The 126,521-nt window shown below is 36.6% G+C and overlaps 1 protein-coding gene across 6 annotated transcripts; it reads right to left on the bottom strand.

Annotated features, from left to right (window-relative positions):
* Positions 1-29,155: 29,155 nt before the first annotated feature.
* On the bottom strand, positions 29,156-104,272 carry RBBP8 (RB binding protein 8, endonuclease). Of its 6 annotated transcripts, XM_074352136.1 has the most exons (20): positions 104,109-104,272; positions 89,765-89,858; positions 86,264-86,468; positions 75,127-75,169; positions 73,169-73,264; positions 65,993-66,105; positions 61,053-61,119; positions 54,675-54,847; positions 52,630-52,734; positions 49,702-49,787; positions 48,221-48,333; positions 45,633-46,518; positions 45,424-45,550; positions 43,631-43,719; positions 42,612-42,726; positions 39,330-39,473; positions 37,172-37,238; positions 33,717-33,813; positions 30,833-30,974; positions 29,156-29,545 (listed from the first exon to the last, which is right to left on the bottom strand). In XM_074352136.1, the coding sequence occupies exons 3-20, from the start codon at positions 86,370-86,372 to the stop codon at positions 29,448-29,450; spliced, it is 2,670 nt and encodes an 889-aa protein (XP_074208237.1). In that variant the 5' UTR covers positions 86,373-86,468; positions 89,765-89,858; positions 104,109-104,272; the 3' UTR covers positions 29,156-29,447. The 6 variants fall into 6 exon arrangements, with proteins under 6 accessions (XP_074208237.1, XP_074208236.1, XP_074208233.1 ...); XM_074352135.1 differs by lacking the exon at positions 89,765-89,858 and having other exon boundaries at positions 104,109-104,271; XM_074352132.1 differs by lacking the exons at positions 89,765-89,858; positions 104,109-104,272 and adding an exon at positions 89,162-89,379.
* Positions 104,273-126,521: the final 22,249 nt, after the last annotated feature.

Here is a 126,521-nt window from a genome sequence, read left to right as displayed (position 1 = left end):
GGCTGGAAATAAGGACACTTCTGTTTCATAATGTGACTTTTGTCACAGTGAAGTACACTGGATTCTCACTTCCTGTTTTAATTCTGTTTGGAAGTAAGAAAATCTGCTGACATTTCGTTTCAAAAAAGCAGTTCATCTTCGTGAAGAAAAATTCTCTACAAATCAGAAAAGCGAATGAGAACAAAGTTGTAGCCAGCAGTCCTGACAGCCAGTTAAATACTAATTTAAGAGCCAGTGAACACTGATGGTTAAATACAGATAGTATTTAGCACATTAACCTTGCTCTGCGTTCTGAACACCCAGCACCTTGGCAGGCGGTGGTGGAGGGGGGAAAGCTTCCTGCTGGATGGGACTTTGAAAGAGATCTCAGAGCTGAGCCAAGGTATGGGGGCCAGAGCAGCCTGGGAAGGGGGCACAAGGTGCAGGGGGATGGCACAGGGGAGGCACGAGGGAGAATGGGGTGGAGGCGTGGAGGGAGTGCATGTGTTGCGGGCCAGTGGATGTCAAGGGCTTACAAGGCTGTGGAGAGTCAGGCTGTGAGGGGTCTTGTGCCCAGGTATAGAAATGTGGGCTTTACCCCCTAGGCCAGAGGGAGGTGTGGAAGGTATTTCCTTGGGGAGGATGGGCTGTACCCATTGGGCTTTTGAAGATCACACTGCAGGGAAGGAGGAAGCGGCTGGGAGGCTGCTGGGATGATCCAGGGAAGCAGTGGCCGGCCGGGAGCTGCCTCCTCGTCTGGGCTCTTCCTCTACCCAAGAGCTCCCTGGCAGAGCAGAGTACACAGCCCCTGCCCAACTGGAGACACGATTGGAAACCTGGAAACAGAATAAGGCATGCCAGAAAGTTCTTTGAAGTATCATATTTTGTCTTTTAAAAAAAATCATGCAAATGTTTGCATTCTGCTTCATTAAATCAGGGCTCCAGGAAGCTGAGCTGTGTTTGTTTCTGGTGGACTTGGGTGTCCTGTGCATCCCCCAGGGTCCCCCATACTCCAGTTTGGGGAGGGGCCTACCCCGTGCTAGCCCTCCCTGTTGACATCCCCTTCAAACACCATACAAGCAAGATGTTTGAAGAGGCAGTAAGTATATTTGCCAAAATAATACCTTTCTGTGTCATGTGCACAATGGCTCTACTTGTCTCGAGTGAAAGGATTTACTGACTTGGACTTCCTTTCATGGATTTTACTGTCATTCTCCTCTAATACCTTTTCCTCCTCTCACTCTTACTGATAAATACTCAGTTTACAGATCAATAGATGGCTACCAGCTGTGTACAGAGTACTGGGGGTGACTTCCTAATGAGAGATCTGGCCTCAACTTGATTGCAGAGTATTTTGTATTTAATATCTGACTTTTCTAAGATTGATAGTAATAGTCAACATTAACTGCGCACTTACTGGGTGTCAGATACTGCACTGGGGTATGTTATTTCATTTCCTCTTTACAATGAGCCCAAGGTAGAAGCATTATTATTATTACTATTATTCTCATTTTTATAGGTGGCGAAACTGGGATTTGGAGGGGTTTTTTCGGGGGGGGTGTGGATTTGAAGATTTTTTTAAGTTTCTTAGATTTTCACGTTCAAGAAATACAAGAGCCAGGATATGATCTTAGGTGGTAAAAATCCAGCATGTGAATTTTTAGCCTTTCCACTATTGGAATGAAATCGAAATTTTGGGGACAGCCAGACCAGTAACAGCAACCCTGACGTCCAATGATTTTGTGAACTCTAAAAGGAGCAGATGGATTCTGATAAGAACTGATGGGCAGGATCTAGTGGGAAATTAACACTTTTTCTCTAGGCTACCTATCATCTTGCAAGAAAAGGGAACCCAACAAGACTTTTCCATTGGAATTGTTTTTTTTTTTTTTAATTTTCAGTAGGTATATGGGTCAAAGTTACAAAGATTAATATATCTCAAAGAAAACTTGATTTTCTTTTCAGTTGTAAAACAAAAATAAAGATCGTGACTGTCTTAGTCTCCTCCAGCTGCCATAACAAAATATCACAGATTGGGTGGCTTAAATAAGAGAAATTTATTTTCTCACAGTTCTGGAGGCTGCAAAGTCCAAGATCAAGGATCCAGCAGAGTTTGGTTTCTGGTAAGACCTCTCTTCTTGGCTTGCAGATGGCTACTTTGTCCTCACGTGGCCTTTCCTCTGAGGGAGAGGAGGAGAGAAGGAGAGAGCTGGAGAGATCTTTTTCTTTTTATAAAGTGACCAGTCCTATTGGATTGGGGCCTCACCCTATACCCTCTTTTCATTAAAACAACTTTTTTTTTAAATGTTATTTTTTTGGGGGGGTCATTAGGCCTATTTATTTATTTATTATTAGTTTTCTGTTTGTTTATCTTTTAATGGAGGTGCTGAGGATTGAACCCAGGACCTAGTGCATGCTAAGCATGTGCGCTGCCACTTGACCTATACCCTCCTCCCCTCTTTTAATCTTAATTACCTCCTAAAGGCCCTATTTCCAAATGTTGTCACGTTTGGGGTTAGGGCTTCAACACATGCCTTTGAGGGACACAGTTCAGCCCGTAGCAGTCTCTCGACATTTGCGTTGGTGTCAGACCCCGCTCACCTGGGGGCAGCAGCCCAGTGACTGCTCCTGGTTTCCTTTGTGCACCTGGAGGAGCCGGCTCTTCCCAGGCTGCACATTTCACCTGCCCCACCCTCCCCCATGTGTCTGGAACACTCAGGGCTGGTGGGGATGCACAGTCCCCATCTGACACTACCTTGTTGTGTTTTTGTTACCTTATGCTTGCAAAGCTGTCTCTCTTTCCCTGGGTTTAAAGAAGTCTCAGTGAATTGCCTTATTCTTTATGGCGCATTTTAGTGGAAATTGCTGTTATATTGGTTCTTCCAGTGAAACTCCACTTCCTTTATGTAAACATTACAGAATAGCAATAATATAATTCATCGTATTTCTAGAGCACTTTACAGTTTTCAGGCTGATCTCATTTACCTAATTTTCTCATGTGATCCTTAGGTGATCAGCAAGATGAGTATTATTCCTCTCATTTTACAAATGAGGAAATCGGAACACAGAGGAGTTCATTGACTCATACAGGTGAGCTGGGAAATTCTTCTATTTGCCAACAGTATTCTCCTTACAATGCCTCATTTATCACCTGCACTGGCCTCTGTAGACTTATGCCCCAATTTCTCAGTGGCATCTATTCACTCTCTTATCTCCTCTGCATTCAGTACCCTCTTGAAACAAGAACAAATTCTGCCTAGAATTATATTCTGGATTGTGGTGACCTTGTGTCAGTTCAAGGGCAAAGTTCTGGAAGATTTGGTGGAGGCTTGCTTGTAGTGTCCCCCTTGTGATGGCTGTCTCTGGGTGATTCAGGGTCACTCAGCAGCTCAGACATAGCACTGCCTTCCTCACAAACACGCCTGGGCTTGTTTTGACTGTACATCGATGTCATCTCTGAGCTGAGGCTATGGTGGTTTGGGGATGCGGAGTTTCACAGATGGCAGGCCAGACTGTAAACACTCCCATCCCATTGCAAAACCAGTCCAAGAAAAATGCCAGAAACTAATTAAAACTAAGACAACAGTGCAAATATTTATGGGGGCAGAAATTCAAACAACACTAGCAAAAACAAAGCACACATTTGAGATAGGTATTAATTAAAGTAAAAGAAACATAATGGTATCTAATGGAAATTTTTTTTTTACCATCAGATCTGATCCCTTCAAATAATTGTTACAACTGGGAGGATAAAGTCATATAAGTTATTGACTCAAAATAGTAATGAATTTCAACCACTTGCCTGCATACTGATCGTCTAGTGTTGCATGGTGTTGTAGGAAGGGCTCGGGAACGGGAGTCAGGATAAATGTCACAGGGACTTGTGTAACTTTGAGCATGTCACCTAACTGTCCAAAGTGACCTTCAGTTTTTTCAACTGAGAGGAAAAAGGAGAAGAGAGGAAAAGAGAAACGGAAAGAAGGGATGGGGAAGAGAGACAGCTCTGAAGACATGGTATCATCCAGAGGGGCTGAAATGTATGATCTCTAATGCATTGGTTCAGGCTGTGGACTTGAACTGGGTGCCACTAGCTGTGTGACCTTGACAAATTCCTTAGCTTCTCTGTGTCTTTTTTTCCCTATCTGTAAAAATCAATCTGTGTTTTGAGCATTAAGTTAGTACCTCCAATAGTGCCTAGCTCATAATAAGTACCTGGTAAGTGTTAGGTGTTACTGTTTTTATTAGATGATCTTTACTTGGAGGACAATGTACACTGGAGGAAGAAAAAATGGAGATTTCTCTAAGGATTCTGTGCTTTTGACTAAGAAATAAATAGCAGAAGAGAAAGAAACAAATATTTATTTAAGTATGTATTATATTGGAAACTACTGTATTCCCATTGACTAGATCAGAGATGATACAAATGAGGATTCAAAACAATATTTGTTCTAGGAATGAATAATCCTGTGATAATTTTTTTTTAATTTCTATTTTTTGGAAGAGGAGTCTGAAGATAAGAGAGGTTAAGTAAGTTGCTTGAGTTCACACAGCTAGCTACAGCTGAGCTAAGATTTGAGCCCAGGTCTCTATGGTTCTGAAGCCCCCGCCCCTTCCATTATACCATAATGCTTCTCACAAGGGGTCAGCCAGGAAGAGGACACTAAGGTGTCCTGCCAGAGTGAGACCAGGCTCCTGCTTGGTGATTGCTGCACAGCAGACAGGAGTAGGAGTGCAGTAATTCTGCCAAGTGTTGCCTGGGTGCCCCTTTATCACTGGCTGCTGCCCTCCCCTCCTTTCCAGCTGCTACCATCATCCAACTCCCCTCTTCACCCCCTCTCAGCTTCCATGATCAATGCCAGGTCTGGGTGGGCTTGATAAGAGGTTGTTTCACATGCAGAATTAGCAGATACATGGCTGACCCTCAGCTGGCCCAAGGTAGGTATTCAGTGTTTGTTTCGTTCCCTTTGCCCCCTTCACCTCAACAGCAGTAATGCCTGCCTAAGGCCAAAGACACAGCTGATATAGATGTTGGTGTTAAAGGCATTTTTGTACAAGCCGCTAGGGATACAGAGGTGAATGAAGCACGATGCTGTCCTTGGGGACTTTATGTTTAACTGCGGACAGAGTCACACTACAGGTGAAAGTGTGGGGAGGAAGCGACGTGGGACCAGCAAGAGATTCAAACTGCATGGAATAGAGAGCAAATGAGCCTGGATTTTAAAAATGAACTTAAAAAAAAAAAAAGGTAACTATGTGAAGTGATGGATGTATTAATGAACTTGATTGTGATAATTATTTCATAATGGGTAAGTATAGCAATTCACATTGTACAACCTAAGAAAGAAAAATCATATTATACAACCTGAATATATATGGTTTTTATTTATCAATCATACCTTAATAAAGTTAGGGAGGGAAAGGAATTTTTATTACTGACTAGTTACTGTTTATTACTGTTGTCAGGCTCCAGCCAAGGGTCCTTCTGCCCTGTGTCTTTTGTGCCAAGATAACCAGACGGAGTTCAGTTCAAAAGCAAGGGAAAACTTTATTCTTTGATCAAAGAATGGAGACATTGAGGATTACATGCTAGAGCACAGGCTGGCCCCAGACCACAGGCAGGGCGCTTTATAGGGATCTTTATAGGGGGCGGGGTTCTCAGGGAGGCGGGGTTGTCAGGGGGTGGGGTTGTCAGGGGGCGGGGTTCTTGGGGCCGGCCCAGCTACGCTGCTCACGCTCTGGAAGGCGGTGCCGGGCACAGCCTCTCTGCGCACAGCCCCTCTGCGCACAGCCCGTCACCGCCATCTTGGATTGAGGTGCGCGCGCAGCCTTCTGCACACGGCGCGGAGCTGAAGTGTTGGCGTCCTCTCACCAGGACCTCTGGTCTGAAGTTCTGGGTTGGAGGCCTGTGTACGGGGCAACTTGTGAGCAAGTGAAACTGGAGGAAGCACAAGGGAACAGGTTAGACCTTATCACCGGATTCCATCTTATTCCCACACCCCCACTCCCCCGCCACCTGGGGACCCCAGTGGGCTTTGCTGGTGACACTTTGAGGGATTTCAGAACAAGAGGTTGAGAATGTTCCAAGGTAGTGATAACAGCCTCCTATCAGGTATTTGCCACCCCACGCCAACTCTGGACGCCAGCGGCAGGGCTTGGGGTTACATGGGCAGAGCCTGCAGTGACCGAAGTGGGCCGGCTGGGTGAGCCCAGGCCGCGCCGCGGCACCGCCCGAGCTTCCTCCTGTGTGGAGCGAGGGCCACGAGCCTTCTGAGCCCTCTCCCGAGTGTTTGTTTTTTGTTCACCGGCTAGCTCCATCCAGGTGATGAGTAAACGGGGCTGGGTTCCTGGTGCAGCTTCATTCCAGTCAGCTTAGAGACCCGAGGGTACGAAGCGCCCAGGTCTGTTTTCCAGTGACTTCTGGACAGGTGGGTCCTTCTGACCACGGCAGCGGTGTGGATTCTGGTCAGACCAGCAGGACATCCCCCTGTCCGTTTCACCCTGACAGGTTAGGACCACTCATGTCAAAACACCTGTTTTTCTCTCCTGAGCAGACGCTGCCCTGGTTCCTCCTTCCCTGGATTGGTGGTATCAGGACACCTTGGTCTCATCCACGTTCTGCAACGAATTCACCTGGTGAGTTTGGCCAGACACTTAACTTCTGTTTCTCTACTTTGAAAATGAGGGGCTTGTCCACGCCAAAGTCTTGGCAGAAATGTTCAGATCCACGTGCGCCTTAAGTGCCCCGGTCCTCCTCCCGGCCTTATAATGCGAAGAATGGATTATTAATATGAAGTGTTCAACGTTGGCACGCCTTTAGTGACATGTTATTAAATAACCTCATTCCCTCTTTGTTTTCTCCCTGCCCCATCCTCACTGGGTTGAGGAGCTGGAGAAAGAGGACTTGGTCTTAAATTGGGCGCAGCTGTGTGTTTAAGAAATCATCAATGATGCCATTTGGTTTTGACAGGATTCCTTTTCTCCTCATTAGAGGAGCCAGGAATTTCCGCTTGATACTTTGTGCTTACCTTTCTAGCCAGTCCTACCAAATCATCGCAACTTGGTGCAGAGAAAGAACAATGTGAGCTAGGCATTGGCTGCTCCTCCCTGTTTGTATAATGAATAGGTCAAAGAGATAATAGAGGAAACCATGAAATTAAGCTAGAAGGTAGCTGAGCAAGTTACAGACTACATAAGAAAGCATAAACTGCAAATTACCCATTTTGGTAATATAGTTTTCGGATTCTTACAAAGTTCCAAAAGAGAACTTGGAAATCAACTAGTCCCTACTCTGTCTTTTTATAGATAAGGAAATTTAAGACTAAAAATAAACTAACTCACCCAAGGTCACAGCAATATTATTTGGTCTTATTCTGGGGAGCTGTGAAATAAAATGGCAAAGAAACAAGGGCTAATCTTCTGAAATAGAGTTCAGCTAACTTTTTATTGTTGTTATTTTTGAGTTCAGCAGACTTTCAAAGGGCTATATAGTAAATATTTTTAGGTTTGTGGGCCATACAGTGTCTGCCATTGTAACAAAAGCAGCTGTAGACATGTAGATAGATGAATAGGCATGGCTATGTCCCAATAAGAGTTTATTCACAAGAGCAAGTGATGACATTAGAATGGCTATTGCAATAAAAAAAAAAAAAAAAGGAAAACAAGTGTTGGCAAGGATGTGAAGAAATTGGAATCCTCATACATTTCTGGCAGGACTAAAATGGTGTATATAAATAAAATAGTAAAATGGTGTAGCCACTGTGGAAAACAATCTGACAGTTCCTCCAGTAGTTAAACATTGAATTACCATATGACCCAGCAATTCTACCCCTAGATATATAACTAGGTATATAGATCAAAATAACTAAAAACAGGGACCCAAACAAGTACATATACACACGTTCATAGCAGCACTATTTACAGTAGCTAAAAGGTGGAAATAGCCCAAATGTCCATCAATGGATAAACAAATCATTGTATGCACATACAAGAGAATGTCATTCAGCCGTAGGAGGAATGAAGTACTGACACGTGCTGCAATATGGATGAACCTCCAAGCCATTATGCTGGATGAAGCCAGACACAAAGGGCTACATATTGTGTGATTTCATGTATATGAAACCTCTTGAATAAATAAATCCATAGAGACAGAACACAGACTGGTGGTTGCCAAGGGCTGGGGGGAGGAGGGAATGGGGAGACATTGCTTAATGGGTATAGGATTATACTTTGGAATGTTGAAAATGTCTTGGAACTAGATAGAGGTGGTGGTTGCACAACACTGTGAATGTTCTAAATACCTCTAAATTGTTCCCTTTGTTTCCTTTGGAGCAGGAAGTAGTTACATTTATTTACTTATTAATGGAGGTACTGGGGATTGAACCTAGGACCTTGTGCATACTAAGCACACACTCTACCACTAAGCTGTACCCTCCTACCTGAATTGTTCCCTTTAAAACAGTTAATTTTCTGTCATATGGATTTCACCTCAACAAATAATTAAAAAAAAAAAAGCAACGAGGTGCATGTGGCCCATGGATGATAATATACCAATTCCTGTTATAAAAGAGAATAAGGGTGTGGAGGGTATATATAGTTCAAGTGGTAGAATGTGTGTTTAGATGCATGAGGTTCTGGATTCAATCCCCAGTACTTCCTCTAAGAATAAATAAATAAATCTAATTACCCCCCCCCCAAAAAAAGAGAATAGAATAGTTCAGTGACAGTGAGTTTTTATTGTCATGGGTGTTTGTGTTATTATAATCATTTATCCCATCAAAGAGCAGAAATAAGGCAATTTTCCAGGCATAATATTTGCAGGGATAAGAATATTGAGTGTGAAGATGTTTCCAAACCTAACCAGGCAGGTTTTGGTCAAATTTCAAACAAAATTTAAATACATTGAATCTTTTGATAAAGACCAAATTCATGTTGAAGGGCTTTTACTATTTTTAAAACCTATTGAACTTCTCTCATCCCAATTTTGGGAACTAAAATAAATGTTTGGGGCTTTTTGTCAACTTCCTGTTTCTAAGGAAGAAGAACCTAGAAAAGTCTCATGTAAAATGTGCCAGAAGCTTTTGGAATGTCAAAGAATTCCCAAGAAACAAGGGGAATTCGTTCATTGTAAAAGAATCTGAAAGAAGACACTAGATAATTTTATTTAATAAATATACAGGATGACTCTTTCTCAAAGATAACTTAAGGGATTTAATTAATTTGGGGTTCAGTGACCCCAAAGCCAAGTTTAATTCAAACATTAAAACAAACTGTGAGAAGACTGTAAGCTATGGAAAGATGACAAATTCTCATGTGAAACTGGGCAGCTTGGCCTGATAGGGCTCCCTCCTATTTTAAATTCATTTGAACAATTAGGAAATGTGAGACAAAGAAGCTGTTTTCAAAGGAGAAGAAGGTAGAAAAGAAATGATGTCTCTGATTTGACTTCTGTGTGCATGGCCAGCTTTTCCAGGTGATGGAGTTACCATAGCACCAATTCACTGGAGGACAAGCCCCCTTAGATGGCTTTTGTTCAAAGAATAGCCATGTTTCAGGTTACAACAGGATCCATTTAGGCTTTGAAAGAGTCACTAACAAGAAGGGCTGCCTGACATCAGAATAGCTCATTCCTGAGTGATGACTGTTTTTCATGGTACCCTGCTTCCTAACTTAGATGCCTAGGATTCTGGGGTGTCCCCCTTTCTACTTGTAGAAACATTTAACAGAGTTTATTTACATTTTCGTGTGAATGAGTCTAAGGCAATGGGTATTTACACTTAGCCAGATTTCACTGTGGAATAACAAATGCTGTTTCCTGAGTTCGGGTTCTGGTGAGCAGATTAAAACAGTATACCTGGGCAGAAGCCTCCTTGGAGACCCTGGACATTCACTTTATAGTGGCCCCCAGTCTTGCCCAAGACAAAGGCTGGCCTAGGAAGGGTCAACATGCACTTTGGGCCTGTGGATGAGAAACTCTTGGAATGAAGGACAAACACCAGAACACTTAAGGACATTTCTTGATCCTGGAAGATTTATTTAGCTTTAACTCTTAGGTTGAAAGTTTGTTCACAGCCAAGGCGGGAGTAGGATTATTGGTGATTTTTTTTTTCTTTATGCTTTGCTGTATTTTCTGCAATGAGCTGTATTACTTTAATAATCAGAAAAAAAGATTCTATGCCTGTAAATTATTTTCACTGGTCCACAGACTCATCCAAACTTTCATTAAATTTGTTATTGCTCTCCTTTTAAAACTGCTTCTTAAAATAATTGCAGTAGGAAAATTCCAAGAATTACACTGGCTGTACCTTTTGGTCAGATTGATCAATGTTTTCTGTCCACACAGTCATGGAGATCTGGAAGGATTAGATGTTCTAATCACACTGGGGTGTGGACAGATCACCATGCTTGGTTTGATTGAAAGAGACAGTTGGAAGAGTTGTTGGAACTGTTCTGTCCCTGTGTGTGGAGACACAGTCTTAGAAATAGATAGACTTTTGTACCACTCCCCACATCCTTAAACTGAAATACCACAAATACTATGCTTATTGTTTACAGTCTTATCTGATTGAGGAGAAAGAGGGTGTGTGTGAATGAATGGGGACCCTAGGATCATGGTCTTCAAGGAGAAAAAGGAGTATTTAAAATACATATGTACTAAAAATATAAATATGTATACATTGAATATTTAAAAAATACATCCATGTTGATGCAGTATCCTGGGGTCCCCATTCATTCATCCATATGTGTATATTTGGAGGCTATTTCCCTGTCTTTCAGGTCAAAGTTACGTACTGTTTACAAGTTTTATCTTCAATCCTCGTATTTTATACTTCTGTTACCATAAGCATATACCTCTTAGATCAATATCGGTGTTTGGAAGAATGTAGGAATATTTTACTATCAAAGTTTCTGGGCCTAGCTTTACTTTTTGGGAGCTACAATAAAGTGTCTAATTACCAAACCAGACCCACTTCACCATCCACTTTCATCTTAGTGCAATAACAGCACTCCTGCCCCTCCTGGTTTAGATTATGTGAGAGCAGCGGATTGGGTGTTCCACACGCCACAGGCAATCAGCTCAGAAGTCATCAGCTCAGACTGAAATTAGGCTGAAAGCTGTATAATGTTAGGACGATTATCACTCTCCTTTTAGATATTTATACTTTGCAGTAAGATTATAATATCAGTGGTTCAAGTTTCAAATCTTCCATCAAGATGCCTTTTTTGCGGGGGTGGGGATTCCTCTCCTTTCCTGGGCAGTGAGAATCCTTGCCAGTGAATGCATTCCCCACCCCACACCCACTTTTGTCCCTTACAAGCTGTTTGAGATATGTCATCTGTCTCTAGTGGAATGCATCCTTGTTTCTATTTATGAGTCCTTGAAAGTAACACATATATGATGGAAACAGTTTGAGTTTCTGCAGAGACTGGCTCGTTTGAACACCATATCATGTCTCTGTTCTAATTTGGGTTTTACACATTTGGAGCCTTGCATCTTGCGAGGAAAGCATGACTTTGATTAGCTGCCTGGGTTAACCAAGGGCTGGAACAGATGATCTCTTAGGTAATCAAATTTAAGAGAGTCCAGCCATCTGTTTCAGCCTTGCACCCTCAGGGCAGCTGTATGTTGGTGGAGTTACCATGTTCCTAACTCTTAGTTTTGTAAGTTCTTCAGATACTCAGTATCATCAGATCCCCAGAGCAAATCAGTTTTTGGAGACTGATTCCCAGTAATCAAACTCACAAAAGATTGATGGTTAAACCTACGTCATCATGTGCTTGTAAGGATTAAATGAGAGCATGGACATAAAGCTTATTTACCTCTGGCCTGGCACATATATTAAATATCCTGTAGATGTTGGCTTTTATTTTATCCAGTGACCTGTCAGACAGTATTTGCAGCACAGGATAAATACCAACCAGTAGTTACTCTTTGGCTTCCTCTCCCAGGTCTAGAATTCACACAGAGCATCATCCTTCTAATAGGCAGTCAGTCATGATGTGATAAAATAGGTCATTTAAAGAAAAGTTTCAGTCCTCAGGATGCACTGGGCCCGAACTGCTGTCTGTCATCTGCCGGAGAGGTGCTCTTGTCCCCTGGTTACATTTGGCATAGCTTCTGGCCAGATGTGTACAGCTCTGAAGTGCCCTCCTTTTGCATGCAGATGCTGATTTACCCATTCTGTGGACTCTCTTTGGCTTCCATTGTGGTTGATGGTGCCTGTAGATAAGAGAGAAGGTGCTGCCTCTCCCAGCTGCTGCTGCGCAGTGCCCGTCAGTGACCCACTCACTGTTTGCGCTCAGGGCGTGGTGGCTGTGCTGGTTGGCCATGTCCACAGAACCTGGTGGGATTTGCTGTAGCTAACGGTTTACATAAAGTTATGCCCATGATCTGAAGAATTTCTGTTGTGCATTGGATTGCGGGCCTCCCTTCCACCCTATCTTTCAAGATAACAAATCAAGCCCTTGGGAAATACAGAGCCCTAGTAGGCTGAAATAGGAAACTCCTTATGGGAGGATGGAATGAGGGAATGGTCTGGAGCACAAAACTCTGCCTGGGAAGAGAAGACCTGACCACAAGGTAGGCTGGGTGGGGTTCAGGGTGCCAAGTAGCCAGGTAGCCAGGGGCCAGCAGGAAAGCACAGCACAGTCCCAGGTGGTCTGAGGGGAAGCAGCCTGTTGAGAAGAGGTAGAAGAAGGGGAGTGGGAGCAGAAGGTAGCACTGTCTCCCCAGTGTGGATTCTGTTCATGGTGCTGAATGGTGCTACCACTGCTGAGAGAGAGATGCAAACCATTTGGAAGGGTGGCAGCTAAGATGAGAAGTTAGTATAACCTCTACTCCATCTATTCTTGCTTTCCTCTCTCTGGGGGGAATCAGAGCTGAGTGTGTAAAGATGGTTACTCTTCATGGAGTAGCAGAAATCCCTCCTCCTCTCCTGAGCCATGTCGCCCTCTGTCAACCCCCTATTGGCAGCAGTGCAATAGACGGATGATAACTCTTCAACATCAGCTCAAGAGGCTTGCAGGAAATAACAGTTTCATTTAGATTCTGACTTAAAAAGGAAAACACAAATCTTTTCAGGTTTGAGCCAGGGAGTTAATCAGTCTTACTGACAAGGAAGTCTTATAACCTCAGCATAGTCAGTTCTCTTTGGAGAAGGGGTGGGCAGGGTTTGTAAGAAGTCAGCAAAAGTGCTGTATTTCTCCTTGTCATTAAATCTACTAAGGCAAGTGTCAGGCGTTTGCCCTGGGAGCCAGGTCAGATCACCCGCAGGATGTGCGGGGTGCTCTTGCCTCCTGCAGCCAGCGGTAGGGGCTGTGGAAGAAGGACCTCTTTGCATCTTCCCCTCAGTGTCGTGGGTGTGAGGTCCCAGCCAGAGCCAGGGCGCTCTCCCCATTCCTCCTGCCCTGGCCCGTGGTGTGAGAGGTGTGAGAGCGGATTTCTCCATGTGGATATGCGCGTGACTCCCTGCTGGAGGCTCCAGGACTTTGCAGAAGGGTCAGACTGTGCTGGATGGGGGTGGCCTCAGCCAGGCAGGGCTCCGAGCCCCTCAGACCCTTGTGATGCTCATTTACCACATTCCTGTTTCCTCTGCTCACTCTCAGGCAATGTAAAAGAGGGAGGAAGTCATCAAAGCGTAGCCCTTGGTTTCTTCACCTACAGGCAAAAGTCCCCTGATTAATTAGAGAAGGGTGTTCCAGTTATTAGTCAGCTCAACCTCCGCTATACTCGGCCCTGCCGGGGGGGGGGGGGGCGCTAGAGGGCAGCTCGAGGGCAGGAGGGGGCGAAGGCACGTGCCCATTTCTGTACCGCCTGTCACCACAGCAGTGAGTCTTCACCTTGGCTGCCACAGTGATTCCAGAAGCATGAAGTTCCAGTTGCCATGTGTCCCACCCTGACACCCACTTCAGAGACACCAGCCCAGCCCGGCCCCTCCTCAGGCTCCAGGTTCTACTAACGCCAGCCCCTGCGTGGTAGCTGCTTCCTGCAGTGACTATCTCTTTGTGACTTCATGTTCTTGCCTTGTCGTTTCACACTTCAAAACCAGCTTAACCAATTCCCATTTTAGATGATCTCTGTCAAAAAACTACTGTGACTTCTCACTGGAGGGAGTGCCTCTTTCAATAATTCAACCCACTAACATCCATGGAGGGCAATTCTGGGCGAGGCTACGTGCTGATGCCGTGGTTCCAGAGATAAGAGGTGTCTCCGTCTTTGAGGAAATCAATGTTGAATAATGATAACAATGGTATGTATAGAACTCTGGTTTTGAAAGCAACAACAAATGAAGGGTTAGAATTAACACATCGTTTAAAGAAAGAAAGAAAAAAGGTCTAACTGAAAAATGGGCCAAGGATGTAAACCAGTAATTCATAAAAGAAATATTAAAAATGGTCAAGATTTGTATAAAGTGGTGCTCAGCCTCACTTTAATGGAGGAAATTCACATCCACTGAGTATCCTCATACACAGCTGGAGAGAATATGGGTGTAAGTACAGCCACCTAAAGGGTCATTATGTATAACCCATCACCCCGAAGTTCCACTGTTAATAGCTGCCCCAGAGAGACACTTAAACCATGTGCCAAAGGAAGCAAAGTACAAGGATCTTCTTGGTTGTAATATTATTTGTAACAGTGAAAAAGTCAAAACAACCAAAATATCCATAAAAAGAGGAATGGCTGAATAAATAATTGTGCACCCTTTTAATGGAAGACCATATTGCAATTTTCTAAAATGAGGTAGACCTATATATACTGACATAAAAACTGTGTAAGCCATATTGGTTAGTGAAATAATGGATGCATTACTTATGTTACTGCACACATACCATACACGTAGATGTCTTTTCTATGGGCAACTCCTTGAAGAAAATCCTGGAAGCATATACATTACATTGCCAATAGTGACGACTTCTAGAGAGAGGACATTGAAGAGGGGAACAACTGAAGGGTACAAAAACGAAAAACAAAACAAAACCCTCTAGTTTGCGAATCACTTTTACATAAAATGTCACTCCTCACACTGATTAGATAGTGTAAGCATTATTTCCACTTACAGATGAGGGAACCACAGCTGAGAGATGCTAAGCAACTTTTGCAGTCACACAACTAGTAGGGAAGTCCCTAGGCTTAGTGCCATGCTCTCCCCAGGCTCCGAAAGAAATCAGCAATTAGGTTAATTGGAATCTGACATCTTTGTCACTTCTCACTTTTAATTATTTCTCACTATTTAAAGTGAAAGACACTTTGAGGTGCCTCATACAGTCTGCTGTCTGTCAGAGTGAAGGGAGGGGAAAGGAGATAATTGGCAAGCGATCAAAAGATGGTCTTGATAGGTAAGATTCTCTTACTTTTCATTTTCCAGGTGGATCTTAGGTACCTCAGGGTCAGGTCTCAAAGGACCAGAGCATCTGCACCCCAGCTCTCCCACTGCCGGGGTCTCCCGCCAGATTGGAAGGTGGGGGCCGGGGAGTAGTGTACAAAACTCTGCCCTCAAGTCTCGGGGGGCAGGGAAGAGGGGAGGGCCTGGGGACAAGACTGAGCTTTGACTATACACAGGTCAGAACCCCTGGTAGGGGATGTGTAGGGAGGGCCCCTCGGGACCTGGGCCTTGCCTTCAAGAACCCCCATTTAATCTTATGACAGCGTCAAATGACTTTAGACATACAGTTGTAATTAGTGAGTGCATGTGCTGAAACCACTGATTTGCTAAATGTGAACAAAATGTATCACATTTTTGGTAACTCTGCTTTAGGAATTTTATTCCTCTGACTGTCCCTATATTTCCCCTCCCTCCCTCCATTTTCATTCTCTCCCCTCTACCTCCCTCTCTCTCCCCCTTCCTCCCCCCCCCATTCACGTAGAGGGCCTATTAACTGGCATTTACTTTAATTTCATACCAACTTTGTTAGAGGATTCTTATTGTAGCCTTTATTAACAGTACAGTTGCTATTTCAAACACTAAAAAGAAAGTAAGTGGGTGATGGGTAATGTTTTGAGATAATAATTGAGGTTTCTTTTTCTCTAGGCCGCCTTGTACCCATTGGCCTTCTCCTACTCCTGGGGACACAGGGATAGGAGGCATTACCCTCAGGAGAGAGCTGACAGACAGAGTCTTACTTAGTTCTGAGTTCTAAAATAAATAAAATAGATGCACAGCAAGGAGAAAAGTCTTGAAAGCCAAGGCTTCCATTCGTTAAGAGCTGGGTTTTTGATAGAGAAGCATTTTAGCTTCTGAAAATTTGGCTTTGGCCGTCCATAGTGGCCTCAACATCCAGGGGTGTGCCTGCATGGGCTGGTACCTGCTCCTGAGAGCCAGCATCTTTCCTCAACTCCACAGTTCAGTAGCTTGAAATCAGCTGTGGTAGAAGTGTGTCCACCATGGAAGTTGGCAAACACTACAAACCAGGGCTTTTTCCTAGAGAGTCTGTTAAGATTTTGGAAGGAGAGGGACTAGGAGAAAAGCGTGCAGGTGAACTGGGCTGAACCTGGTGCAGGGAGGGGTACAGAAAAATTCCCAGGTGGCGCTGGAGATAGGAGGCCAAGGTATTGCATCTCATTTCCCACCTGCAGCTCTGTGAGAAGGTAGCAGCTGCATAGAACGCTGTGTGTGAAAATGGGCAGAAATGACAGCAGGGCACGTCTAGGTGTAGGGACAACCTGAGAGAGCTGGTCTCCCTGCCCCCCATCCCCCAGGCCTTCCTCAACTCTATTGAGGCCAAGAAGACTTTAAAGACTTCCTGTTACACACTGGGATAGGGCAGAGATCGGGTCAGAGTCTCAGAGTGCATGGGCCAGTGGGGTTCACTGACCTTCCCTTGGGCTTACTAACTTTTTCCACCAGTTCCTCCTGTGCTGTGTTTTTCTCACTAATGAAATCCCATTTAATGGGCAGCTACCCCAAGGATCTCACTTAAGATCTATCCTGTAGAGCTGCCCCTACTCTTCTGATGGTTGAGTTCATTAAAATGCTGCATTGAGCATCAGAAAATTAGGAAGAAAATGACCCAGAAGGCTGAGTCTGCTCATGGTCCTCTGACAGACATGGATTCCTGTGAGCGCCCCCCTCTTTTATTTATTTATTTATTTGTTTGTTTGTTTGTTTTTGTTTTTATTTTAGTGGGAGGTAATTAGGTTTCTTTATTTGATGGTGGTATTGGGGATTGAACCCAGGACCTCAAGCATGCTAGGCGTACACTCTACCACTGATACCACTGAGCTATACCACCCCCCCTTCCTTTTAAATGAAGCCCCTGCCATGTTAGAAAAAGAAGAGAGGGAAGATTGGCCAAAACCATGGAAAATGGCAACTGAAAAGTTCTGTGCTGACAGATGGAAAAAGAGAAAGGGGAACACGTGGAGGACAGCCAAGACCGCAGTGAGAGTGAAAGAAACAGGGGAATAGAAACAAACAGATGACAACAATCCAAAGGGAGCCACAGAGGAAACACGGAGAAGAAAACGGGTTCTGTGAGAAATTCTGTGTAGAGAGTGCTGCGCCGGAAAACAAGATCCGTGGGAACACAAAACAGAGAAAGAAGAAAAATCGAGAGATGTGAGTTCCAGTGTGGCCAGGACCCCTGATTTCTCTGCTTCCTGGGGTGTGGTGAGGTGGGGAGCTGTTCCATGGCTCTGTGATTTCCATCAGGAAACAAGGTGTTTCGTACTTGGCCAAGCCTGGTGTGCACTGGCCTGTGAGAACCAACTGCTACATTTTCAGGAATTTTGTTAAACACAGATATTGTAAAAATTAAATTATTTATTAAATGTTACTAAATATTTACAGTTTACATTTATATTTACATATTAAATATTTACAACTAAATAAATTATATTTAAAACACAATACTAAAAACTCATCACGTTCTGATTTATTTTACTATTTGTATGTGTCTATCTATGGATCTTACGTCTGTTGTGTGGAAATACTGTACCATCTGTGGCTGTCACCACATAGCTCTTCCCAACTTCACCTTCAAGTTACTTCACATTGTTTGATTGAAATCAGCCACAGTGGGAGTGTTTACATCACGGAAATCAGCAAATGTTACAAATCCAGGCTTAAAATACTGTTTTATTGATCGTCTAAATGTAACAACATAGTGAAGACAATAATAATGTAGGCTTAAGCTTAATAGTGTGTTGTCCTGTAGCTGTTACATCATGAATAACACAAGAAATTGAGGCAGTATTCTTCCAGTGTTCCAAAACTATCATCTGATTCATCAAAAAAATTGCTTACATCATTAATGAATGAGTGGTGTTCTCTAAAGTGTCTTTATTGTTTCACTTTTGTCCTACTTGTTAAAAATACATGAACATATCAACCAGCGTTCATGTCAGGGCTGTAACATTGTTTGCTGCAGACACCAGAGTTGAGCAAAAGTCAGTAAAATCATCCCTTGAAAATCAATTGCTATGTGGAATTTAAAGTGTTGTATGTTTTCCTGGTAGTAGTAGTAAATTGGGTGACTCATATCTTTTATATCAGTAAAATCTATGGTAAACTTATGTACCAGTATTTGTACACAGGTGGGGTTTTTTTTGTTCTTGTTGGAGAGCCAGTTGTTAAACATTTACCAGCACATCACTGGGTAGTTTAGTCACTAACCATGACCTCACCTAGTAACGATGACACCCAGATGCCTTCCTTTAGAAAAGGACCTGGAGGCAGCAAAAAAAACACAACACATTTTCCTTCCTTTCTTAAAAATTGTGGCAAAATATACATAAGATTTACAATTTTAACCCATTTTTTTCTTCTGCAACGTATTTCTCTTGTGAGAATCGATACTGTAGGTATCTATAGTGAGGAATACTATTTTTCCTATTTTTATTTTTTAATTATAATTTCTAAATTTTTATTTTTTAAGTTAAAATTTTTAATTGAAGTACTGTTGACATACAATGTTATATTAGTTTCAAGTGTACAACATAATGATTCAACATTTGTACACAAAAATGACCACAATAAGTCTGGTTACCATCTGTCACCATGCAGAGTTAATAGTTTTTTTCTTGTGATGAGAGCTCACAAGAAAAAAGATTTTCCTTAAGATTTACTTTCTTAGCAGCTTTCATGGCCTTTTTAAAAAAAATATATTTTTATTGAAGTACAGTCAGTTTACAATGTGTCAATTTCTGGTGTACAGCACAACACTTCAGTCATATAGGAACATACATATATTCGTTTTCATCTTCTTTTTCACTATAAGTTACTACAAGATACTGAATATAGTTCCCTGTGCTATATATCTTAGAAGCTTTCAAATTTGCAATACAGTATTACCAACTATAGTCACTATGCTGTGCATTACATCCCTATGACGAATTTATTTTATAATCAGAAGTTTGTACCTCTCGACCTCCTTCATCACCCAACCCCTGAACCCTCTTCTCTCTGGCAACCATTAATCTGTTCTCTGTGAGTTTGATTTTGCTTTGTTTTGTTTTTTAGATTCCACGTAGAAGTGAAATCCTACAGTATTTTTCTTTAACATTTTACTGAGCATAATCCCCTCAAGTTTCGTTATTTTAACCATTTTTAAGTGTGCAGTTCAGTGGCATTTAGTACATTCACACTGTTGCACAACCATCCCATCTATCTCCAGACCAGTTCAGCGTGCCAAACTGAAACTCCCCACCTATTAGACAACTGCTTATTCCCTGCTCTCCCAGCCCCAGGTCACCTCTGTTCTACTTTTTGTGTCTGCAAATTTAACTACTTTAGGTACTTTATCATACAATATTTTTTCATTGGTGTCTGGCTTATTTCACTTAGCATAATGTCTTCAAGATTCATCCACACTGTAGCACGTATAAGAATTACCTTCCTTTTCATGGCTGAATAATATTGTATGTATACACCGCATTTTTTTAAATTGAAGTATAGTTCATTTATAATATTGTGTTAGTTTCAGGTGAACAGCACAGTGAATCATTTATATATTTTTTCAGATTATTTTCTGTTATAGGGTTTTACAAGATACTGAGTGTAGTTCCCTATGCTATACAATAAATTCTTGTTGCTTATCTATGTATAGTAGTTTGTATCTAATAAATTAGGCGCACCCCCCCATGCTCCTAATTTATCCCCTCTTTCCCCTTTGGTAACCATAAATTTATTTTCTATGAGTGTTTTTGTTTTGTGAATAAATTCATTTATATTACTTTTTAGATTCCACATATAAGAGATACATAATATTTGTCTTTCTGTGTCTGACTTCAAGTATAATATTATTTAGATCCATCCATGTTGCTGCAAGTGGCAGTATTTCATTCTTTTGAATGGCTGAGTAATAGTCCATGGTATATATATATATACCACATCTTAAGCCAATCATTTGTTGGTGGGCACTTGGGTTATTTCCATATCTTGGCTATTGTGAATAGTGCTGCTGTGAACATTGGGGTGCACTATCTTTTAGAATTAGAAGTTTTGTCTTTTCTGGATAGAAACCCAGGGGTAGGGATTGCTGGATCATATGGTAGCTCTATTTTTAGTTTTTTAAAGGAAGCTCCATACTGTTTTCCCAGTGGCTGCACCAATTTGCATTTCCACCAACAGTTATATACCACATTTTGTTAATCCATTCATCCATTTAGGGACATTTGGGTTGTTTTCACCATTTAGCAGCTGGGAATAATGCTGCTATAAACATGGGTGTACAAATAACTGTTCTTTCCTTCCTTTTTCTGAATGTCTTTAATTCTGGAGCCACTGAAAGGCAGATGAGAGCTGGATGGGTCAAAATGGGGCCCGCGGACTATCTCATCTCTTGCTCTCCCTAAATGCTTGCTGGCTATTTATGCTCCCTCTTCTCAGATGAAAGGCTGTGTGCTTTGGGAATGGCACCCAGAGAAGCCAAGCTTGGCTGCTGATGCATGACACCACCCAGTGCCTTTGCCGATGGCTGGGTTAGGTTCAGTGTGAACTACCACCACAGTGTGAACCACAATGGTCCCCCACCCCCGCCACTGCCGCCCTGAAACTGTTGGCAGAAACCGCAGAGGGGTGGTGGGGTGGTGGGCAAAAGGTCTTTGATATTGTGAGACGCAAGTGGCCTCAAGGGATGAGAGGAGCAGCCAAGGGCTTGGCCCCTCTTCAGGGTCAGGAAATGCCACTGACACTGAGCAGCCAGTGTGATGTGGATCTAAATAAACTTTATTTCAAGTGCTGGAAATAATCCATCCTGATTTGTGCCTGGTTGCTGAAAATGCCATCAGCCTTTCCCCAGATGGAACAAATTATTTGCTATTAAAAATTCATTTAAAAATAACATGACCAATCAGTGTGTTTCACTGTCAACTTATCTTCTAAAAGGAACTGAAAAAAAAAAGAAAGAAAGAAAATCAGAAAATTTTGTTGTTTTTTTTTCCTGAAGGAGAAAACAGATACCTTCAGTTCCTCTGAGCAAGTGGTAGAGTCGTGTTCAGCAGGGCAAGGTCAGCATGACAAGATCTTTTTACGTGACATCAAAGGATGTGCAGACAGTGGAATCAAAGCTTAAAATGAAGAGCACTTCCAGATAAATTTAAAAAAATCTTTGTCGGGCTTAGAAAAGCTTTCCAAGTTGTGGAGTGCTGGCCAGTGCTGATATGTTAAGAACCTTGATAAGGGAGGGGCAGAGGCTTGCAACGTCGGGATTGCTGACTGAGGTCAAACAGTACTTACGCAGCAGCCACCTTCCTCCACACCGTCTGCTCTCCAGTTCTGTCTTCTGAACCCCTAGTTAGATGTATCTGCAGTCCATTCCTTAACTCTTGCCCACACCCCTGGCCATGTGACAGTCTGGAAGCTGAGTCTGTTCTGAGCCCCGTTCTACAGAGTGCGCCAGTAATCAGCCCTGAGTAACGCTCTTGGTTGTGCCAGGTGATTGACCCTCAAGACCATCATTGAGGAACAGGGGCTCCAGGTGCTCTGGACTGAAACAAGCCATTCCAGTCCATGTCTTCACCTGAGGCTGCACATACTGGGCTTAGCACACTTTTGCTCAAAGAAATGGGTATGAATCAACAGAGCTTTGGGAGGGGTATGTGTGAATCTTTTGTCCCAGAAAGAAAAAGTCCTAAGGATCTAGGGAGTCGACCTGCTTTATTTTTTTCTGACCCTAACATAAAAACTGGTACTCACCAGGTGTCTGTAAACAACCCTAGCAGCTCTGAAATTGCTATGGGGTAAAGCTGACTTCCATTTAAATAAATTTTACAAGATGGGCTTTGATTGACAAAAGTAAGCAGGTTTCCACTTCGTTATAAACCATTTTCAACAGTTAAAAACAATCCAATCAGAAAATGGGCAAAAAAGATGAAGAGACATTTCTGAATACAGATGATATACAGATGGCAAATGAGCATATGAAAAGATGTTCAGCATCATTAGCCTTCAGGGAAATGCAAATTAAAACCACAATGAGATATCACTACATGCCTATTAGAGTGGCTAAAATAAAAAATAGTGACACCACCAAATGCTGGCAAGGATGTGGAGAAATGGATCACTCATACATTGCTGCTGAGAATGTAAAATAAAAGCTACAGCCATTGTGGAAAACAATTTGGCAGTTTCTTATAAAACGAATCGTGCTATTTACCATATGATCGAGTAATGATACTCTTAGGCACTTTCCCAGAGAAATGAAAATTTGTGTTCACACAAAAATTACTACTTGAATGTTCATAGCAGCTTTATTTGTAATAGCCCCAAACCGGAAATAGCCCAGATGTCCTTCAACAGGATAAACAAACTGTAGTACATCCACACCACAGAATAGCAATCAGCAGTAAAAAGGAATGAAGTATTGACGCATGCAAAAATTTGTATGAATTTTGCTGAGGGAAAAAAAGCCAATCCCAAAATGTTACATACTGTGTGATTCCATTTATCTAGCATTTTTGATATAAGAAGATTTTAGAAATGGATAACAGATTATTGTCAGGTGGATACCTGAGTATGTGATAAAATTGTATAGAACCGAATACACATACACACAAAGGTGTACAGATGAAACTGGGGAAATCTGATTAAGGTGGTGGGTGGTATTGGAGGCAGTATGCTGGTTGTGATATTGAGCTATAGTTTTACAAGATGTTACCATCGTGGGAAACCGGGTGAGGTGTTCACAAGATCTCTCTATTTCACTACTACATGAGAATCCACAGTTATATCATTAAAATTTTCATTAAAAGAACATTAATCATAAGCACAACATTTCCCTTAAAAAGTGTAAGTCCAGGAAAACAGGCCAAATTTTCAATTCTATTCTGGAATGCCACGTCTTAGAACTTCAGTTACTTCAGATCACGCTCTTCCTATACACCTGCTTGGATGTACTCATCTGCATATTTTCCCCCCTAACATAGAGTTTTTTCTTTCTAGTTCTCCCACCTCCCTCCCCGTACTAATCTATAGAGTAGCCATTACGTTCTTTGCATGTTGATGAGTTAATTTGTGGCTAATGTGACCTTGAGCCACACAGCCATTAATGGCCCTCTTGCTCCCTGTATCTCATGTGAAGAGATTTCCTTTCTTAGGAGTCTTGAAATTGTCTAGCAGATGATCCTCCAAGCATTACAAAAGATTATGACTTTAGATCTACCAGTAGAGAAGTCTTACATCCTGGAAGTAAAATCTTTTTTTATAGGAAAGAAACTAAATTTTCTTAATTTTTTTCTTTTTAGTTCCTGCTCTGTGTTCGACATGAAGCCTGTTACTTTGTTTTGTTTCATATTCTTAACAAGCCTATGAGGGAAGATTGGTTTTGCTATTAACATATATAAACAAACTGGGGACCAGCAACATGGTCCTCACCTGGTCACATAGCTAAAATGTAGCAGACTCCTTAATGGGGCCTGGGTTGGTTTGACCCAAAGTGCATTCTCTCCCTACCACATCTGCAGTTCTTGAACTTTCTGGTGTCAGGATCCCTTTCAACTTAAAAGATATGCTTTGGTTATTTACATTTTATCAATTGATATTTATCATATTAGAAATTAAAAGATACTTAAAATGCTTATTAATTCCTCTAAAAATAACAAAAATAAACCCATTACATTTTGACAAAAAATATGAAATTTTAATGAAAAATTACTATATAGTTCCAAAAAATAAACTTAGGGGAGGGTATAGCTCAGCGGTAGAGTGCGTGCTTAGTATGCATGAGGTTCTGGGTTCAATCCCCAGTACCTCTATTAAAAATAAATAAATATATATAATTAGGCCTAGTTACCTACCCTCCCCACCCAAAATCTGAAAAAACAAAACAGATGTTTCAAATCTCTTCAATGTTTGGCTTAACAGAGGATAGTTGGATTCTTGTCTGCTTCTGTATTCAGTTTGTGATAATGTTTTGGTTGAGAAAATAAAAATTAGGCCTGACACATTTTTAATGGATTTCCCAGATAATTTTGGATTTTAGTCTTTGATGCTATGTCAGTACTCAACAAGTGGCAGTTTCTTAAAGGTCAGTTACAAATGTAGAATCTGAAACCATATCAATGAATTTTTTTGTACTCTGTTGCATTAAAACCCATAGGGCTATCTTGCAATTTGGATTTTTTATCTACACATGATTTGTAATAAATCATTGGTCATTTGAAAAATATTGATTCAACTGAGGTATGTAGATCTCCTAGATGTTGACACATTTCAGCATATGATAAAAAGTCACATTCATTAACACTGTCACCGATCTCATCAGAAAAGTAGCAGTACCAGTTTTCCAAAATTCTGATTTTTACTTGAAATCTCAAATTTTATCATTGGCAACAAATATGGAAGGTTGTTTTCCTTGCAGTAACAGGCTTACTTCATTCATTTTTGAAAAAATGTCTGCCAAATAATCAAGTCTGAATAATCATAATATTTGTTATTCCTTCTTTTGTAACAGCATTCCATGCAGAGTGGATAGTTCAGCATGCAGCTCAATTGTGCAAGTGCTTTTCTTCAAGACAAACATCCCTATGCAGAATGTTAAAAAGCGTAGCTTTAAAGAACAAGTATGGAAGAGCAAGCCCACCACCATCATTGCTGCGCTCACTGCAGGTACATACAACTCTAGGGACCCAAAGGAACAAACTCTGGGGTGCCTGGCAGACTCTGCTGCATTTCCTGGGCAGTGCCTGGTCCTTCTGCTCCATGGGGAGTACATTGTACCTTGGACCCTGTTCTCCTTTTCCAGCATGGCAGCTGGTTACCTGAGAAATGAATTGCTGCTCAGGTGAAAATGACCATTAAAGTATTCAGTGTATAGGTAGGCATGTTCACATTTGAACAGGAGCCTCCTGGAGTTCTGTAGAAAGCCTGACCATGAAGAAATAATACTGTAATGAGGAGCATTTCATTAGGATCACAGGCAAATGGGGGTAATTCTGGAGCCTTTGAAAAGTCTACTCAGTTGAGAGCAAGTCACAGGAATTAGATGATAAAATGATTGGAGGAGGGAGACAAAATCCTCACAGCAGGGGGTTATCTCCTCCTGAGATGAAGACTATAGGTTTTTATTTGTTTCTAATGAATGGAAAACATGCAATGTTTACATTGTTAAAGGACAAATAGAACCGTGATAAACATCTTCGTTTATACAGCTGATTTCACAGGTGATCATATTTCTGACATTTCCACCTTGTTCTCTCTTGGAGGTGTTTGGACATTACTTACGTAAGTCATGTTCTAGTATTTTCAGAGGAAGTCTTGACAGGCCTCCCACTGTAGTTTTCCTACAGTGGAGGCTTTCATCTGTTTTCTATGCAGAGAGAGGGTGGGGTGTGCCAGGGAACATCTTTGGATAATTCAGCAGCTGTGTCAGGTTAACCTGGCTACCCCTCTTGTCTGGAACAAATGGGGTGCCCAGGAAAGTAAGTTGGGGCACAGGTGGTGTTGCGAGCAGACACCTTGTACCTGAAACGCACACTCACCAGCTGAGCTGTCAGCCTTCTGTGTGCTGCATCTGCAGACAGGCAAACTGGCTTCTCTTTCAAGCCCTGAATTATGAAACAAGGTTGTGTCCGTTTTGGAAAGTCCCTTTGAGAGTGTTCTTCTAAAAGTACTAATTCAGTCTTTTGGTTTTCTTCTGGGCCTGGGAGCGCTTTTCTGTTTCTGCCTCTAGTCTTTGCTGATTTCAGTATGAGCAGGTAAGTAGTGGTCAATTAATATTTATGGAATAAAATTTATGGAATTAAATTCACTCTTCAAAAATAACAGCATTTGAAAATGACTCCATGGCCTAGAAGTGACACCTGCTGTGGAGGAGTACCCCTGCTTCAGAGTTTGAACAGTTAGAAAGTGCAGAGGATCCGGGGGCTTAGGAGGAGTGCCGGGGTCGTGGACACTCCTCTGTGCAGTTTCCTTAGAGATCCCGACTTAAGCACCCACATGTGCCCTGTGGGCTGTGACTTCCCTGCTCTCTCCTGCCCTGGTAATTCGCTTCTCCTCAAAGCCCTCACCACAGTCGGTAACACCCCTCCTGTTCTACTGCCTCCTTGTGACCCTTTTCCTTTACAGACCCGTCTCCCACCTTGCTCCTCCAGTCTCTCTAAATGCAACCTAGTTGTTAAGGAGGAGCTCAAATTCTGACTTGTCCAAGAGGCTTGCTTTCTGATTCATCACCACCATCTCTGCAATACCGACAATGATGATAACAGCTATCAAGAACTGAATGGTTACTATGGACCAGGCTCTGAGGCAAGTTCCTGTAGCATCTCATCCAGTCCCCACGATAACCTTGTTATTTGAAGGTACAGGAAGGTGGGAGAATTTGAGTGCACTGGCCATGTCATACTCTAAGTGACAGAGCTGGTACTCCTGCCCTGGTTTGTCTCTGACCTGCTTCTCTAGGTTAAGTCATCTGCAGGCACAGTTCAAGTTCAGATAATCCTTAGTATTTCTTTGGCACTCAGTCCAAGGTCCTTTGACCTCTTAGGCATCTTTGTATGTTTATATCCGGTCTCCCACTGTTTAGTAACAGACCTCACATCTCTGTATCTCCGAATGCTTAGCATATGGTAAGTACACAGTGTTAATTTTTTCTTCAGGACCATGAATTATTGCCTCAGCGATTTGTTTTATTCTAACAATAGCTATGTTGACAAGCTTGTTTTTGCCCAGTGAGCTCTCATTACTGTACCAAAGGTTTACAACTCATACCCTATTTATCCTAGAAATTTGTAAATGATCATCCCATTCAGCCCCTAGTTTCCACTGATTATCCTCCAAAAATAGCTCTCTTGTGGCCTCTGCTGGTGTCACAGTAGACAACTGCTTCATTAACTCCTTAAGTGCATGCTGAAGGATTTGAGTCTAAGGACACTTCAGCCTTCTAAGGAACCATTTTAACAGCATCAGCTCAGCAAAGAGATTTTGAGATATGTCTTAAACTGCTAAGTTTGTTGAGAATAGACAGCTGAATGGTAAAAATCGAGATGTATTTTAAATGCTTGTTTCTGAAGTGGTATTTTTCAAAATTCATGCTTGTTATGTTAAGATGTCAGGGACAGGTGGAGGGTGTAGCCCAGTGGTAGAGCACATGCTTAGCATGCACCAGGTCCTAGGTTCAATCCCTGGTACCTCCATTAAAATAAATAAACTTAATTACCCCTAGCCACAAAAACAGAGTTAAAAAAAATGTCAGGGATAACTGAAGATTCTTAAGTGTGTGTTTTTTCAAAAGCTTGCCCCATTGGAAAACATCTGTCAAATTCTGCCTGATTCTGATACTGTGCTTAGTATTATGCCTGGAAAGATAGTGCCTGGTAAATGTTAAGTAAATGTATTAATGTTATTTGGTTTATATAACACTATTCCTTTTTTAACAACTGAATTATGAATTAAAGCTAACCTGGGGAAGGAATATTTGCCATTTTTCAGTTACTGGTTTTAGAGGTCCTAAGAATGTCCTCTGTGAACTTTTAAATACAAATGCTAGATGCAGTTTAAACTGAGGTACTAATACTTGGAGCCTACCAACAGCTGCCTTTCCAGTTGGACTTTGTAAGATTTTTCACTACATGAAAGGTGTTAGGGAATATTTTTCTGCTTCATTTGTTCTTTTCTCAAGGTAGCACGTTGTATCTTCTGTATACATTTGGGTACTAGTGATTAACTCATTCAAACCACTGCCTATGACAACCTTGGATTTCAAATGGTTTAATCGGAATGCCTGTCAAAGGCAGAAAAGGTGTTAGTCCAATGTTCAGTGCTGACATAGAGGTTCTGCATGCTTTCAAAGTTTAAATCACAGGTCAACTTTAAAAAGCTCATAGGCAACCTGAAACTATATATAGCTATATACAAACAGTGACTGATACATATTTGAAAACACTGTCTAACATGAATAATGCTTTACAAATGAAGAAAGCCCTTTCATATACATTTAAAGTTTGACAGTGTGCTATGTGTCACAAACTGCAGTTTTGAGTTTAAATGCATCTGTCTAACTCAAGTGTCTTTAAAAAGCATAAATTTCATTACTTCAATTAAAGGTAGAGCTGGTCAATAGCAGATGAAAGGACCTCGGTTTACCCAACCTTACAGGGTGATTGAGAAAAAATGAAAAATGCTAGTTAAAGGGTTGGACTGCTGTCAAGCCATCAGGTAGACAATCTCTTGTCTCTCTTAAACAAATCACTGGAGGTGTTTAGCTCTAACTGCACATCTGTGGTGCCCTGTTCCAATCCAGGTGTTTCTCGGCCTCCTGGCCTTTAGAAGCACTATACTATAGTGGATACAAGCACTGATTCTGGAATCAGGCAGTCCCGAGCTCTAATTTCACCTCTGTTACTAGAGGTAGCCAAGTAACAATTCTGACCGATGAGAAATAGGAAAAACAAGCATGATGAAAAGAAAACATGTGAAGAGCTGGACTATTATGATAAGATCAGGGTGTGATGTTAATTTATAGTATATGGGTAAGGAAAAAGTTCATTCGTAGTCATCTTGAAAGGAATTCACTAGAGCAGTACCTCCTTTCAAGTCAACAAGAGAAGCTAGAAAGTTAAAAGGACTTAACATTTAGCACTTTTTTGAGAAGACTTAAATGCCAGACATTGGAATGACCTACATAAGAGCAATTTGATTAAGAGAATGAAAACTTGTAATGATTAGCATGGAGTCACGGCTGAATGTGAATACCAAGGGAATATGGAGTAAAAGATCTGAAAGGCGACAAATCAGACTACAACTGCCATATTTTCAAAATTGTAATTGGGTATTAAAAGTAAATAAACAGCTCTTAACTTAAGAGTGCAAAATGAAAGCACCTTATTTTAAAGGTGCAGAGCAAGAAAATACAACATAAACTTATCCACATTTTAAATAGTTGTCTGCGTAGTAGGTAAATGCCATTTAAAAACATTTTCAATAGAAAAATGATTTATAAATCAGTTTATAGAAGATCAAAAAATCAGTGTTTAATACCGACTTTAACTATAAATAACTAAAGAAAAAGACTGCCCTCTTCTGTTTTTGCTTCAACATCTATGTCTTCTGCTCCTTGCCTTTCGGAGAAAATATTGCATTGTAAGGCTGCCGTCTTTTTGGACGAGGACAAGGATCAAGATCTTCCTTAATGTAACCTTAAAAATAAATTACAAATTTAGAAAACTGTACTTGCAACATACATGTTTCAGCATAAGCATGTCTCATGTAATGCCTTCTAAGTTTACATGATTCTTCTGTTATTAGCTGTGTCATGTTGATGAGTGATTTCACTACTTTGCATCAGTTTCCTCATTTATACTAAAAATAGCAGCAAACATCAAATGTGTTGTATACGTTATCTGGGATGACGCTCACACTCCTGCAGTGGCTTCCACTCTGCCTATTTCACAGGTGAACTAACGGAGAGCTGGGGAAGTTAAGACAGCTCACTCAGGTTCCCAGAGCCAGGAGGTAGAAGAGCTGGGACCCTGCCCAAGAGCTAACTCCAGAGCCAGAGCTAGAGCTCTTAAGCACTGTCCTACTCTGCTTCCCCTTGGCTGCAAATGGGGACAAGTGGCTAAACATGAACTTTTTACTATTATGACAAGTTCCAGGTGCTTATTTGGTAGCTATTTGATTACATGACATGTCCCTATATTCTTCACACTATTCAATTCTCCTAGGGTGTGTCCAGTCATGTAGTTTTCAGGGGAGGACTGTGCCCTGCCATACCCCCTGGGCCACATGGGGGGCGCAAACACAGGCTTATCCAGGCTAACTCTACTTGATGACCAGCAGAAGGGTCACGTCAGAGAGGACTTGCTAGTGGGGAAAGTGGAAATGTGGTAATAGCTGTAAGAGACTTTGCAGCTTTTGGAAGAACTATCTTCTCTCTTCTAAGTATCAGGAGCTTTAAAGCTGCATACGTTCTCAAATTACATTAAACATAAGTGCTGTATTTGAAGGAGCTAACTGCATCTCAATGTTTCTCCCAAAGTTCTTTTTACTCAAATATGGTTTATAAATAACTGGCATTCTGGGTAAGTGAGGTTTTCACATCTAAAATTCATAGTAGTCACTTTTAAAAAAGGATGCTTTTTAACAACATAATTTTGCTAGCAACTTTTGTAGTTATTTATTTTATTAAGTCATTTTGATGATAGGATAAGAGAGAAATTACTTTCTGAACTTTGAATGATAAACCAGGATAACACATGCACAATCCCACTAAAATGCATATAAATAATCTAGGATTCCAATGAAATTATCTCAAGAGTTGAGATAAGCTTTTTATCTTTAGGAAATATATTATTTATGTCACAAAACTGGCACCCAAATTATAGCACAAGGTAGAGAACCATGAAGAAAAAGTTTGATGTTTAGACTTGGGTATAGACAGTATTAAAAAAAAAAATCCAGAATGTTATAATCTATGCTCTCACCTCTTTCCATACAAGTCTGAGTGGAAGGAAAACCAACTTCCCAGAAGTTCTCTGGTGTGTTGGGTGGAATGTAGCGGAATCGGTGTCTAGAGCAGGAAGCCAACTTCTTTTCTCTTTCTTCTGCTGGAAAATCTGCATAATACTGACAATAAAGCTCGTTAAGTTTTCCACTTAGGGATAATAAATGGAACGTTGTGCTTACTGAACTAGAAGCTAAGAAAATTATTAAAGTATTCAGCTTGCTAAGTGAATTAGTAATTCAGTAGAAATAGCAGCACACAGTAATTAGTGCTGGTCTGTGAAAGGCTTACTCCACAAATGAGAAAAGGTGCTTGTATCACAATGTAAATCAACATACTGCTAACTTGATCAATAAAGTCACATAATGAAAAAAAGTATCAGCCGAATTTACAGTGTGCATGGTGGTGCAGCTGATTTATCTACTGGTGCTAACTCTTCATCTTTGTCAGATTTATAACAAAAATGCCTGCATCCTGAACAGCACATTTTTTTCAATTGTTATTAGGATGTAACATGTGTTTTGAAGTAATTTTCCTATCACAATTTTTAATTTTTTAATTTTTTTTTTTTTTGGTGGGGTACTACAATTTTTTAAAATAAAAGTTAAGCTTTGAATGTTGCAGGCTTCATGACTTCCCTTAAACTGTATTTTTCAGTTAGGATCAAAGGCATATTATTTTTTGCAACTGATCATAAAGAACCTGAACTTCATGCAAAGAAAGAGAAAACTTATATGTGAGAATGACACAGGTCTTCAAGCTCTACATCTAAAGAAAATAAAGCAGTAAAGTTTAACAGAACACATCACAGGATCACATAATTTAGCTAGCTAATTCCATTCTACTCAAGACACTGAAAATAAAAGTGATGATTTACTGAAAATATCATCTATTGAAAGTGGCAGACTTAGGAATGGAATTTAAGTTTGAAGTAAAAGTTTTTTAATATATTTTTCTTTCATGTAGATTTTTCTTTTATATAGAGATCCTCTAAGACCTTTTTCTTCCTTCTCACTGCTGTGAGTATAAGCCTTTGTTACCTTAGCCAGGGAACTGGGATGGGATGCCCTTAGAGAATCATGGTTATCAATCAACGTTAGGGAAATACTGCCACTAAATTAAAACATACTTGAAAACAACAGTAGGCTAGTGTAGCTATAACACAGCAGTCAAGCGGGAGAGTGTTAAGAGGATGAAGTCAGACAGGAAGTGGGGCATGAGTTTGTTGTCCTTGATAAGGACTTTGATTCCATTTCTTAATGAGAGAGGAAGACATTTAAGAGTTTTGGGCAGAGGAGTTACATGATTTAACTTTTGTTCTAAAAAGATCATTAGGAAAAAAGACCATTCATTGCTGTTAAAAGTACAATCAGTGGGATTTGATGATAGATCCGTTACTGAGATATGAAAGAAAAATGCAGAGGGTAACTACAGGACCTCTGGTTTACACAACTAGGAAAATGGACATAGGGAAGGCTCAGAGGTGAGGGCTGAGAATCAGAGGTAGAAACTGTACGTTCACTTTTGGACATGTGAAATCTGAGATGACCGTTACACATCCACACCTGTGTAACATATTCCCCATGTGGAACAGGCAATGGGAAAACTCACGAACTGTAAGCATACAGGCAATATTTAAATACACGGGACTGGCACTTTGCACTCCTGGTCATAAGGGAGTAACAGAATAGATTTACCTTCTACCTTAAAAAAACTTAAATAGAATAAAATGTATGAAATAATGTTTTCAGAGACAGGATTACAGCACAGAAAGTGATTCCTGAGAGAAGGAAAGCAAATAACACTGTTTCCAGCAATAGATTTTTTCCTAATTGGCAGTATTCCAGTAGTAACTAAAAACTGGAGGTTTATTTAGTGCAGACCATATTCCTTAGTTAAGAAATTACAATATATTCAATTTGTTTTATGAGGACTCATGACACTGGAGGTTTTGTTTGTATCACCAAACTGCTTTCTGAAAGAGTGATCTCAGTTCACACTCCCACTGTTAAGTGTATGAGAGCACATTTCTCACCAAATGCTTACCTGCGCTGTAATCTATTCATACATAACTTCAATGTGCTTGGTTACCAAGTTTTCTAGACATAGTTGTTAAAAAGAAAATTTAACAGGGGAAGGACATTGCTGGAAGCAAGCATTCAACAGCTAAAGGATAGCAAGGGAAGAAATAAAAACAGCACGTTTCAAGAACACAGAACCTGCCTAGGACTGTTTAGTAACAGGACAGTACTGCCTACTTCAGGACATACCTAGTCCAAGACACCCAGTGTATAAAAGGAAAACGTAACTGTGTTCTAAGGATGAAGGAGAGCCTGTTCATCATATTTCATTTAGAAAGGAAAATGTTCGGGGGAAAAATAAGAGCCTGTGCGTGTATTAGTTATTTAGAAGAAAACAATTATGAGTGTATCTCTTTCCTGAGAGGCTGGTGTTTAAGTAAAAAATACTATAGCAAAGTTTCCTACTGAAACATCAAAAATTTCCCCAAATAGTATCTGTATTAGAGCCTATGCTGTAATATAACACAAGGGGGGAAAATTAAAAGAAATACAAATAAATACAGAGAAGACAAATGGCACAAATGTCTTAAGCTGGAAATTAAGGACCAGTGCTTAGGCTCCAGATGCACTTAGAGAGCACCTCAGAGAAACTGAGGGTCTTCGTTTTCATCTATCTCTCTCTCAGGTTCTAGCCAGTGTGTGTGTGTCCTCTGTGTATTCATTCTGTTATTCCTGGCTTAAGCTTGTTTCTAGGTTACAAGTATGGTTTCTAACTATGCATTTATGATCTATAAAGCCACACTTAAAAAAACCCCAAAGGACAGTATTTCTATTAGTACTTACAATTTCACATTCCTTACATGTGTGTCCAAGCAGTTTTCTTCTCTCTTCTTTTTTCCGAATCACCTCAATGTGAGGAAAGTTTGGTAAGCTAGTCTCTCTGGGAGGGGAAGAACAAAAGACCTTTGGTTTAGTTTTTCAATTAACAAAGGTGAACATCCAGATGAGAAATAATCCCAAAACATTCATTCATTTTATTTGAAATGCTTCCTCAGTATGTGAGAAAAGCCAAGAATTTCTTCACTCATTCTTGGCTAAAATATTAAGTGCCTACTATACACCAGGTATTTTTATGGGTATTTTTCTCTAAATGAAAAAGGTAACTATTACTTCCTATTTTCACCTCTGGTGGCTGAAAACAGTGATTAGGTTGAGAGGTAAAACATAAAATAACCTATTTAAAAAGGAATGCTGTATTATTAAACTCAGGAATTGGTATTCTATAACATAACCAAGAGCGAGAATATCACCTCTGCTAACTCAGTTCTAAGAACCCACGTATGAGGGCTAACCTACTCTTCCCAAAGAATAGAATCGTTTCTATGTCATTTGCTATTTTCTCTAAAAATCTCTTTGGCTGCTTCCGTCCACCCTAAATTATTGCAGATATGAGGCACAGTTCCCATTTGTGCTTGTCCTTAGATGGACCGGATCTGTCATGAACCACTGGATACCTAGGAAGGGTGGAAGCCACTGAGGTATGGACTGATAAAGTACCCAGTACTTTGGTAAGAAAATGCAACCAGGAAGCATGAACATTTCTTTATTAATATACATGTATCCTGCTTTTAAAAGCCCAATACAGAAAACTCCAAACTTACAAGTAAGTAAAGGAAGACTTCTGTGACATCAATATATATTTGTTTATAACAGAAACATCCCCAGTGAACTTCAACAGAAACTGGTTTTGAGAATGGCTTGTGGGTAACACATCTACTCCCCTGAGGTATTTTTACCACATGACCCTCTAGTTGGCAAGCACTTTTCTCCAAAGAAAGTTTTAACTGCTCAATTTCAAAACATATCAGGCTATAGGCCCTTTTCATGCTTAAATCCAACAACTCTCAACTCTGAAGCAGTGAATTAAAAAAAAACAACATAAAAAAATATTGCCATGACTATTTTCTTTCCAATAGTTTATGGAGTCTTAGTTTATAGAGAATAAATTCAGCCATATCCTATCCTCTGAATCCTATCTGTTTCTGTGGTGTGCCACAACGCCGCAGGGAATCCACTAGCAGACTGGCAGCGGCAGCGGACGCCAAGCATCACCTGCAAGGCTACTGAGCTGCTTGTCCCTGATACAACACAACCCATCTTCCCAGGTTTGCTGGTACTCTCGGTGGAGAAAGGAACCAGGCTAACTGAGGCTTTTACCATCCCTGTATCTTTACCCACCTCCTCTATCTGCAGCTGTCTAATGGTTTCAGAATAAATGAAATTACTCATGTATTAAAAAGTCAGTGTGAACTTCTACTATGAAACATTTGAAATGACAGTTCTTAGTCTGCAATCTTACTTCTAGGAATCTATTCCAAAGAAGCACAGGCAATAATTTGAAAACAGAATGCACAAGGCTATTCACTGCAGCACTATGCATGCGAGCATAACTGTAAACAACCCAAATGCTCACTGCTAGAACAAACTACAGTACAAACAATGAAATACTATGAAACTAAAAAAAAATGAGGAATATCACTATGTACTACCATGAGTGATGTCCAGGACATACAGTTAAATGAATAAAGCAAAGTAGAGAAAAGCATGTATAGCATTACCTACATCTGTTACCAGTATCAAGATATATAGATAGAAATTTGCTTTTATTTTTTGAAATGGATGGAAAAACATACATCTTTAACAGACAGTCATCTGTAGGAACAGGAAGTTAACAAAATGAAACGGATAAGGACAGTAGACTTATTAGAATAAACCCTTTTTTGAAGCCTCTGGTATCATATACATAATTCCTTAAAAAGAAAATTCTAAAAAATCAAAAGCAAAATAAACATGGATACTGGGTTGGTGGCATAACTACATAGAAAATAATTATCCTAAGTGACTTGAAAACAGTGATTTGACTATACATTTCTAACAGGATAAATCTCAAGGACAAAAAGACACAAGTCTTAAACCATTTTCATAAATCATGTTATTGGTGATAGTCTGAATTATTCTGACACTGTTCTGTGGAACAGAGGAATGATGCTGGTGGCACAGAAGTGGGATTTTCAGTAGGCGGGAAAGTAGATAGAGATGTGACACAGGAGGTTAGAGAAATCCTGACTGCAGCTATCAGTATGAACAAATGTAGTTTATCTTAAAAAACCAAAATGTAACAAAAACTTTATTTCTAAATGCCCACCTAAAAGGTCTAGAAACAATGGCTAACTGCAGCAGTAAGCAACCCTAGCAGTAAGACTGACCTAAATACCATTTTTAACTTAAAGAAACCAGGGCTTCTGGAGAAATGGCAGATTCCAGCCTATTGCAGAGAATGCAGAAGAGAGCCCAGAACATCTTATACCAGAAGCAAGGAAGCTATGAAGGATGAGTACAGTGTCCGTTCAAGAGGCTTCCACTGGGCAAAGATGGGACAATCTGAGAATCAGTAAGGGTGGTAACTGCAATGGACTGAAACACATCAAATATAATCCATGAGTTCATGATGATGCTTAGACAAGACACTCTCAAGTCACATGTGAGATGCTACAGTACTATTTCTTTGGAAAACTGGTAAATAAAAAGAATTAATCATTTAGCAACCAAATGATAGCTCTTATCCGTTAAAGTCCTACAGGAATCAATAAAAATTTATCTTGGCCTGTCAGATTTCTAAAATTTCTGACAAGTCAAAGTATAAGGAATAACTTCACTTACTAAGTGACTTAACTTGCCAACATCATAACTTAAAGAAAAAAAAAGCATAAAAAGTTTTTTTGAATGAATTACTATGCCTTAATTCACTCCTAGAATGAAAAGTACATGACTGAAAGTTACAGAATTTGCAATATTTACATAAAAGGCAAAAAGTATCATTATGGTTTTAAAATCAAGATGCTTACAGTTTTTTTTAAAATTTAAAAATTCTAAAATAATTCTGGAACACAACCTAAGGCTCACCATCTAAAGTTTGTACTATATAAAAGTTACAGTATTCAGTGTTCAATTCCTGAAATTCAAATAAAGTTTACAGTAAAACAGAGTAAGAATAAAATATAATAAAGCAGAGAAAATAACTGTTACCATTGTCAAAAAAAAATAGTGGTGGTAAAAATTTCCTTATTTTAAAAATTTGTCAAATTTTTTCATACTTGAGTTCATTTCTGTTATGATCATAAAGTAAATGATATACATTCTATTTTAACCAAAGTAGCAATTTTAATCAGAGATACTCTGACAAGACAGTTCTGTTGAACTTCCAATCGCATTGCTGGTCTTAACCCAGACCAACTTACCTTTCATCATTAAAATATGGCTCCACAAATGCTTTCTGTTTGACTTTATCTTGTTTATCACCATGAGCTGTAAATAAAACAAACATACCACAAACTGAACATAGAACATAACTTTTCTGAGGAAAAAAAAGGACATGTATCAAAACTTCTGTTTTTATTGAATTTTATTCTCTAGGTCCCTAGGCAATTGGTTTAAATTTTCTATAACTAATTCTTTTTCATCTGTATAATAAGACTTTTAATTATCTCATCTCAGAATTACTGAAGAGATAAAAATCATAACTATAAAAGTATTTTAAACTTTAAAAGAACCACTCAGATGCCTATTATAATTTGGCACCAAACAATAATATCAAGACAGCTTTTAATCTGTTTCACTTATTCTGTTGATTTTTAGTGTCTTTAAGGTCATTTATAACTAGGAAATAAAAAGATTTAAAAAATTTATCAGAAAATGAGTGACAAAATAAGAAGTAGAGCCCTTGGACTGAATCCCAAGTTGTCTAGATTCAAACAGCTAACTGCTATCATCTGTTCAAGTAAAAATTACTGAGCATTGTGCTAAGTTCTGGACATAAAATGTAAAACAGGAGAAACCAGGTCTCCTGTCTTCATGGAGTTTACCCTGTAGTGAGGGAAACATCAAGCAAGCAAGCAGACAGCTAAGGCTATCTGAGGAAGAGCACATAAGGTAATAACTAATGAATAAAAAGAAGTCAGCCATGAGAAAAGGTAGGAACCGGCAAAATTCTAGCTAATGGTCGTAGATGGCAAAAAGCTGGGTACCTTTTAAGAACTAAGAGGAGGCTAATGTGGTTGAGATTAAGCAAATAAAGAAAAGTGTTGGGGACGATGAGGCTTGGGAGGTACCAGATCATGATGGGTCTTGGAAGCCAAAAGGAGTTTGAATTTTACTGAAGTGCAATGGGAAGTCACTGAGGACTTTTTGAAAGAATCTACTTTACTGTATAATTTACATACATACAGAACACACTGATTTTAAGTGTACTATGATGAATTTTGACAAATGTATATTCCAGTGTAACTGATACCCAAATCAAGACAGAGAACGCTTCCATCACCCCTGAAAGTTTCCTATTCCATTGTATCTCATGCACAGGAGTGTCCTCTTATGTGTCTCTTCCCCAAAATCACTGATTTAATTTGTCACCATAGCTTAATTATGTCTGTTTTAGAACTTTGTATCTATGGGATTATGTAGTACGTATTCTTTTTCATCATCTGCATTCGTCTAGCTCAACAGGTTTTGGAGACTGATGCACACTGAGTCTAGTAGTTCCCTCTTCTTGCTGTGAGGTAGTGCTCCATCATGAGCATACCACAATTTGTATTTATTCACCTGCTGATGGACATTTGGGTTGTATCCAGTTTTGAGCTATTACAAATAGCACTGCTGTGAACATTCTTGAACACATCTTTCCGTGAACATGTTTTTATTTTTCTTGGGTATATACCTAGGAGTGGAATTGCTGGGTCACAGCAGAGGTATATGCTTAACTTCACAAAAAACTACCAACCTCAATAAAGCTGTTAAAAAAAAAATCCTGCTGAACTGTTTTCCGAAGTATCAGTTTTCTACTCCACTAGCAATGCTGAGAGTTCAGCTACTCTACACCCTTGCTAACGCTAGATATCATCAGCTTTTCTAACCATTCTTGTGGGTGTGAAGTGATATCTCCATCCCTGATTCAAGTGTGAGGTTCAGGAGAGAGAGGTCGAGGCTGGGAATAATGAATTTACAGAAACGTCTTCTTCACTTGGCTTCCAGAACACCATCCACTCTCATGTTCCTCCTACTTCACAGGATGCAGCAACTTCTCAATTTCCTTTCCTGGTTTCTTCTTTGTTTCTCTGACCTCTCTCTTTCATTCAATTATAACAATTAATTTATTACTTAATAAAGATTTTTCTCAAAATTTTTGTAAGCTGAGTAAGAGGTATAGAGGAACCCTCTGAACTATCTTTTGTATCTTCTATTAATCTGAAGTCATCTTTAAAAAACTGAAAAAAGTTTATTCAAGAAAAATGAAACTTTAATTGTTGATACCTCATTAAGCCTCTATTAATTAGCATGATGACTTAATTTATTAAACTCAGTGTAACGGAAAAACCATAATTAGAAAGAAAATTGCCTTACTGTTTGGCTTCTTTGTAGAAGCTGACAATTCCTTCTCTTCATCTGCTACTTGAGGGAAGCTATCTGCCAAACAGGATTCATATTCTTCATGTGTAGTCCGATCAAACAAATCTTCCAAACTATCGTTCATTTTTCTTTCTCCGTCTACGTAAAAGAGCATTGACTTAGGCAACAAGCAAGCTTTTTGCTTTCTACAGACCAATGTGAAACTTGTAGGAACTGCCACAAAATAATTCAGGTGTGTATGAGGCAAGAATAAACTCCTAGTCTGGGTAGTTACTGCACATTTACAATGGCTTTATGTTATGCCTTTAAATATCCTTTATACGTGTGACGAAAATGCTAGGTTTTGTTACTGTCATTATAAACATTAAAAAAATCTTTTTGTATCACCTCATGTATAATTCATGCTAAACCAAAAGGAATTACCAAAAGGAACTGTGAGGAACAGAAAACACAGCATAATAAATGGTGAAAAATATCAAGTTTAAATAAACTGTGTATAAATGATTGACATTAAAATCTTGATAGATTTTTATTTGCTTATTTTTCTAACGTGGTAGAAAAAAGTACTTTCTTGCATTATCATTAACACTTGGTAGTTTAGTGCTATAGAAATAATGAATTCAATTCCATATTTGATATGCAAAGTGCCAACTTCATCTTCAGAGTACTAACTACATTTCCATTAAATAATCACATTTTTAAAAACATCAGTTTACTAAAAACACAAATAGATCCAGTTGGCTAACAAATGTGACAACTCTGAAGCCTGCCAAGATTACTCTGTGAAATGACTACCGCCTTCCCCGGTGCAGGTGCTCTAGCAGCTCGCCCCGCTTCACTTTTCTCTGGCACTGCCACTTACCATCGTCCACCACGCCACATTCGTCTGTACAGTGTAACTTCCATGAGGTAGGTACTTTTGTTCTCTTTACTGCTATCTCCAGCTCCCAACAGAGAATTGGGTCTCGATGATTAAAAATGTGTTTATTTTTCACTTTGAGGGTCAAACGTGTAAGTAAAAGTAACTTCTATATGCCAGGCAGTGTGCTGGGCATTCCCAAAACAAAGCATTCTGTATATGCTGTTAGTGAATCACAGTAAGTTACGGGCTTCCTTTTTCTCTTGGTCTGACTTCTGATTATCAAATGCTTGAGGACAGAGACTATATCCTTTCTGATCTATCACAGCATCTAGTAAGTCTAACACAGACCAGAGATGTAAAAACGTTTTCTGAATAGCAATATTAGCAGTAATTGGGAGTTTTATTGGTATGTTTTATTTTTTAACCAGTTCTAGGTTTTTAAAATATCTACCTTATGGGTAAAATAGGTAGACTGTTTTTTTCCAAGTATGGGCTCAACAATATGTCCTACTGCACGTGCTATTCTTATAATGTGATCTTAGCACTCCTCCCACTGAGCAGTGAGGGCCATGTTCTCTTGCTTTGAACGTGGGCAGGTCTTTGTGACACTCTGCAACTTTTGAGTCCAGATTACAAAAATGCCATGCACTTCTGCCTTGCTCTTTGGGGACAGTCACTCTGGGAGCCTAGTCTCCACGTGATGAGGAAGCTCAACCCAGGCTATGTGGAAGGACCATACATATGCAGAAGCCCAGAGAGAATGAGGAGAAAGATGCCATGTCTCTCCCATCTGAAAAGCCCTCTGCCATTCCAGCTCCAGCCACCATCTGTCTGCCTGTACCGGTCTCATACCCTGAGACAGGAAACACTCAGCCCAGCCCTTCCTGAATTCCTGAGGCATGGAAACTATGGAAGACGAGAAGGTGGTGGTGGTTCTAACCCTCTGTATCATCGGAGTGAGTTATTATATAGCAGTAATATTCGTAACACTTTATTTAGTCAAAATTACCTCACCTCCATATGATACTTGCTTCAAATCTATTTGGGAAATTATCATCTTCTTAGATCAACTAGATATATTTGAAACTAAAGCTATCATAATTTAGTTTTCCCCTTTTCTACAACACTGAGGAAAACATTATCAGGAGCTGGTACCACGAATAAAATAATCTTAAAAGCAAAGTTATCTTCTTAAGAAGGAAGTTAGTTAAGTGTCCTTCACTACAAAAAAAGACAATCACTGTTAAGGTTTTTCTTTTAACAGGTACTGTCCTCTAAACATAGGCAGCCAGTTACTTGATCATACGGATAGTTATTCTTTACTAAAGAACAAAGAATTAAGACAAAGGCTATTAAAATTTTCTCTCGCTGCATTTGGTGCAGTGAGGGAGAAGGTGTTTTGTAAGAAGCAAGGACAAGACTGGCTGTTTTATTATTGGGCCCTGAGCAGGTAGACTATGGAATATTCAGCAGAAGATGGAAATGACACAGTCTGAATGTCCTCAGTTTTTAACAGATGATCACTGGAAAATGCCTCTGCTTTTAGCACTGCACCTCATGTTAGGCAGGTCCTAACCCTTCAACACATAAGGGTGATGAATGACAGCTATTCCCAGTCTAGTTCATCTCATGTCATGTGCCTCCTGTAGTCAGGAATGTTTCTAAGGTTGTGCCAACCAAAATCTTTCCATTATTCCTACTCTACCTCTTTTAGAAAATCAAGGTGTCAGGTGAAGAATTAAGAGTTTCTCACTACAAAGAGCTAGTTTAGCCAAATCCCCCTTTCTACAGAAGCAGAATATAGCAGAATGTAGCACTCATCATATGCACCATCATTCTTGGTTTACTGCTAATCTGCAGATCTGTACCAAGACTTCTCAGTGGACCGCCCCCACCCCTTTCCTTATCAAACTACTTCGGAAAATCATATTTCTAAAACAGGACTCTCAAGAGTCCCTTTTACACCTTTTATAGAAAATTATCTAAACCAGGGGTCACCAAACTTTTTCTTAAAGGATTAATAAATACTTTAGACCTGTGGAGCCACAGGGTCGCTGCAGAAACTACTCAGCTCTGCTATTCTGCCACGCAAGCAGCCACAGGCAATAAATACGCAAGTGAGTGAGGCTGGGTTTCAGTAAAACACTACTTACAGAACTGGCAGCCGGCCATAGTTTGCTGGCTCCTGGAAACGACTTGAATTCTTTCGGAAATAAAAATTATTTTTACTAAAGATGTTTTTTTCCTGAAGTATTGAAACTAAGCTTTACTAAGAGAACTCTAGTGTTATGAGAACGGGGGGGGGAAAAGACTGGTTTATGGTGCAGGGGTCACTTACGCTCATCAGTGCAATGGTATGACTATAAACTCCTCTCCACATTTGTATTAAAATTAAGGAAAAAATCAAATCTTACTTGGACTTTTTTGTCCCTTCTGCTCTTGCTTCTTCATTTTTAAAAGCGCAGTTTCACTAACCAATGTACAGTCCATGTCCACTGTCTCTTCTGCTGATCTTGACTGACTGCCATCCTAAATAAACATTTAAAAATTCAAAATTTTAACAATTCTTCCCTTACGGCCTTACATTTACTTTTTTGAGGGGGGATAAAATATACATAACATAAATGTAACCATTTTAACTATTTTTTTAAGTGTACACTTACATCTTAGTAGCATTAAGTTATATTTACCTTTAGCCTTTAGGAATATAGATATATTTTGGTTTAACTGCCTGTAAAACATTTTTAGCTTTTATATACCAATACACGAGCAACTTCTCTCAAGCCTAGGAAAAGGACTTACTACCAAGGAAGAGAGTTACATGCTACCAAAATCCCTGGAACTTCTCCTTTCTTCTCCAATCGGCCTCACAGAAATGAACATCAACGTACACCAAGAACAAAACTTCATTAATCAAATTTGATTTCTTGACAGATATATATTACTCTAGCAATTGTTAAATACTTATTAATATGCTACCAAGTGAAAGAGAACTCCTCAAACTATGTAGAACCTAAATATAAGCTAAAAGTTATTTCTGCTATGAATTTTAATTTTAAAAAATACGAAGTATTTTAAAAAATAGCCAACTGGGAGAATGAAATTCTTTTCTTGAGAGTAGATGAAGTTAATCAAGGAATATGATGAATTATTTTGATAAAAAATTATTTAAAATATGTAACTAGCATTTTGCATTATTTTAAACCTATATTTTTAAGCAAAGATCTTTAAAGTCAAAAAATATTATTACCCTTTCAAAAATACTATAAAGTTGGAATAATAAGTAGTATTATTTCTTAGTTTTCAGAATAAATAAATGAAGTATATGAAAGGTATATGGTTATCTCAGGGTCACAGAGTTAGTGAGGAGAGCAGGGTGACTCGTAATGGACTGGAATAACCGTACGGGCTTTGGTTCTACTTTCTAACTTACCTTTGTATCTATCACAGTAATATCCATTTTATACTGAGAAAGGTCTGCTCCAGGATCTATACTCCACTGGATATTTTCAAAGGATACATCTTAGATAAGGAGAAAAAAATATACAATTAGAACGGATTTTAAAAATTCTCATCACTTTAAAACATTATGCAACCCGCAGAATGGGAGAAAAGTTTTGCAAATCCTGTCTGGTAAAGGACTTGTATCTAGGATATAAGAAGAACCCTTACAACTCAGTAAGATAATTACTGCATTTAGAACTAAGCAAAGGATCTGAAAAGACAGTCCTTCAAAGATACACAAATGGCCAATAAGCCCATGAAAAGATGCTCAACATCATTAGCCATCAAGGAAAAGGCAAATAAATCAAAACCACAATGAGATTCAACTTCACACCCAGAGAAAGACAGACAGTATCAAGTATTGGTGAAGATGTGGAGAAATTAGAACCTTTATATGCCACTGGTGGGAATGTAAAATGACGCAGCTACTTTGGAAAAATGTCAGATAGTTTCTTAAAAGGTTAAAAACAGAGTTAGCAGATGGCCTAGCAATCCTACTCCTATCGATACTTCAAGAAGAATAAAACATACATTGACATAATATTGTGTATCAATGCTCAACCTAGCATTATTCATGATAGTGAAAAAGGAAATAGTGAAAGAAGTCACAAAATATCATATATTGTATGATTCCATTTATATGAAAACTCCAGAACAGGCAAATCTATAGACAGAAAGTAGATTAAGTGGTTGCCTAGGATTAGGGAAGAAGGGAGAGAGATGGAGAATGACTGCTAATGAGTACTGGTTTTTTTAGGGTGTAAAAAATATCCTAAACTTAGACTATAGCGATAGTGGCACAACTCTGTGACTAGACCAAAACCACTGAACTGTACATTTTATAACTGACTTATTTTTATTTCAATTAAAAAAATTAAGTTAAAATTGTAACACTGGAGGAGTTTTCAGTTATAGGACATACAGTGGTACAGCATTAACTCTAAGTAGACTGTGAAAGGTTAAGCAGGTATACTGCAATCCCTAGAGCAACCAAGAAAAAAATAAAAACAAAAAGATTTTAAAAAATCAGGAATGAGAGTGAAATAAAGTCTTTGTATCTACAGAGACTAAAACCCTCATTGGAAGAATAACTAACGAATGTGCTTTAGGAAAAAAGGAAAATAAACCCAGAATGAAGGAGTAAGATTACAATGAAGAGTAAAAGAAAAAGTATGGAATGTGAAGCACAGAAATATTTGGTGGCTAAAAAACCCAAAAAGTCTCCTTTTAAACACAGCAAAATTATGAAAAGATTCACATATATATTAGAGCACTGTTTTCAAACAAGAGTTTAATAACCCATAAAAATATATGCATATGTTTATACATACACATGTAAATGCAGAGAAAAAGACAGACCTATGGGGTGAGGAACAAGATCTGAATGATAAATTTCCACTTTTTATATTTTAAAAGTCTGTATAGTTTAAATTTTTTAAAGCTTTTGTAAAGAAAATAAATAACTACATAAAATAGATAAATTTATAAAATCACCTATCAGAGGAGGTATTAAAGATGTCTATTTTTTCAAAAAGCAGCGAAGTAGGAAAATCACATGTAAAATGAAACCAGTAAGAATCATGCCATAAACACAGAAACATGCTGGGATACAGTTTTTTTTCCTAAAACAAGTCAATCTACTCAAAGAATGTAAATATATTACAATACTCAATTTAATGTCATAAAGAAAAACAACGGAAATACTATTTATAGTGTACATACCTTGGTTGTTTGGCAGAGACTTTGTTTTAGCAATTCTACATGGATTTAACTGAAGAACTGATGCAAGTTCACATGCTCCATGGACTGGCCTGGTTTTGATTCTTATTGGCTCATGAGAACCAGCACCCTAGAGCAGAAAGAATTATTAGCATCCAGGTGAAATCACAAACAACCATTTAAATCAAAATCCTTGAATATTTAACACAAACCTTCATGTCATCAAAAAGATTCTCTGTCTCCAAACCTTCATGTGGACGTAGAGGGATTTTAAAGATAGGATTTTCTTCCTTTATTTGTAACAGTGTTTTATTATCCGGAGATTTATTCAAAGACTGGAGGAGGGACTCCTGTAAACAGGGCTCTTCTGGGGAATCTTTGGTTAACCCACAGCTTCCACTCAAGGCCTTACGGCTTGAGGAAGAGCCCTTTGGAACAGGCTTCAAAGCCTCATAGAGAGTCACTTGCCTAAATCTGATTTTAGAGGTCTCACTTCCTTGGCTTTTCTCTTGACGCTGAACAGCTGAAAATCGATCAGACAGATCCAGAGGTTTATCCATCACATAGTCTCCATTCATGTTAGTATGACTATCCAGTGGAAAAGGAAAAGCATTTTCTTTATCAAAAGAGGCCTGGGGGCAGCATACTTCATCTTCACTTTCTTCCTCGATTTTCTTCCTTTTGGTTCTGCCTACCAATGATTTCAAGGGTACCACATGTTTATCAGTAACAGTATCTTTAATGGGATCAATACTATCCTGTCCCATTGTGGGTTCACTTATATTTTTATTTATAAGCATCTGCTTATTAGAAGATGACTGGTTGGTGATCTTGTTCACTTCAGACCCAAGATTATGATGTGTGAAAGAGGCACTGTCTTCAGATTTTGATCTAAGTTTCTCTGATCTAGAATGAGAAGTGCTGCTGAAAGGCACTATTTTCAGATGGGTCTTTTTCCCAGTCTCTAAAAGAGAAGGGGACAAACTTGTATTCAAACCTAAACTACTTTTCACGTTAGAGGTAGCTCCAAATACAGGAGATGATACCCGAGTAGTCAGTTCTTCTTGAGGAGGAGTCTTTGAATTAGAATCTGAAAATCTAAAAAAAAAAAAAAAGTGGTAAAACTTTTTTCTTACTAAAGAAATAGGCTAAAAATTATAAGACAGGCATAATGAGAAAACTTTTGCTAATACAGAATTATTAATAGTAAGGTCTTATTCACATATTAGAGGCAGAACATTAACCAAAGTTTAAGACACAGTATAACTGCAGGTTTCTCTTTATTTGGCTGACAAAAAAGCAGGAAAATGATACAGCAAACTTATCTCAGTACCATGATATTCTGATCTATATATATTTTTTCTAAGTAACTTAAATAAAATCACTATATAAGAAAATCATACTTTAATAAATCCCACTGGGGACCCAAATTCTGTTGCTATGAAATCTTATCGTGAGTTAACTGCAAGAAACAAAATTCTTACACTAGAAAACTGAACATAACTTAAGACCCAGCCTGCCTTTAGCAGAGGAAAAGGATGTGGTAGTAGAAAGAACATTAGAACATGCACCCCAATGTTCATAGCAGCACTGTACACAATAGCCAAGACATGCAAACAACCTATATGCCCATCGACAGATGACTGGATAAAGAAGTTGTGGTATATTTATACAATGGAATATTACTCAGCCATTAAAAATAATGCCATTTGCAGCAACATGGATGGACCTGGAGATCATCATTCTAAGTGCAGTAAGCCAGAAAGAGAAAGAAAAATACCACATGATATCACTCATATGTGGCATCTAAAAAAAAAAAAAAGAAAAGAAAAAAAGGAGGACACTAATGAACTCAACTACAAAACAGAAATAAACTTGCAGACATAGTAAACAATCCATGGTTACCAGGGGATAGGGGGTAGGAAGGGATAAATTTGGGAGTTTGAGATTTGCAAATGTTAACCACTATATATGAAAATAGATAAAAACAAATTTCTTCTATATAGCACAGGGAACTATATTCAATATCTTGTAGCAACCTTTCATGAAAAAACATGAAAACAAATATATGTATATATATGCATGACTGGGACATTATGCTGTACACCAGAAATTGACATACTGTAACTAACTGTACTTCAATTAAAAAAAAAAAAAAAGAAAGCCTTAGAGTTAAGTTTGAAGACACAGAATGGGTAAGAGCTCTGGATCTAATACTTAATAGTTGTGTGGCCTTAAAAAGACATTTAACCTCTGTGATGCTACAGTTTTGTCAGCTGTAAAAAATGGGGGTAATAAAACCTATTTTAATGAGTTACTATGATGACAAATTAAATATGATATATGTATCTAGTACTGAAAGCTCTTTTAAAAAGCAAAATGCTACATAAATGTAGGTATTGTCAGTTAACGGATATTCTGAAATTAGTAAAAACAAGACATGACACAAGCTTGGAGGCTCATTCAAGCTTACAGTGGATCTGATATAACATCCAGTTTTTGAAAATGCAAACCTCAAAGGCATGACTGGATCTTTAAAGGGGCAGAGTAACAAGGCTGTGACCTCTTTTAAGTACTGCTTGCTAGAAGTACAGAAAGAACCTAAAGATAATACCCATCTCTCTCCAATAAAGCAAAAAGCCCTCAACTGGTCATAAACTGGGGGAAACAGCCTTTTAAATAAAAACTAATACAACCAGAGTAACAAGCTGTGGGAGAGAAACAGTTTAAATATATGGAACTCACTGTAATAGAATCTCACTGACAGTTTATAAGTTTTTACCAAAATGCCCCAAATTACCTTAAACTATCTTCACTATTTCCTCTAGATTCCTCAAAAGGTGGTTTCTTGTTATCTCCTTCCAGACAGTGGTAGAGTTCATCATCAAGAGGGCTCCTGGGGCCTCGAGATTCCTTCAATAATAACATTTAAAGTACATAAATACAATGGAAGATTATTTATTCTTAAGGAAGAATGGAATACTGATATATGCTATGATGTGGATGAACCTCAAAAATAGGCTAAGTGAAAGAAGCCAAACTCAAAACCCACATATATGATACTGTTTATATAAATTATTCAGAATAGGTAAATCTGTAAGGACAGAAAGCAGACTGGTGGCTGCCAATTCCAAAAAACATTATTTAGATGAAAGAAAGGGAACAGAGATGATTATATTTTCATACTTAAAGGAGATGAACTTAAAAGGACCCTTTAAAGAACAGTGCTTCCTAAACTTTAACATGCACAAAAATCAACTGTGGATCTTGCTGAAAATAGAAGTTCTGGGGTTGGGTTTGAGATTCTCTATCTCTAACAAACTTCCATGGATGCAGATGCTGCTGACTTGAGCACTTTGAGCAGCAAGTCATTAGAGATCAGTTTCCTTAACATATTTGGTGTCTGAACTACTGACGTGCCAGGTTTAAGGGTAGGAGGGAACTAGAAACCATTAAAACACATTTAAAGCTCAAAATTAAAAACTACCCACTATCACTTGAAGACAGATTTAAAACTAGAAGGTACCAAAAAAGAAAAAAAAAAGAATAAGAAAAAGAAAATCCAAACATAGTAAAAAACCAATTCAATTTTTAGGAATTCAACAGCAAGGCAATTTTATAAGAGCATACACACATTTACTGACTAAAGCAAAAGAATACTATTTTAAAGTTGTATCAAATTGAAATCTTCTTAAAGTTAAAAAACTCAAGTTTTCCATTTTTTAGGGATCAGTTAGGGAAAAAAGTAAATGTGCCTGATGTAAGGAAGCACTAAAATAATGAAAAGAAAATCATGGGGTCAATTTCTATCTCAATCCCTAAGAATTCAGTCTAACTGGATTGGCACTAAGAATCAAAGCATCTGTAGTAGACCCAAGAATTCAGCCTGTTTTCCAAATCAAACTCTGGTTTAAAGGGTGCTGAAAAGATCCAATAAATTCTGAAATCAACAAGTCTTCTCTTAAAGTCTTCCCCTAGTTGGAAGAGGGTATGGGGGAGAGAACGGGCAGGGAAGAGGGTTAGTCAAATCCTCTAAGCCATCATTACTTCTCTAAATTTTGACTCAACCCACAACCTTTATCCCAAGAATTCTGAAGACTCAGGATTTCTGGAATGACGTGGCGTGGATAATAGAAACAGGCCTTTCTAGCCACATCAATTTTGTTCTAAGCCTTTATCCAATAATCTTTGGATAAAATAATTTCTCTCTTCCTCAATTCTCTAAAAACTGACCTACAAAGACACTAATTCATATTATCACCAAACTAAAAAACTACTTACAGATTCTTCTTGAAGGCTAAGACCAAGTGTTTCAGCAACAACTGTAGCTAAATTGTCAGTAGGGTAACTGCTTGTTCCATGTGTTTCTAAGTTAAAAAAAACAACAATCAATTATACAATTACAGAAAATAGATGTATGAAAATACAAAAAAAGGAAAGAAAAAGGATCAAAGGACCACTTTACAAGATGGCACAGAAAAAATTTTAAAACTCTGTGTAAAAAGTCAAAAATATCTACTATAAATGGCAGTAAGTTGCAAATATCTTTTTCAGCTAGGTTTTCTATTTTTCCTAAATGAACTGAATGCAACAGGTAGATTGTTTTTCTTATTGCCACTGGGCGAAAAATTGTAAAAATTATATAATTAAATGTATTTCTTGTGACATAAGATACAGCATGAATATCAAACCATATTTATATAGTACCTTTCATGAAAACATATTTTGTGGCAGAGTTTCAGCACTGCACCATTTTCAAGTTTTAAGCTAACATATTTATTTGGAAATCACCTGTGTTCAAATATTTTATAAAGTTTTATGCATACAGTTTCAATAAGTCAACAAGCACTTAGGGAGCACATGCCACGTTGCAGGCACTGTGCTAGGCACTATACGAAAAGAAAGAGTTCTTGTCTTCAAGGAGCTTATGGGCTGCTCTAGTTGAACCAAGAAAGGTTAAAAAGAGAATTGTGATAAAATGTGATAAACATTAAAGGTACATAAAAGAGGTGATTTAAGCACAGAGGAAAGACTCTCAAATCTGCCTTGAGAAACCAAGGAAAGCTTACCAAGTGAGGCCTAAGCTGATCCTTGAGAGGAAAAGGAATTAAACTGGGCTAGGGGCAGAGAGAAGGATTCTAGGCATGTATAAGGGTCTAACATGTGAAACAAAGTTACATGTTCAGGGAACTACATGTGGTCCAACTGCTGGAAATCAAAGTGTAAAATATGTAATAGTAGTAGCACATGAGCCCAGACAGGTGATGAGGGATCAGATTATGCTGAAGAACTTAAAATCTATCCTGTAGGCAATGAAGAGATATCTAAGGGTTTTTAATGGAAAACAGATGCAGTATTTGGGCTAAAATGGTAATTCAGACAGGCTGACAACAAACAGCCGTCACTAATAGGCAAAGGGATTAATCAGATTACATGAGAGATGCCGATGGCCAAAACTAGTACAATGGGGGTGCAGAAGAGTGTGTACGACAGACATGTAGGAGGTGCAATGGATGAGATCTGGTGACTATTTAGCTATGTGAGTTGAAGAAGCAGGAGTCTAGGACGACTCAAAGTTTTCTGATTTAGGTAACTCAGAGGTATGTAAAGTGTCAGTCACTGAAACTGTAAATAAAAGGATGAGTAGGTTTCACAGGTAAGTTTCAACTTTAGACATGCTGAAGTGGAAGGATACCCAGGTACAGATGTTCTACAGCAGACAGATATACTGGCTGTTTGGATTCCAGAAGAAAAGTCTCAGAGAAATAGATTTGGAATTTATTATCATATAGGTGACAGCAGAATACTTACTCTAACTGAAGATTCCTCCAGAAAGAAAAAATCAGAGAACCCGCCAAGGATCATATATACTGGGGGCAGTAGCATTTAATAGACAGCTGGAGAAAGACTAGCCAACAAATGAAGGTGAAAAAGGAACAGTAAGAAGCAAGACAATCAAGAGAGTGGCACCACTCTGAGAGAGTACTCGATGTCAAACGTCACAGAAAGGTCAAGTAAGGTAAGGACTGGGAAGCACTCACTAGATTTAACAACCAGGTCACTGATGACTTTTGCCAGAGCAGTTTCGATGTATGAGAAAGAGAAGAGAGCATGAGAATGTATTTCCTTTACCCCTCTTCTTCCGTCTCCTTCCTCACTTCCCCTGCACCCCTTTCTTTCTCTTTTTGGAGTGAATGGGAGTTGAGAGAAAGGAGTTATTGAGCACAGACCAATAAAAAATTGTTGAGGCTCACTCCCTGACATAATGGAGTGTCCGAGGGCTGAGTACTTAAACTTCTTTTCATCCCCATATTCACTCACTTGCTTGGCAATCTCATCCAGTCTCACAGCTTCAGATACCACCTACATGCTGACCAACTTTCATTCACATCTCTCTCCTAGACTCCTCTACAATCATACCCACCTACCCATCCAAAATCTTTATCTGAATGTCTATCCAACATCTGAAACAGAAGAGTCTCAAAACCAAACTCCAGATTTCTAACCACTGCTAATCTCACCCCCACCCTGCAAACCTGCTGCTCCCAGTCTCTTTCTTCTTAGCAAACAGCAACTCTAAAGAACACACTTGCCCTTCACTTACTCTGCCCCAGCCACACAAGTGTTCCTTAGTGTTCTTCAAACAAACCCAAAAGCACCTTCACCTTAAGGCCTTTGTGTTCACTGACTTCTCCACCTGGGATGGCTTCCCCCAGATATCCACAAGACTCACTTGCTTCCTTTAGAATCTGCTCAAATGTCAGTTTTAAAGTGAGGTTCTCTAATATCTCTTCTCACCCTGCTTTATTATTCCTCAGAGCCCCTGCTTCATCTAACATTTCTTTGTTTATTTTCTTTCTCCCTCAACCAGATTGTAAGCTCTAGGAGGTTAAAGATTTTGTCTTGTTTAGTGTCTGGTGTACAGTGGGCACTCAATTATTTGTTGAATGAATGAGCAAAGCACAGTAAAGTCTTATTTACTTAAAATTATTAGCTAGACTTGATTAACATGGATAGGGATAAAAATATGAATTAATAATAGGATAACATTACTTTCCAATATGAAAGAGACTTCTAAACAACAAGTAATGCAAACAAAATTATATGAAAAATATTTTAAAATACTATCCAATTCAGACAGTTGGCTATTCTTGCCCACCAATAACCTCAAATTTTAAACTTATGAAGTAATCTCAGTATCTTGCTTACTAGCCACTGGAGCTTGACTCTGATCACAAGTGTCAGCCACTAGAATTTCAGTTTCATTAGGTTTATGTTGTGGATGAGTTGAAGACTTTGGAACTTTTCTCAATTCTAAGAGAAAAAAGAGGAGAGATTATATATAAACAATTATGAAGAAAATAGATAACCCAATACAAACCTATCTTTAAATGCACTAGAAGCGCATTTTATTGACATAATTTTAATATTCTCATAAAAGGTTTATTCCTTTAGTTTCACTAAGAAACAAAGCTGGATGGAAGTTAAGATAGTGGGAGAGAGAAGACCAGAACAGGTAAGCTTCTTCTGACCTAATCCTTGTAGAGTTATAATATTTTAATGTATCTTTTCCTTGTGTATTGCTGCAAATCAGTGGGTTCATCTGCAACGAATACTGCATCACACAGCTTTTCAATCTTTGTTTAGTTTTTATTTTCTGGTAGGAAATCTGAAACATGCTTTATCAGAAATCATTCCACTATTGAAGGGTTTAGTTCAAAGAAAACCAAAAGAAGGACCAAAGTAAATGGAAACAGACTTTTACTAATTATAAGTAGAAAATATCATTAAAAAGTACTATAAATTTTAAAATAAACATGCATGGATGATTAGAAAGAGAAAAGGAATAATTAGTCATTAAATTAGTTTTAAAATAATTTGCATGGCTCAAAAGCGATCTTGTATTTTAAAACCAAAATGTCAGATTCCAAGTAAAAATGATCAGAACAAGATTAAAACTGACAAATTAAGTTTTAAATAGTTACAGGTTATTCTCATACAATAAATAAATAAGCCAAAAGCATTTTTACTAGATACAAAAGACAGCTTCCCTAATAAAGAGAAAATTGCTATGATTTGTTTTCCTAGATATTCTTTCCGATGGATTTAAACATGATCTAAATTATGCTTATCTGTAGTGATTCATGTCCTGTCTGACAGCAGACTAAAAGGCCCACAAATGTTCATTCCAGATTGATGATCTTATGTTTTTTTTGCTAATTATATCTGAGGTTTTTTTAAACAGTTCTTTTGTTTTCCACTAGATGGTGATGCAAGCCCATATAAAATAGAGCAAAAACTGTCAGTTTTCTAATATCAAAGATTAGGATTTACTATTTTTTTTATAGCTACTGTTAGCAACTTACCTGCATTATAAAAATATCTCTACAACTATGTATACCCCTTCCCCTCAATGCTTTCCTTGTTACAAACAGTTAAGGTTAAAGATGAAAGTCTTTACTGCTTATTTTTAGATCAATATTAAAAGTAACAAAAAAAAGTTAAAAAAAAACCCCAAAAAACAGCACTGTATCATGTAACAGGATAAATTTCAGGACTCTAATGAAAAGGTAGTTCCAAAGCATTTAGCAGAAATGGTAAACTGGGCCTGGAATTAGAAATATGCCACTGATAAACCACAAAGTAGATACATTATAAAGCCACTTCTTGATTTACTACCAACTGCCACATATTATAACAAATAAAAGTAGCTAGTTACAGCTACTGGTGGGAGTAGCTGCGGGTAAGACTTGGAAAATACAAAAGTTTAGAGCCAGGAAGATCTATGTCATCTGCTTATTTGACAGATTATTTAACCCCTCTAAAGAGCAAATCTTTCTTCATCTATAAAATGAAGGTGCTAACAGCTACCTCACAAACCTGTCATGAGAATTAAAATATAGTAATAATGTATTCAAATCACTCAGCATAATAACTGGCACGCAGTAGGTGGAAATTAGGTTTACTTTCCTCTTTCCTTCTATCCCATTCAGGTATATACACATAGGATTATTTTTCAAATAAAAAAAAGGAAAAAACTATTCACTACATTTGTAAAATGCTTCGCTCTTACATATTAAGATGAACAATGCATATCTATACATAATACAGGCAGAAAATGCTCTCCCAGTCACTGCACTAATGGAAGTTAAACTTACAGCTGTAACATAAGTTACCTGAACAATGACTATATTCCTAACAACAGACAAATACCTTTCTTTTTTTCAAACAGAACTAGATAAACCAGTCCTCACCATTTGCACACCCAGAGTGCTCCAGTTGAGTATGTGTTTGTTCTACGTATCGGACGTGGAGGTTCTCCTTTCTTCGTAGCCGGTTAGCACCAGAAAATGAAAAGGCTGTTATTGGCGAATCTGGAATAACATCTTCCTCAGATTCAAGGTCAGTTGCTTGATGTTGATTATTCCTAGAGGAAAATAAGGACAATTGAAAGAACATCAGTTAAACAAATATTTATTAAAACATCTATCATATACTAAGGAATCATGGCAGAATAGAGGTATGAAGCTGTAAGAGAGGTAATTCCTTGCATCTAATGTTTCAAGTCTAAATATAAGGATTAGAGAAGTCCCCAAATGATCAGAGTACCAGGTGTGGAAAAGTATTGTGAGAAGTAAAGTAGCAAGTGTAGTTTGTGGTACCTGAGGTAAAATTATAGGGATTTCAAATGGCAGAGAAAATCAGCAGAGGATCCTCCAAGTTTGAGTACAGGCAGGCAGTACTGTGTACATGTGTCAGAGAAGGAAGCTGGAACTGCATGAAGCAGAGCATTACTCCTCATTATTACTATTACTTATTACTTATTAATTATTAAACTCATTATTGAGAATATAATAGTAAGAGTATAGAGTATAATTCTCTTATTACTTATTATTACTCTCATTTTAAAAATAGAAAATAAAGATACAGAAGTTAAGTCATTTACTACAACAGTAACAGAACCAGGATCTAAGTCCTGGCAGCCAGACTCCCAGGACAATACTGTTAAGCACTCAATGTGTTATCCCTACTATAGAGCTGAGAAACCGTTAAGATCATGAGTCTAGGAAGAACATAAGACTAATGACTAACTACAAGTAGGACTCGAACTTTGAGTTTCTACCCCTGCTTCTATCCAGGCTCATTTACAGTACTCTCAACACATCAGTCAGAACAGTCCTAATATGTCACTCTCCTGATTAAAACTTGCCACATTTTCCCACTTCACTGAAAACACAAGCCAAAGTCTTTTCAATGATTCACAAGGTCCTGTGTGATCTGACTGTCCCCCTCCTCCTATGACCTCTCTGCACCACTTTCGTATTAGATTCCACTCCAGCCACCCTTGCTTCCTCGAGGCTCCTCAAAAATACCAGGCATACTGGAGCATACTTTGGGTTTTTTGCTCTAGCTGTTTCATCTGCTTGGAATGCTCATCCCCAGATACTGCATGGCTAATTATCCCATCTCCTTTAGGTGTTTGCTGGAGTTTTATTTCTCATCAATGCTAGCTTTGAACATGCTATTTAAAACTGCAGCCCCCTTCCCACACCCTAGTACTCTGTTACTTGTTATTCTGCTGTTACTTTATCTATGGCATTTATTGTTTTCTAACATTGGTTTGTTTACTGCTCACCTGCCAGAATATGAGCTCTAAGAGGATAAAGATCTTTTTGGTTCACTGATACATCGCAAGTGTCTACAACAGTGCATACTTGGTACATGCTCAATAAATACTTGTTGAATGAATGAATATGAGATTCCCAAATTCCACTAGAAAAATAAATTTGTGCTGATTCAATTCAGGACTGAAGGCACTTAAAGACTGGGTTTGAACTGAATTGTGGTTATTAAGTAAAATAAAGTTATTTCACTTTAACTCAATTGACTTTTCCATGTCAAACCATTACGGATCCTATTTGCCACTAATTTTTATCAGTCTGTCCTAATGTACTTGTATCAATTTGTAATACTATGTATTTCCAAACAAAGAATAATGACTTTTTTTTTTATAAATTATGACCAACAGAGATTTTTTAAAAATTAAAATACAAAGATTAATTTATTCTAACACAGATTTATATCTTAATATCCTGAATAATTTCAGTATTATCTATGGTCTATAATCCTATGTTCTATACTGAGGAAAATCTTTAGAGCTAATACCTAATTTTTACTCTCTACCTACAATTCTACCATCTTATTCTGGAAAAAACAAAGTAAGCTAAAGTCATATGAGAAACCCTTACAAATTAATGGAGCATGAAATCTACCTGACCTTGCTGTAACTAATCACGTCACAGACTACCTGCCTATTAGTCATAAAAATTCAACCTGAAACATGAATGAGTCATGAGAAGAGATTAATTTCCTGGCAGAGTCAATCTAGAAGTGGCTGCGATCACAAAAGGAAAAGGAGAAAAAAAAAAATACCAAAAACTAGCACTAACTAGAGGTGGCTAAACTAAGTAAACAAGTGCGGGCTTTGTCCTCCTTTGTCATTAAAGAAAAAGGGGGAAAAAACAACTTTCAAACTTGTTAACCAAGTTTCTTCTTTAAAGCATTAGGTCGCACTCTGATTTTCTGAGAAAAGTTAAAAGTTTATGCCACAGCTTTTGGTTATTTATGCACACTGGTCATCTTTTTCTTTCTAAGAGTCTGATAGCGTCCCCTTAAATTCCTGTCGAACTACTTTTAGTTGTCTTTTTTTCCAAAAACCCGTAGGTCTCCCTTAATAATGAGTCTATAAAAAAGTTTTTAATATTCAGGCTTTTGTCCTCCTCTAAAGAACTTAAACTTCCAGTTAAAACATAATTCAAATTTAATGAAGTAGTTATAGCTCTTCTAACAATATAGATATTGTTTAGCTCTCAGGAAGGCAGCTGACAATGAATCTCTTGAGATCTTTTCATTGTAAACAAAAAGAGGATATACAAAGGTACAAATGACTGAACACCAAACGACTGAACACCACACAAAGAATTATCATCACTGAGGAAACTTGTGGTAGTATGCCTCAGGGCTCCATCCTCAGGCAGGTTTTGTTCAACATTTATTACTAGTTTTTGATGCAGGGCACTGGTGGAATATTTATCAAGTCTGTGGAAGACACAAAGTTGACAATAAAAGCTGACCTAATACACAGTGGGGGAAAAAAATCAACGTATTAAAGACCCACCTCCTAGAGGTTGAAATGGGCCAAATCTAAAAAAAACAAATAGGACAGAATAAATGAAAGAGAAAAGCCTCACTTAAGTGAGCTAGAAGAGAGAGAATTCAGGCCTTGCCACCTACACAGGGTGACACCATGCAGGCAAACTTGTAAGGCTGTTTCAGCACCAAACTAAAGAAAGGGTATACAAACCCTGAAGTGAGGTAGACCTGGGTCCAAATCCTGCATCTGACACTTACTAGTCACATTGGGTAAGTTAACCTCAGCCTCAGTCACCTCATCTATTAAGTAGGTACAGTACTGTACTTTCCTACTTTCTTTTTGTAGGAAAGTTGTGAAAAAGAAATAACATATATATACAAATATAATACAATGCCCAGAAAACAGTATTTAATCAATAGTGCTCTTATCTTAAAATGAAGAGTCTTTTGATAAAAGGTTTTCTCAACAACTACCATAAAGCCATGACTCTGAAGTCCTGTATTTTTATACTGACACAAAAAGTCTACAAGTAGAGGACAGGGAAGACTCTGACTTAAGGGTTCTAGTTAGCAGTAAACCCAGTAAGGAACCACCAGTAATGTGTTTTGACCACATATAGAAAAATAGACGGGACAGTACTGCTTTACTGGTCAGACTGTATCTAGAAGACTCAATTCTTAATTAAAATATCGATAAACTGAAACATTAAAGAGAAATGGTAATTTGAAGAGTCCTGAAGGAATGCTATTTCACTGAGGAATAGTTAATAAACACAGGGTATCTATGCTGAAGAGTATGAGACTCAGGAGGGCCCTGGTAGCTGTCTTCAGGCATACAAAGGGCTATCGAGTAGAAGAGGGGGTAAACTTGTTCCAGGTGGTCCCAGAAGGCAAAATCAGAATCAGCAAGTATCACTTACAAGTACAGTGATTTCTACCCAAATGCAGAACTTCCTACTAGTATCATCTCACTAAAATTAAAAAGGCTTGGGAGAGAGTGAACTTGTGTAAGAAGTGTTGAAACAATGGCTATTTCTTAAAGAAGTAATATAAGTAATTCAATTTAGAAGTGAGCACTGAATGAAATGAATCCTATAGCCCTGAAGTGTAGACAGACTTCTTTGACTTTCACTGGCCCATCACATCCATTTCCCAAAACAAAATGAGTCATGACCTCAACATGTAGCTTATTTAATTATTTGCTTTTTGTGATTGGTAGAGTTGAACACATATTTTGAACTTTGTAACAACAAATTTTTTTCTGAATAATTTCTTACTATAGTGTCACTAAACACTTACCATACCATACAGGTATCTGTAACATCAAACAGAGCTTAGGTGCGTCAGAATTACTGCATTTAGTAAGAAAAAGTATAAATCAAGTAATACTTTTTCCAAAGTTCAGGGAAATTTCAGGCACTAAATAGATTTTACAGTGGTTTAGGCAGTCAGAGGAAACCAGGTTGCCTTATAAGATAATATTTGCTATTTTTTTAAAAATTGAAAGCAAAAGGGAATTTGAGGATAGCAAGCTACAGAAGAAGTTGGCTTATGAGAATAACTATCTTAAATTTCAGGAGAGAACTGAAAGACACAATAGATTACCTCCTACACTGTTGCAAGGTTTGTACTAAATAAAATATACATGCCCTGAGCTCATCTATATGTTGAGCTTTACTGTAATTTCAAACTTCAGCTTTTACTTCTTTTCTAAAATATCAATGAGCTTCAACAGAAAAATTTTTTGAGAATGTTAAAAATAAAATAATTCTAGTTAAAAAATAAACTAGAACTCATATTTCACCAAGAAAATGACATTATCTAGTTTCAATACACTTTTTAACCTTGGTTTTGGAGGCATTCACATAATTCTGTATTAACCTCTACAGACTAGTTATCTTATTTATCTCTGGTATTCATAAATATCAGGGCTGATGTGTTCAAAATACCGTATTGCTAACTTACTTTACATAACAAAAATTAATGTAGGTTAACAAATACTTATCTGAAACCTTTGGAACCAGGTGTAATTCAGAATTTAATTTTTTTTTTTTAATTAAGGGTAATTCAGAGCATATACAGCTTGTTACAAAACACCTCCATTGGAGCCTGAGGTATCAACTTGTAGTCAAGCACACTGATATTTCCACAGCAAAGCACAGAAATGCTCACAGGAAGTGGGACAAATAAGGACTATAATAAATAGCATCTTGTCAGTTGAGATGAGCTTAGGTTGTGAATAACATTTCAAAAAAAACCTTTCAGGTTTTGGAATCATATAGAAAAGATTGTGGATTCATGTTTTGGCCTCACTTCAAATATGTACCATGAGTAAAAAGTGCTGACATTTTCATATACACGTTTGATAACCTCAGTCTGATCCCACAGCCATCTTTCCTCATCTATTAGGCCCCCTCAAAACTGTCTTTGGCTACCAATGTTCAGTGGACTGATAACATGGGGAAATATCAAAATGCTATTGGACAGCTACTACTTAAAAGCATACCTATAAAGATGTTAATTCCACTTGTGAGATGTGTTTACACATAACAGTAACTACTCTAAGCCAAAATAGTATGTTACGTCCACATAGCTTACCAGAGTTTTTGTGGATGTCCACTCAAATGCAACGGAGCCTTTAAAAACCCTATAAATCATTAAGACTATCCTGAATCCTAACTCTTAAAAAATATTACGTAAGTTTTATATAAATGGGAACTAAGAACTGGCCATACCTCTGCTCTGCATCAGTCAGACTAGATCCAGAAAAACATTCTTTTTTTTTAGGACACTGTTGGATAATGGAAAGAACAGAGTCCTCTAACTCAGAAGATGGGGTTCTGAGTGATGTCTTATCATTTTATTTTTTGAGATTTGGTTTGCTTGTCTATAAAGCAGAGATAATAAAACTACCATGAAGAATCATAGTGAGGATAAGAAATAATAAGTGTAAAACACAAAGAAGAGTAACTGGTACCCAGGATAAAAATTACCATTTTTTTATTAAACGAAATAGGGGGAGAGGGGAGAGGAACAGAAGGAAGAAGTTCCCCAGACCTGAGAAGTGTGTAAGAGGAAATACTTAGATTGCTTTTATGAAGCTTCTGGGACAGGCTGAAAGGGAGGTAACAAAACTCAAATATTTATTTAAAATGTAAGTATTTCAAATAATTTATTTGGAATAATTTATTATTTATAATAGTTATAAAAATCAAAATGCTTTAAATTAAAATGTTCTGGTACTTTATATTCATACATTAACTTAAGAGATGCATACGCTCTTTATATATACTCCCAAAATGAAACAAAAACACAGTGATTTTCTTTATATTTTCAATTGCAGAACATTTTATAATTTAAAAAAAATGAAATCTTTAACTCTTAATATATCTTTACAGTTTGCATAGCTAAGTAAAATGAAGAAAGAGAAATTGGGGGAAATATTCAATTTTCTGCCACAATTAAGAAAAAATACTTACACAATTTTCTGCTGCAGCTGTTCAGAAAGCTTTTTATTTTCTTCCTGTAGAGTATTCTTTTCATTCACTTAAATATAATGTGGAAAAGCAGCACAAATTATAGCAATGTTAACACATATGTCAAGGCTTTTTCAATAATTTCAACAATTACGGAGAAATTAGGATTTCAAATTCTAAGTCATAATGTTAGTCAAGGTTCATGCTACTGTTCAAAACTAATTTGTTACTAGGTAGTGATTACTACATCTCATATTGAACCTGTTCCACGTAAATGATTAACTAATAATTTTAGGTAATGCTTGTAGGCAAAAAAGAAAGAGTACCTCATGTACTGGGGAGTACGGTTTAATTATTCATACCATGGACAAGAAAGCATTCCATCTGGTTACTCAGTCCTACTAATTTCAAATACCATTTTAGTGAGTCATTTACCTTGAAATAAATCTGATCATAAAATACAACACTGACTATCAGTGTAATTTTATAACATTAAGCACATTAAGGAAATTTTCTTCCTTAGTCATACTGTTTTATGAATAATTATGGTAACAGTAATTTAAATATATCCAATGAAGTAGTATCTGCTTGTTTGAATCTACCTTTACTAAATTTTCCTATCTATCCTTATTTATAAAGCAGAAATTCAATTTTGGGTTATAATTCCTACTGCAGCCAGCACAAAATTTTAATCAATCCTTAATATTGTATCATTGGCTAAGTATGTGCCTTACTAGGAGGGATATATCAAAGAGATCAAGTCAGAGTAAGTACAATTAACCTCTCAGAAACAAAGTTAATCATACTCCAAAAATCTGTTAATAATTTACTGCTTTATAAATCTAAACATATTTTCTTACACTGAGTACATAAAAATTTGTTGACTAGCTACAATATGTGAGGTTAATAAACTACCTCCTGTGGAGGATCTTAAGGAAACCTTAAGATAAGACAAGCACCAAAAGGAAAGTGTAGTCTAATGAGAGACAAGATATTACATAAACACATATTTTTTTACAATTGAAAGTGACAAGGGTATCAGAATAAGTACAATTAACCTCTCAGAAACGAAGTTAATCATACTAAGTGAAATTCTAAGGAGAAAAAGGTTACTTTGGGTCGTTGAGAAAAATCAGGAGAGGATTTGGGAGGACAACTGAGCTGGACAGGTGACTATTCTATGCAGAGAATGGAACAAAGTTGAAAGAAAGATTAAGTATAATAAATGGTAGGAAGTCTTCAAAACCAGGCTAAGAAATGTGAACTTTATCTTAAAAGATGATCAGGTATCATTTTTCAGAGATGAAAGATGGGAAGATTGATTTATTAAAAATAAGTCAGCTGCCATACTGAAAAGCCAAGAAGGGTGCCACCAGCAGATCAGAACTATAAAAAAATTCCTGAATGATTTAAAAACAGAGAGGTTCAGACTGATGGCAAAATACAACAAAGGGCCTTTGAAAAAAAAAAGTGTGGGGTGGGCTTCCCCAGCAGAACCTCATATTAATTCCAACGGCAGCAAGGCCCAGAAATTGCTGAATGGGTAAATAAAGAGTGGCTAATAGTTGCTCTTAGGCTAAAGCCATGAGGACAGAGATCTAGAAGTTTTAAGACAGGGGAATCCATTAATAAATACTGAGACAAGGATATCAGGGCAGTGCTCTAAGTAACATATAGTGATCACTAGAGAAGGCATTTCCATACCCAGAAGATAAACTACTTATATACCCGACAGAAAAGCTCTCCAGTCAAGTGTTCTCCCTCCCACTTTCAGCCACTGGAGTAGGGCTCCTGTCAGTCAGAACTTGCATTCACTATTAGCAAAGGAGGGATTCTTCCTTGGGTTAATGAAGTAAGATTGCATTTAACAAGCCATCAATCTAGAAATACCTACAATTATACACAATCAAGATCAATAAACAAACAAACAAAACCCTGAAAAACACAAAAATCTTTAAAAAAATTATAAGCTAGTCAAAGAGAAGAATTAACTTCTGGATAAGTAGTTTTAATGTAGGAAACAAGAGATATGTGACATCTTCAGAAAGATTTCAAACGCTGATGCCATGAAAAAGAAACAAAGATCGTAAAAATCAAAAACATAATACATGGGAAGAAAGAATAAATGTGATTGAAGATAGCACTGATAATATCCACCAAAGTGATTCTTCTAAAGTTCAGCACAAAAGAATAAAGTTACAAAGTATAAAAGAAAAGTTAGGCACAAGGGGGATCCGACATCAATTTAATGAGTTCCAGAAGAAGAAACAAGAGAGAATGGAAAGGAACAAACACTCAAAGAAATAACCAAAAAAACCTCCTTGGACTAAGCAAACACTTGACAGTAGTAGAGGTGACTAAATATTCCAACAGTAGTCTTACTACAAAACAACCAGATCCTGCATAAAAATATACTTTTTACTAAATTGCTGAGCTCACAGGACAGGAAATCCAAGAGAACCCCATACTACCACCACAATCAACAACAACAAAAAGAAGCTGTGAGCTAAAACCCAAGCAGTGCAAACAAGCAGATGTTGGTATCAGCACTGGTGGAGGGACTGAATTTGAGATTTCCAGTTTAAGCCTCAGCTCCTGGAATGGAGCCAAAGTGATCCTAATTCACTTACCCCTGGAGTCAGCGGAAAGTAACTCAGATATGGAGTCTCAAGTATTTCAGATTACAGAATTATCTTACGAAGTAATGAAATAATCAAAGATTTAAAAGATGGAAGACCCAAAACGAACATGACAGAAGTGATCACAAAAGATGAGTAGGCAGACGAGACTGAGATAATTTGAGCATCAGTAAGAACAATGAACATAACTGATTGACACACATTGAATATGTAAAATTCCATGTATCATACTCAAAAACAAAAAGCCCCATTCCGGTCAAAAGCAAAAGGAAACAAAACATACACAACACACAAAACCTCATTTGTCACCATTGTAGGTAATTCATATATGATCTTACTCTGAAAATTGTCAATTAAAGGGAAAAAATTAAGATGTACCATGTCTTTCTAGTAGAAACTATATTCCAAGGTAACCAATAGCCCCAACTGATGAGGGAGAATTCTTGTTTACAGAAGAATGCCAGCCGATAATGTAGAAAGAATAACAGAAATGGGAAATTATCATTTTGTAATCTCTAATTAAATAATTCAGGCAAGAATCACCAATGGATACTAAAACCATTAAAAAGACATTGAGAGAGAATTGTATTTATAAAAGATTTCATAGTATCACACATCCATCCTCCCAAATCGATTACTTGGTGATATTAGGGGAAAATATATTTCAATAATGGAGAAGTTTGGCCATCAATCCCTAAGGGTGGAATAACCTGACAACCTAGCTCCTGATACGATGCAAAATAAGACAGTTTTACCCATGAAGCACTGCTGTCAAAAATATTTAATCTGGACTACAGATAGAATTTCTATTTTACAGGAAGTAAACAAACAAGATAAAGAAAATGATGAGAAAAATCCAGAAAGTGGCATAATTTTAGGAAAATGGCCTTACTTTTTCAAGAAGTCAATGACATGAAAGAAAAAAATAGGAAGGGAGCTATTCCAGATTAAAAAATGACAAATGCAACGTGTGATCTATGATTGACAGGTTTCAACAAAAACTGCTACAAACTACCTGAAAATGGACAACTGTAGAAATATGAATACTGACTGGCTATTAAAGAATATCAAATTATGGGTAGTCTTTGGTAGGTAAGGTAATGGTACTGTGGTATTAATGTTATCAATTAATACATTTCTGCCCAAAGCTGAAGAGGATGTAGGGAAATGGACACTTTCAAACACTCAACCAAAAACTGAACTGCCCATCAATATGAGAATACGGGTAAATAAATGACATCGACACCATGCAGCCATGAAAAGGGCTGTCTACTCTTTAACATCTAGGTTTTTTGCTTGTTGAGTTTTTGGCTATTTTTCAGACAGTTAAAGTTGCTAAAAATCTGATTATTATATTTTAGACATGACTGGAGTTTACTTCAAGTACTAATGATAATATAATTGTGAATCTCAACTATGTCTATTAAAATGTAATAGTTTTCTACTCATCAATAATATTCTTATATTCCTAAATAAATGCATGCATGCATTCATACACACAAACCACAGAATCTATAGACCTAAATAGATAAACATGTAAAGATTTCTAATACATAGTCTAAAATAATATAAAACACGTCACAAGAAAGTAATATGATTCCATTAAAATTTAAAAGAGAATAGAGAGGAGGGGGTATAAGGAGGGTCAGAGACAGTTAGAAAGATAGATAAACCCGGACCTGGACAGATGTTTATTAGATTGTTAATAGTAGCAGAATAAAACTATGTTCTTTCTATCTCTTTTTAAAACAATGAGCATATAGTCATTCTTGCTTATGTAACCAGAGGATAGCAATATAATTAATAGAAAAGTCAAAAGATGGAATTAATTTGAAAAAGATAAAGGTAAGAAAACCCTACATTAAGTGGGTAAGAAGAATAAACTAAAAATGGTATACTTATTAGTAATGTGTCCAAAAACACAGTGAAAATCCAAAAAAGTATACACCTCTGTAGAACACTAAATAGTCTGCTTTGTGTTTAACTTTACCAAAAATAAATGAAATAAAGATAAAACCAAAGAAGCAAATATAGACATATCCAGAAGAAATTTGCTTCTTGTCTTTACACCTGGTGAGACTTTAAGGCCAACATGGACAGTATTTGCACAACCTTTTTATACCTTATTTCTTACTAAAATTAGCATGAGATTAAATCTGTGAAAAGGGAAAAAAGGACATTTGAACTTTTAAATAAAGAAAAATATATGTAAATAATCCATCTGATGGTAACAAATTTAATAATAGGTTTTAACCTCAGCATACTATGCTTTAAATACTTAATAAATGAAGAAAGGAAACTCACTAAGCTCTGTGATAAGTTTAAGATTCTGCTGCCGGATGTTTTCAAACTCTTGCTGTTTCTTCCGCATATGTTCTTCAGTTACTGCACAGCGATCACATAATCCTGCTCTTAGTCTATGAAACAAAAACAAAATATTTTCAGAGTAGAACTTAAATGGTCTCATGAAAAAATATATAAATAAAAAATACATGAGGTGATGGATGTGTTAATTAACTTGATGGTGGGAATCCTTTCACAAAGTATACATTTATCAAAGCACCATGATATATACTTTTTAAAAAAAATTTCATTTGTCAATTATACCTCAATAAAACTGGAATTAAAAAAAAAGTTTGCAACTACTAAAAGATACCTCCTTATATTTAAATTTCAAGATTTTGTATACTTTATGAACATCTAAAGAACTGACTTGGCAAATATAGAGAAAATTAACTAGTTACTATGCCTTTAATATAGTCTCAAATAGGCTGAAAGCATGCTACTACATCATTTTCTATAGACTGCAATTGAGTGAAATTCTGTAAAAATATGCCAATTTAAACTCTATCCAAAGGAACTTATTAAAGAAACTGATCTTGTTTTAATTTATTATAGCAAAAATATGAACCCAGTCCAGTACCAACAGGCAGAACTGTATCTTAAGCAAGCTTGCACCTGCTTCGCTCAGCATAGCATATACCACATAAGTGTTCAACTACTTTTTTAGCTGTTTTTGTCAAAGAATGCATAGTTTAAAAAAAGGTAAATCTCTTTTCAGCATTAAAAAAAGACTCTAATGTTAGCAGAAATTCACAATGTACTATTGTGTTAAAAATTATAAAGCAGCTTTTATTGGGAGGGGTGGGTATAGTTCAGTGGCAGACCATATGCTTAGCATGTATGAGGTTCTGGGTCCAATCCCCAGTACCTCCATTAAGAAAAAATAAATAAACAGAAAATAAAAATAAAAAATAGCTTTTACTAATTATTTCTGAGTGCTGAAGGGAAGAGGAAAATACAGATATTGCACAGAAGGGCTGGGTGATGTAAAGTGTATTCCAAAATGTTAATAACAGCTATCTTGTAGGTACCAGTATTACAGATTTTCTGCTTAGTGTTTTTCTATATTTTTCAAAATTTTTCTAATTTCATTATTTATACAATCAGGAAAAAACATAGTTAAAAAAGAGACACAGACCCCACAGTAGAAATTTAAAAAATATAAATTCTAAGATAGTAATTTTAACTCAATACCCTAAGTCTGTGTCTACGGAAGTCATAGCATGGTAGTACATATCATAAATTTTAAAATAAGGAGACAAAATGTGAAAACTATACAACTAAAACAAATAAAAAGAATTTAGATTTTTATATAAAGCTCATATCAACAATGTTGATATAGACATTAAAAATAAAAATTAGAGATCATAGGTTGCATTAGTAGAACTAGAATTTCTAGACTAAAGAGTTGGGCATCATGGTTTAATTGGAGTAGATTCCAAAGACAGGAATTAGGCCAATCAAGATCTAAGATGACAAGGTGAACACCTGCATGTATTTTTGCTCCCTCCCAAAATCCCACAAAACTACAGTAAAGATATATGTGTATTTTTAAGCACACAAGGCTATGAGGACAGGAAGAAAGAGGGGGGAGAAAAAAAAGGCAAGGCAGTTGGTGGGCAAGGCATCCGGTGGGCAAACAGAAACTGACCTGAGCATGCTGAATCCAAAGCCAATGGTGGGAAAAATCTATAACTACTGTCCAAAATGATAGCCACAAGCCACATGTGGCTACTTCAATTTAAATAAATTAAATCAAAATAGAGAAGATTAAAAACTAGAGGATTATTCTAGAAGGTCCATCATATCAATAGGAGTTCCAAAAAGAGCAAAGTGGGGGCAGGTACAGAAAAAGACAAAGGAACAAAAAAGACATAAGACATATAGAAAGCCAAATGACTGGCATAAATCCAACCATATCAATAACGTTAACCATGAACTGATTAAACACTCTAATCAAAAGGCAGAATTTGTGAGATAGGACAAAAAAATAAGATCCAACAAATGCTGTCTACAACAGACACTTCAGATTTGAAGATACAACTAGGCTGAAAGCAAAAGGATGGAAAAACATATACCATGCAAATGAAAACCAAATGAAAGCAGGAGTAACTACATTAATTAATATCACACAAAACAGACTTTAAGATAAAAGTGTCACTAGAGACAGTTAATTTTATAATAAAAGGATCAATTCATGAGAGAGATGGACCAATTGTAAATACATCTAACACTAAAGCCCCCAAATAACAGAGCAAAAACTGACAGAATTGAAGAGAGAAATAGAAATTCAACAATAATAGTTGTAGACATGTACTTTCAATAATGGACAGAACAAGTAAGACAGAAAATCAGCATGGATATAGCAGGCTTGAACACATTAACCACCACCTAGACCTAACTGACATCTATAGAACACTCCAGCCAACAATGTAAAATGCACGTTCTTCTTAAGCACACTTGGAACATTCTTTAGGATAGACCATTTTCTAGGTCACAAAAGAAGTCTCAGTAAGTTTAAAAGCACTAAAATCATACAAAGTATGTTCTCTCACCACAATGGAATTAAACTAGAAAACAACAGAAAGAAATTTGGAAAATCCACAAATATGTGAATATTAAATAATGCACTCCAAAATAAGCAATGAGTTAAAGGAGGATCACTAGAGAAATTATAAAAATAGGGCTGTAGCCAAGTGTCAGCGCCCCAGTGTAAAATCCTACGCAAGTCAAAGCTGCAACTCCCCATTTTCTTACTGAAAAGTAGAGCTCCTGTAACATACACAGAGTCCTCAGCTGATCTTCCTCTTCATAGGAAAGCTCCTGGGGAAGGGAGAATGAGGAAGGGCTGGAGTAAGACAGACAATAAAAAGCAGAGAACATCACGCCAATTAATGCAGAAAATTCAAGCCAGTTGTGCATTCTTAAATACACACAACCAAAGATCACTAGTGTATAAAGCAAACCAGTAACACGAAAGAGAAAAATCAAAATAAATACAACTGATTCTGGAGGAAAGAATACAGGGGATACAAAAGACATCTGGCAGCAAAAGGCAGGAGGAACTGTCTAGTATTCTTAGAAGAATGAGAAGCGACGCTGACATAAAACAACAAAAGGGTACCCACATACACAAACATATATATAAAGCAGTGATCAACAAACAGTATACAGTTCTTAGATACTAAACATATGATTATTAAAATAACTTCAATAATAGGGTTGGAGAATAAACGAGAAGAAATCTCCCAGAACATGGAAGAAAAAACAAGTAACAGAAACAAGACAAATGATTACAAAGGATCAGTTTATTTTTGTTAATTTTAATTTTTATTTTTTTAACTTTTTTTATTGATTTATAATCATTTTATAATGTTGTGTCAAATTCCAGTGTAGAGCACAATTACAAAGGATCAGTTTATGACCAAGAAGAGAAACTACAAAAACAGAGAGAGGAAATAACAGGCAAAAATTGCCAGACCTTAAGAGATACTAGTCTTCAGGTTAACAGGCTGAGTGTCCAGTGCAATAAAGGAAACACTCACATGCATACACACACACACACATCCCATTATGAAATTTCAGAAGAATAAAACATCCTACATTCCAGAAAGGGCAAAAAATTTATTACCTATAAAAGAATGAACATTAAAATGCTATCAGTCTTCTTAGCACTGGATGCTAACAGATGAAAAAATGTCTTCAAAGTTTTGAAGGAAAACTATTCTGAACCTAGAATTTTATATCCAGTCAAAATATCACCTAAATGCAACAGTAAAATAAAAACATTTCAGACATGCAAGGACACTGAAAATTTACTTCCTGTGCACTTTTAAGCAGTTGCTTGAGGGTGAGCTATAAAAAAAAATGAGCAAAAAAAAAAAAAAAAAAAAAGAAAAACAATAAAAAGGAAAAACAGGCCTACATTTTTTCAACCGTGTACACTAGTTAGGGAAGGTATCCTGAAGAATACATTTCAATTCAAATCTATGAGTAAGAAGAGTTAGCAAAACAAAAAAAGACAGAGTCCAGTAATTGAAAAATAGTTACAGAATCACCAATCTTCTGATTATGAGTACCAATTTTCTCTTTTAACAACAGTTGAAATGTGAGATTCCTATGACTGCCAAAAATGCTTTTAAAAATATTAAAATCTATCAGACAGCCATGGTTTAACTGCTTTGTTCAAATTTTTTTTTAAAAAGTGCTTTCTATCTTCTACTTTAGCAGTGACTGTTCCTTAGATTAAGTGAAATACTTTAGTTCCTTGAAGGAAGGTCTGTAAATGTAATAACAGTAGTGGCAAAACATAAACAAGCCAAATAAAATTAGAACTTTTAATTATCTAATTTATCTTTACTGGGTAATTCCTTTCATCTAAACATCTCACAATGTTTTCACAATATTAGCATAAGAAATAAGAATTGCTTCATCTTATGAAGAGTAAACAGTAAGTTTCAGAATTACCACTTAGAAATTTCAACAAACTACATGTTGCTTTTAAAACGTCTCAGCAAAACATTAATTTTTATAGCTCTTTAAAGCTTCCCTTGGATATCATTCATCCATATGACACAAAATTAAAATAAAATTTTAAGTAAGGCAGAACTTCACCAAATGTTACCTACTCTGACGTTAAAGGCAGTATTCAGTTAGTAGCAATTTTAAAGTAACCAAAAACAACAAAAAAACTTCCAAGAAAACAGGCTAGACAATAGGCAATGTTGAAGATTTAATATTTCAGAGTACTTGCTTTGGTAACTTTAGATCAAGCCTGACTACTCTGAGATAATCAGTTAAATTGTAATTCATTTACACAGCATTTATAAAATTAAGACAACACACAGACAAGGCATCATCAAACAGGAGAAACTGGAGAGTTTGGAGGGTCAAATTTAACCTAATTATCCACTAACTATGTAATCTTGGGACGGTTTCTTAACTCTTTGCCAGTGCAGTTTCCTCCCACGTAAAGTGGATTTATTGTCTACCTCATACTGTTAAGGTGAAGATTAACTGCTGGATGTCTGGATATAAAGTGACTCCTCAAATCTATTAGTTCCTACATTAAAAAAAAAAAGTCAGATCCAGATTATTTTTGGTTTCATTAAACGAAATTTCATGAAGTGAGGGACAAATCTTAAAGTAATCCCAGAAGGAAATTTTGAATTTGAAGAAAGGAAAGAAAAAGCATGTGTATAAAGAAATGAGCTACACACTCTTTGCCCCATCCCCAAATTAATGCCATGTAATGAATTATAGGCCCACCTCTCTAAAATGTAAAGGTGAACAGAATGAAAGGATAAGAAACAGCAGAGCAGAGTAACATCCACATGAAATTAGTGACCATAGATCATAAATAGAAAAGAATCAAGCTTTAAGAAAATGCAAAATAAAAAAGATAATTTTAACAATTAAATATGTTAACTGAATACGGAGATTAAGTTAGAAAAACTTCAATGGGAGAAGAAAAATCCACTTAAGAAAAGAAGCACAAGATGCAAAGGATAACAGAACAACCAAAACTTTAAATCATAAAGTGAAGAAATGTTAAGGCACCCTAATGTTCATAGCAGCACAATTTTTAATAGCCAAAATATGGAAACAACCTAAATGTCAATCAACAGATGACTGGATAAAGAAGGTGTGGTATATTTATACCATGGAATACTACTCAGCCTTAAAAAAGAATAAAATAATGCCATTTGTGGCAACATGGATGGACCTGGAGAACATCATTCTAAGTGAAGTAAGCCATGTGAGAGAGAAGAAAGAAATACCATGTGATATCACTCATATATGGAATCTAAAAAAAAAAAATATATATATATATATACACACACATACACACACACACACACACACCCCCCCCATGTGCTATTACTCGTATGTAGAAACTAAAAAAAAAAAAAGACACAAATGAACTTATTTATAAAACAGAAACAGACTCACAGACATAGAAAACAAACTTACGCACTGGGGGAAAAGGTGGAGGAACAGATAAATTGAGAGTTCAAGATTTGCAGATACTAATTACTATATATAAAATAGATAAACAAGTTTCTTTTGTATAGCACAGGGAACTATATTCAATATCTTGTAGTAACCTACAATTAAAGAGAATATAAGTATGCGTATGTATGAGTGAACCATTATGCTGTACACTAGAAATTAACACAACATTGTAAATTAACTATACTTCAATGAAAAAAAACAAGAGCTAAGATGAAGAACACTGTATCTTGGGGATGAAATGGAGAGCCAATTGTATTAAGCCAATTCAAGCAAAACATAATGAAAACTTTATCTTGTAATTTTTTTCAGTGCATTAACTTTGGATCCTAAACACCCTGCTAATGATCAACTAAACAGAAAGAATGCTGGAAGTAAATACAGACTTTGAGTGTGACAGCCACTGAAAGTGTTATCTCTTATTGTGAGAAATAAAATGACTGGCTCCAGCTACTGTGCTCTGAAATCCTTTGCCTGTTCATACAAGTGAACACACAGGCATCCCACACCAGTCTATTATTCCACAATAGGCTGACTATTCAAGTAAATGTGCATCCACTGAGGAGTAGTTGTAGAAGAAAGAGTACTCAACTTTAGTTTGCATACATGCAGAATATCAGGTTACTCTACCACTAAAGGCACAGTGGGAAATTCAAACTATCAGCCCCTCTGTAACATATATAAAAATGATAATAAAGGAAAAATATTAACTATAAAGAAAGCAAAAAACATTGTTATAAGTATTTCAAAGTCCTAAATAGCACTTACACTTTAGACAATGGAATACAGCAAAATCTGAAAGCCTTTTCTAATGTAGAGTGTTAACCTCATAGGTGTGGGGAAGAAAAAAGTTGGTATGTGGAGGTGAAATAACAGGCATTATTTTGAGAGTATTCAGTAAAAAGAATCCCTAGGATGCCTGAAAGTGGAGAAATACACAAGGGAGAAAAGAGAATGCCAGGAAGAGTATATTCTTAATTTCATAAAGAATTTATACAAAGTTGACATAAGCTTGGGAAAAAAGATCACTTTAAGTCTCAGAACTGATTACAAATGAAAACTAATGAATACTCTATTAAGAGAGAAATCACCTCTTACTCAAAAAGACCCAAGAACAAGACTCACCGATCTTCTAAAACTTTAATGGTTTCATGAAGCACTTTCTGCTGCTCTCTCAGCTGTTGATTTTTGGTGAAGAATTCTTCTAGTCTCTGTGCATCTCTAAAAGTCAAGAAGTAAGTTTTTGTTGTTGTTGTTTGTTTTTTAGGGAAAAATACTCTAACAAGATTATTCTGTCATTAAGCACTCCAAAGTATGATCTCACCACTTACCTACCATGAATTTGTTGTATCAAAACAAACAACTTAGAAGGTGAGGGTTGAATATCTTGTTAATCATAGTTCAAATTATACTAAAATTTGCTCTGCAGTATTTTTATGTTTTATAGAAATATCATCCTGAGCGCTAGGCATTCATCAAACACTGGAACACTGGAGTGAATTCTGATGCCACCACTGACTCAATGTTGTCAAAACTGCTATTAAAATACATTTAGGTTTTTTTTTTGTCTACATTTGTTAAAGTAAATAACAGATAACTACTCATATCATCTCTATTCTAATTATGAAGTGTTTATACTTTCTAATTTACTAAGTTTTATGTTGCTTAAAGTTTTATCTGGTACTACTTTTAAGCCAGGGCTTATCATGAAGCGTAAGTACGCTAACCCTATATCCTGATGCCTAGGTTTGAATCTCAGCTAACATCCACCACTGCATGACCTGGTGCAAGTAACTTTAACTCTCTGTGACTCAAAATGTGGATATATTAATATGTATCTACCTCATAAGAAATTTGCAAGAAGTAAGTAAGTACTAACAAATATATAGCATGCAGAACAGTACTGGTACACAGTAAGTTCTATTAGGTATCTGCCATTATAATTTTAGTCAGGAAAAAACAAAGATATCTAAAATTTTCTTGTAGTGGATTACCTGGTTACTTTCCAAGGTTATGTTACATTTTATCCCTCCATCATTATATTTCATAAAAGTCACATATATAAAGTATGCATATATTTTAATTCTATGAAAACCTATTAGAAACTGAATTGGGATTTTCTATGGTGTCTTGAAGCTGAAAATATAGGGTAATATCTTCGTTCAAACATGTTTCCCCAGTCCCCTCAAGGGTCTAAAATATCAGATCAAATAAGAGTGACAAACCAGTCTGCCACGAAAAGGAGATGTTCAAATGACTGTGCCAAAACTGATAAAATTTAGAATGAAAGATCACTAGCAACAAAAGAGATGAGCAAAACAACTAAGTCAAAATGTCAGATACCAATATGAAGGTACTTCTTAAATACTGGCTGAACATTTGATACTGAATGAAAAAACAATACATCTAAGAGTGGCCGCGTACTACACAACAAACACTCTTCTGGTAGCATATGTAGATACATGAAACTTTGGAAATAACAGAGAGCTGAAATTTGTTAATTAGGCTGTTTCTCATTTAATAATAAAAAAAGATTTTCTAATACTTCTAGAAAATGTATTTAATATAGAAGCAGCATCAAGTTTTCACTGATCCTATTTTGGGAGTATTTAACAAATACTCAACTGTCAACACTTCTGTATGTTTAATTTTCTAAATGAATTTGTGCAAAAGAGAAGCATTAACCATGTGCAGAGACAACGATCATCAAAACACAGGTCTGAAACAATGAACTGACTGACAAATACAGTATAGTTATTGATTTCTTGTCTAACTGCTTTTTCCAGATGGGAATCCCTAAGGACTTTACAGATCAGTTTCCATCTTAATAAATATTTTATGGAAAAAGATTATACATATATAAAAATTATGTTAGAATATAAATATATGCAAATATTAACTAAGGCTATATTCAAAATTATTACTCTTTTTCCTTTAGAGTTTTGAATAACTCGCCATCAACTATACAGGGTCCATGCTAAGTAAAGCTAATTTCCATATAAATAAAACACTGAGATCAAACAGGATATCAATATCTATTACTTTATAAATAAGACATCAGTATTATATATACTGATACTTACAAAATTCGTTCCTTTTTCAGTTTGGTTACTTTTACTTGCAAACCTGAAAAAAAAAAAAGAAAAAAACCCACAGTATTTTATTTATATACTTTACCACTTTTAAAGCAGTTAATAAGTTTCTTTATGAGCCTAATGCTACACTATTAAGTCACTTGAGTCTGGTCTCTGAACACTGAGCCAGGTCTCATTAGTTTTAAGTGTATTTCCCTTACTTCTACCCTGAGGTCACAAAAAAATATCTGCAACATTATTGCTTTTAGTCAATTGTGTGACAGCCAAATAGAATGAAAATTTCTCCACCTAAAGTGAGTTACTTCCTTTCTAATAGCATGGGCAAGCATATAATTAGAAGTTCACTATAAATGAAAGTTTATGTCCTGGCACAGCCTACGTATTTGCTAACAGCAATAGTGCTTATGTAGACTCAAGGCTTCTGGGATTAAAACAGATTGTGTCAGGAAGTCCTGGACTAGGAACACAACTGCTTACAAAAAAGTACTTAACAAAGGGCAACTAGTGCTTTTAGCTCAAGATATGTATTATTTGTGTTCTATGTATTTTTAACTTTAATTGAGTCTGACACAAAAATATAAGACCACTGCCTTTGGGACTTGGGTAATTATTGCACAGAAAGTAAGCCAATGGGCACTGAAACTACAAAGAAAGGATATGGACAAAACACAGTGACATTTCTCATTCTCAGAAACAATAACTAAAAGGAGAAAAACAGGGAGGGTATAGCTCAGTGGCAGAGTGCATGCTTAACATACACAAGGTCTTGAGTTCAATCCCCAATACTTCCATTAACCAAAAAAAAAAAAAAAGAGAGAGAGAGAAATAGCTATTAAACAAACATGAAAATAAATCCAACATCATCAACAATATAAATCTAAACCTAACAAATTACTTAGCAAAGTTATAAAAATTTTAATACCTTAATGTTAATAAAAGTGTTGCAAAACTACAGTGCCATGCTTTGAAGGAGATAATATAAATTAGTATAATTCTTTCGGAAAGAAATTTAGCAATATACAGTGGGGCCCTTTTTCATCAATATCTCACTTCTTGGATTCTAACCTAAGAATATAATTCAAATGATAGAGAAACTCATAGTCACAAAGAATACTTAACACTTCATTGAAAGTTTTAAAATTTTGTATCTATTCAAAAATTTCCTTTATTTGGGGCACAGTTAATCCCTAACAAATGCTTATTAGTTAACTAATTTCTGAAAAATCAGATTTACTATTTGTCTTTTGTATTTATCTATGGATTCTAATATGTTATACATTTAGAAAAGCTTTCTATATAATGTGTGTAGAAACATTAATACATCTGTCATTTTTAAGAACAGGATTTTTCATTATCTATTTAATTTAGGACACTCTTTTGAACAACATCATTTAGATAAATAAGAGTTTTAGAAAAAAATATCTATACATTTCCCCACCGCCTCTCACTCCATGGTGCTGTCTAGGGATGAGGTTAAAGTCATATAGATACTAAATGGGAAGTCACCTTTTCTTACTGCCCGAATAGTAATGATTTAATGCTAGGAAATCCAGATATTATGGAAAACTAAAGGCCCTGGAGAATTTTTTTTGTGTTATACTTTTGCCCTATGTTTCAAATTTCACCTCTAGGAAATATCCAACTGATATGATACATTTTATACTCAATTCTATGGCCTACAATTTGAATAAATATTGTGAATAAAATAGTGAAAAAATATAATGAATAAACCTGTAACTAAATGTTCATAGAAGCTTTATTCATAATAGCTAAAAATAGTACAGACAACCCAAATGTCCTTCAATGAGTGAACTGTTAAAAAAATTAACAAAACTGTGGTATAGCCTTACACCATATGTACTATTCAGCAATAAAAAGGAATGAAGTATTGACATATGCAACAACTTGGATGGACTGTAAGGGAGTTATGCTGAGTGAAAATAAAAGCCAATCCAAAAAGTACATCCTATGTGGTTCCACTTATATAACATTCTTAAAATGACAAAACTGTAGAGATGGAGAACAGATTATGGGTGGCCATTGCTGGAGGTTTTGGGGTGAGAGGAAGGTGGCTGGGGACTTAAAAAGGGTAGCATGAGGAATCCTTGGTAGTCACAGGAATCTATATATGTGATTAAACTGCACAGAACTAAATACACACACACAAGTGAGTGCCTATGAAATTGGTGGAATCTAAATAAGATTGGTAGATTGTATCAACATCAATTTCTTGGTTGTAATACTGTACTACAGTTATACAAGATACTACCACTGGGATAAACTGGATAGAGCGTATTCTATAGTGTGAATCTACAATAAGTTCAAACTAAAAAGCTAAAAAAAATTTATGAAAAAATATTTGCCCTAAGAGAGTTGGAACACTGTTAAGATATAAAACATAACAATAAAGGAAAAACACTTTTTAAGTGTTAAAAATAAAAACTGATGTGATCATTTGATTTTTAAGAAATCATTTCCAATTGTAAAATGATTATAAATCAATAAAAGATGTTAAAAAAAAAAAAGAAATCTTTTCCATCTGTCAAGTTCCTAGCTAGAGAAACTTCCTTCTTTTTCAGGTAGTGAAGACAAACTGAAGAGACCTTGAAAGTACTTAGTGAAGAGTCAAATCATTCTTGAAGAATTAAGAAAACAACTTGTGACCGTACTAGGCCAGAGTGAGCAGTTTTTTCACTCCTTTCTACCATTCCCAAAGTGTGCAAAATTTACTTGCTGACAGATTTTCTTGTTTTTAATCTTGGCCAACTTCTAAAACTGAGGCCCACCTTTAGAAGTGAAAAGTGCACCCAAGATGAAATGGATTATTGCCATGAACCATTTCAAGAAAAGAAACAATGGGATAGAAAATCCATATAAACTTCAAAAGAAAAATCTCGGGAAATACGGAAAGTCTACTCTTTTATCTTGTTAAGTATTCAACACCTGTGAGGCATTTGTCCTGTCATGCAGATCAGCCCTAAAACAAGTTTATGTGTGTATGTGTGTGTGTTTAAATTTTAGCATTTGCTATTCATCAAGTCAATTAGGCATCTACAATTAGAACCCCTATAAAGTGTGCTTTAATCCTGCTCCACACCCATTGGAAGGAATGAGGCTGTACAACAATGTAGCTCCTGTATGAACAAGCAGTCTGTTCAAAAAAGAATTTGGGATTGTAACACTGGCAACCTTAGATACCTATTGAGGAAACAGTGCTCAAAAGACAAAAAGCACTGTATTACATACAATTAACCCTATACTCACGTGTGTATGAATTCTGGGGGAAATGAAACAATTAAGGGCCCTTATACGTAGTCACCTAACACAAGAAACAAATTTAAGTAAGCATTCAGAAATAAGGCAAGAATTCAGTTTGTTATAAACAAAATAAAATTCACTGTGATGTTAATTTTTACTCATTTTGGTGCGCTACCCAGAACAAACCATAGGTGTGTGTACTGTCACTGTACAAGTTGTTTATGGTTTTGAGCTGTAAACTGTAAGCCTAATAATACCATTCTCGACAAATAATGGCTTTATACATAGCTTAAATAATTAAACGTCTACCAAAAACACAATTAGTATTTCTGTAATTACCTAATAAATGGGATTTCAACTCCAAAGTAAAAGACACCTATCTTTATGAGATACAGCCATATTTAAGGTGTGCTTAGTTTACTCTTAAGATTTAATTATCTCAAAATGGGTAAATTAATTTTTGTGGATTTTATTCAATTTATGTTTTAATGCAAATAGGAAAATAACACATGTGAGTGTTACTAATAGTATTCTTTTTTTATTGAAGTATTGTTGATGCATAATATAACTCACAGGTGTACAATATGGTGATTCACAATTTTCAAAGGTTATACTCCACTTATAGTTATTATAAAATATTGGCTATATTCCCCATGTTGTACAATATATCCTTATAGTTTATTTTATATATAATTGTTTGTACCTCTTAATCTACCCTATATTGCCCTTCCCCCTTCCCTCTCCCCATTGGTAACCACTAGATTGTTCTCTATATCTGAGTCTTTTTTGTTATACTCACTAGTTTGTTGTATTTTTTAGATTCCACATATAAGTGATATCATACAGTATTTGTCTTTCTCTGTCTGACGTATTTCACTTAGCATAATATCTTCCAAGTCCATCCATGTTGCTGCAAATGGCAAAAACTCATTCTATTTTAAGGCTGAGTAGTATTCCATTGTGTCTGTGTGTATATGTATGTATGTGTGTATATATATATATGCGCCATATCTTCTTTATTCATCTGTTGATGGACAGGGGTTGCTTCTGTATCTTGGCAACTGTAAATAATACTACTATGAACACTGGAGTGCACGTATCATTTCAAATTAGTTTTTGTTTTTTCAAATATATATCCAGGAGTGGACTTGCTGGGTCATATGCTAGCTCTATTTTTAATTTTTTGAGAAACCTCCAGACTGTTTTTCCAGAGTGGCTGCACCAATTTACATTCCCACCAACAGTGTACAAGGATTCCCTTTTCTCCACATTCTCATCAACATTTGTTAATTTGTGTTCTTTTTGATGACAGCCATTCTGACAGGTGTGAGGTAATATCTTACTGTGGTTTTGATCTGCATTTCCCTGAAGATTAGTGATTCTTAATGATGAGTGGGACACTGATGCTATAGACCAAAATGACATGCAATTCTTTTCATTGCTAATTTGTGTAGTCTTAATATGAATGTCATTTTTTGGTATTTTTGATGAAACATCTGAGAAAATAAGTGGAGCAATCCAAAACTGAATCAAGAAATATTTATCCTGTCATATTAGAGCCTCCATACTTTCCCTTTTCTTCAATGGGGTTCCAATTTTGTCCTAAAAAAATCTGCCTATTTTTCTACAAAACTGATTACCCATATTTACCAGATGCAGAAAATTATTACTAGACAAGATGTTAATGGCAGAACCTAGCATGGACACAAAAAACATTTATTAAAATGGTGGCATTCTAAAAATCTTATTATCAGTGCTTTTTAATAATAAACTTGATATTGAAAGACATTTAAAAAGGCAAAAAAACAAAACAAAACAAAACAAAAACCTGTATCCAAATGAATTCAGATGCATCTAAGTTGTTCTGAATATCTAAGTAGGAATTATATACCTCAAGTGCTACCATTCAGAATATTTCTTTTCCATATTTTTTAACCTGACATGAAAGTTTAAAAGTAATGAGTCAATTTTGATTCCTATATATACTTCAAGACCTGCAAAGTCCTGATAAGTCCATGTTTGATGTCTTTCAAATAGCCTCTTATAATAGTTTTTCCAAGTGGATCCCCTACCATAAAAAAAATTAAGTACCCTTCAGGCATGTCTTTGATGTTATCACAGAGTCAGAAGATCTAGTTTTATATGGAACTATGTGGAGCACATTGACAAAGGACTGTTAAGAAAAGTCTTGCTTTCAACAAATCTGCCTGGTCCCAACCAAAATGTTTTTAAATAACATGCTAATTAAAATAAAAAAAGTAGTGCTCATTCATTTAATACTTTAAAGAATCCATAAGTGATTTTAAAATTGGTAAAAGTAATCACTATATTACAATATACCAGAAGTTATTGTCTTTCATTAGCTCAAACATATATTCAATATCTACCATTCATAAAGCAAATGGATATTAATCAAATACATCAACAACTGCTGTATTTCTCCCTTAAAGTTTTTCAGTGTATATAGACTAATGCTCCTGGGAGTGTGATGGTTATTAGAGTATAGCCATGAGGGATATACAATTTAAAAAAAATTATCCACTATGTAATATTTGTGGGTCTTACATGACCCACAAATAATCTGATAATGGCATGCTGTTCTTACTATTTTTCTTGATCCTTCTTCATCACAAAATAGAAGTCTCCTTAAAGAAGTTGTGGTATATTTATACAATGGAATACTACTCAGCCATAAAAAGAATAAAATAATGCCACTTGCAGCAACATGGATGGACCTGGAGATAGTCATTCTATGGGAAGTAAGCCAGAAAGAGAAAGAAAAATACCATATGATATCACTCATATGTGAAATCTTCAAAAAGAAAAAAGAGGACACTAATGAATGCATCTACAGAACAGAAACAGACTCATAGACATAGTAAACAATCTTATGGTTACCAGGGGAAAGAGGGTGGGAAGGGATAAATTTGGAAGTCTGAGATTTGCAAATGATAACCACTATATATAAAAATAGATAGAACAACAGATTTCTTCTGTATAGCATAGGGAATTACATTCAATATCTTGTAATAACCTTTAATGAAAAAGAATACGAAAATGATTGCATGTATATATATATGCATGACTAGGACTTTATGCTGTACATTAGAAATTGACACATTATAACTGACTATACTTCAATTAAAAAAAAAATTCTAGCAAAAATAAAAATAAAAAAATTTAAACAGAAGTCTCCTGAAGACCCTGACACACCAATGAACATGGAGAAGAAATCTGCCAAACATTTTATCCTTGTTAAATTAAGAACCTAAAAAATGAAACTGGCCCAGTTTTAAATGGAAATGTATGAAAATTCTAAGATGACAATTATGTGCCAAGGAAAACAAGCAGTTTGGTTAAGTAACGAAACAACAGCAAAAAATAAGTCGCATATAAAACAGTATGTACACTTGTCACAATACAAAAAACTACATGCATTTTTTTAAAAACTAAAAAAGAATAAACAAATGTCATTCTTGTAAAATGGTGATTTATTTTTCCTTTCCCAACTTTCTACAGTATTATCTAAAAATGGAAAATGTAAAGTAAATGGGTAGTAAAGTATTTCAGAGTTTTAGTGAAATAAAATTTTGATTTTTTTATATATTATAAAATTTCAAAAACTGATATTTAAGAAAATGTTCCACTGATGCAGCTATAAACTATGCAATTCAGATACCATTTACTAATTTCTTACTATATGCCAAGCATTTTTATCTACAGGAACAGTAGGTAGAAAGATGAGTAAAATAAGGACTCTACATAATAAAATTTTAGTGATCTTCTTAAAACCAGTTATAAAAAACAGAAAGTAATTTTTTGAAGGATAAAGAATTTAACCTTATGCTTGAAGACAGCAGGATGCTAATACTCCTCTATCAAATGTTTAATAAAAACTCAAGTACAACTTGTTTTATTTAAATTGCTTCAAAATATTTGTATTTCCTTTACCTCCAGGGAATAAATAAACTTTTTTTTAATACTATATAGATCCTATGATAGTTTAAACTTGAAGCTGTTCCTATTGGTAAACGTACATGCTGGGGTCATAGCATTATAAACCAAAAGAAAGACAAAGCTTGGCCTACAGCAGAGGTTGGGAGATGTTATTATTCCTTTCCAGTTTTAAAAGAAGTGCATGTAGCTAATTACATTGTTGTTATCAGTGTTACCAAGACAGACTGTCTTGTATGTGGCTTATTTTTGCTATCATTCATTGTATAATTATATTGCATAAATATTTTCTTAAAGAGAATTAATACAATGCCCCAAAACCCCACTGTGTCTTCTTCTCTGTTATTTTCTCTGCTACCATTCCCACCATACAATTCATAACTCACTCACTGAATGAACAGCAAGTCAAGTCTAAAACTCAGAATCTTTCCTCAATGTTTCACACTAGATTTTCTGGGGGAAAAACAGTATAGTGTAGTGAAGAACAGAATTAATGTAAAATATTCATATTTGTCCCTGGACATATGACCATAAGTACAGTTCACTTTAAAATCAGATCTTTTACCACTAACAACAAATTTGAACTCCTGCCTTTTCATATATTTGAAGTCAACCAATCTGCCTCATATATAAACAGCTCCTATCAATCAATAGGAAAAAGGCCAACAAGCCAAGAATAACCAAGTATATAAACAGTTACCTTACATCATATACAAAATTTAACTCTACTTTGAGATGAAGGACCTAAACATAAGAGCTAAAACTATAGAACTTTTATAAGAAAACACAAGGGAAAAGCTTAATGGCAATGAATTTGGCGATGATTTCTTGGATATAATACCAAAAGAAAAGGCAACAAAAGAAAAATAAAATTAGACTACCAAAATTAAAAACTTCTATGCATCAAAGGACATAATTAACAGATTGAGGAAGCAACTCAGAATGACAGAAAATATTTGTAAATCATATATCTGGTAAGAGACTAATATTAAGAATACACAAAGAACTTCTACAACTCAACCACAACAAAAAGCAATTTGATTAAAAAATAGGCAAAGGACTCGAACAGACATTTCTCCAAAGATATACAAATAGTCAATAAGCATATGAAAAGAAATCACTAATTATTAAGGAAATGAAAATCAGAACCACAATAAGATACCATCTCACACTCATTAGGCTGGCAAAGAAAGAAAGAAAGAGAGAAGAGAAAATAACTAACTTTGGTAAGAATGTAGAGAAACTGGAACACTTGTGCATTGCTGGTGGGAAAGTAAAATGGTGCAGCCGCTATGGAAAACAGTATGATGGTTCCTCAAAAAATTAAAAATAGAATTGCCCTATCATTCAGCAATTCCACTTTTGGGTATATACCCAAAAGAACTGAAAGCAGGGCCTTGAAGAGATACTTGTATACCCATGTTCATAGCAACATTATTCACAAAAGCCAAAAGATAGAAGCAAGCCAAATGTCCACTGATGGATGAATGGATAAGCAAAATGTGGTCTATACATACAATGGAATATTATTCGCCCTTTAAAATGAGGGAAATTCTGTAATATGCTACAACATAGATGAAGCTTGAGATTTTTGCTAAGCAAGAGGAGCCTGTCACAAAAAGACAAAAGTGTATGATTCCACTTATATGAGGTACTTGGAATAGACAAAATCATAGAGACAAAGCAGAATAGTGGTTGCCAGTGGCTGGAGGAAGAAGTGAACACGGAGTTATTGTTTAGTGGGTACAGAATTTCAGTTTTACAGGATGAAGAGAGTTATGGAGATGGTGGTGATGGCTGTACAGTGTTATTAAATACCACTGAACTGTACACTTAAAAATGTTTAATACAAATTTTATATAATGTATATCTAATGACAGAAAAAAAAAAATCCCCATTCCTCTCCCTTACCAAAAAGACAGGAAAATAATAATTTTCTAAATTTCCCAACCATTTCAACTTTCTCATGTTTATCATTTTGGTCATTTTTCTGTATCCTCCTAGAAGTCAGCAGTTTAAAAAACCATAAAGGGGCTAAAGAAAAGTAATCAGTATGTGAAACCTGTTATAACTTTTTTGTAGTATCCCATTGTCTCCAGCTGGTATGGTTCACAGCAGGCATTGATAATACATAATGGTTGCTGCTTCATAGTGATAGAAACAGCTAACATATATGGCTATCTGCCTGACACTCTTTCAAATGCTATACATATATTAAGGTATATAATACAATACGAGGTAGCTATTATTAGTATCTTTATTTTATAGGTAAGGAATTTGAGGCACTATAAAGTTAAATAACTGGCACAAGGTCACCACCTCTATTCAAGTGGTGGATAAGGCTTTCAAATACCGGCAGTCCAGATGCAGAATTCAGGGAATTAACCACTCCATCACAGGGCCTCTTTTCCAGCATAGCACTATTCCCATCCACTCTCAATCAATGAAAGCAGGCACAGAGATGGAAGTTTTAGGGTTAGCACACTATATACTGTTTTACATAATGTGAAGCTATCAACTTTTCTAGCATCATCTGTCCACCTCAACAGTAAATTCCTATCTCCCATCCCATTCCTTCTTGGAGATACAACAAACTGTCTATAGTTCCTTGAATAAAATCAAGCTATTATCCATAAATTTGCATATGTTATTCTTACTACTCAGAACATCCTCCCTCTCCCCCCACCATCTTTTATGCCTGGATAATTAGACTTAATTCAATTGTAAAGCCTGGTCTGATAGTCTGATAGTATAACACACACACACACACACCCCACCTATCCCGGTTCTTCCTTTATAACCCCAGATAACATGGTACATTACAAATAGGACTATATATGACTCATACATATTACCATTCACAAGGTCTGGCACATAGTAAGTGCTCCCCAAAACACTTCTTGAACAAGTGTCTCCAAGTACTCTGAGGCTGCAAGAATACTGGGGTTCATATTTCAGAACCTATTAATTAATGATGAGTCCATTATGAGGTTCTTCCAGAAACTAAATTTACCACGGGTAAGTTCCAACACAGACCCACACAATGTACTTTAGATTGAGGTGGATCATATTTTAATGGCTCTCCAGTGTTAATCTTAAAACTATAAAGCACTGCAGTATTAAACCTATGGTTGCAACAGGTAATCAAGAAACAAATGTAATATGAAGTGTTTCCCACACATGGGAAAAACATTGTTACATTAACACCACAGAATTAGACAGGTATGTTAAGGCTTAATATCAAACCTTGAGTTTAGCATTAATTGTTTAATTTTAATAGTATACATTAATACAATCACATATAATATCCATATACTCATCCCAAAGGCATCAGCTCAATCCTCTGAACGTTCACTGCACTTCACATAAACCTTTTAGCACTGGTTTCATTATACTGTAATTATCTGTTCACATGACTCTATCGGACTGCAGGATCTTTGAAGGCAAACTGCCATTTACTTTTGTATCTCAGTGCTCAGTGGCAAACAGATAACTGAAGGTTTACTGAATGACCTAGGTAGTATTTTTATGTCTATAAACAATTCTGCAAATAATTTTACAGAAGAAAATTAAGTTTAGAGGTTATGTAACTAGACCGAGATCACAGAGGAAGTAGATAAATGAAATCAGAATTCAAATCCAGCTCTTCAGTCAACAATTTCTACGCTCCTTCCACCACACCATACCTATTACAAGTAAATAACTACATCTGGTGCAAGAGCTACAGCCTGCAGCAGCTGTCTGTAGTTAGAAAGTAACAATTCAATGATAAAAACGAATCAGAAAAAACTCCATTTTTTTCTGCAAAAAGTAAAGGTCCTTTAAAAATGGTTAAGTTTGAACTGTCATACAAAATTACTTATTACTAATTTAGTCTCCGCAGAATACTGTTGTAAGTATTTAAAAAAGTTACCTTGTACTTCTTTATCATGACACTCCTTTAGTTTTGTCCAAAGATCCTTAAAGTCATTAGATACATCTGCAGAACCAGGACTTCCACAGCCGCTTCCCGAGATGTTCATCTTGCTTAATATGCTCCACACTTTATTGCCTAATGTTTTCTGACCTTTTCTGTTACATTATATAGGTCTGAAATTGTCTTTGGCTAGTTTAAATACCTGAAACGACAGATTGCAACATAAATGAGTTCTGCATTTATCTTTATGTAATTTGAAGTCAGGATGACTTCAAGCCCAGCCAGTTGTTCTGTTTTCCATATTTACCTACAATCACTTTAGAACTGGCAGGGGCAAGGGGAGGAGGGTGGAAATGAGGAGAAAAGACGATTATGGTGAGAAAAGTCCGATTTCAGTTATCTGGCCTTACTGAGTTAAGCTAAATTTTCAGGCAAATTTTTTATTCCACCTACAAGGAAGTTAACTGCCTAAATTATGTTAAATTGAAAGGATTCTGATATACAGAAGTTTGTAATCATTCGTGGTCAGTATTGATTCACCATTCTAAAAGAATTTATTGCTTTTTTAACTTTTGAGTTGATATGGAATGTAATATGTTGAACCAAAAACTGGAAAACATTCTGTGATATTCTTGACTTAACAAGCATTCACATATATACACAAACTCTATACACAGACACATACTGTAGAAAAGCAAGAAAGATGACTGACATATTAACATGAGTATCAGAATAGCTTTTTCATAACAAGAGATATCAGTGTGCAAGATATAGACACAGCAAAGATCTATGAATACAGAAACATCTAATAACAAGGCCACTAGGGTAAAGCTATTTTGTGCCTCTCAGAGTAAAGGCACATGATTAAATTTATTACTTGTGTAGCCCCTGAAGGAAGCAACAGGCCATAAAGAAGTTCAAGTGGATTAATAAATATTTTAACATGTGTTCTTAAACTGAAACCATTAACTAGCTACTACTAAAAAAGTAAACTGATTAAAAAGTCTACTAAACTTCACATCTGGCTCCTTAGCCAATGCCTTACCATTGCTAACAAGTACCCAAACTGTTTTGTCTCTTGCTATTTCTTGAGGTCTTTGATGAAGAGGCTAAGATAAGCAATGGTATTTCTAAAGGGAGCAATATCATGTGAGAAGCTACCTGGTAAACTATAGAGCAGTAAAGAATTAATAATACATTTATTAAGCTTTTCAAAAATTGTGAATATACTTTTTTTAGGTAATCAGTGAAAACTGAACAGGTTCTATATTTTACATATTAAGAAATTCTTTTTTATTTTCTTGGATATGATAATGAGATGGTCAGGTTAAAAACAAAGTCCTTTATCTGTTAAAGATAAATAATGAGGTGTTTACAGGTAAAGTGATATGTTCACTGGGATTTGCTTTAAAATATTCCAGCTAAAACAATAAATGGATGTTGGTTGGGGATATGTATCATGCAGAACTGAACTCTAACAATTACTGAAGCTGGGCAGTGGATGGGTATATGAGTGGTTCATAATTCTAGTGTCTCTCTTGTGTATGTTTATTATTTACATAAAGTTTTTAAACGTGGGATTGGGTGCTCTGCATTAATACAGCTTTATTTACAAAGAGGCTTGTATTCATCTATTTATTAACCCTAAAAGATAAGTCAATGGGCCTATACTATTGCCAATAAAAAACACCATTTATTAAGTGTTCACTATATACCAGGGGTTGTACTGTTCTATATTCTTTTTTTTAACTTAATCTTCAGAAAAACTGAATAAAACAGCTACTATCATTAACTTCATTTTAGAGTTGGAGAAACAGGTTTAAGAGATAAGTAACTGGTCCAAGGTCACATTGCTAGAATATGTCTATGTCAGGGCTGGAACTTAAGTTGTGATGCCAATTAACTCCAAAAATACCTGTAAGTAGCCAAAAAACAAAAGGCAAGTATTTCTATTAAGCAAAAAGTTCAAAACAAAGTTTTAGTTACTTCAATGAACAATTTATAATTGAAGAGTATTAGTTTAAAACAAATAGTGTACAATAAGCAACCTTTAAGAAACATATCTATCTTCAGAGGAGGTAAAAAGGTTAAGTGCACCCCCCACACATAATAACAATTTATCAATACTAAATTTGCAAATTCTGACTCAGAAAATCCTTTCCAATCTATCCTGCAAGCCCAGCACTTTTTGCTGGCATTTCTTTTGATACTGAGCATTTCGTTGTTCGCTGCAAGACGATGCATTTTAATTTCTCAGAAATGTGCATCTTGCCTCTCAAGTTGCATTCTAGGCTCAAAGGTCTGCAATAATTTGATGCATTCCTATGCATCCTGCTGCTGCCTAAACCACCACTTTGAAGATGCTCAGTAAAAGTTTTCTTTCCTGTCACCCCACACATATTCATACAGTGAGGCAAGAGCCGCGCCTCAGATCACACAAGGGCCCTGAACAAATGAACAGTGACTTTGAGTGGTCCTCTTACGAGCAGAGCGGAGATCTGGAGGCTCCCATCCCAGGACCCTTAGCCATCAGCCGCTCCTCCCGCGTCGGACAGGGTTAGCGGGCCGTCCTTACCGAGACGCTCCACAGGAGAACCTCACGATTGGCGCCGGAAGCGCGCGCGGCGCCCTCCGGCACAGGTCGGCGCATGCGCGAGGCGGGCTCGGCGCCGGGAGGCAGGGTCTCAGCAGGTGCGGAGCCCGAGGACAGAAACGAGAGCGAGTTAATCCTCGCTCCGGCCCCACCCCCTGCCTACTCCTCAGACTCGGCCCCAGAGCCATACAACCACCGCCACCCCGGGGCCAAACGCCTACGGTCAGCCCGCCGTTCTAGACCGGAAGCAGCCGCTAGGACCCAGCGCTCTGGGTGGGAGAAAGGAGATTGCTTTTACTCACGACTTCCAAGATTGCCTCTGGATTCTCGAAAGACCCAGCAGGGCAGCGGGCAGGCTCTGGGGCTGGGGAGGGACGGTCGTTCGCTTTTCTCCTCTTTCCCTCACTAATGTGCCAAACCCGCGGCGGCAAAGCCACCCCCTCGGGGCAGCCCGCGCTTCCCGGGCGTGGGGGAGGGCCCCAGGGCCCCCCGCCCGCCTCGCCCCGCCCCGCCCGGAGCCCGCGCGACGTCACGCGGGAGTTCCCGCGACGTCACGTCCCTTCCTCCCTCCGCAGAGCGAGGCGGCGCCCCTCCCTCCCTGAGAAGAGGAGAGGGGTGGGTCGCGCGTCCTACCCCGAGGGGCGGTGACTAGAGAGTGAGCGCCACCTCAGCCGTCGAAGCGGCTCCAGGAGCTGGCGGCCCCCACAGCGTTTTTGAGGTGCCCTGGAGAAGGCTCACGCTGTGGGGAGCTTCAGGTTTTACTGAGAAGTTGTCAGTCTGTCTGACTTAAGCCCATTTCTGGAAAAGCACGTACGAGTGGCCTGTACCAGATGGAACGTTAAAATTCACTGAGGAGGGAATGGACACGGCTGAGTCTAACGTAGCTTAGGCCTCGTAGCTGTTACCTAGTTTAGTGATGTGACCTGACAGGACTAGGTCGCGTGGCCTTGTACAAAACGATGTATACTTTGCTCAGGTTAGAAAAAGTTTCCGAAGAACCTGAAATGAGACGGAATCAGAAATGACGCATTATATGTTGGAACAACATGCTGTTAGCTAAAATTTTTTAAGTCAACGTTTTCTGTAGCTGTTTGTTTATAACATTCAAATTGTTAGTATATTTTCCTATTTATTTTGGTTTTCTAAAATAAGCAGTTTAGTGTTAGAAATTCTGCAAATGAAGCTGAAGAAAGTAAGAGACGAGAATCACGATATCTTTTAAAAAAGGTTAGCACTTTTCTGTAATACAGGGTAATATTATAAACTTTAAAACGTTGAGTTGTATTTAGGCAATCATAGATATCAAGTGTAAAGGTAATTTTCCCATTCATCCTTGATCTTAAAGGATGAATATCACAGCTTACTTACTCCTTGCAATTGGGCAAAGTAGGATGTTTCTCTACGATCCTAGCAATGCTGTGGGAACCTTGGTATCTTTAAAGAGGGCTGCTGAACATTCATTACCCTGTTAAAGTAACTATCATTCACTTCCAAGTTTTATCTTGTTTTAATAGTCTTTTCAGTTAGATCCACTATATACCTTCCCACTTGACACTTATTACAGTTTAAATTATTTATTTAATTAATTCTGTCTCCCTACTAGACTCAAGTTTCTTGAGGTCACCTTTTTATCACCAGACACTAACCCAATGCTTGCCAGTCTCTGGATAAATGAATGAATTGGGCATCCCTTGAGGGATTCTTTTTTTTTTTTTTTTTTTTTTAAATTTAAGTGGAGAATAGTTTTGAATCCATTCAAAATCCTTAGATTCTCTTTATGGAATTTTATGATAGTCACTTTAACAGTGGAAGCAGTGGGCATCGGTGTAGATATTTGCCTCCAGTAAGGAGGCTTAAGACCCACATAGTGGAATAAATTATGAAGTCCTAAAGATCTATGAGAAAACTTCATTAACAGAGAAGCAGATATTTTGAATTCTTTGTAATACAAGGTTTCTCAAATCTTATGGCTTAGAACAGTGCTTCCCAAACTTTTTCAATACTTGGAAAATGAATACTTGATTACATATTGTGATAAAAAGATGAGACTGTTTTTATCCAAAGGATACAGAAATTAGGATTCCAGCCACCTCAGGCCCAGCACTGCCACCTTGAGGGCTGGGATTTTAATGTCCTAGCATACATATTGGAGGCCACTGGTTAGGAGGCTTGATTTAAAAATTGTGTAGTGAAATGGTTAACATGGTAACTTTTATATATGTACTTTTAACCACAATAAGAAAAATTGTGCGGTAGCACTAAAAAACTCTAGGATTCTTAGAACTGTAGAATTTTGGAACTATGTAGATTTCGAATAATCCAACACAAGCCATTTTACAACAGAAGCTCTTTGTTGATTCTGCATTCTTCTCCTACAGCTGGGTAACTGAGGGTTGTGAAGGAAAAAATTACATAACATGTTAGACTGATATCACTAAAATTACATGGTTTCAGACCTCATGTCGGGCATCAATTAAACCCTAAAATCGCCTTTGTTCAGCTCCTTCTGTTGCCTCTGCTGTCTTCTAAACCTTCACTGTTTTCCTCAAACCTCTGTACAGTATTCTCAGTCTCAGCAGACACCCTAACCTCTTGGTTAAACAGTTGGACTCAACAGGTGTGATCTTCCTGACCTTCCCTTTTCCTTTCTCAACTCTGTGAATTAGGCAATACCATTTTGCAGAGAAGAATGCAACCCAAATCCAATTTCTTCTCACCAGCTCTTCTGTATCTACCTTGGGGCAAACCACCATCATCTCAAACCTCTTCTGCAGTAATAGCCTCCTTTTTTTTTTTTTTTTTAAATCAGAAATATCTTTCTGCTTCCACTGTTTTTCCCTTTACAGTGTATTCTCCAGCAATGAGAATGATCCTTTAAAAGTTAAATCAGAATATAACACCCCCCTGCTCAAGACATTCCAGGGTCTTCCCATCACTTTAGAATAATATCAACCCCCTTTCCATGGAGTCAGGACTGGTCAATCACTGTATACTACTGATGTCACCTCCTAAATGCAGTTCTTAACTAGTGCTTTCCTTTCCATCCTCACTAGTATTGCCCTAGTTTTGGCCCTGATATTTTTTACCTGGACTAGAGCCTCCTTGCTTCCAGTCTTGCACCTTAATGCAGTTTCCACACAGCTGCCAGAGAGCTCAACCTTAGTTTCTGATCTTGGCATTCCCTTGCTTAAAACCCTTCAGTGGCTCTCCATTACAAAAAGACTAAAATCCAATCCCTTTAAAAATGCCACAGAAGCCCTTCTTAACCTTGCACCTCTGCTTGTTGCCTCACCCTTTCCCTCTAAAACAGGGGACTGCTTATAGTCCTCCTTCCTGTTCTTTGCTGCTTCTTTGTCTTGGCTCATACAATCCTCTTCTCTTGAAATTAGCTCCACCCAGATCCTATATAATTCACTTTTATACTTAATCCTTTAAGACTTAGCTCAGATAGTACAGTTTCTAGGAGGAGACAACCTTAATGTCTTTCTTCACTCCTCCTTCCTATCCCTTTCCATAAATAGTATTCTCTTCATTTTCCCATGTGTATCTTCGTCACTACATTTAATACCATTATATTGTAATTGTTTTTGTATCTTTTATCTTACCCAACTAAGCTATGGGGGATTCCTTGATAGTAGAGACTGTGCCTTCTTATTCTTAGGTCTTGCCAGAGAGCCTTAGCACAGCACTATCCAACAGAACCACACATATAATTTAAAATTTTCTAGTAGTCACATTAAAAAAAAATAAAAACAAACAGGTGAAATTAACTTAATATATTTTATTTAACCTAATTTATCTAAAATATAATCATTTCAACATGTAATCCGTATATAAATTTATTAATGAGACTTTTTACATTAGTTTTCTTCATACCGAGTCTTCAAAAATATGATGTGTATTTTACCTTTACAGGATATCTCAGTTTAGATTAGCCACATTTCAAGTGCTCAAAGCCACGTGTGGCTAATGGCAACCATACTGGAGAGCACAGGCCTAGCATATGTAGTGAACAAGTAAGTTTACATGATTTACCTGAAGAACTAGGATGGAGCTGGACTACCGTGCTGATATCTGATTCTTAGTCTAAGGCTACTTCTGCTGCTTTTGCTGGTCATTTCCCATCTCTCTCCCACTCTGCACATCACACCATTTCCCTCCCCTCCTCGCATTGACACATGTATCCCCAGGCAAAAAATTTAGTGATTAAACCCATTATGATTATTTACATAATAATGTCCGGGACTTCTAATATGAACACACAATACTAGTAAACTGGAGTGAGCTGTATACTACAGTCAGAACTATTTTAAGAATGGAACAAAAGGGATAATAAGATAAAAAAATAAAATAAAGATAATAAGAGCAATAAAAGGGAAGAAAAGCTTTAACATAAAAGAATATTAACTGTCAAAATTTGTATCAACCTAAATGAACACTTGATTTAATTTTTAAAAAGTTGTTTACAGTAATTACTAAGTGTTGTTTGGGAATAGGGGTATATACTTCAATTAGTGATCTTGCCCCAAGTGCCAGAATGTTTTGTTTATGATTTGAGTTGATGGTGCCAAGATTCCAGTTAGGTTGAGCAGTTTTATAATTGCTTTTTATAAAAGATACCGTTAACATTCATGGAGGATGTCAGTATCACAGTTTTTATTTTGACAGTCTTAGGTGGTCATTAAAGTGCTGATAACAGACATTAAAGATTATACATTGTTTTCCAGTTAGAAAAATTAGCCTCTTGTAGTGTAGCCAACTTCCAACTTAGATAAAGAAGCTTTATTTACTTTGATTATCACTATGGCTACATATACCTTCTTCATTTCCCTTTATAAACTATTAAAGTAGTTTGTGTTTTAAAATACTTAGCTACTTCAGTTCACATCGGCAAAGGGCAGAGGTTTACTAGATGTATAATTTGTCCAATTTAAGAACCATTTCCTTATACCTGATACAGTATACTGTGTGCTTGCCTATATGCGTAGATTTGAATGATGGTAGGCTGATTAAGAATGTTAATGATCTGTTATTGCAAAAAGATTTATTGTCAATGGAAAGGGGCATCTTTTTCTTCAAGGTCGTCTTTTATATACAGTGGCTGCTTGGGCAGTATTTCATACCTATGCCTATAGGTTTATGAAGCCCAGGGATTTTGTTAGATAGCACTTAGGCTCTTTCTCTAACACTGGCATTTATAAGAAGCACAGAGCTTAATTGCTATAGAGATGATAAAAGAATTTAAGAGTGATCACCAAGAGCGTAGAGTAGAAAAGTGGATTTTATTTTGGGAATCTTGAGAAATGAATCTTTATCTTTTTATTCAGTAAATATAGCTCTATACAGCATTGTCTTGTTTACATATGTATAATGCTACCATGATGGAAGCTGTGGGAACAACATTTATTTACAGTAATGTAAATGGTAAATGTTATGAAGAGTTAACTGTAGGAACAAGTCACTGACACTTGGAGTCTATTAATAAAAGCATTTCTTGATAGGGTCACAAGAACAAACAAGTTTAATATTTGTTGCTTTGTCCACTTAAAAAAATAATGATTCACATCTTAAATGGTAATTTTTCCATCTATGAATTGATGAATTTATTCACTGCTGGCAAATAGTTGTGATCTTTAATGTACTCATGCTTCTCAAATTACAGATATGTCTTCAGATATACTGGCTGACTTTTTTCTCCCAATTTTTCCCCATTCTAACTATTTTTGAGAAAAATAGACTTTGTTTAAAATATTGGCTTCTTGCATTTCCTAATCCATGTGTTAGTCTAAGGTTAAGGAAGCTTTGATAGTTACCTTTCCAAAAATATTTTATGTTCAGAATTAAGTTCTTAAAGGAGAACTTCATTTTTAGCCAATACTTTTTAATTTTACTTAAGTTATAATCAGAAGTATTAAAAATGAATAATGAAATTAAATTATGTTTTAATTCACTTCTCACCCTTTGGGGCAATTTGTTTTTGTGGATTATTTAGGTTAGATAGAATTCCTCTTCCCAAATCTAGTACACTTCTTGTATAAAGTGACCATGTGCCCTGGATTACCACCAACAATTCTAGTTAATGTCTATTCTTCTGGCTTAACTTTTAACAGGACTCCCATTTACTCTTAAAAATGTCCTGGTTGGGTGGTAAGTAATATGGTCAGAAGCTATAAGGAATTTGAAATATAAACTAATAAAAAGGGAAGATTTAAAGGACCTTTCGTAGTCATGAGTACTTCCTTCTTAACTATGTATAGATCTATATAAACTCTTTTTAAAGAATATTATAATACAGATAATGAAAGCCACAAAAGAATTGTGCTTTTTGGTTTATTGATAGTAATCTGAAATTCCCATTAGTTGAAAAGTTGTTTCTTTAATACCGATAGAAAATGGATTCGAGAAAAACTAGCAAAGATAAAATACAAAATACTTTTCCTACATAGCTTCTCTTTTGAACCTATAACCAACTGTGTCATAAATGTAGAACAGGTACAGTTTTCGTCTTTTCATAGAGGTTGAGAAATTAGATGGTGTATGTACAAACTAGTGGATCAGTTGACCCAAGACTCCAAACCCAGTCTTCTGGGCATAATTCCTGTGTCTATGATCTTTTCAGTATACCATGCTATTTTTGAATAATAGAATCTATAGAAGCTTATTCTGTTTTTAATTTAGAAACTGTTTTTGAGAAAATAACTAATAAAGTTTATGAAAAATTTTTATTACCTGAAGGCTAATTTGAAGTCCCAATGCATTTTTCTGTCTACTTCAGAAAGCTTTACGTTATATAAGTTTACTAAAAGGACTTTTAAATTTGATAGTAATTTGATTTGTCTCATTGAGAAGAGGAAAATAAACTGGGCTGTCTTGGTCAAGGTTGGAGTGAAGCACTATTATATGGATTAATCTAACTTTTTAAAGACTTTTTTTCAATAATAATTTTATTTCTTAGTGATTATGGCACACTTGCTCTTTTACTTGGCTTATAGTAGATGTGGATATTTGGGAAATGAATGTGAATTGACTCCTAATGGAATTAGCAAGTGTTTCTACTAGCTTTCCCAGCCCCAAGTTATAGATTCTTTCATGTAAGAAGTTTAAAACTAAATAGATTGAAGGGCCTGGAATTATGTTGTAATCTCGGAAAGGATCAGAGCAGGAAGTTCTCCGAAAAATTGAGGCCATGTTCTATAGTCAACAATGGCATATAGCCATATTCCCAGCCTATGGTACTGTGCAAATCCTGAGCTGAAGGACGACCAGGGTTTAGGCTCTGGCCCTATCTCTAATTATCTACATGTTTCCTAGAAAAGTCTTATTTCCCCAACTGGAAAAATGAGAATACTCATACTTACTGTGTCTAAAGGGGTTGTTGTAAGAATGAGATAGTATGTGTGAAATTTCTTAAAGAAGATTTCATAGAAATTTGAGGTAGCTTGCCTATTGGGAGGAGAGTGGTAGAAGGCTTTCCAGGCAGAAGGCATGTGCACAGATTCTGCTGTAGGAAGTCATTGTGAATTCTGCAAACTGTAATTACATAGTAATGTATTTGTATAGGTTGATTGTGGGAAATCATCAGCAGCTTCACCTGATTTTTTGAACTAATTATAATTTTTCATTACAATCATATTAAGCAAGTAATTTAACATCTCTGTGCCTCGGTTGTTTATCAGTGATATGAAGATAATAATATATATCTTGGATATTTCACAGGACAGTTAAGGATTGAATGATTATATATATGTATTCAAATAGTATAAGAAACTGTTGTTAATAATAGATTTAAGAGCTATAGCTAATCAGAGAGATCTTTTCAATTGCTAAAATTATAGAATTGTAGTGAAATTCTTGAATTGCTATGCAAATTGTGAGAGATTTATAATTATAGAAGGGATTAAGTTACAATTTATTTAAGTTTAAAAGTGCTTTTACGTATCTTATTTTCTTCAAATAATTAAGTTTAAATAAGTCAGGTAGTTAAATAGTTATCATATTGTTATTTCCATTATATTCTAAGGGATTGTAACAATTATCTAGCCCAACTGCAAAATTGCATAGAAAGGAGAAAGTGATTTATTCATTTATTTCAGAAATTAGTGGTCATAAGAAATTATTTATTTAACAAAGATTGCAATCTATTCAGCTTCAAATACAAGAAAGGGGGTATTAATATCAAGTTGATTATAATCTGAGCAAATTCGGTGAAGACCTGAGTATGTTTGATAACTCCTTTTGCAAATAGTATCTGTTATTATTGGACTTTGTTCAGCAGTGTGTGTCCCCACTTTTTCTTATTTCTATGCCCTCTTCAATTTCCCTTTTCTAATTTATTAGCTAATTTAACCACTTTCTAAGAAATAGTTATTTTTTAAAACTCCGATAATTATTTTATTCTAACATAATTCAAGTTAAATGAAAAGATGATTTGATTTTGATCAGATTCCTTTTTTATCTGTACCTATTTCTTCCTCATTTTCTCTAAGCTAAGTTTCTATCATTGGGCAAACAAGTATGGTATTTACTTAATTAAAGCACATAACTGGCTCTTCAGTTTTCTATTTTTAATCTACTTGATGAGAGCCTTCATCTAACGTATTCTTCAAAACCCTGCTCCAGGATCACATTATAAGTTATAATGAGTTAGTTTTTGTAACCAGACACTATTGGACATAGTCCAAGACAAACTTGTAGTAGTCAAAATTCTGTGTTATACTATAGTGTTATTTGAGGGTCTAATGTAGTCAATCTATTTTTACTTCAATTTTACCAATGTAAACTTAAAGAATAAAGTCTTTGGATCAGTGCTGAGTATTTACAGAGTATGTACTATTTGTTCATTTTGCTGCAATTTGGCTCTTTAAAAATTGGCAACCAAATTCAGGAAATGAAATGTAATTTATTAGAAAATACCTTTCTCACAGAAGATCAAGTTTCTGTGCATCTCAGGTTTTGTGGGAATGGATCAAGTACATCAGACAAAAATAGGCTAAAGTTCCTCACTCTCCATTGAAATTACTGTTCTCATTTCTCAAACAGTCCATTTTAGTTGTGTAGTGTATTAGTTAAAAGTATATTGTTAAACTAAGGGGAAAGCAGTTTGACTGTATTTGTCCTATAATAGTGATGTACTGGATACTTCTTGGGCCCTGCTTGCTCCAGTCATTGCAGTGGCAACCAGATTCCTGACAGCTTTCACCTGACTTTCGGCCCTGGGGACTTCTCTGAAGCCTTTGGGAAAGGAAATACAACCTAAAAGTGTGAGGAAATTAACAACCCGTGAGGCAACCCTTAACTGTTGAAAGTCAGAACTGGTGCATAAATGCTCCTCTCTTATGTTTTCTGGTAGGCAATTCTGATGCAGCTTCATGGCTCCTAAGAAGGTACTATGATTGAGCCTTTTTGCCCATAGTGGGGGATGAATTCCTGGGTGCACTCTTATATTTGTTTTCCCTCACTTCCCATTTCCTCTCCAAAAGAGTTGAAAAACAGTATACTTGTTCCTGAGCAACATATATTTGTTTTAAATTTTGTCAAACAAGCTCTTGGACACTACTAGAGCAGAATGTAACAGCTCACTAAAATGCTATGTAGATGGTATCAACCATTCATTACTTATTCTATAAATATGGATCAAAGATTAATATTTTCAGAAATGTGAATGATCCTTCTATCTCAGACTGTATTTCATCTACTTTCAATTAGGAGACCTCCAAACCTAGACCTGTAGAGATGGTCCTCGACTTAAGGTGGTTTGACCTTAACGATTTTTTGACTTTATGATGGTATAAAAGCCATACACATTCAGTAGAAACCATACCTCGAATTCTGAATTTTGATCTTTTCCCAGGCTAGCAACATGCAGGACAATGCTCCCTTGTGATGCTGGGCAGCTGCAGCGAGCCGAAGCTCCCAGTCAGCCATGCAATCACCAACATAAATGGCCAGTACACTTAAACCATTCTGTACCCATATAACCATTCTATTTTTCACTTTCAGTACAGTATTCAATAAATTACATGAGATAGTCAACACTTCATTATAAAGTAGGCTTTGAGTTAGATGATTTTGTAAAACTATAGGCTAAAGTAAGTGTTCTGAGCATATTTAAGGTAGACTAGGCTAAGCTATGATGTTCAGTAGGTTAGGTGCATTACATGCATTTTTGACTTATGACATTTTAAATTTACAGTGGATTTATCAAGACATAACCCGATCATAAATTGAGGAAGATCTATGTATGTTAAATGTACATTATTTATGGAAGACCTCATGACAGAACTCTGTACTATTGTTCCATGTCCATAAATATTGTACTGCAAGCTGTAGAAAGTTATCAGTCTTGTATTTCTTAATGTTTCAAGTTTCATTTAGAAATTTATTAGATTTAAAATATTCTCATATAGGAAAGGTTTCTCACTCCTAATCTAAATCATTATAAAAAGGATAGGCAAAGAACCTTCAAGAGAGTAGACTTAAGATATAACTTTGAAATAAAAATTTGCCATAAGTTGCATTTTCACTTTGTCATTAATACATAATTTTCTAAGATAACAATTTTCTGATTACTTTTAAGACTATATGTGTTTAACACGATGAGCTATACTGTTTTCTATTTCCCAGTTAGTTTTGATGCATATCAAGTTTAGTTGTTAGTCCTATATTATCCAAATTAGCTATTTATATATAAACATTTTAAAAATATATTTTAATTTTATTACTCCCTGCCTTCTTTTTAATTGTTTATAGTAATATCACCTCTGAATGTATGAAAATTAAATGCAGATTAAATACTAATTTAATGAATAGTAGCATAAAGTTAAATTGGTTGTGTATCTAATAGTTTTAATAAGAATGTATAATTAGTGGGCTAAATTGGTGAAGTGGTACTTTTATCTTTAGGTATATCATCTACATACAGGCTATTCAATTTAAGAGAAAACCAGAATGCACTTACCGTGGATATAAATTCAAACTGTAGTATTCACATAAAGCTTATTTGTATAGCAATTAAACATCTTTCAGGATATTAAAGTTGATTGCAAGAGCGCAATAAGATTAGTTTGTGTTATAAGTGGATCTATTTGTTGGTTCTAATATCAAGTCATAACCTCTTTCCTGTTCTTTCTTCACACATTAGAAGATGTGTCAGTTGACCCAACTTTAGTTAGGTAAGCTCTTAGAATATTTGTTCACACTATTCTGAACTCCCTTCTGACCATACATTTTATAAACATCTCATGTGTGAACTTTGAACATTAACTCCATCTCCTAGTCAATTTATCAGTCTGAGGCTAATTTAATATTATTTTTAGAAAATGTTAAATCCTATTCTATCTTACTTCTTAAATCTAATACATTTTAGACTCACTCACCCTATCATTATTTCCTCTCAAGATAATGCAATATAACTTAATATTAACTTACAGTAAGTTAATTCAGAAGAGAATCTTTTGGAGGAAAAACATACTCTAGAGCTCTGAAGAAATAATTCAATAAACAGTAGAAAGAGCACAATTCTTAGAGCATATAGAAATCCTTGGCCAACTAATCTGATGTCATATGAAATAATAGATATAAATACATGTAAAATGCCTTTGAAAAACTCAGATACTAGGCACAAATAAGGTATAATTTGGGCTATGTCACAATTCCTTTGGTATAGATGATTGAAATTTGAATTTTTAAAAATTCTTTGAGCCTTTTAATCACCTTAGTATATTGCTCTCAAAATATGTTTAACAAAGGTCTCTTTGAACCAATTCTTTAATTTGATTCAATTATATGGGTTTCTAATTTTTTTAATTTAATAAGATTAAAATATTTTCCAATATTAAATCTTAATGCCTTCCAAGTTTGCTGATTTAATTTTAGTTCTGGCAAAAAAATCTATGTTCTAAATTAAGCTTTGACTTCTCTTACTCAAGCTATTTGTTGAAATTTATTATATAGTCTATTAAAGAGGTGGGATGAATATTGATGTGCTGTACCTACTATGTTCTAGAAGCTCTGCTAGGTATTTTACATACAATATCTTATTTGAACTTTCCAACAGCTCTTAGGGGATGGTATTAGTCTCCTTGATTTACAGATGGAGAAAAGAGAACTCAGAATTAAATAATTCCCAAGGGTAAACTAGTTTAGCAGAGTCAGTATTCAAACCCATTTTAGTTTGGCTCAAAAGCCCATATGTTTTTCAATATACTGCCATTTCTTTTGATTGTAAAGAGAAGAAACAAATAGAAGTGATTTTTTTCTAGAGTCCTCTTGGACTGAATTAAATTTACCAAATTTAGAAGCATCCCTCTGGTAAGATTTTACCTGTGAAAAGATAAGAGGCTTAGGAGAATTACCTTTTAGCTCCAAGAGTCAGAACTGAAAACTTTGAGCCTTTGGTTCTCAAGCTTTCTGTGGTCTTATTTCCTTGGAATTCCTCAAGTTAAAAACATTTAAAGCACTTGTGCAAAGCACTTGTGTGCAAAGCACTGTATTAAGATCTCATTCTTTAAATAACAGGTTCTATCACCTCTAAGATGGGTTTTGAATCCTGCAGTTCTGGTCTTCAAAACTTTATTGACATTTTCCTGTCAATTCTAACCAAATTTTAGAAGTACTGACCTCTTAGGCAAATCTTAAACTATATCCACATAAAAGTGACTAAAATAATACAAAAATACATACAAATATACTAAGAAAATGAACAATTGAGACAATTTAAAGCAATAATGAGTCAGAAAATGACAGCAGGATCCACAGATAATCTGGGCAAATATGAAGGAATGTGAGGTACTCTTATCAGTTTGATGCAAAATTTTGTGATGGCATTAAGAGATTAGGGCTTGAAAAGTAGTTACCTTCATTGCTAATGGCAACCTCATAAATTCAGCCACTGTATCAAAAAAGCTTGGGGGAAATAATTATATAGATTAAAATATAAAAGCAAATAACTTCTTAGTTCAGCAAATACTCCTTAACTTATACAACACAATTTTACTTTTTTAACAAATCCTTCAGAAGACATAGATTTCATGTACTATTTAGAGAGTTAATGTAGAGTAGTGAAAAAATATTAGTTTACACTGGTATTCAGGAAGCTGGGATGTTATGGTCCCACATCTACCCTTAGATTGTGTAATAGTGATTTAGCTACATTTTGGGCTTTTCATTCAACTAAAAAATGAGAAATTGAATTCATTAGTAATTATAAGAGTCCTTCTAGCTCAAAAATGTTATGATTCTAAGTGCTTTTGGTAGGAAACACATGAATATTTTCAGGAAGGGGAGAGGTTATAGTTGTTGAGAAAGCTAGCATGGTTGATAAAAAGAGTCATTGTGTGAAACTGTGTGGCCAGAAATAAAGACAAAGGAATGCATCCCCAAGTAGACAGAGGAAAAAAAAGATTTTTAAATGACCAGAACACTTTCTGACCTGGACACTCAGATAATACAAGACTATATTAATGCATACACACACACACACACACTCCTTATTTGATTGATAAATCCATATATCCTTAATTTTAATAAAAATATCACAATGTATCAATATTTTAAAGGAATCAATTTATGGAAAGTACGTAAAAGTCAAATTAAAAGGATTTTCTTATGTTTGAAACCAAAAATCCTATTAAGTGAAAACTGTAGAATCTCTCCAAAATGTAGTTAGACTTGAGATTTTACCCACAAATTTTATATGAAATATATATCTAGTTCCTAAATAGTTTTCCTCAGAGCCATAAACATAAAAAATGCTTAATAAATAAGTTTGAATCCCGAATTAAGTTTATCTTCAAACAGCAAGCCCTGTATATTAAACATAGTATGGTTTAAATTTTTAAAATATATATATATTTACCAGAAACACTAAAAGTATACTCTACTGACATATATCTATATCTAGCCTGAAAACTAATTGAGAAGAAAACAATTCAACCGACTAAAAATTTTGATCCATAGTCTCCAAAAATTGTCAGAATAGTTTATGCTGAATAAAATTGATTTTTGGTTTGCTGAATCAGCACATTCCTTTTGAAGATTCAACATTACATAGCTTTTTAGAAATTCAGCTGAATTGTCTAAAGTTTTATGCAGAATTGCCATGGAGTAGGACTAAAAAGCATCCAAAAGATTTCCCTGCAAAAAAAGAAATCTCATCTGAACATTTATTCTCACTTTGTAAAAGTTCTTTATTACAATCCTAAAGGAACTCTTACAGCCTTTGAGTTTGAACAAAATGACAAAGTGAGGACTCTATAGGGACAATGAAAAGGATGCATCAGTCTTGCTCAATTCGAGGCAAGTCATGATGGCCTACAGATAATCCTTGAAAGGAAAGTATTTAGTATAAATCTGTTTTTGAAAGTTATTTTAATTCCCAGGTAAATTTCATATGTCAGCTTTTATATTAAATTGAATGCCCAGAAGATGTGTGCATTCAATTCAGTCTAATATTAATAACTAAGGGGGTAGTTTGGTATGTCAAAGTAAATCTAAAGGGGTTGGTAACTTTCATTTTAAACGACACAAATTTTTAAAATAAATTAATTGGATCAATGAAAGAGAGAGGTAAAATAATTATTTTAAAATATAAATTAAAGGAAGATCCAAATATTCTTTAACCTAAAAAGGTTTTCAAACCTAATAGGCATGACAAAACCTGTCTTCATTCCTTTCTATTCAGCTCAGCAAGTGCTTTTGAGCTCCAATAGTTAATCAGTTACCAGATTCCACAATCTTTGTTTTTCACACTCCTCACTTCTTGCAGTGAATTTTTCTTCTAATGTACTTAGGATCACCAAGCAGGCCAGCAATTTTTTTGTGTGCCTTAAAAAGACAGTTATTATTTTATCCACAATTAGATTTGTGATATAAAATGTTACTATATAGCAACAGCCTGTAAAACATAATAGTATATTATCAAAGATGTAGATGGCTTGAGATGAATCATTACATCAATAGGTAAAATAAATTTAGCAAAATTCTTTAACCCAGCTTTCTTAATGACTATAGCCATGCCCACCTTACAAAAAAGTATAGCAAAAGTGTATTATATACCAAGTAACCTTTACCTAAACAAATCAATGAACATATGTGCAAGTATTATAAAACAACATCTAACCAGCTTTGTATAAAAGATATAATGCAAGTATTACCATGTTAAAAATAGATATCTTCTTAAACATCATTTCTTAATTTAACCTTCTAAAAGTACATAGAAAATTGAGAAAGATAAAAAATATATTAACTTACCCTTCAATTTATTTAGAAAACTTCTGCTCTTGGTCAAAAGCAGAAGGTGTTTTTCACTGCTGACTTTCCCTAAAGCTATGATCTTACACAGTAAATCAGTGGGAGACACCTCTCTGGACCACACTAGAGTTTGCTAGACACTACTGCTATGTGGAAGAGTTCTGCTGCATCTAAGCTATATAAGGTGTGCAATGGATAACCTAATATGCCTTTCATTTAACTGGCTGGGCAGGTTTCTACCGTCTGAGGAACATGGAATCAAACCAGAATATGTTGGCACAACAGGCCAGTCAGACCGGTTCTTCTGTAGATCCAGAACCCGTCCAACCAGTCTGCATCAAAGGCTAGCCCAACAAGCTGCAGCGGCTCAGCTCTACTAAGCTTGTACCCGGTGAGTTATCCCCACCTCCCGTCAACTCCCAGCAAACTGCTCAGAATGTTGTAGCCTCCAGCAAAATAATTCACAGTTCTAGTGGGAGGGGTAGATCTATGTCAGGTACGGCAAGAGTCCATTGTTATAAGCCTCTTATTGCAAATAACTTGAATATCTATCATCCTCAAAGGTAGGTAATCATTTTTAAAATGCAGACTAAAGTCTATAGAAAGAGATTATCTGCGATGAAGAAGAATCCGTAATGCCTGACATTTCCCCTGGTCCACTTGGTCTAGCTCAGCCTGGGGATGAGGGGTTGATATTCCCCATAAGGGCAGTGGCCCTGAATATTTGAAGGGAGCATTTCTAGAAGGAGGAAAACAAGATGTGGGTTGACCAAACATTTACCTGGGTGTGTTATCTTCCTTGTACTCAATGATCCTCATACCATTCCAGTCTAAAATGGGAAAAACTCTTATTTCTGTATACTAGTACAATTTGGAGAGGTTTACCTTGGATATTCAACAGTTGAACACAAATTCTTGATAACTGCTATGTCCTAGGAACTGTGTCAGGTTCGGGGCTACAGTGGTGGAAAAAAAGACAAGTTTAGTAAGAGGTGGGAACAATGTCTAAGTTCTTAGTTAAGCATGTCTACTAATCTTGTGGATGCAAGAAGTGAGCAACACATGATCACATTTTGACAGAAATTGGTTTGTATTAAGGGAGATCGTATGAGATTTGTTCTTACTCATAATACACATTTAGAGACAGTGTTTCCTATCTACTGATTGAGTAATTCTCCAACTTTCCTGCTTAAGTAAAATTCAAAGACTTAACAAAGAAAACAGATTACTAGACCTCACCTCCAGAGATTCTGATTCAGTAAGTCTGGGATGTTACCCAAGTACTTCCAGTGATCTTGCTGCATTTGTTACAGGGACATAGGCTCAGACTCAATGCTCAGCTTCTTTTCTGTTTGTACCTAATTAAATAGACTATACATTAATCACAGGTTGCCATATTCATCTTTGTATCTCCACTGTCTAGCACTGACGCTTAGAAAGTATTTAATAAATACTCATTAAGTAAATATCTACTCAGGGGCAGAATTTGCTAGATCCTAGGGGAATCACAACTAGTAACTCATATGAATCAAATTGCATTAAGTACTATAATTAGAGTAACTGAGGTAGGAGCACAGAAAAGGGAGCAGGTATGACTGAGTACGGGAAAGACTTTACAAAGGAGATTGGTTTAGAGACTTTCCTTTTTAACCATGACCGATAGTTTTAGGTACCTGACGACACCATGACCTCAAAACTTAGTAATAAGGTTATTGTCTAGAGCAGGAGTCAGCAGATTTTTCCATAAAGGATCAGAGAGTAAATATTTTAGGATTTGTGGGCCGGATTGTCACTATTTTAGCTATTCAACTCTAACATTGTAGCACAAAAGCAGATATAAACAATAGTCAATGAATGGATGTGGCTGTGTTCCAACAAAATTTTATAAACAAGTGTCAGGCTGGATTTGACCCCTGTGCTACAGTGAAACTTGTGAAAATTAGCAAGATTACATAATTAGTTAGGAAAATAGGCTTGGAAGTCAGAAATTGGGTTCCATCCCAATTCTGTTCCTTATTAGCTTTTTCATGAGAATCAGGCATCTGTTTTATTTATAAAATATGAATGAAATTAGTATCTAACCTAAGGTTACTTTAAGATTCAAATAATATAATTCATGTGAGTATCTATCCAAAAATCTATTACATAGTTAGGGTCCACTAAAATGTCAGCTAAAAATAAAAATAGTTAAACAAGGTAATTGAACATAAATATTTATTTCCATTATTTCTTTTCTTTCTTTTTCTTTCCTTCTTCTTTTTTTTTTTTTTTTTTTTTTTTTTGGTAGGGGGAGGTAATTCAGTTTATTTATTCATTTTTAGAGGAGGTACTGGAGATTGAACCCAGGACCTTCTGTATGCTAAGCATGCACTCTACTGCTGAGCTGTATCCGTCCCCTCAATCAAGTCTTTCTTACATTGCATCATTCTAACATTGGTTCTGCTGCCTTCTTCTTTTATATTTAAGTTCAACAGTATAATCCATGATAATCTCCCCATTTTAAGGTAAAGTGATTTTCAACCTTAATTTTATCTACAACCTTAGTTCTCCTCTGCCATGTAACAGTATATTCACAGGTTCCCAGGACTAGAACGTGGACATCTTTGAGAAACCATTATCCTGCCTACCACAGAAATTAGGTCAAAAGTCTCTATATTAACTGGTGAGATTCCCAGATCCATTCCTCTCCTTAGCTTCTGAATACTGGTAACCAGGTTCATATGCCTTACTCTAAAAGCCCCAAACTGGAGAACTTCTCCAAGAAATTCTCAAAACTTTCATCACCCTAATTCAGTGGTAATTAACTAGGGATGATTTTGCTTCCAGAGGCCATTTGGAAATGTCTGGAGAAGTTTTTGATTGTAAACAACTGGGGGAAGTAGGGGAGAGGTGTGCTACTGGCATCTAGTGGATAGGGGCCAGGAATGCTACTAAATATCTTACAATGCACAGGACAGCACATCCTCCATGGCCCACCTCACTGCCTCCCAAAATAATTATCTATCTAAAATGTTAGTAGTACCAAAAATGAAAAACTCTTCTTTAATGTTACTCCTACCAATAAACATCATCTTAATATAAATAAATAAATTCCACCTAGAGTTGCAAATAAACATTTTTATGTCTCATTCTAAGATATAGAATATCTAACATCAAAGAGACAAAAAGAAACCAGTAGATAAAAAGAACTTACAGAAAATAGTCAATGTTGGGAACAGAATAATAATAATTTAAAAAATCCATTATGTTAATTTCTTCAAAGAAATAAGAGAAGATGGTGATTACATGAAACAAGAACAGAAGTCTATCTAAAAGTAGAACTTTTGGATAATAAAAAGAGATATTGGAAAGTAAAAATATAATGACAGAAATAAAGACAATAGAAGTTGGAAGATAAACTTAAGGAAATCTACCAGAAAGTAAAATTTAAAAAACTACTGAAGGATGTGTTACAAAATACGAATAAATTGAAAAAGATGAAAATATGGAATCCAGAGGTAGCTCCATTTCTTCTCTTTGTTAAAGCTCAGCATGGCCACCAGTATTGAAGACTCTGTGATTTTTACTTCAAATTCACATTGCCTATGACTGAGGGAGGAAAAGGGAAGATGGGAAGTGGGGCAGAGGAAGAGGGAGAGAGAGAAGAGGAGAGAAAGAGAAGATGTGAATTTTGGTTTTAGATTTAAATTTAAAAGATTTTTTAAAATGCACGTGTTTACTTACTTTACCCTTTATAAGGGTTAATGTTCAAAGATCATAAAATGAGGAAGGCAGTCAAACTAGTACAAGTACAAACTTGCACCTGCAGAAAAAGTTTGCACAAACATTTATATCTGCCAATATTCATATGTTGCTGTTGCAACATACTATCCAATAGCTAGTAAAACCTGATCACAATGAAATTAGGAGCATGTTTTACCTGGATAAACCTGGATCAGAAAACCTGATTTTGAACTTGCCTCAGTTGTTCTTAGGGTATGGAAACATGGGTTAGTTATTTATCTAACATCCTGAGCCTCAGTTGCTTCATTATTAAATGATGGAGTTTGATTGGATATATTCTAAATATCTATTCACCTCCACACTTCTAAAGTTCTTTTAGGCAAGTGAACAATTTAAAAAATGTGAGAGCAAAAGCAAGATAGTAAGGTAGACCAATCAAGGAAACATTTTACAGAAGAGCAATTTTAAAATGCAGGTTAATTTTAGGTTGTGTTCTCCAAAAGTCAACACTGACACATGGGTTCAGGTACAAATGATTTATTAGAAATATGCTTCAATATGAAACTAGTAAGGGAGTCAGGAAGGCAGGACTAGAAAGGAGAGTAAGAAAAGTAAGGGTATGATTTCAGCATCAGCCTGGTCCCAGGGAACTCTAGAGCATAAATTACAAAAAAGTTTATCTCAAAGGAACTAAGCTTTCATATTCCTGAACCAGTCACTGGCTACTGGCTGCTCCAGGGATTTGTAAACTTACAGGCACTTTCAGCTCTCCATGGGAAGTGGTTCTAGTAACCTAAGAACTTTTGTTTGAAGAAGGTTGTAGGTTATAGCCTTGAAGGAGTCTATAATATTGAAAGAGTGAAGTGTTAAGACTTGTGCTTCAAGACAAGATGGAGTTATAAGAATCAGATTTACCCTACCACCTGAAAGGAAAAACAAAACAAAACAAACAAGGGCAAAATGTGTAAAACAGTGGTTTTCAAGACACTGTACATCAGTCAACAAAGAACAGTAATCTCTAAGAGAGAGTAAACAAATAAGGTGAGCCCTACAATCACTCCAGCTTATTGCCTGGAGAGAGTATCCAGGCCATGGAGAAGAGAGGGGTTTTACTCAGGTAGAATTTAGTGGTTTCATGGAGATTGTCAGATTGGATAAAAATGCAAAACCCAACTATGTGCTCTCCCCAATAAACCAATGCCAAGCTGCACAGTGAAGAAAATGAATAGACAGCTCGTGTGCACATTGTATTTGTGTTGTTAATAAAACCATGAAACTTAAAAAAAAGACCCCATACTTTTAGATATAAAGAAGCATTCAATAAATATATATTACATGAATTGAACCAAATTCTATTTGACTTGGTGACCTGAGCAAATGTTTTCTTTTCTCTAAGCATTAGGTTCCATATCTGTAAAATAAGCACTGGGGGCTAGATGCTCTTCAAACTCCTTTTCAGTTCTGACAATTTATGGTTTACTTTCCTTGAACCTTAATCCCACTCCCAGTAACATCCTCACTAATGAAAAAAAACAGTAGGGGACTTCAATGCCCCACTTTTAACAGTGGATGGATCATCTAGACAGAAAATCAAGAAAGAAATATTAGACTTAAACTACACATTTGATCAAATGAACCTAACAGAATGTATAGAACATTCCATCCACATTAGACCAGATGGACCTAACAGCCATAGAATATTCCATCCAGCAGCAGAATACACATGCTCTACAGTGAAAGTCTAAAAGATTGTCTTCTAAGATCAAGAACAAGACAAGGATGCCCACTCTTGACACTTCTATTCAACATAGTACTGGAATTCCTAGCCAGAGCAATAAGGCAAGAAAAAGAAAGAAAAGGCATCAAAATCAGAAAGGAAAAAGTAAAATTGTCTTTATATGCAGATGACATGATATTATATAGAAAACCCTAAAGCCTCCGTCAAAAACACGGTTAGAATTAATAAATGGATTTCGTAAAGTTTCAGGATACAAAAATCAGTTGAGTTTCTGTACACTAACAAAAAACCATCAGAAAGAGAATGAAGGAAATGATCCCATTTACAATTGCTTTAAAAAGAATAAAATACTTAGGAATAAATTTAACCAAGGAGGCCAAATCTGTACACTGAAAACTATAAAACAGTGATGAAAGAAAGTGAAGAAAACACAAATAAATGTAAAGATATTCTGTGGTCATGGATCAGAAGAATTAAAATTGTTAACATCTCCATACTACCCAAAGTAATCTACAGATTCAATGCAATCTCTATCAAAATTCCAATAGCATTTTTCATGGAAATGGAATAATCCTAAAATTTGTGTGGAATCACAAAAGACCCCACATAGCTAAAGCAATCTTAAGAAGAACAAAGGTGGAGGCATCATATTCCCTGATTTCAAACTATATTACAAGGTTATAGTAATCAAAATAGTATGAAATTGGCATAAAACAGACACATAGATCAATGGGACAGAGTAGAGAGCCCAGAAATAAACCCACACGTATATGGTCAATTAATTTTGACATAGAAGCTAAGAATATACAACAGGGAAAGGATAATCGCTTCAATGAATGGTGTTGGTAAAACTGGACAGCCACATGCAAAAGAATGAAACTGGATCACTATCTTACACCATATACAAAAATAAACTCAAAATATATTATAGACTTAAATGTAAGACCTGAAACAGTAGAACTTCTAGAAGGAAAAATGGAGGGTAAGCTCCTTGACATTTTTTGGGTTTGACACCAAATGCAAAGGCAACAAAAGCAAAAATAAATAGGACTACATCAGACTAAAAAGCCTCTACACAGCAAAGGAAATGATCTACTTATTGAATGGGAGAAAATATTTGCAAAGCACATATCTGATAAGGGGTTAATATCCAAAATATACAAGGAAATCATACAATTCAATAACAAAAAAAGCAAATTACCAAAATAAAAAAAGGACAAAGGACCTGAACAGATATTTTTCCTAAAGAAGACATACAAATAAATGACCAATAGTATATGAAAAGGTCCTTAACATCACTAATCATCAGGTAAATGCATATCAAAACCACAATGAGATATCACTTCACAGCTGCTAGGATGTCTGTTATCAAAAAGACAAGAGATAACAAAAGCTGGTGAGGATGTGGAGAAGAGGAAACACTTGTACATTGTTGGTGGGAATGAAAACTGGTACACCACTATGGAAAACAGTATAGAGGTTTCTCAAGAAATTAGAGTTAAAACTACTATAATCCCACTTCTGGGAATATAGTCAAAGGGAGAGAAATCATATCTCATAGAGATAGCTATACTCCCATGTTCATTGTGGCATATTCACAATAGCCAAGGTGTGGAAACAAACTAATGTCCATCAATGGGCAAATGGGTAAAGAAAATGTGATATATATATTTCATTGTGTTTATGTATGTATGTATATATACAATGAAATATTATTCAGCCATGAGAAGGAAGGAAATTCTGCCATTTGTGACAGTGCGGGTGAACCTGGAGGGCAGTATGCTAAGTGAAATAAGCCAAAGACAAATGCTACATAATATCACTTAAAAAAAAGTTGAACACATAGAAAGAGAGGGTAGAATGGTGGTTGCCAGGAACTTGGGGGTTGGGGAAATAGGAGAGGCTGGTAAGAGGGTACAAACTTTCAATTGTAGGCTGAATAAAGTCTGAAGATGTGGTGACTCTAGTTGGTAATACTGTATTATATAACTGAAATTTGCTGAGAATGTAAATGTCACCAAAAAAATTAAAAAATAAATAAAAGGGTAAATATATGGGGTGATGGATGTGTTAATTAACTTGATGATGGGATCCTTTCACAATGTATATCATCATGTTGTACACTTCAAATATGTTACAGATTTGTCTATTATACCTCAATATAGCTGAAAAAAAGGTCATTGACATATCCAAGGTCCTCTAGGTTATCCTTATGTTATCGTCTAAGAATTTTATAGTTTTGCACTTTGCATTATGTCTGTGATTCATTTTGTATTAATTTTTGTGAAAGGTATAAGATCTGTGTCTAGATTCATATTTTTGCATGCTCAGTTGTTCCAGCACAATTTGCTGAAAAGACTCTTCTTTGCTCCATTGTATTGCCTTTGCTCCTTTGTCAAATATCAATTGACTATATTTATGTGGATCTATCTCTTGGCTAGATTCTATTATATTAATCTATTTTTATTCTTTTGCCAATACCACACTGTCCTAATTACTGTAGCTTTATAGTAAGTCTTAAGGTCCAGTAGTCAGTCCTCCAACTTTGTTCTCCCTCAATATTGTGTTGGGACTATAGCTTTTTCATAAAAATAACTAATATTTTGGCGTGCTTGCCACTTCTAAGCACTTTTTATATAGTAACTTTTAATTTTTATAAAACATTATAAAGTAAATATTATTTAGAAATGAGGAAATAGAGTGATTTTGGCAGCTTATGTTTGGATCTCATGTGTTTACTCGTTACATTATACTGGCTTAGAGATGAACTAGATTTTGATCCTCTAACTGATGTTTATTTTATTCTTTAGTTACTTTTATTTATATTTGTTATTGTTAAGGAGATAATTACCTTTAAAATTCCTTTCAGTAACATACCTTCTTTTTTCTGCCACTTCAGCGAGTGAGGAGGGGTTTTATATTCACCCTCTTCCAGAAAACAGTCTCCTCCGCTGCTCACCAGCTGTTTATTCTGTGTTAGTATTTCCCAAGAGTGCAGAACACTCTTTTTTTTATAGCATACTATCATACTTGTTAGCCTCCTACCTACTACTGTGTGAAGTATTCTGCAGGACACTAGTTTGGAAAAACGAGACAGCACCATTATTCACTGTGTGTTGTAATATCAAATACTCTCCCTGGAATAGCAGCAGGTGTGATTAAAACCTCCCATAATTATCTACCTGGTTTTGCTGTTTATTTTTCATGCCCCCTTTACGTGTATTTTACAAATCTTAGTTAAAATCTTTTGTCACAAATGAAACTAACTTGAGCTACTTAAAGCCAAAAAAAGCAGAGATTTATGAGGCTATAAAGGTATCCTAGGAAGAATATAGGAATATAGGTATTTCAAAAGCAGGGAGTCAGTCTGGCTAAATGGGGAATTTGAACCAGGAAATAGCCTCATTATGCTCATTGCTCCCTCTCTGGGGCACATGGGCTTTCGTTTCTGCATTTATCTGCAAATCTACTTTATTTTCCTTTCTTTGCAGGTCTAAATGTCAGCTAAAATATCCCAGGACTTGAGATTTAGATAATGTTGGCATGAACCGTATTCCACACTCATTGAGACTCTGGAGGCTTATATGGAATTCTATAGATTTCTGAGTGAGGGGCAGTGAAATAAGGGTCTGGGGGAATGCCAGGCTGATGCTCTCCTGGTCACCTCTGGCTCTGGGTCGCTGTTTCCATATCTAGCAGACTTTGTTGAAGATTTGGGGATTTATATCACAGCAATATAATCAGCACTGATTGCTGGGGGATAGGATAGCTTCAACCACTCCTGAGAAATTCCCTTTGTACCTTCATCCACAAAAGTCCTTCCACTTCAGACTTTCCTGCTGAATTATCCTTCTTTCTTCAGGAGGTAAAACAGTTTTTTTCTGATGTCATGCAGAGTAGCTTTACTGTCTCCATTGTTTCTGCCTCTTCTGATACTTTTGCCCTCAGGGCTTTATACTCTATCCTAAGCAGCTCAAACGAAGACACATCCCTTTATGGTTGTACTAGTTTGCTAGGGCTGCCGCATACATACCACAGACTGGGTGGCTTAAAAAACAGAAATGTGTACTCTCACAGTCTGTAGGCTAGAAGTCTGAAATCAAGGTTGGCAGGGTTGGTTTCTTCTGAGGGCCATGAGGGAAGCATCTGTTCCAGGCCTCTCTCCTTACCTTGTAGATGGATATCTTCTCCCTGTGTCTTCCTTCTGTATGTAGCTGCGTCCAGATTTCCTGGTTTTATAGGAACACCAGTCATATTGGATTAGGGCCCACCCTAACTACTTCATTTTAATTTAATTGCTCATTTGAAAACCTGTTTCCAAATACAATTACATTCTAAGATACTGGGAGTTATGATTTCAACATATGAATTTGCCGGGGGTGGGGGGGTACATAATTCAGCCCCTAGCACTGGTATTTGTTGCTAAAATAGTGTAGAGACCAGTGGTCCCTTTTACCTTTGTTACTTTTGCTTCTCTGCGTTTATAAGGGTCGGGGGGTGGGTGGGGAGAAGCCCTCACTATAGCAAGTCAGTTTAAGTAAGCAGCTTTAGCTGATTAGAATTGGGTTCCAATTCCAAATCCCCAGGATAGAGAATCAGGCTGATGAAGTTTAGGTTACATATCAACCCCTGATCACTCAGCACTGGCCAGTGTGAGGTTACTTAGAACCTATCAGGCTGACAGGGGTCCATCCTTGTTGACCAGAGATAGTTTCCAGTGACGTGAGAACAGTTAGGAACTAGTCAGTCACCTTAGGCTTTATCTACCATTAAAAAACCAGTGTAAATAGTGTAAATTAAAATTTATTTAGAATTGGACAGAGTAATATTGTATATTTTCCAATTTTTATTACTAAAACTAACTTCAATAGTAGAATAAACCCTTGAGAATTTATTACTGAGAAGATTTTATGATTCATCAAGACTTAAAAGAGAAAGAACTTGAAATGGGTATTTTATATCTGTATTTAATGTTGAAGTAATTGGTGTACTTAAACTTCTAATATGAAGTCACAGAAGTACAAAGCAAGATGAACTTATGGTTAAATATTACAACTTGCTTTGTTTGAAATTACCTAAGTACTACCTAGGTGCTAATGAATTCTCCAACTTGAGGAGACATGTAATGAAAATTGCATCACTCTGGTTCGAAGTGCTGCTGTAAGCAGTGATTTTTTTTTCCACCCATAGTTTTTTCCTTTAAATTGATACCTTGTGCCAAATTAAGATATACGAATTTGCAAATAACTTCACTTTATATGCCAGCAATAATAACTAGACTCACCAAGGAAAGATAACCTCAGTCACCTTTACAAAAGTCTATGTGTCATATTTTTTCCTTAACTTTATACTTGTGTCACTATGACTTGTTTTTTGCTGTGACACATTAGAAAGAGACTTCCTATGTCTGAAAGAGTAATGACCAGTGTCTTTAATGCCAGAGAACTTGTAATTAATTAGCTGGAAACATGGCTGGAGGTCACATTTTCTAAGTAGCAACATGCCTTTACTTCTGACTTAGAAGGCAGTGGCAAGCTTCTCCCTTCCTACTCCTCCAGTTCTTTCCTCCTTGGCATTATGGTATAGTTGTTAGGAGTTTGGGTTTCAAAATGAGAAAGAACTGTGTTCAAATGCTTGATCAACCATGTACTAGTTGCAAGTTCTAAGGTAAGTTACTGGGCTTCTGAGATTAGTTTCTTCATCTATGAAGAAGGATAATAAGATTATTAAAAGGATTAAATGGGATATTTGCAATGTGTTTAGCGAGAGCCTGGCACATAGTCAATGTTTAAAAAGTAGTAGCAATAGCTAAAAATAATACTAATTATTATTTTCAGTGCTAAGCCTACGGAAACAAAGATGCATGAGGCATCGTCCTTGTCTTGAAGGAACTCACAGACTAACAAAGTATGGGATTCAAAGAAGTATCAGTGTAAATGTATCTTTATACTAGGAAAGCACTTGGAACTTGATAGTTGGTTCTTAATTTTTCCATTGTTTACATTTTTTTACCTTATTATTTTTAAACACACCTGTAAATAAAATTTGTTCTTAACTTTAGATTTTAGGAACTTTATCCTCAGAGCAAGTTATTGTGAATGGCTCATTAGAACTGTAGGCGTTGGCATTCTCTGCCCTGGTCTTAGTTCTGTCCCAGCCACACAGGCTGCCAGGCTCTTTCTTAGGTACCAGGGAGAAGAGAGCCAGGGGGTTATGAGGATCAAAATGATGAACCGTATTCAAACTAGAAAATTGGCTCTGGTCCCAGCTTTGTAAGTTGACAGGAGGAACTAGAAAGTGAGATGGAAACTCAGGTAATCTATCCAGAATTGAGGCAAAGGAAAACAGGCTCACGTCATTCAGTTGGTGCCCAAGGCCAGACTTCCTCCAGGCACCTTGAGGGAAGCGGGAACAGAGAAAATTAGGCGCTCAAGGGATCTGCATAGGAGCTCAGAGCAGCAGCCTGACCTTCACAAAAGCAGCCCAGCCTGGGAGTAGGGTCGGGTAAGAGGGGTGGTGCGAATGGTGCTACCAGTGCTTTAGCCCAGTGGTCTCCAGGCCTTTTTGACTACTGATCTTAAGTTATTTATAAATTATATACACGTACCTCTGTTACCAGTAACATCTCCGTGCATGATAAAATTCATTGTTAGTGATAATTGCAATTATTTAAATAGTTTGAGAAGTAATTTTAAATTATTTTGTCTGGTTTCTTGCCAGATTTGATTATAGTGTTACTGTTTTTAAATGAGGGTAGGCTGATGAAGAAGAGATTAACCTACTTTTTTGTTGTTTGGTGTTGTGTTTGCTTTGTTAATGTTATCTTCATTTTGCCTTTTCTTTGCCTTTTAAAGCCATCATTTGAGGATTAGTTTTAGTAATTCATAAATGCACTTAATTAGGCATATATAGACAGAAATATATTGCTATATACTGAAATCCAATGAAAAATTGGGGTATTATCTCTTTCATTTATAAAACTCTTGCTCCCCCCTTAGGTTACCTTGCATATCATATGGAACTTATATATCTCCCCCTAACACTCTAAAGATGAATGGTGATGATACAGTCTATTTCTTTTTTTATGAACTGATGCGAGAATATGAGGAAGTAACATAATACTTCTTATTATAAAAAAGGAGAAGAGACACAGATTGATGTGTCAGGCTGCAGAGAAGAGGAGAAGGAGCAGAGGTTTAAAAGATGTGGCAAGTACCAGAGGGAGTGAATCTGGGAGAAATAGGTTAATAAAGGATCTTTTCAGGAGGGTTTACTATGTGAAACTGGTGTGGCCTGTCCTCCATATATCCATATCTTTTATTCTGGTTGTATAGTTTTGACTAAATAAGAATGCTGCATTCTTTAAAATTTCTTAATGGAAGAGTGCATACAACACTATACACTTATGTCTTAGCTCTAAAGACACCTTCTTCTGCAGGGAGGAAACTAGGGGACTTTTAAGGAGAAAGAGGCAGATGCATCATCAGAAACTAGGGGAAAGGGTGGAGATTTTCAGGAATAGCCAGGGCATGTGCAGTCCCTCAGGCTCCCTTGCACATAGTGCTAACTGTGCCTAGCAAGGTACAAGGCCCCTTTTGGGCAGAGATCTTAGCATGGTAATGAAGCAAAGGCAACTTTCAGACACTCCTAGATTTGCCCTGCACAGGCGCTGCTCTTGCAGTTAGGCTGGAACTGTTCAGGGCAGTAGACTGTGTTTCCTTTGAGGTGCAACTGAAAAACATTTTTGACAAACATCAGGTCTTTTAGAACAAGAATAGAAATAGGGTAAAGCAGGGATCTTTCACCTCCCTGGAATATGTATGGGTGACAGAAGAACACTAAGTGATGTACTTCAGTGAGAAGAAAGCTAAATGCGGAAAAAAGGAGTAGGGTGTAAGAAACAATGTTGATCAAAGAGACTGGTAAATGTATTGGTAAATTTTTATAAGCACTAACTATACAATCTAATACTAAGAATACTCCTGTGAGATAGCTCCCCCTTTTTATATTTGGGGAAAAGAAGGGTGGAGAGGCTAAGTGTCAAACTTGCATGAACTCACACAGCTGAAGAGTAGAGCTAGGAGAAAGCCCCCTTGTTCAGAAATAGCATGAGACTCAAAAAAGCAATGCCAGCAGCCTGTGTTCATTCTTTGTGCTAACTTGTGACTCAAAGAGTTCTTGTGTCTATTAGTTCTAAAACGTATAAGAAGAATTCACTCGAGTATTATTGTCTGAATTAAAGAGAACACGGAGCAAGAAGATCAACTAAAGATAAATTATGAAAGTATATGTTATTCGAAATCACAGTTGTACAGAGTGAATTTTTTAGTCACTTAGCGTAATTAGTAAACTTGGAGAAATATTAAATAACTGATGGTGATACAACCATGTTAAGAAACTGAAGGCAGAGAAGCCAAATTGAATCAACAAAACTACTCTTAGTAAGTAGGAAAACATAGAGTTCTTCTGTATTGGTGGGTAAATTCTAAACAATAAAACACATGTGATTTTTAAAAAACATCACCTGATTTGTTCTTTAACCAGACTTACAAGCTACAATGTAATCTTTTAAAATTATAGGTGATTACAAGATGGCACATTAAACCTCAGTTAATCACAGTTGTTTCAAAAATATGTCCCTTCTCTTAACAAAGCAGTAACTCAGCCAAAGCTTGGATAAACTGGCATTTCCCTAGATCACATGTTTCATTCCTAAACACAATGCTCCTTGTGTTTCTTTCAGGTGTCCATACTTTCTCTGAAAAATAGATCTCCCCTTCCAAAGCTAGAGCATTATCTGCTCTTTGTTTGAAAATAAATGCATTGTTCATGTGTAGACTAGTAGTGCAGGTGTTTCACTTCTCTTTCCCCAGTCAGGCTGATTCTTAAGCCTTTCATGAAATCAGTTCAGTTTAGTTAAATCTCTGACATCCACTTCTCATTGCCATTTCCCTTTATGGCCATAATATAAGCCCCAGATACAACCAGATCGTCTTTCATTCCATTATGTTTACATTTTGTTTTATCTCGGGAGTTGCCAACACTCTAGTTCTTTCTCAGTTCTTGAAGGCTAATTCCAGGGCAAGGCCAAACTTCTCATCAAGCATTAGCAGTCCAGGTTGCTTTTATTTTTCTGAACTTCCAACTGCTGCCTTATGGTATGTGTTTGCTCCTATCCCAAGAGCACTATCTGAAAGGTTTGCATAAAATTAAACCCTCTGAGGTGTAACCAAACTGAATAAAGCCACAGGATTGTGTATTGAAACAGCTCTTTTCCTGAGTGGGGCATGTGAAATACTGACATTCTTAACATGGTGAGGGTTGGTATTGAATGTCAGGTAACTGATTCTGTCTTCTGAAGTATAGGATTTCAGTCCCTCGTTTTATTTTCAAGCAATCACTTTCATGTTATTCCTTAGAGAATGAGGATGGTATGAATCTCAGATCACTTGGCAAGCTATAGCTGACAGGGGAAAAAGGAGGGCAGAATTACATAAAGACTTCATCTCTTCAATGCAAAAGATAGTAATTGATAATACTTACCAAAGTTTCCATTTTCTAGCAGGGTAACATAAAGTTTCAAGCAATTTATTATCGTCATTCATATCTCTAGATTTTTTGCATAACCCCTTTTTCCTGTCATATGCTGTTAATGAGGTGTACATCAGTAAAGTATAGTGCGTATTTTAGGATTTAATTATTCCTATTGCTTTCATGTCTAAGAGTTTTAAAAATTTCATCTTCCTTCGTAAATATTAGAAATTGTATATTAAAAATAGTGAATAATCAGTAAAGAACCTAGCTTCTTTACTTTTTCTAAATCCAGTGTTTTGCTTAATACAAAGTGCTCAATGCTTTGTTGTTTAACAAGAACAATGTAACACACTGGTGGTGTGTATTATTACTTCTTTTTCCAATTTACCAAATGTAACTGATCTGAACTGAATTGTGAAACACGTTATTCTGCTGTGACTGTCTGTAGAGTTCCTGTACAATGTTGTAACTTCATTTTAAGAACAAGTGCACATTTCTTCAGTTGTTTAAAAGCTGCTTTTGCAGGAATTAACAATTTCAAAATCAGTTTTACTTTATATTTTAGGATTGATGTTTCTATAGATTTTAGACCAAGTTTGATATTCAAAATACCTACTGGCAATTCTCTGTAGCACTGTGGCTACAGTTCATGTGTACTATAGAAAGCATTACTTGAAGATATTAAGGAGATTTTACTTAGAAGGAAGTGCTATGCCTCTGGTCTTAAGGAAAGTATTAATCAAGATATTTAGTGTTTTTAGATTTTGATAAAGATGGCTAAAGTGAATTTGCAAAATATAATCATAATATGGAACCTACAGTCAGGTACAATTTCTCCTCTTAAAGTTGTGCTTGAAAAGAGATTCCTTATTTCTACTTGAACCAGCTGATTCCAAAACTCTATTTAATGTCCCCTTGGGACAAAGGAAAGGTCTACTCACTAGGTACATGGGAAATAGCACCCTGAACTCCTTGAGTTGGAAAAAGGGAAAACTCTGTTTTTCCAGCATCCTGGAGTTGAGTTTTACAAATATAATTTATACAAAATGTCTAAGGAGTTTTACTTAAGCTGTGAACACTACTGGTAAATTGACTCAGCAATCATTTTTCCTTTACAACTTTATTGAGGACTAATTTATGCACAATAAGTACAATATGTCTCTTCTCCCCATTTACTTTATTTATTTGACCATTTATATATGTTCAGTATTGACTCATGTATATTTATTTTATAATTTGGGATTATTATCCAATACTGTGTTATTTTTGTTGGTGCCCAAATTGTCCCAGCTTTGGCCATTGGGACCTCTTTCAGGCTGGCTCCTCTGTCACTTTGACATGCCCCATCCTTTTTTTTTTTTTTTTGTGAGCTTCCTTATTTTCTGGTACTGCAAGAAACTCAAGGCTTATCTTTTATTTTCTTTCTCTGTCCCAACCCTAGAATTAGCCATTTCTCTAAGGATCTCTCGTTCCTTTTATTGGGAAATGGCATTTAGAAACCAAGGTATGGTTGCTGGATTTGCTCTTTGCTCCTGGGATGTGATTGCTTCTCGTTCCTCCCAGCAGGCAGAGCTAGGTAACATATGTATATATACTAACCCATGTATGCACATATACTTATAATTGGTCTGTATCTATCTGTATATAAATTAATCTAAACATGAGTTCATACTGATGCCTCTGACTCTGATCCAGCACCACAGGGTTCATTCTGTCCTTCCCTTCTTGTTTATCTGCATCTTTCATCCCTGAGAGTGAGAAGCCTGACTCATCCACATTTTGTTCCTTAACTGTTCAACATTAGTATACATGTAAAGAAGTAACTATCAACATCTTAAATGCAATTCTGTGTCTAAGAATTTATCCTACCATCCATTCACACTGGTATGCAAAGATACATAGATAAGAACTGTTCATTGAAGCATTGGATTCTCCCCTTTCCTTTCCATTTCTTTTCTCTTAAACCATATTATCCTTCATTTAAAAAAAAATTTAAATTGTGGACATTTTCAAATATACACAATGGTAGAAAAAAAAGAATTCTGAACCCTGTGTTACCATAGGCCAACTCTAACAATTTTTTTAGCATTTTGCCTATCTTGTTTCATTTATTTCTCTTTTTCTTTTAAAATGCATTTCATTGCAAATACTAGATATTATATTATCTCATTTGTAAATAATTCAGTTAGCATCTCCAACAGATGGCCTACACTAAAAACAGGACCAAAATGCCATGATCATTCCTTTAAAAGTTAACAGTTCCTACATATAATACCCAACCTATGGTCATATTTTCCCAATTCTCTGACAAGTGTCTTTTTTTTACAATTGCTTTGTTTGAATCAGAATCTGTGGTAGACAGAATAATGCCCCTCCCCAGCGCACATCAAATGTCCATATCTTAATCCCTGGAACCTATGAATAAATTACATGGCAACAGGGGCTTTGTAGATATGATGAACTTAAGGATCTTGAGATGAGAACATTATTCTGGATTATCTGGGTGTGCTCAGTGTAAACACAAGGGATCTTACTGAGGGAGGTAGGAGGTCAGAGTCAGAGAAGGAAATAATGGCAGAAGCAGATGCTGGAGTGATGCCATTGCTGGAAGGAAGCCATTGGCCAGGGAATGTGGACAGCCTCCAGAAGCTGGAAAAGGCCAGGAGCTGATTCTCCTCTACAGTCTCCAGAAGGAATGCTGTCTCAACACTGATTTTAGCCCTGTGAGGCCCATTTTTGGCCCTCTGACCTTCAGAAGGTAATAAATTTATAAAATAATAAGTTTGTGTTGTTTTAAAACCACTCAATTTGTGGTAATTTGTTATAGCAGCAATAGGAAAACACAGGCTGCAAAGTCTATGTTGTGTGGGATTGTTATTTTCCCAAGTTTCTTTTAATCTGTAACGGCCCTCCTTTTTCTCTTCTGAACTGTTGGAGGAGCTGGTTCATTCATCTGTAGAATCTTCTGCATTCTGGATTTGGCTCATTTTTACCTCATGGTGTCATTTAACTTGTTCTTCTGTATCTTGTATTTCCTAAAAACTGGAATTAACTTATAAAGGCTTGTTTATCATCGGGTTTGATTTTTTTGGAGGGGGCAGGATATTAGATGGTGTCTTGTACTTCCTATTACAGCACATCAGAAGATAACTAACAGTTGTCCTCTTGTTAGTGCTGCTAGCCTGATTTACCCACTGGAAAGCTTCCATCAACTTTTTACGTAGGGTTTAAGCATCCATTGATGATGGTCACTTACATCCATTGTTTCACTAGGAGTCCCAAAACGGTGATGTACTAGCTGGAATTCTATAAAGAAAGATTTTCCCTCATCAATTATTTGGTTACTCTGAAATATAACTTACAGTCTTTGGGAAAGAACAAGAGAATCATTCCTGTGTATACTTGTCGTGGTGTTTTAGGATCCGTGGGACCCTGGCTTCTCCTTTAGTCAACGAGTTCTGGTTCTGAGCACTATCTTGGAACCAAGTAAGGGAGTGCACCTTCTTATTTGTGCAGTTACCTTCAGCCTCTTGTTTCATCCATCTTTGATTTCTTTTCATCATTGAGATTGAGCAATACTTTTCCTGGCTTCTTATTTATCTAGCCCCAAGGGTACTATGCCCTGTTAAAAAGTCTCTGTATCTTTCTGTGGTTCAGGCCTCCCCCACCTGCCAACTTCCACAATGAACTTGCTGTTCCTTATGATAGCTATGCCCACTTTGCTTCTGCTGGCTTAGCTTCATCACTGGCCTCTATAATCTGAGGCTCTGTCATCTGTATTACCATCAGTAAGACTAGTTCTTTAACACTCTCTCTCCTACTCTCAGCTTTGGCTTATAGAGGATAGTCAACACTGAACTTGTCAATGATTCTGGTGCTTTCCCCCATCAATTTTAGAAAATAAGCTCCCCTCTAGGCTCTCACATGGAACATATTTAGCTGTGAGTTTCTGGTTTTATACAGTATATCCATTCTGGACTAACTATCTCTTTGATTCTTTTGGTCACTTCCCACAACATTTTCCAAGGCAATGCTGGCATTTCCACTTTACTTAATATAGGCCATTGAATATTTTTCTGCTTCCGGGAGTTATCCTGTCAGCTTGGTAGCATTGTCTCCTGGGTTGTGGCCAAGCTGCTAAATCCTGTATCCTGGGAGAGTGCTTCTGGGGCAAACGGACAAAGGATGGTCCATTTCCATTGATCCATTACCCTCAGAATCTAATCCTATGCATAATTTCCAAGCCCTTGCTGGTATATACTGGCTAGATTCTCTCATTCCTTCAGCATACAGTCCCTTTCCTCCCTTGCAGGCCTGTAACTTCCTCTTCTTGGTTATATTGAGGCTTGACCCTAGTTATAGTGATGGTCATGGGAAGAGGAGCTTGATCTTGGGGGAAGGGGTTTGGAGAACATTCCTTATCTCCAAGCAAGGGTGGTGGGGTGGAAGGCTAGCTTCTAACGGAGAGGACTAGACCATTTATGTAAGCCCAGAGGCTTTAGGGGAATAAGCAGAGGTTTCAAGCTTTTAAATATGAATCAACTCAGATATCCACGACCCCATTTGGCTCTGACTATGACATCCTTCTCCACCAGGGCCCGGACTTTGACGTACCAGACTTTGCAGAACAAGAACTCACCTTTTTCCGGGACTCTGCTACACAGAATTAAATCCTTAGATTTTTCTGTCCTCTGGCTACAAGGGATCAGTCTCTTCTTCTGCTACCAAGGAGGACCTCTGAGTTTCAAGTTTTGCATTTTCCTTTAAATTAATGACTATCCTTAACCTTTGGTTGTCCTTTTCCAGTTCATCGATGGCACTCAACAACAGGGATTTGAGTCCATTGCTCTTATAATTAGTACGTCCATAAAAGCCTGAGGTATTATAACTGTTAGAACATTTTCTTCCACTGTATCCCATCCCAGTTCAGTACATGTAAAAATTTTAACAACTGCACTGCTACAGCATGCCAGGCACTATCAGTACTTCGCCTAACAGTAGTGATGTGGTCCTCAATGCCAGCCATCTGACATAAATCAACTGTTGTGGATAGAGACGATTTTACTACTTTCGTCTTTTAACCTTCCTACTAGGTTTATAAGTGGCTAATCTGCTACCTTTACTGTATGTTTGCCTTTACCAGTGAGATTTTTCTTTTCATAATTTTCGTATTTCTAGCTGTGGCCTTTTCTTTTATGCTTAGAGGAGTCCCTTTAATATTTCTTAGCAAAGCTGAACTCCTTTAGCTTTTGCTTGTTTGTAAAACTCTTTATCTCTCTTTCAAATCTGAATGACAGCCTTGCCAGGTAGAGTATTCTTGGTTGTTTTGTTATTTCATCACTTTGAATATATTTTGTCACTCCCTCTGGCATGCAAAGTTTTTGCTGAAAAGTCAGCTTATAGTCTTACACGGAATTCCCTTGCAACTAGTAACTAGTTGCTTTTATCTTGCTGCTTTTAAGATTCTCTCTTTATCTTTAATTTTTGCCATTTTAAGTATAATGTGTCTTGATGTGGACCTCTTTGGGTCCCCTGTTTGGGACTTTTTGTGTTTCCTGGACCTGGATGTTTGTCTCCTTTCTCAGGTTAGAAAAGTTTTCAGGTGTTATCTCTTCAAATAAGCTCTCTGCACTTTCCTCTCTTTCTTCTCTGGGATCCCTAAAATATGAATGTTAGTATTCTTGATGTTGTCCCAGAGGTCTCGTAAACTATCTTCATTTTTTAAAAATTCTTTTTTCTTTTCAGCTTAGATGATTTCCACTACTTTTTCTTTCAGATTGGTGACCCATTCCTCTGTATCACCAAATCTACTGCTGATTCCTTCTAGTATATTTTTTATTTCAGTGTTTATCCATTCTTCTCCTAAGTTTGGTGAGCATCTTTATGATCATTACCTTGAACCCTTTATTGGGTAGATTACTTATCTTCACTGTGTTTAGTTCTTTTCCTGGGATTATATTTTATTCCCTAGTTTGGGACATATTTCTTTATCTCCTCATTTTGCCCAATTCTCTGTGTTCATTTCTGTGTATTAGGTAGGTTGGTTATATTTCCCGATCTTGGAGAAGTGACCTTATTTAGAAGATGTCTTATGGGGCCCAGGAGCATGCTACTCTCTGTCACTAGAGCTATATGCTCTAGGAGTACCCCCCCCCCCCATGTGAGTTGCATGTGCCCTTCTGTTGCAGTGGGGGCTGATGACTGTGGGTATGCTGTAGACAGGGCTGGCTCCTGACCTGGTTGACTGTGAGACCATGCCTTGTGTGGTGGCTGTGAGCCTGGGGTATGGTGCAGGTCTGCTGCTAGTCTGCTAGAGGGAAGGCTGGGTCCTCACATGGCTATTTACCTGGCAAGAAGTCTTGGAGCTAGTGTCAGCCTGCTGATGGGTTTGGGGACAGGGCCTCCAGTGCTAATAGGCTAAAGGGAGAATTCCAAAATGGCACTTGTTATTCAGGCAGAATGAGCTTCCCCAAATGGCTGCTCTCAGTGACTCCATCCCCATGAGGAGTCCCAGTTGCCTCCTACCTCTCTTGGAGGTTCTCCAAGATCAGCAAGTGGGTCTGACCCAGGCTCCTTTCAGATTACCTCCTCTGCACTGGGACTTGGAGCGCGTGAGATTTTGTGTGCACCCCTTAAGAGTGGAGTCTCTGTTTTGTATAGCCCTTTGGATCCCCTGAATATAAGCCTTGCTTGTTTTCAAAGCCAAACCTTCAGGGGGCTTGGCTTCCTAGAGCAAGACCTTGGGCTGGGGAGCCTGATGTGGGACTTGGACTCCTCACTTCTTGAAGAGGATCTCTACAATTGTAACATTCCTCCTGTTTGTGGGTTGCTGATCCAGAGTTGTGGATCCTGACTATACTGAGTATACTGAGTCTCTGGTTCCTCTACCCTTGTCGTTGTGATTGCTTCTTTATATCTTTGGTTGAGAAAAATCCTTTCTGCTATTCTTCAACCCTCTTAGGAAAGGAAAACAAACAAACAAACAAACAAACAAAAAAACCAGCCCAGAGTTAGCCCCCTGATCCCAGGAACTGTTATTTAAACTGTTGACCAGACTCACACAGATCCATTTATCCTCAATTCTTTCTGAGATTCCACCCCATTATGGAGGTCCCATTATGTCTAGGATTCATCGTGGCCAAAACAGTGGCTAGGGTTGTGCTGCTTCTTTGCAATTAGAGCAAAGAAGCTGTTTTCAGAGGAAGAGGGAAATAACATTGTGGGCAAAATGGCTTACAAGTGTTCATCTTTGGACTGACTTAATTTCTGTTCTTTGGCCAAATAATCCAACTTAGTGTATTTAGAGGGTATTAGTGCATCCATTCTTTCCCCATTTTATACAGCATTGTTTTGATCATAATACAAGTTTTGAAGAACACAGTGATAAGACCAATTTCATAGATGAACCATATAATGCT

The sequence above is a fragment of the Camelus bactrianus genome, chromosome 24 (genome assembly GCF_048773025.1).
Source record: "Camelus bactrianus isolate YW-2024 breed Bactrian camel chromosome 24, ASM4877302v1, whole genome shotgun sequence".
NCBI lineage: Eukaryota > Metazoa > Chordata > Mammalia > Artiodactyla > Camelidae > Camelus > Camelus bactrianus.
Note: the sequence above shows the minus strand (reverse complement) of the source record. Positions and strands in the feature narration are given on the sequence as shown.

Coding starts and splice junctions, on each gene's coding strand:
- RBBP8 (XM_074352136.1), bottom strand. CDS start 86,372: ATGAACATCTCGGGAAGCGGCTGTGGAAGTCCTGGTTCTGCAGATGTA. Junction 48,334..49,701: donor TTAGCCTTCAAGAAGAATCT/GTAAGTAGTTTT, acceptor TTATTATTGAAG/GAATCTCGAGGCCCCAGGAG. Junction 46,519..48,220: donor AATAGTGAAGATAGTTTAAG/GTAATTTGGGGC, acceptor TTTTTTTTTTAG/ATTTTCAGATTCTAATTCAA.